Source organism: Plodia interpunctella, chromosome 15 (assembly GCF_027563975.2).
Source record: "Plodia interpunctella isolate USDA-ARS_2022_Savannah chromosome 15, ilPloInte3.2, whole genome shotgun sequence".
Lineage (NCBI taxonomy): Eukaryota > Metazoa > Arthropoda > Insecta > Lepidoptera > Pyralidae > Plodia > Plodia interpunctella.
In genome coordinates this window covers 2,855,162-2,976,522 of record NC_071308.1, presented here as the reverse complement: position 1 = coordinate 2,976,522, position 121,361 = coordinate 2,855,162, and the positions used below count along the sequence as shown (strand labels likewise).

Genomic DNA, 121,361 nt, shown 5'->3' with positions numbered 1-121,361 from the left:
CTTTATCGCCGTTGCTGAAATAATCATGACTATAAAGGTCGTTCGCCGCCTATACCTGGGGTCTATGTACGTACTAAGGTTCAATAGCTTAATTGTATATACATTGTAACTACTGAAAAGTATTTTTACTTCATTTTTATGTACGGTTTAGATATCGCCAAAACCTTTTAAAACAACAATTATATGATTTTCTCATTGAAATATAGAAAAAAAAAATCATTTAATATTAGACAAAGTAAAATCGCTCATGTAATAATGAGTCAGGTCGCGCATCAACACAGATTACATAAATATACAACAGTATTTTTAAGCATATTGTGTATAGATATTTTTGTTACATATTTTATATACATGAAAATAAACACTGGCAATAATAAAACATATTATATTTTACGATGGAAGATAGGTGGATTTAATCGATTTGGTTTTTTGGGTACAGGATCGAGTAAGTTTATAGAAATGAACTGCCCGTATCAAAACTGTTACATTACTGACGACAGTAAATATTTTCCGAGTGTATTAGATTTTGATGCTTTGTTATTTTGCGGAAGACAAACATTAAATTTTCCGCGCAGTGATTTGCCACAAGAGAGATCGCCATCACAAAAGTATATATTTGCAATGAATGAACCAGTCCCCATGTTCATGTCTTGTAATCCTCTGTTGGAAAACTTATTTAACTGGACGTGGACTTATAAACTAAATTCAGACATTCGATTTTCTTACATACTAATATATGACTTGAACGGTCATGAGGTGGGCCCAAAAATAAACATGAACTGGCCTATGGAGATGAAACCGATTCAAGATGAAACAACTAAGTCTATATTGGATGGCAAGTCTAAGGCGGCTGCATGGGTTGTATCACGCTGTATAAGTAGTAGCAAAAGAGAAATATTTGTCAAGCGTATGATACCACACTTATACAAATTCAATTTAACTTTGGATGTGTACGGTAGTTGCAGTAAATTTGGCCGGGTGGGAGTCGATAGATATAAAAATTTGGTGAAGAAAAACTATTATTTCTATTTCTCCTTCGAGAATTCTATCACGCGGGATTATGTGACGGAGAAACTTCTGACCGCACTACTTAATTACGCCGTTCCTGTGGTTTTCGGTGGTGCAGATTATTCTCGGTAGGTAAATAAATTGTACATTATTTTTTGAATGGGTATATACATTATACATTGCATGGCATTAGGCATTTTAAACCTAATAATAAGCTTTTGTTCGGTATAATAGAAATGTAGATATTTGGACGAAGAATATTATGTATTTATCCTAAAAAGTTAATGGCTCAGTGAAATTATTACCCATATCAGGGTAGCACACTGACTTTCAGTCGTGACCTAGTAAGTAAGACTGTTACTTTGAAGTGTAATGAAATGAGTATTGGAGGGCTCAACGCATGACACGAGTTGAATGAAACACATGAAATGATCCACTTTGAAAATGTTCACGAGACATCAAAGGAAACGTTAAAAGAAGTTTGATAATAGTAACCATAACAATAATAATAAATAAGCATGACGATCTGATGGCAGCAGCCGCTACCGACCGCGTCGTGTTGGATTATTATTTTTTTATTTATCTTGTAGAAATGTGCGAAACTTAATTTTAACTAAACAGATGGCTAACATGTTGTTTTAAAACTTTTTCACCTGGAATCGACCCCTAAATGCAGCAGTTCCACGTCTATGTACCAGTAAGGGCAGTCGACATGATCTAACATCGCTTTCATTAACGATCGCTTTGTATTGAACCAGAGTTTACTGTGAAAGTAAGAAGGGAATTTCCAATCCCGATCATCAGGGCTGCAATATGTAGTTGTCTACGCGTCTATATTTATTTCATATTCATGTATAGTGTGACATGGGTACGTGAACGCCATGACCTTTCCAGAAGACGAAGTCCATATATTCAGCGAAATTCAGTCAATACAGTATCAACGACTCACACAGCATCATACGAACACATAAAATCACATAGTGGTAGCCCTGCTAACTAATAACAACCCACTTTGTCATAACATCATAGGTATGTTAGGTAAAGCTTGTGACCACACAAACAAAGTGTCAGTGCTTCAAACTGTGCTGAATAATAACCAGGATAGTTTGGGTGAGGACAGGTGTCAAAAAGCCTTGTCTCGGTGAATAGGTTAGGTTAACATTTTACTTTACTAATAAAATATCTACCTGTGTAAGCGTTTGATCTAGCTATGTATGTGTTTATTGAAAAATATATAAATATACAATTATATACAAAACATATATAATAGATAATATCATCGCAACTTAAGACTGAGCATTCTGACGTCACCAAGTGAAAACTAAAAATACCACTGGAACTTATGCCTAATGATTGATCAAATCAACAAGTATATGTCTTCTTTTACAGATTTTTACCTCCAGGCAGCTATTTAAACGCACTCGAACTTGGTCCAAGACAATTAGCGAGGACCATGAAGGAAATAATAGAAAATAAAACCAGATATTATGATTTTTTTCGGTGGCGAAATCATTTCGTATACAAACAAGGAGATAAATTTACAGAAATTTGTAACGTTTGTACTGCGCTCAATGAAAACATACTCACTAATTTACTTCTTCGTGACGCATTTAGACTTTGGTGGTTTGGCGAGTATAGTTATAAATTAAAATCTTGTAAGAAAAAACAGAACAACAAAACACAAAACACGTAGCACGACATAGGGTTCGCACGTTCTATTTTTGAAGTGAAAACTTCTTTAGCGGCATTGTGCGCTTTTTGTGATGGGTAAAAAATGTTTAACTCGCGTCAGGACACGTGACCCTGATCGAAAATTCGTAAGACGTCAAAAATGTACAACGATTCAAGTTTTCGCTTCTGCCGGCACTCCCGGAGTGCAACACGTTTTTTTTTACACAATATTAGAAAAAGAGAGCATGTGGACCTTGCGCTGGTAACGTTCCACATAGTGTTTATATGTTTCGTGGTAAGCCTTCATTGTACTAGACCCTAACAAAATATAGTTTTACTATTTCGATGAATGGATTTAAGTCGTTTTCAGTTCCTGTGTTGAATTTTATTTTCAGTCTTAGCTAATAATAAAATTTTGATGGTGTAAAGAATTTTTGCAAATAAACTATTACAAAAATTACACGATTGGTTTTTATCTGAATCGAAGATTCTATCATTGTTATTAAAAATATATATTGTAGATAACAGACGACGACTGGAACTATATGTATTTTTTTTTAAATGATTAGGTAAGTGCTCATAATATTAAATATTTTATTTTATACGTGCTGTGTCATTTATTTAGCATTCCAAAGTAATGATAAGCATGTTGTTTTAAACCGCACTCGCACCATGGATTCTCTTCATACTAAAAGGCTGACATCGGTCTGATTAATGAAATTGTCGACTTGAAATATATCTATATGTAAAGTTGATTAGTTCCTCCATTACAATACTATTTTGTTTATAAATAAAACCGTTGCTTTACTGTGTACCTATGAAGGTACCGAACATCACAAACCGCTAATGAACGAAAAAATTCGGTAACATTTAAGTATGGGCGAATATTTTCATTACAAATCTTTAAAAAGTTTTAAACATGTATTCATTCCATTTATAATACAAAATTTACAATACAAATACCGATAAGAATTTGCTAATATACCTATTAGAAATTAGATGGTAGGTATATAAACCTACGCTATTTAACAATTTGCAAATTTTTAATTTTAATAATTCCTCCTGCGCCAACCAATACGAGTGTTCTGTAAAGTTAAGGTAAAAACTATTTCGAATCCTAATAAATTGGACCTGGCAAGCCTTTATAAAATAATCACATTTATTTAAAGCGCCTTATAAAAACTCCAAAGCAAAGCAACGACAGAATAACTCTTTAACTTTGTAAGTAAAATTTATGGTACCTACATATAAATGACATAATACTTACTAATTTAGCAGTAAAGTATCACATTGTTGTCTCCGTCTTTTGATTTCAAAGTATTTTTTTTATGTTCCCTAGTGTGTTCACTTTTAAGTTATTTAAACATGGAATAGTATAGAATCAACCGTAACTTGTACAATGTTAAGTTACCATTTCCAAAGGAAATCTATAACAATAAAACATACTTTCAATATTATCTGCTTTTCGGTGGTTCTGGTTTATTTAGTTTGGAAGAAAGATATATAAAAAGTTGAGTCATTTAAAATTTAAAGACCACACGCGTGTAAAATAAAATGATTTTTTTAAAAATAAACTAACAGACATACCCTAATGATTCTCAGAATTTTTAAAAGTTTTAATAATGTCACTAGGTTCTATATGGGAAAACTTAAAAATTACAGTGACATTCGTTTTGAGTAGAGTTTTAGCATGAATTTATACAAAAACTGAGTTCTAGAGGTATGTTAATAAAATAGTAGGGGAGATGTAGATAATGGGGATCACCTAAGCGAGAATCGAAAAAAAAGCAAATCTAATAATGAACTATTTATTATTCTTTTCTTATTATAAACTTCACTTTCTTATCTATCAAATGAGATCAACTTTTATCACTTTGATGCATTAATTTTGGTACAATAACAAATTACAAAAAAATTGTTTCGATCACCATTGTCAGCATCGGTTGGCAATGGTGCTCAGCATGTGGGCAATGGTGATCAACACATATCGCAAACAAAATTGTGCGCAGACTCCCATCTAGTACAGTCGGCATGAGCCCAGAGCCCACAAGAAGTGCACCGGTACCATGTTTCATTGTCTCTTCTGAATTCACCACATACAACACAAGTTACATTTGCATCATCAGCATGGTCATTATCGTCATCTTGGCATAACTCGTCTGTTTTCACGTCTGACTCCGAATTATCATTTGATTCTTGTAGAATTTTCTTCTTAACCTTTTCACGACTGACCTTTTGTGGCTTCCTCTTCTTTCCTATTCCTTTTCCTTTGTTTTTCACAGATTTTTCCTTCCTTTTATTCTCTTTTTCAACTAGATCATCTTTGATTGGAGTAGATGTTAAAATCGCTGCATGATGTTTGTCTTATCTTGACAAACAGTTGCTTTCTTAGGCATCTGAATGAAATTTTAAATGCTTGGGAGATTCTTAGATTTTGATGGAACATCAAATTCAGACGACGATGCAGTCGATGGAGTAGTAGTGGGACAGAATGTGGATGTACTTACTTGGAATAGGAAAAATTTGTAAAATAAATTCTGAAATAGAGTCCGTAGAATCCTGAACAACGATTGGCTCTAATTAAAGGATTTTAGCTGCTATAAAATCTTCATCAGTAAAAACATTGGGGTTTATAGGAAATATGCCCGTTGCTTTTTTTCCTGCTTCGGCCTTGCTCATGGAGACTACATGAGAGAATGCTTTTTTGACTAACGTAGCAAAATCATAAGGTTAGGGTAAGCGTTATTCTTTGTAAAAGTAGGCTCTAGGCTTTTGAAGAGTCGAGATCATCTTCTTTCGGGGGTAGATAAACATTGGCAGGCCATATCCACCTGCAGCATCATGGCGCAGAGCAGAGTGATATTCTTACCCCTCTCCCAACTTATTATAGACCCTATTCTCTACAGCCTTGTCCAAGTGGTTCCTTTAGACCGTTCATTAATGAGCTTTACAGCCTTTTCTAGGTGGTCAATTAGCTTTATTGGTCTGTCTAAGACGAATTTTTGTCATCTACAAACAAACAAGGTAAGGTAATGTGGGAAATCACTATGTAGGTAATTGGGATCACCCAACTCCGATTACCTACATGGACAAAGAGACGGTACATATTACAAGTACAGAAATAAATATTTGTTATTTAATGACTTACCTTCAAATTTATCAACTCGAAAAATTAGATGAAAATGGCGCGAAACCTTCATACACCTGTTACTCTTAAGCGTGTCGTGCGAACTGAATCAGTCGCTGGTGTCGCACCGGAAAGACGTAATGCTAGCGTATAGGTATATTGGCATCGCTTGGTCGCGTTCAGTTTTTGTTATTTTGAGGTGATCGCCATTGCCAACTGACTCCCATTGCCTACATCGCCCCTATTCAAATAACCAGCAGTTTTATTTTTTAAGTAATAAAACTCACTTCGATAACAGACTTTTATTACTACTTCATAGCTGTTTCTGAAAAATACATGAATTACCTTATAATCTACATTTATTAAATAGGTATATGTATTGCATACAAGAAAAAGTGTCTTCGGTCATGTTAAGAGACGTGCATCAACATAACCCAATTAAGTATACAATATTGTTTTTAAGCGCACTGTGTATATTTTTTACATGCAGTGTATATGTGAAAGCAAATTTCAACACTGGCAATAAAAAAATATATAATATTTTAAAATGGATGACAAATTTTTATGATCCGCTGGGTGCTTTGGGCACAGGTTCAAGTAAGTTTATAGAAATGAACTGCCCATATCAAAACTGTTACGTTACTACAAATAGGAAATATTTATTAAATGTAACCGATTTTGATGCTTTAGTGTTTAGCGACCTAAATTACGATAAACTTCGTCAAATGCATTTGCCTCAACAGAGATCGCCCTACCAAAAGTATATATTTGCAATGAATGAACCAGTTGCCATGTTTATGACTTGTAATCCTCTGTTGGAAAACTTATTTAACTGGACGTGGACTTATAAACTTAGTTCAGACATTCGATGGTCTTACATACTAATATATGACTTGCACGGCAATGAAGTGGGTCCAAAACTAAACATGAACTGGCCTACGGAGATGAAACCTATTCGAGATAAAAAAACTAAGGCCATATTGGATGGCAAGTCTAAGGCGGCTGCATGGTTTGTATCACACTGTGTAACTGTAGGCCGAAGAGAAAAGTATATCATGAAGTTGAAGCCAGAGTTAGACAAATTAAATCTAACGCTGGATATATATGGAAAATGCGGTAATTTGTCATGCCTCAAGGGAGACAAGAAATGTAATGAAATGGTGAAAACAGACTATTATTTCTATTTGTCGTTTGAGAATTCTAATGCGTGGGATTATGTAACGGAGAAACTTCTGACCGCACTGCTTAATTACGCCATTCCTGTGGTTTACGGTGGTGCAGATTATACTCGGTAGGTATAAGCATGTTATATTAAAAATATAATTGTTTGAATAAATTAAATATTTCATAAACCAAACTACACGTCTGTAATGTTTTAAAAATAATACAGATAGCAAAATTTTATATTCAAATAAATTTTACCTGTCCTAAAGAATATTGTGAAAACAATATTCCTAAACAAAATACAAGTATGTAGTCATTTTAATGACTACATACTTGTATTTTGTTTAGAAGGATAACTCACGCGGCCGAGGCTGCGGTAATAGCTAATAGTTTTGTTGTTGTGCACTAAACAATTATTATATTTTACAGATTTCTACCTCGAGGCAGTTATTTAAATGCCCACAAGTTTAGTCCAATGGAACTAGCGAGGACCATGAAGGAAATAATAGAAAATAGAACCAGATATTATGATTTTTTTCGGTGGCGAAACCATTTCGTATACAAACAAGGGGATAAATTTACTGAAATTTGTAACATTTGTACTGCGCTCAATAAAGACATGCCCAATAATTTAAATCTTCGCGACGGCTTTAGGCTTTGGTGGATTGGCGAGTATAATTATAGATTAAAATGTATGAAAAAACTTTTTATGCACTAACATATTGATTTGATACTTCTATACTATAACTAAATATGTGTGCAATTTGTTGTGCGTCTGCGAATTTTTTTTAGTTCTAGGTCATACTTAGTGTGTTTCATTGTTTATGGTTATAAACATTACTTATTAAAATTGAATGTTCAATAAAATTATTTACCACAAATATAGCATAAATATAGCATATATAAACCACAAAAATAAACTATTATTATAATATATTTTAGTCTGAATGATGGATATACAATCGACCGAGTTGGCATTTGTATGTACCTATATACATACTAGTAATAATTGTTGAAGTGTTTTAAATCGATAAAGTATATAATATTTTTATGTGTTTGTTTAGCATAATGTATACATGCATAACATTACTTGTGAATGCTAATTGTAATAATAAATTGACGCGGACAAAGCCGGAGGTAAAAGTTATCACACAAAACATCGAGTCAGAATATTTTTATAAAATAAAATTGTTAAAGTGTTTTAACTATGCAAGCGAAATATAAAGACTTTCGCAAATTTAATATAGTATAGAAATATCGATTTCACCTAAAAGTTATTTAAACTTATCGCAAATGGCGATAAAACTGTTTTATCACGGAAATAAACTTCAATAGAAATGAAAATCATACTTTATGTTATGTTACATCATACCTTTTATTATTAATTTATTTTTAATTAACATTAAATTTCATCTCTTTATATGATAAAGAAAAACAAAACCTTTATGAACTACACATTATACTTATGGTAAAAAAAAGGTTTTTGAACATAAGAAAAAGTGTAATTTCGTTCGTTCAATCATGTCTCAGGTCGCTCGTCAACATAGCTCATATAAATATACAATATTATTTGTAAACATATTGTTTGTAGATATTTTTATTACATGTTTTGTTTATATGAGAGCAGATACTGGCAGTAAAAAAACTTATCATATTTTACGATGGAAGATAGGTGGAAACAATCCATTGCGTGTTTTGGGTACAGGATCAAGTAAGTTTATAGAATTGAAGTGCCCGTACCAAAACTGTCACGTTACCGACGACAGGAAATATTTTCCAAATGTATCAGATTTTGATGCTTTAGTATTTTGCGGAAGACAGGCAATAAAATTTCCGCGCAGTGATTTGCCACAAGAGAGATCACCCTCACAAAAGTATATATTTGCAATGACTGAACCAGCTCCTATGTTTATGTCTTGTAATGATCTGTTGGAGGACTTATTTAACTGGACGTGGACTTATAAACTAAGTTCAGACATTCGATTTTCTTACATAGTAATTTATGACCTGAACGGCCGTGAGGTGGGCCCAAAAGCAAACATGAACTGGCCTATGGAGATGAAACCGATTCAAGATGAAACAACTAAGGCTATATTGGATGGCAAGTCTAAGGCGGCTACATGGATTGTATCACGTTGTGCAACGCTTAGCAAAAGAGAAATATTTGTCGAGAAAATGAGACCAGAGTTATCCAAATTAAATTTAACTTTGGATGTGTACGGAAGGTGTGGTGATTTGGGCCCGGTGGAAGACGGTGTAAGTAAGGAATTGATTAAGAGAGACTATTATTTCTATTTGTCCTTTGAGAATTCTCTCGCTTGGGATTATGTATCGGAGAAACTTCTGACCGCACTGCTTAATTACGCCGTCCCTGTGGTTTACGGTGGTGCAGATTATACTCGGTAGGTAAATACATTAATACAGTTATATAAGGTTTTTAAAAAGAAACCTTAGTACCTACTTATCAACAATCGCATTAAGTTATACGATTACAAAATACTTTATTGATGTTAGAGAGATCTTGTCTTATTTATTGTATGTCAAAAAAAATCGTGTGCATTGCATAAGAAAAACTATCAGGTTTTGTGCAATAATGTGTTACCATTTGAATTAAAGAATACAAAATGTCCTGGCCTGTGCTGTTAACTGTTAAGTTATTCGTAGGTCGAGAGCTGAACTCGTTGGCACATTCAAGCCGTCATGCATGTAATAATACTGCACTTACCTACAAATTAAACGTGTTTACAAAATTTCTGCTCAATCGTTTGCAGATGAAATTTTTTTTCTAAACAATCATATCTACCCTCATTTACCTACATTAAAGAAAAGACTGAACCAACCCGTATTCTAGCCTCACCATCACATTTTTATAATTACTTTTATTTAAAAGTGAAAACTAAAAGTATAGCACAGGATTTTATGCTAACTGATTGATTAAATCGAGAAGTGTAGGTATGTATGTTCTCTTTTACAGATTTTTGCCACCGGGTAGCTATTTAGATGCATTCAAACTTGGACCAATAGAATTAGCGAGGACTATGAAAGAAATAATAGAAAATAAAACAAGATATTATAATTTTTTTCGGTGGCGAAACCACTTCGTATACAAACGAGGAGAGAACTCCACTGAAATTTGTAACGTTTGTACTGCGCTCAATGAAGATTTATTTGGTAATTTACATCTTCGCGATGGGTTTAGACTTTGGTGGGTCGGCGAGTATAGTTATAGATTAAAAAATTGTATGAAAAAACAGAGGGAATACCACAAAAGATCAAATATGTAGAACGTCATTTCGTCTACACGTTCTATCTTACACTATGTTTACACAAAATCAAAAAAGAGATAGCATGTGCACGATAGTAACGTACGACGTATGACGTTTCGTGGTAGGCCTTTAGTTTATGAAAAGACTGAAAAGACTGTTTCGATGATTTGATGTTACGTTTTATTATTATATGATTATATTTTTATGTTTTTCTCTTCCATCTATTCAGCCATCACTTCCACGTTGATTGTCTGATAGACGGTGAATGTTTTTTTAGAAAATTAAATTTTATTATTAATGGGTTGTTTTCTCGAGATGAAAAAACCCCCCAAAGCATTGTTCATGAATGTAGGTATCATGCACACGATACCTCAGCAATACTTGAAATTATTTATTAGAAGTGAGTTCTAGAGGTAGTTTTGTTTTTTGAAGTCATAAAACTGACTTTGATAACAAACTTTTATTACTCTACTTCATCACTGTTTCTGAAATATAGTCCAAAGTACATTTATTAGCTAGATATATATGTGTATCTGTATTTAACTCCAATATTTATATATTTTTTTAATAAGCGATATATCGCATAGAAAAATTGTCTTCAGTCATGTTAAAAGTCGTGCATCGACATAACCGACTTAAGTATATAATATTGTTTTTGAGCGTACTGTGTATACTTATTTTTACACGTAATGTATATAAGAAAACAGATTTCAACACGAGCAATAAAAAAATATATAATATTTTAAAATGGTCGACAAGCAAATATAATCCGCTGGAAACTTTGGGCACAGGATCAAGTAAGTTTATAGAAATGAACTGTAAATATCAAAACTGTTACGTTACTAAAAATAGGAAATATTTATTAAATGTAACCGATTTTGATGCTTTGGTGTTTAGTGGCTTTAACTTAATAAGATTTCGCCATAGTTATTTGCCTCAAAATAGATCGCCCTCACAAAAGTATATATTTGCAATGAATGAACCAGCTCCCATGTTTATGTCTTGTAATCCTCTGTTGGAAAACTTATTTAACTGGACGTGGACTTATAAACTTACTTCAGACATTCGATGGTCCTACGTACTAATATATGACTTGCACGGTAATGAAGTGGGTCCAAAACTAAACATGAACTGGCCTACGGAGATGAAACCTATTCGAGATAAAAAAACTAAGGCCATATTTAATGGCAAGTCTAAGGCGGCTGCATGGTTTGTATCACACTGCGAAACTGGTAGCCGAAGAGAAGATTATATCTGGAAGTTGAAACCAGAGTTAGCCAAATTAAATCTTACGTTGGATGTGTATGGAAGATGCGGTAATTTGTCATGCCTCAAGGGAGACAAAAAATGTAATGAAATGGTGAAGACAGACTATTATTTCTATTTATCCTTTGAGAATTCCATCACGCGGGATTATGTGTCGGAGAAACTTCTGACCGCACTGCTTAATTACGCCGTCCCTGTGGTTTACGGTGGCGCAGATTATTCTCGGTAGGTAAAAGTATAATAATGTTAAAGATGTAAGTAACTGTTTAACTGTATTAAATGTTTAATAGGCTAAAATAAGCTGCAATGTGTAATGTAAAAATAGAGGTATTAGTTAGCGCCGATAGGGGCTTTAGTTGTTGTTAAAATATCTTACTGTGATACGTTTATATATTTTTGTGTGTTTTTAATTTAATTACAATTTACTGATGTCCATAAATCAAGAGGTTATGAGAAGAGTGGTTCAAGATAACGAATAAATTAGTAACTAGTAAAATGAGAGAAATCTATATTAAGTGTTACGAATAGTATGAAAATTAAGAAATTTGATGGGCAAACTTTCGGCAGTGAAAGTTTTAGGTGAAGTATGCCCTAAAAGCGAAATGACTGGAGTTAATACGATGAAACTAGCTGACGGAAGTGATGGTTTCAGTAAATGGTCAAAGGACTTCCTCTAAGGTCTTAAATCAAATATCGATTCAGATAATGAAGTAACTGTAATCATAAAATGATATTGAGTACATTGTCATCATTACTGGCCAGGCTTGGATGTTGTTGTACATGGATGTGGTAATAGAATGATTGAAAAAGATGTGAATGAAGTAGAAGAACGCTAATGTACTTGAGATAAAGCTAAATTTATTCTCAGAAGTAGTGGTTATAAGAAAAGGTCCTACCTAGGATCTAAATTATATATTATATTTCATTGCTTGTAGGTTACATTAAGCAATTTGTACGTAAACTTCTTCACGCGTGTTCAACTCGCACTTGACGATTTTTTACCCTGTGTGCACTCACAATTTTCATATTTTACAGATATTTACCTCCAGGCAGTTACTTAGATGCACACAAGTTTAGTCCAGTGGAACTAGCGAGGACCATGAAGGAAATAATAGAAAATAGAACCAGATATTATGATTTTTTTCGATGGCGAAACCATTTCGTATACAAATATGGAGACAACTCTACTGAAATTTGTAATGTTTGTGCTGCGCTCAATAAAGACATACCCAATAACTTTAATCTTCGCAACGGATTTAGGCTCTGGTGGGCTGGCGAGTATAGTTATAGATTAAAATTTTGTATGAAAAAACAGAGGGACCACCACAAAAAAAATAATATTTAGCACGTCATTTCGTCCACTTCGATGAATAAGATTGTCGACAAATACGATTTTTTGTCAGTTTCGGTGGCGATTATTCTAAGTTGTAGTTAGTTGATAATAAATTATTGTATACATTTTGTATTTGGAATTACTATATATAATGTAACTATGTAACAAATGAACTCAAATTAAACACGATAGTGTAAAATAGTCGCTTAAATATGTATATTATAATTAATTATTTCTAGGCAATGCGTTCGATTCGTTTTGGTCTGAAGATCGCCTGAGTCCGCGCACGACAATATAGTAAAGGAGTGTAAAAAGATCCATTGGAATTGTATGCAATCTTTTTTTTATAGCCTGTATTAAGTGTCCCATTGCTACTTGCAGTAACATTCGTTTTGAGTAGAGTTTTCAGCATTACTTAGACTAGAATCTTTAATAGAAATGAGTTCTAGAGGTATGTTGTATATATCAGCAGTTTCGTTTTTTGAAGTCATAAAAACTCACTTTGATAAAATACTTTTATTACTTCATCGTTGTTTCTGAAATATACATGACCTTATAGTCCGAAATAAATTTTTTAGCTAGGTATAGTGTGTATTTTCATTCCAATATTAAAAAATATATATATACGTGAGAAATTTTCTTCAGTCATGTTAAAAGTCGTGCATCGACATAAGTATACAATATTATTTTTGAGCGCAGTGTATATGTTTATTTTTACATGTAGGGTATATAAAAAAGCAGATTTCGACACGGGTAATAAAAAAATATATACTATATTAAAATGGACGACAGGTAAATATAATTGCCTGGGTGTTTTGGGCACAGGATCAAGTAAGTTTATAGAAATGAACTGCCCATATCAAAATTGTTACGTTACTGAAAATAGGAAATATTTATTAAATATAACCGATTTTGATGCTTTGGTGTTTAGCGGCTTTCGCTTAGTAAGGTTTACCCAAAGTTATTTGCCCCAAAGGAGATCGCCGTCACAAAAGTATATATTTGCAATGAATGAACCAGCTCCCATGTATATGACTTGTAATCCTCTGTTAGAGGACTTATTTAACTGGACGTGGACTTATAAACTTAGTTCAGACATTCGATGGTCTTACATACTAATATATGACTTGCACGGCAACGAATTGGGCCCAAAACTAGACATGAACTGGCCTACGAATATGAAACCTATTCAAGATATGAAAACGAAGGCTATATTGGATGGCAAGTCTAAGGCAGCTGCATGGTTTGCGTCACACTGTGCAACTGGTAGCCGAAGAGAAAAGTATATCTGGAAGTTGAAACCAGAATTATCCAAATTAAATTTAACGTTGGATGTATATGGAAAATGCGGTAATTTGGTATGCCTCAAGGGAGACAAAAAATGTAATGAAATTGTGAAAACAGATTATTATTTCTATTTATCCTTCGAGAATTCTAATGCGTGGGATTATGTAACGGAGAAACTTCTGACCGCACTGCTTAATTACGCCATTCCTGTGGTTTACGGTGGTGCAAATTATACTCGGTAAGTAAAATTAATAAAAATATAACTGTTTAATATTAAATATTTAATTTTGAATTGTATTAAAAATAATAGTGGCATTATTTTTAATACATTGGTAGATAGCGCAAATAGCAACAATATTTTAACAACAACTAACGTCTGTTAGTTGTCGTTGAAATTTCGTCGTTATTGTCGTTATTGTTGCGTTCATTTCTGTGTGTTTTGACTTTAATTATTAGTTAATGGTGTTCATAACTCAAGAGGTTATGTTATCCAGTATACGTTGTCTTGTGCGAAGAGTGGTTTAAGAAAACAAATGAATATAGTTCATTGCTTGTAGATTACAGGAAACAATTTGTTCGCAACCTTCTTAACGCGAGTTCAACTTTCACTTGACCGTTTTTTTAGTCTGTGTGCATTGCACAATTTTCATATTTTACAGATTTCTCCCTCCAGGCAGTTATTTAGATGCTCACAAGTTTAGTCCAATGGAACTAGCGAGGACCATGAAGGAAATAATAGAAAATAGAACCAGATATTATGATTTCTTTCGGTGGCGAAACCATTTCGTATACAAATATGGAGACAAAACTTCTGAAATTTGTAACGTTTGTGCTGCGCTCAATAAAAACACACCCAATAATTTAAATCTTCGCCACGGATTTAGGCATTGGTGGGCTGGCGAGTATAAGTATAGATTCAAAAGATGTTCGAAAAAATATATTTTACCCTAACGTATGGATCTGCTATTTCGATTGATAATATTTCCAAGAAATACAATTTTTTTGTCAGATTCGGTGGCGAATTATTCTAAATTTTAGTTCATAACAAATAATTATATCTGGCATTACTTATTAAAATGGGAAACTCAATTTGAATATGTATATTATAATAAACTATTTCATGGCTATGCAAAGACTCGTTTCGGTCTACAAATCCGCGCACTGTAATATAGTAAACGGAGTTTAAAAAGAGCCATTGGAATTGTACGCGATGTTGAAATGTTAAAGCCCGAAAAAGTACATATTGATTATTTGTATGTGTTTGTTCATGCTCCGTCATTTAATTAGAATGCAAAGTATTGATGGTATATATGCGTTTTATTATTCATCTCCTGTGTCATAGTCAATCATTCATTTAATGTAGGTGACTAAGACAATCGATGATAATAGTTTACGGTATTACCCCTTTCCATCTCTATCGACGTGATATAGGTACCAATTCCATTCAGGTTTCTCAACTTAATGACACTCTGACGTTATTTTGAGGCCAACTTAATCTGTATGATACGCTATACATATAGTATGTTTATTGATGATCATATCGAGTGTGTAATTACTAACACTGATGTCAGATTTTATTCAAGTCGCCTAAAGGCATCTGATATGATATGTTGATTTATAATATTCTAGCCATTGCCGATAGTAGCCTATTATTTACAAATAAATAATCTGAATCAAGGTTAAACCATGAGTTAGACTATTTTTATTATAAATTTCATCAAAAAAGCGCTTTAGCCATGCGAGAATAACAGATTTTCGCATTTTTCATATTGTATCGAATTTATTGACCTAACCGTTATTTAAACTTATATCGCAAATTCTGATAGAAATGACTTTTATTACTACTTTATCGCCGGTGCGGAAATAAACATGAATACCTTATAGTACCTGTGGTTTTTGGACGTACCCAGGATCAATCGCTTAATTTAAACAATATTTTTTTTTTATTTACTTAAAATAAAAACTCTTTTTGACTTATGTTAACTATACAATGTTGAGATTCATCAGTAAAACAAAAACTTTATCTATAACAAATTATATGTTTTCCTCATAATACACCAAATATTATTGAATATAACAAGTGTAATCGCTCGTTCAGTCATGTCTCAGGTCGTGCACAAATATAACTTACATAAATATATTATATTATTTTTAAGCATATTGTGTATAGATAATTTTATTACATATTTCATGTATGTGAAAACAGATACTGGCAGTAAAAAAACATATTATATTTTACGATGGAAGATAGGTGGAAACAATCCATTGCGTGTTCTGGGAACAGGATCAAGTAAGTTTATAGAATTGAAGTGCCCGTACCAAAACTGTCACGTTACCGACGACAGGAAATATTTTCCAAATGTATCAGATTTTGATGCTTTAGTATTTTGCGGAAGACAGGCAATAAAATTTCCGCGCAGTGATTTGCCACAAGAGAGATCACCCTCACAAAAGTATATATTTGCAATGACTGAACCAGCTCCTATGTTTATGTCTTGCAATCCTCTGTTAGAGGACTTATTTAACTGGACGTGGACTTATAAACTAAGTTCAGACATTCGATTTTCTTATATACTCATTTATGACCTGAACGGCCGTGAGGTGGGCCCAAAAATAAACATGAACTGGCCTATGGAGATGAAACCGATTCAAGATGAAACAACTAAGTCTATATTGGATGGCAAGTCTAAGGCTGCTGCATGGGTTGTATCACGCTGTACAACTAATAGCCGAAGAGAAATGTTTGTTAAGAAGTTGAGACCAGAGTTATCCAAATTAAATCTGTCGTTGGATGTGTACGGAAGGTGTGGTGACATGGGCCGGGTGGACGACGGCAGGTGTAAAGAATTACTGAAAAGAGACTATTATTTCTATTTGTCCTTCGAGAATTCTCTCGCTTGGGATTATGTGTCGGAGAAACTTCTGACCGCACTGCTGAATTACGCCGTCCCTGTGGTTTACGGTGGTGCAGATTATACTCGGTAAGTAACATTATATAGGTATATAAAGCATTGCGTGGCGTTAGGCATTTTTGTAAAAAACTTGTTACCGATATTAGCAAAAAAATTGACAATAATACCATTTTTGATTTGAGATCTTGTTTTCATCAGATTTAAAGGGTGTAAAATTTTATGACCGTGCTGTGTTACAAACCTTTGTGTAACTTACAAACCGAGAATGAAAACGCCATGCATTTACCTCCGAATTAAATAAGTGTACAACATTTTATCTCAATCGTTTAAAGATAAAAATTCAGTTGCAAAATCCCTTCCAAGCAAACATTATTATCCTGACTCTTAACTTGTGATGTAGGTTAGATCGCAAATTAAAACTGTGTCAACCCGCATTCTCACGTCACATTTTTATTTTTATCAACATACCTATTTTAATTAAAAGTTAAAGTTAAGTTTACCACCATCATATTTGACGTTGATTTAACCGACGCGCCACTGAAGTTTAAACAAAATAGCGTATTTTGTGTTTTACTACGCACGTTAAAGTTGACAGTGCAACACACCTTAACTGATTGATCAAATCAACAATAGTCATATTTTACAGATTTCTACCTCCGGGCAGCTATTTAGACGCACTCAACCTTGGACCAATGGAACTAGCGAGGACCATGAAAGAAATAATAGAAAATAAAACAAGATATTATGATTTTTTTCGGTGGCGAAACCATTTCGTATACAAACGAGGAGAGAACTCTACTGAAATTTGCAACGTTTGTACTGCGCTCAATAAGGACTTACATACTAATTTAAATATTCGCAGTGGATTTAGACTTTGGTGGATCGCCGAAAATGATTATAAATTAAAAACTTGTAGATTTTGAACAAGTGCGATTAAGCGAGTTCATCTATTTGCAAATGGCGGTAACAAATTTCATTTGTTCATTGTTCATTTTTGATTAAAGCAGATATTACAAAATGGAATTGAAAGAAAAAACTTGAATTTACAGTCAACAGCACATCGAGCTACTCTACATGAACCTTTACGGCGCGGTGATAGCGGCGAGTTTGTAATGAATTAGGTAGGTTGATGTGCTGTTGACTGTACTTACATGTTTTAATGCGTGTGTTATTATTATTCTTATTCAAAGTCGTATTCCTCATGGCTGAGGGTCGTGATCATTACGTGGAATGAAACACACACAACAACTTTCTTGGTACTATTGCATGATGGCAGTGCTTTGCCATTGTCTTCTCCGTTTCACACCTTGTGAGTGGAAATTAATGAATGAAAGAAAGCTCAATAAATGAAATTTCAGTAGACAAGATGACCACGCAAAGGATTTTCTGAGCTCTTGAATTAGTAAATAATATTCGCCCCAAAAAGTCTTTAGGTTGGTAAATCTGAATGAAATCGGGTTAACACGTAGATAGGGGAGGAAAGGTTAATTTACCGTAACCGTTCATTATCGATTGACTTCGCTACCTTTACTGAATGAATGATTGATCGGTCAATGAATGAAGGTGAATTAATTTATGGTCTTGGATATGACACCGGGGATAGATGATTGAACGTTTCCTTTGTATTTGATTAATTTACTTAAAATAATATACGTATAATAATTTAGAATGCAAACATAAATGAAACGTAAATAATGTTGTATACGCTTAATAATAACTTAACAATAATAAAGAAAAATAATGAACGTAAAAGATAACAATATTGAAGCGGTGGTGGCGTAATGGTTAAGACGCCCGTTTGTGGATCGAAAGGTCCTAAGTTCGAATCCTACTCGTGCCACATGAGTTTGTAGACCAATCTGACTCCTGCATGGTAATTTCATCGACAATCACATCTACATCGACCACACTTGTTTCCGGTGAAGGACTCTAATCGTATACTAGTTGTTCGCCGCGAATGGACCTCGTAAACACAATATTTTTTTTACTAAATTGTGAATATTTTAAAAACGACTTACCTAACCGATTCGTTGCCCCACGAGACAGAACACGACAAATTCTACATACCTTTTAAATTTCATCAAAATCAGACCAACGTTTCGAAAGTTATTGCGTTACAAAATTACATATATACAAAAAAATTATTTTTGCCTAGTTGATTTGTAGAGCTCGCTTGCTTCGCTCGCTCGGTCAATGAGATAAAACAGCGGTAATCAGCATCAGTTATCTGTGATTTGAGCATCAAACACTCGCGCACGGAACAAATACAGGGATTTGGGCCGCTGCCTTTTTACGACGTGTCGGAAATAAAGCCGGGAGATACTTCCGTTGCGGGTTATGTGGCCCGAGTTACAAGCAATGACGGAAATTTAACATTTGGCTTTGAATATTCTGTTAGTAAACCGTTATGTTTCATTGAAATAATATTCAAAACAGGTCCTTTAACCCCTCGCCTGAGGTATCCCTAACGTACCTAGGTACTAACGCAGAGACTCGCCTCACTCGCGAGTGCACCAGACAACTTTGCCGTTAACTTTAATCTGCGTAGAAAAACGCAAATTACGCCATTTTGTTTTATCAGTGGCGCGCCAGCAAAAGTTGACATCAAAATTGACTTGTGCAACTCACATTAAAATGCTGCGTATTTTCACTATTCGCTCAAGTATAACTTTTGTGGTTTGAGACAGACCTTTCTCTTAGAAAACGACACAATCACAAGGCGTTTCCGCCCACTATGTTATATAGCGTAAACATTCTTCATATTCTGTGAACTCTCAGATGCTAGCATATTTGTAAACTATTTTATTAAGTCTGTTCACTGATTTTGCAAAAACTAGAAAACTTTAACACAGGACCGAGCTCAAGGTAAAAAATGTAGGGAGGCCTAAATAAACAAATAATTTAGTCTAAAGAAGATTGTTGGAAGAATAGACATGTTTACGAGTTTACGTCAGCTTAAATGTCATAATGATTGAAAATTGTTCTAGAATTAAAATTGAACTGTTTTGTTTATCAAATTCAAAATTCTTTATTCATTATAGATATACATCACTTATTGACGTCAAAAAAATTACTTAAACTAAGTCTACTGCCGACTTCCAAAGCGCAGGTGAAGAAGAAGCGGCGCATCAAACTTTTCTCCAAAGACGTCAATAAACAAATGTAGGTCTTACATCTATATCTATTATCTATCGCATTGGTTTATCTGTAAGATTTAAATTATCGATAAGTAAGTAATAAATAAGTAAACATTTATTTTTGAGCTATCAGTTGTGAAATTCCTGGATAATATTCGAAATTACAAATATCCGTATCTACTAATTAAGTTACTTCACTAACCCAATTATTGAGTCAATTTACAAGCTTCATTTGTCATGCGTTCGTTTGAAATTAACGGCTAAATTGTGCGAAACTGCATGTGTTAATAAATCTATGCTCTAGTTTAGATATTGTTTGAAATTATATTTTGTTAAATAATTGTAGTTTTCATAAAATACATATTTTATGTATACATTGTAAACATACATGTGTTTTAATCTCCGACGACAGAAGGAGTTGTAAGTGAAACGTGTCTGTGTGCTAAATAAATGGTTGAACTGATTTTGATCTAGATTTTTTATTTGAAAGGGAATTCGAATGTTCTTAACTATATTTGTAAAATGTGTGTTAGCCGTATGGAAACTGTCAGCTCTTTTATAGCAGAATAATAAGAGGATGCAAAAAACTTCGGAGTCGGGGGTTCCTTAAGGTTTTTATTTAGTTTTTATTTATTTATTTAAGTACATTATAGTTATTATCATAGCAGTATGTTATGGTTTTTTTATTTTTAGTCCTGTACTTCTTATATCACTATTTTAAATATATTTTCACATTGTAGACAAATTCCAGGAATGCTTTCGCAAAACGTGAATGTACCAGCGTTCACGTCTTGCTGCACAAGATACAAACTACTGGCACTTCGTAACGACCACAGCATGTGTGCACTGCACTGAAATGGTGAAAGAAACTCATTTGAAGAGTGTTGATCCCTATCATTGGTTTAGCTATGCCCTGTCCCCCTGGCAGAAGGAGCAAGCCAAGCGTTGATATCCTCAAGGATGATATGCGTGCCAAATCGCTGACAACCAAGAATGCCGAAGGCTGTACGAAGTGGTGGATAAAAAGTAGGAAAGCGGAGCTGTGCTCTGGCGTTTAAGACAATCGTACATTAGAGCCCAGAATCTGTCTAAATAACGGTGTTTTCAGAACATTTCATCCGTGTGTAGTGTAACAAAAACGATTGCGAGATATCGTAAACCTGGATTGGCCAGTCATCTCGGACGCCTTTGGAACCCTTTCTTTATCACAAAAGAGATTTATTGACGTTCTAGTACCTTTATTGAGATATTTATACTATTGTGCTTTGTTTAAGTTCTCTTTACATCTTCTTCATTCTTCATTCTCTTAACATTCTACAAAAGCCGAGTGTAATGGTGGTGTAATGGTTAAGATACTCACCTGTGAACAAAAAAGCCCTAGGTTCGAATCCTACTTGTGCCATATAAGTTTATATACCTACCAATTTGACTATTCATAGGCGATAGGTTAAAAAAGCTATAAGTAACTATTTATTTTCAAAATATCTATAAATATTTTGTTTGTTTGTAATATCTTTATTAAAATTTAAACAATCACATGATGTTCAATTAATTTGATCTGCATTTCTTCGTCTATAGGTATTTTTGCCACCGTCGATTTTTATCTAGATTATTAATTATATAATAGAATTAGCTCTACTATAGACCTCTGAACGAATCCAGTAACAATTAATTTGTCAGACACTACGCGACATTTACCTACAAATAGTTACTCCGCTGATATCCAGTGACCCCAAATCTGAGCTCGCCAAAAATAAAGAACAAATAAAAGATTTAAGTAAGGAAAGAAATAAAAACTTTTGCCAGTTCGTGATTTGTTTATTAGTTGAGCGAGGAGGTGAATGTGAGCAATCGGAGCACAAGTACAGGCGTGAATTTCTTGGGAAGAATTCAGTTACTGTTTTCATTTTGGGCGAGTTAATAAGACGAGTCAGAACTATAAGATTGGACTTCTTAAAAAACTTCCTACAACTCCTTGAAAGGCACGCTCAGTGACGCCCCTGTAGGCCTACCATCAACTTTTTCAGAACGATTCCAATGCAACTCAGTTCAATTTAGGTACCTAAAATGAATCGCATTCATACTAAAAATTAAGTCGATGGTACGAATTTGCGGTGCAGTTCAGTTTAGGTCGCGTTAAGAGATGATGATAAGCCCCCTGGTATTGGAGTTGTTCCTGGGTAGCGGTGATTATTTACCATCTGGTGACCAGCGCATTTGTAGCTCTAATCCATGAAAAAAGAAAGAATTTACTTAATCTATAGGTATTACCACTAAAATCAGATTTTACAGTTCCGTATCTAAAAGGTAACCTATTAATATGCCTCTCTTATCTGTTAGTTACCTATTATAATAATGTTTGCCAACCTGCAAGTCAGATCCTAACCTATAACGTGTGTACAAACCTAAAGATGGAGACCACATCTTCCCTCTCACTTAAGAGACAAAAAGACACTTAAGCGAATCTAAACAATGAACATCAATTATCTACGATAATGGCCGATGTTCCGCTTGATACAAAACTCACATTTATACTAAGCAATGTACAGTGCGCATCTCAAGTTCCTTGCATGAAACCCTATGCCCCGGTAATAGGAGCGAATTCGAAATACATTTGCGTAGGGTATATTATATATATGTGGTGCTGGCTGTACGTTGAATGACCCCGATTATGGTTAATTTGTAATGTTGCAGTTTGTCAAATCGTTTTAAATTTAATTTTGTTATATTTGCTTTAGCGATAAGTATATCCTCCTTAATATATTGTTACTAATTGTACTTTTTTTGTGTAATAAAGTATAATATTGTATTTAACCCCCGACATATAAAATGGGTGTTATAAGTTTAACGTGTCTCTCTGTGTATCTGTGTATCTGTCTGTGGCATCGTAGCTCCCAAACGAATGAACCGATTTTCGTTTAGTTTAATTTTATCCCGAGTGTTCTTAGCCATGTTTCATGAAAATCGGTTCAGCCGTTCAAAAGTTATAGCGAAATGAATATTTAAAGTCGGGGGTTTTTTAATTTGTCTAACAATTAAACTTGTTTTAAAGACGTATTGCTGTATACGTCACACGTTTTTAGTTAGTTCGCGTGCTAAAACCTATGGTTTAGCTAGCTCGGCACGTATGAATAATATCAGACGATAAATTCTCCTCTCAACAAATTTAGTTTTAATGAAGTCGGCCGCTGGTTGTATTCTGCTAATTAAATCGAGTCGGGGATTGTTACATGTTTGAAGCGTGTTCACGCCCAAGGCCGTGAGAAAGTTGCCGAAAAACACGCGTATACATTGGAAATAAGGAATTATTCCATCGCTAAGCGTGCTATTCTGAGAACTATAGCTGAGTAATACTATATCGACAATTAGTCTCGATATTCTTGAGTTTATCTTTTCCCTTGCACTAGGTAATATAGTTAAAATTAAAGCTATTTTCATTTATTTACCGTATCAAGTTTGATCGCAAAATGTAAGTTATTTCAAACACTTTTGAATATTTATATAACGACCAGTGCTTTTGTTAATTATTAAATGAATGAACTGCCAATCATCAGAATATATGTATTGCAAAAGTGCCGAATTATCAAAACATGTGAATGCAATAATATTTCTGATACTATGATGGAGGTGTAAGACTAAATACGCTCTTGTTACAGTTCAAAATCGTAACATGATGAATAGATAATATCTTGATGATAACGAATCGAATATCAGAAAAAATCATTCTTTGAATTCGACAGAAGCCTATACGAATATTCGGTAATACGAGTATAAATATCGATACTATGTTTAGCTATACTTAGATGATTTTATGCACCAGTGGATAACAGCTTTAATATAAAAGATTGCGTAGTTAGGCAGAACGATGTAGCCTAAAATTAAGTTTGTCAGCGTTCCACCTTTAATTTAGCCCTTGGCTTCTTTGGTGTTAACTCCTTCATCTAAAGTACCTATTTGGATGATGCTTCAAAAAACACTTCAAAAAACAAATCCCAAAATACCTTTTACTCGACCATACATACAGCTTTTGTTTTCTACAATACATTTATACTAGTTATAATTTGCATCTCTACCCGTGACATTAAAATATAAATATATATATTAGGACAAATCACATAGATTGAGTTAGCGCCAAAGTTAGTTCGAGACTTGTGTTATTGGATACTAACTCAACGATACTATATTTTATAACAAATACATATATAGATAAACATCCAAGACCCGGATCAATCAGAAAAATATCATTTTCCATCATGACCCGACAGGGGATCGAACCCAGGACCTTTCGGTTCAGTAGCAAGAACTTTACCACTGCGCCAGCGAGGTCGACATTGGGTTAAATTATATCAAAATCGGCCAAGCGATGTAGCGGTGAAAGCGTGACCAACTTTTCCATTCATACACCGCCAACCAAGAAATGTTAAAAATATGACTTCGTATATTTCAAATTGTAGGAAATCATAAAATTAGGCCACGTTCCAACCGAAGACAAAAGTCGCGAGTGTGCCAAGACCCTTATCTGCTGGCTACATTCCGCTCTTACGAGTATGTCATCATGTGCTGATATCGAGTCAGAAGTGGGATGGGACAGGTCAAACATTTCACGCTATCTCAGCATTTTTCTTCATTTTTGATTCAGTTCCATTTCAATTTTGGATTCCGTATGTCCATTAGGAAAAACCGTAATTTTATTTAGGTATTTATTTAAGTTCATGCTCAGAGATTTTTTTGAAGTTTGATATCTAAGTTCGATATTTTTGCAATTTTTTATGGTCTATAGTATTCCTGGTATCATACGAGACGACTAAGAGATAAACAGCCTTAACAGATCGACCTCAATAGCATTTCTAAAGAGGATTGCGGTCAGACAGGCGGTTATATGCGACCCTTTATTGTACTAACATATAGTCAAGTACAAATAAAATCTCTATTTTGTCAGTTTTAAATGCGGCAAATAATTAAGCATCTGCTATGCTGAAATTTAGTGATTTAAATTCTTATAACACTTAAAGACTTTGTCAACAATACGTATATCTACACGTTTAACGCCAAGAAATACAACCTTTTTAGATTTTCCATCAGATAGATCGATAAATAAATTTTAGAATATTTTCACTTTAATTAAACTAACAAAAGAGTTATTTTAGTATAAAAACCTTTATATATAAACTGAACCTTTATCAGGTATGTTAATGACATGTAAAGTATTGCCATATTGCGTTCGGAAACGCTGAAAAATTTAAAAAATGTTAATTGTAAATCGTTAGATGCTTTTTTGTTATTATGAAATTTCGGGTTATGTTTCGTTTTGATTTAAAATTACAGTTGGTCTACGTATTATTTTTTTTGCCTGTAGGTACTTTTCGACGTACAGCTACCCAAATTCTTAGCAAAGTCGCCGCTATTACCGCGCCATAGATGTTCATGCAGGCTAACTTGATGTGCTGTTGACTGCACCAGAGTTTCTTCAAATCATTTTTGTCTTAAATTTGTGTAATCAAATTATCCTTCAATCGAATAACCTATTTGGCTCTCCTCTTGACCTTTGTAGCGCAAAAAGCAGTAGTGCCAAATACTTCCACTTGTCATTTCAACACTTTGGCAAAGTTCCTAAGGTTGTTATTCTTTTATTTCAAGTAGGTACTTACTTAATAATACCTATCTATAAGCTATTGTTTTTATAATATACTACCTATTGCCCACGACTTCGTCGAGTTAAAATCCGTTTCCCGTGGGAATTTCAGGAAATCCCTTCTTAGTGTTCCCCTACACTATCCTAGGAACCTACACATCAAATTTCAGCTTTCTACGCCCAATTGTTTCGGCTGTGCGTTGTCTGTCATCCAGTGAGTCAGTCACTCAGTAACGCAAGAGTTTTTTATATATACATTTATTTTATCTATGGTTTTATCATTAAATCGTGACACATCACGAAAATACTAGTGTTAAGTGCAATTGTTAAGTACGTAGTCTAGACAGGCAATGATTGGTGCAAGTAAAGCGCGCGGTCGCATCCGGTTGAAGGTCATCATACGATATAAAAAATGCCAATCAAATACATTATTTCTTTACTCTAGCAGAAAAATCCAAAATCTGATTCAGATTATTTCAGATGAAAAAGAAATTGAATATAACGCGTTACGGTCATACGAACATAAAACGAAAGAAGTAACAAAAGTTTATGCTAACCGCAGCCGTCATGTCATTCCGATCCGCGCAAAGTGTTTCAGTAAAGTTTCCTGTTTTCAAGATTAAGTTGGTGGACCTGCGCGGAGCGAGACGCGTTCCAGCCAGTGTCGTGTCACGCTTGCCTGAAACGGAACGTGCCAGGCGTTCCACGTTCAAACTTTCGTGTTTCATTCTACGGTAACAGTGAAGTGTGGTGATGTGATTGTGATAGTTGATTTTATTTTGAATTGATTCGCAATCATCAGTGATGACTCTTCGATTTATCAGGTTAGTGTTTTTTTTTTATTTTTTCAGCCAGATGCCTAATGAAGGAATTTTTAATAATAGATTTCATATTATTTAACGGATAGTTTTTAAATGAATTATATGTGAAATTGGCTTATCGATTTTATATTTCAAAGAACAATCACGAAAAAAATATAAATTGGCAGCATTAATGAATTATTTTCCTTAAATATTTACTACAAAATAGGTACTTTCTAATGATATATCTAATCAGTTTTTTTTTTAAGATTGTTAAACTTGAAAATTCAACTTCTCTAAACGAATAACAAAATGAATTCAAATGTTTCTTTTCAATTCATCGGTGGAATTTTATAAATGTATTTTTTTTTATTAAAATTGCATGCAAGGATCTGAAGGAGGAAATCTGCACACATACGTGCATCTTTAATAGTATTGCAAATGCAAGCGTGGACTGGTTTTTGTACGGTTTTCACCAATAGATATTGTGATTTATTATGGTTTTACCCGAGCGAAGCCGGGCGAGCCGCCAGTTAAATTTGCATCAAATACACTAAGATAAGATTTGGTATATTTACTGTACAAAATGCTAATTTGTCAAAATCACATAAACAAAAAAGGAAATAAAAACTTATTGTAGTGACATCTCATATTTCAATCTCATATTTTATTGTAGTGACTACTAAGATTTTCTTTATGAATACATAAGAAAGATGGGCCATGGCGCCCATGACCCACCACGTATGCCATATTTAATTTTGCACCACTGTTACACTGCTAAAGCTTTTTTGTATATTTGAGAAAGCCCAGTATATTATTATCGAGCAATCCATTCGTGAAAACCGCAAGGATTCGTCCTCATCCCTCACATAGACAGATTAGCCTACGTTTTGCTGGATAGCTGGCTAAACTTGGTATACCTAGTCATGTGTAATTAGTACTAGCTTAAGACTGGTGTAGACTTACAGATCGTAATGGACAGGGTTACTGTAAAAAATTGTGTCTGACTGTACGTAGTGTATGCGTTTTTATATGAGTTATATATGTTTAATGTTACAAACTCGTACCCTATTGCGCATTAGGTCCGAACCCGACTTAAGTGTGAACTTCTTTGCATTGCGCATTACTAGGTCTGTACACGCATTCACGATGGTAAAATATATTTTATTAAAAACTCTTAACAATAAGCCTTTTGTTATATTTGTAGAACGGGACAAAAAATCCTTTTGTAAGAAAATAAGCTCAAGTAAATTCTTATTTGGAATCTCTTTGGAAGGGTTCATTTGCGAACACGATGTCGAAATGTTGATGAAAATTAGCATTTTATATTAAAGTTATTTACACTTCGTTTTAGAATATTGGCTCTAATGTAGTTACAATCCATCATTCTAGAATGAAGTATTTCATATTTTTCGTCTATCAATGTATATAAATGTTTTATATACATTGATAGACGCATATTCGCATATACGCATAGCATTGTCTATTTGACCCAGAAATTGACTGTTGGATAATGTATCCGTTTATTATACTTTTACGGTTTATTTTATTGTACAATAAGGCATTTAAGAGTCGTGACAATTTAAATTACATTGTCAGAATAAATTTAAATAAAAATAACATTGACCGAAAAAAGTATCATTAATTGAATAACCAATCATCGAACCGCATTTATTTATCTATTTATAGGTTATTAAAACAAGTACAAGACAACTCAATCTATTTCAAAAGAAGCTCTCTTCCTTCTCTTCTCTTCTGAGTAGAGAGAAGATGTAGTCTATAGAGGAAGACTTGCATGTGCAAAAAAAAATGTTTAAACAGAAATAGAATTGTTCGAAAAACATCGATATAGTCCCCAGTCGATGTATACGTCTAATATTCAAGAGCAATGTGTTTGAAGGTATTTTTGACTCTGAACGTGGATCCCAACGTGTAGGTAGGTACCATGTGCTATATAAAGGACGTTTCTTTGATATGACAATCCAGGAATGTTTGGTGGTATAAAGGCATTTTCGTTTTATTCGTGTAAGTAGGTATGTTTGTTTTTACATTTGGTTTCGATTTGAACCTTAGCTTTTTTTTTTTCGTGTACGAAGTTATCTCAAAATTATACAGGTAAATCTATATTTCTTTCTTCTGGAATAACATTATCATTTAAATAAAACATTTTTAACTAAAGTAATCGCACAACAAACATTAGATGCCAATAGACATTTTTTGGCCTGCTCAAAATGTCGGACCAAACCGAAAATGGCTAAAAAAGTGTGATGTGATTGCCGTAAATGGAAAAGAAATTTAGTCAGTTGTTAATGTTAAAAAGGATGTAAGTGCAACATAATTATTTCGATAAAAATTAAATAATAATAATAGAAGAATTTCTTTTACGATATTATATTAAATTATTTTTTCGCGATTTTGAACGCAAATCTAATAACGCACAACATTGTATATAAGAAACGAAATACTGTTCGTGGATTACCAATGTAAAAAATAATATAAATCTGGCAATGAGAGCTTTATTAAAATTTGTTCACAATGTGACCGTTTTCCTTCCATTTTCCAATTCATTACCAGAGTAAAGATTAAAACCACGGTTTGACGTAAAGAGATATGGAAAATGGTCGATTAAAAATGAGGTTCATTTATGATTCAATACAATCTACCGACGCAATGTTTATCCATTCGTGTTGACATCGGAGTTTAGCGATAGTGTGTAGCCGACACAATAAACGCACAATTTTAGAATTGCGCATTTGGTGTATCTTCTTCGCATTACACATAGACTTTTTGACCACAAAAAAAATCTTCTATAAATATCTTATGTGAATCTCTTACTTTCAGGATAAATAGTAGGTATATACCCTATGTGTTAATCCCAGGTATAAGCTACCTCAATACCAAATTTTATAAAAATTTGCCACGCCGTTTGGGCGTCAAGAAGTAACAAACATACTGACAAACTTTGGCTTTTATAAAATTAGTGTGATTCTAGGGCATAGAAATGTGAATTTGAACTTCACAGCAATTTAAATAAACTATGTACAAGCGGTTATATTCAACATTAATCATGAATTCGGACGCAGAATTGTCGGCAGTTACATTCAAACAATTTGCTAGTTGCGAACTTTGAGTTGACAAATCTCAATTTATAATAATTCAAAGTCAAATTCCGAAGCATTTGTTCAGAAATTACAGGAATTGTTTCACGGTCAATTTCAAATTACATGCTGCGTTCCTCCCGTGGGAATTTCGGGATAAAAAGTATCCTATATGATAATCCAGGTTATATTCTAACCGTGTACTAAATTTCATAATATCCATCCAGTAGATTTTGTATGAAAGACAACAACGTAACAACTTTCACATTTGTAATAGGTATTGTTTATAATACCCATTTGTCAGAATTCATAAAAGTTGCCTTAAAATTACTTTTACGACTACCGCCATATAGTAGGTAGGAGTCGCAGACTACGGCGGTACGGCGCGTTGTCACCGCACACTGACACCACCATATTTTTAGGGGACAAAGCGCCTCAACAGTCTACCATTGAGCAGTTTTCCTCACAATGTTATCCTTTACCGAAAGTATAGGTAGTAGAGATTGGTACACAAACTCATGTGGCTTAAAATGGATCCGAAAAAGGTTTTATATTTTTTGTTTATAATTGTTCATTACATGAAGTTAAGACGCCCGCCTGTGGATCGAAAGGTCCCAGGTTTGAATCCTACTCGTGCCACATGAGTTTGTATACCAATCTGACTCATATATAGTAGTTTGCATCGACCTCCACTTGCTTCCGGTGAAGGAAAACATCGTGAGAACACCTGCACACTCGTTGATTATTATAACTTGTGTGTGAAATGGAGAAAGGTAATGGCAAACCACTCCATTGATAATGCCAAGAAAATTGTTGTGTGTGTTTCATTCCACGACTATGAAGAGTATAGGTAGGTAATTGTTATTTTTATTGGCAATACAGATATTTCGGATATTGTATAAAAAAACCCATTTATATTTTGTAAGATTAATTGCATCAAACAGCCGAAACTATTTACATAGTTCTGTACATTGTACAACATCGGAATATAAACAATTCGTTTATCAAAGTGTTGTATTAGGACAGCCTTAGACGGTACAGAATACTAATGCGTACGACTATCTCGTGCCTATAGTTTATTGATCCATCGGTAGTTAAGATTAAAGTTAGTAAGTGAGTTTCACCAGTCAGCTTTGACGTCGACCTTAATGTGCTGACGTTTAGACAAAATGACGAACTTTTCGTTTTTCTGCGCATGAGATTAACGTCAAAGTCGACTGGAGTAACCCACCGTAAGATATTTGTACACTAATCAGGCCATGGTGCCCTCTATTCGTGACGTCATGTTTTAGTGGTATTTTAAATGTGTGATTTTATCTTTGATAGCATTTTCAATATCACAGTAATTTATATAAACAATTGTTGGAGATGAGTAGTTGTAAAAGTCATGTTCGATGCCTTTAGAACACTTGAACAAAATCTGACAGTATTAAAAAACTACGTACGTACTAGAGGTAGATAAAAAAGAAAAATGTCAAAAGCCTTTTTTATCCCTAAAAGCTTTCTTGCTTCTTTTCGCAGAATCTACAAAATGGATTTTAATTAAATCTGACAAACAGAATTCGATATTTTAAAATTCGTTCGCAGGAGCCAAGCTCTAAATTTTCTAATCAAAACTTTGATTTGATCTGAGCTAGTCTGTGTTGTAACAGTCTTGATTACAATCCATACAAAACCCGACCTGATCTTTACCTGTACGCAAAATATTCTACACTTGACGAAGGCATTGCGATTCAAATTCAGATGTAGATTTCCCTTGAGCAATGTCGCGTTAACATTGTCATATTTGTAATACACTATATACTCGAATATTGCACGGAAATGATCCTATGTCGCTACGTGGAATAACTAAAGGCTGAAGCTGGAATGAATCTATAATATGTCGTTGGTTATCATTATCATCGGTATATATTTATAGGTATTTAGCGGCCGTCCCGGCTTCGCTTGGATAAAAACACAATAAATTATATACCTGAACCTTCCTCAGGAATCACACTATATATTGGTTAAAACCGCATGAAAATCCGTGCAGTACTTTTTGGGTTTATCGCGAACAGACAGACAGACGAAGCAGAGGACTTTGTTTTATAATATGTACCTAAGGATCGTTGAAACATATTATTAACATTAGTATACGTAATAGAAACAGAGACTAAAGAAATATTTAATTAAATCGGCTAAATAATTTTGTTCATTTTGTAATTGTGAAGGAAATTATACTAACGAAAAAATAACAATTAAGACCAAATATTTTTCAGTTCTCTGTACTTTTCTTCAATCATCATGAGTTGGAAACTCATGAATCAAGTTGACGATCCGCAGCCCTGTTTCTTTTTTCATCAAATATTTATATGTAAAACAGACAAACGGACGATCGTAAACATGAATGGGAGTGCTGACAGAGTCTCCAATAAAACCTACGTTTTTTACCTCGATTTTACTAGCAACCTCGTTGACGGTTAATTTTACTACTTCTTGTAATTTAACTTAAAAAAATAAAAGAATTGAGAACAACCTCTTTTTAAGTCAAAAATGGAATATTGAAATAAGAACTGTGACTCTAAAATATTGTAACATTAGTACATCGAACTGGCCACTAATATAAATACAAAAGAAACAATTACGGTATTCTAAAGTGGAACTCTTCGGGAACATGTCTTTTTAATTTGCATATTTGCGAGAATCACACATTAGTTCACATTAATTGTAGAACAAATTGTCCTTTTTAAACTTAAACTTTATCATAAACATAACTAAAGTAAGAAGTATATGTTTGCGTAGTATCGTAAACAATTGGGCCGATTTCGATGCGGTTTTTTGCATTCAATCGATTTAGTTTCAGAACAGGTTCTAAGATTTTTTAAAACGAAGAAATGTAACCGAGAATATGCTTATGAGAGAGCAGTAATAGTAGACCGCATGTCAAGTTACCATTGATTGATCTTTAGGTCGCAGTAATAGGGGCGAATTAGGAATAAATTTGTCTAGCGTAACGTACTGTTGAAAGTACATTTAGTAAGCAAATATCATTTAGAATCGATTACTAGTTCGTTTGAAGACTATCGCCCGGAGACATCGCCAAATACGAGACAGACGAGGGTACAACCGCTGATTGAAATGTGAAATAACTGGAATTTATCTCAATGTCTTCGTGGTTCTGAAAAATTGTTATCATAATTGTAACCGATCAAGGAATTGAATTTTTCGTAGTACTGCATGCATTAGAGCACGGAAATCGTCACATTCTACTAAAAAAATAATCGTATTTGTTTAATATAAAATTTAAAACGTGTATACTTTTAGAGTTCCGTGCCGTTAAAAGAAAAAAACCTTTTGAAATAACTCGTCCATCTGTCTATCTGTCCGACTTCACAGCTAGTTTTCATGCTGAGTTATATGGAAGTATATTTTATGTAATCTTGCAACTCTATTCTGAAGTAGATCTTCAACCGATTGAGTATTGAAAATTATACCATCCTTCTGACGACAATAAAGCTTAAGTCAAAAATTACAATTTGTAAAAAAGATATTTTATATATTAGAAAAAGTAGCAAGCGATAGACATACTACAACATGGTGAAAAATAAATAAAGACGTTTAATAAATCACAATTGGGAAACTGAAAATATGATCGCGCGCTACAAACAATGCCATTAATTTTACAATATGCAAAATTCACAAAAATAATTTTTACAAGTTTCACTTTTATATAAATAAATTTATGTTTGTTTTAAATAAAATTTGAGGTGCTCAATACTAAATCTACTATCATCGACTTCTAAAGAGCACACGTGAAGAAAAAGCGTCGCAACAAATGTGACCGCATCTTATTCCAAAAACGACTACCTATTCTATAACCGCTACGATTTCAGCAAATATTTTCAGTACCTACAGGTTACAAGCTATGCCTTATACATTTTGAGAGCATTGTCAACATTGCACACACACGATAATGCATTTTTGACGAGCGGGAAATATGTGTTGCCTGCTTAAATTGTACGTTGCCCGCTGAAAATTGCGACATTGCAAGAGCGGACACTATGAAAACGTTTATTGTTGATACATCGCATAATAGAATAGGTGTTCCCGTATATCCTGTGCTTTTAAATAAAATAAATAAATAAATATATTACGACAAATCACACAGATTGAGCGAGCCCCAAAGTAAGTTCGAGACTTGTGTTATAGGATACTAACTCAACGATATTATATTTTATAACATTATATAGATAAATATCTAAAACCCGGGCCAATCGGAAAAAGATCATTTTTCATCATGATCCGATCGGGGATCGAACCCAGGACCTGTGCCACCGAGGTCGCCTAAGACGTTCATTGTTTTTTAGTTATTTAATAGTATTTTACCATTCATTTTATATCTTACGTTCTTTTTTCTCATCTCAGCCTTTTCCTTGTCATTTTGGCCGTTGACGATCGAAGCTAGTTGATATTAAAAATAATATTTATTAATGTAATACTGACACAACCCTCTATTATTCTAAAAATAATAATTAAGGGTGGGTTGCACCGATAAACAGTCAACTATGACGTTAACTTTGACGCACGCAACACAAAAGTCCCTAAAGTTAAATAAAGATGAAGAAATTACATTATTACACCTTTAAACATTGATTTAAGTGTGTGAAATGCGAAGTGTCAAAGTTTATGCTAAGTTAGGTTAAGCAAACTAAGCGATAGCTATGAGAAGTGCTTACATTTGAGCATCTCAAGCATTTGACTATATGTTAGAATTTCAAACTTTGAAGATTACTATTATTAAATACTTTCTAAGTAATGAAAATGTATAATTTTCATATTTATGTGAAAGTGCGTTTGTTTTTTATCCTTCTTTCACTCCAAAATGGAGAATTTAATTGGAGTGCTCAAGACTTTATATTCTATAGGAGATTTCCAACGATACCATCAATTAATACCTACCAATTTTATAACATACTTACATATATTTTGATAAACATCTCGTCATCAATCAATCAATAAATCAGCAAATATGAGGTTGATCTGATAAATCCCGATAGTGGATTGAATCTTTCATATTCCTGCATGATGATTAGGCCATAGAAATATTCACATATTTTTAAACTACCCAAAAAAATAATCTTATTTGTATGTTAAGCACAGTCGACAGCACATCAACCTACCCAAATTCATTGCATTCTCGCCGCTATTACCGCGCCATAGAGGTTCATGCAGGGTAACTTGATGTGCTGTTGACTGTACATACAAATACGATTATTTGCTTGGTAGTACAAGAAGTGGTTGTGGCATAATGTGTCTTATTAGGTTTTTATATAACAGTTACAGCATTACACAATCACATTTCATAGACCACGATTTTTGAAATAACAAAACATAACTAACTAATATATAAAATGAGATGAAAAAAATCTGGCGGAAATTTTATTGTACCCACGCCTCTCCCTTTAAAATTAAATGTCTGCCTTAAAAATAATTTGTGATTGTGGTGTGATATAATTTGTGGTATACCAATAAGTATAATATAATAAAATATAATTATCTATTTAAAAATTATAGTATATTCATCAATTTTGACAATCTGAAGAATGTCAGTGTCAGTGTATTAGCTACCGATAGAATATTACCAAGATATATTTTTCCTTAAACAGCGAATGAAACATCTTAGTTTTGTTACCTAATCAGTTACAAGAGAAGGCTTTTGTTGACCATACATATCCAGGTCCAGGTATAATAATTTCTCAACAAAATCCCTTCTATGGCGCGAAAATAATAGGCAGCGTAGTATTCCCTTAATTCTATTATTGTCGCGTAGAATGGGACGCAACAGGAAAGGCAGCGCGGAAACAGGACAGAAATAATGGAACTACGGATACACGCAGTAAATAGAAGAAAAACGACGAGTTTACCTACTTTTCGTGCTACAGGACTAATGTGAGCTAGATAAATTTATCACGCTTATTTCCCATGAAAAATGAAATATATTTTTGGGTGTGCTTTGCCTGCCATCATTTTCGTAGTAGGCTAAAAGTTAAAAACTTTTTTCTTCAGTTATAACTTAGAAGGGGTGTCTGAGGTATGATGGAGTAGAAAAACAAAAGTACTCCGGGAAATTCCCCGAACTGAAGTTAAAAATCGCTTTAAATTATTAATTCGCATAACTTTTGGTGGAGAGAAAACATCTTTTTTAATATTTTATCTTTATGAGGTTTAGCGGGGACCGAAATTTAAGTGGGATATGTTAAAAGCTGTGCTATTATTTTTTCAAATAACTAGACGGAGTGTAATATGATTTCGACCAATGGCAAAGCTGTAAATACAGAACAATACTCGTCCGGTAAAGAGCGTGGACACGCAATTAAGAAGGCCAATCAGTTTAATAATGGAAGTGTTAATGGTACTAGATGATAATATGATATGGTATCTGAAGAACCCGGGTTTGATTCCCAGCGAGGGCAATTTTTTATACTTGTAATCACAAATATTCGTTTGCGGTTTTGGGTGTGCTGTGTCAGTTTTGGTGTTTGTGTCCATCGATCCCGCGTTTAAGCTTAGTGCCTACTGTAGACCGTCGAGTATTATTCATTTTATATATCGTTTGCGTTTATAATTCATGCTTTTATCCTTGAACTCCCTTATCGAAAGATGTGCACAAAATTACACAACAAATCGTCCAAATGCGAACGTGAGGGGAGATAATGTTATTACATTTTATTCCGGTCGTCATAAAACGGCCGTTGGGTATCAATCGGACCGTTGGCCGATCAGTGAGTGAGGTAATACGGATATGATGAATTTAGATACGTTACAACGAAACGGGAAACTTTTTATTTATTATTTATTTATCAAAATTATACGGTGTACAATCAATAGCAACGCACGACATAAAATAATTACATAAACCTATCATCATCGTTACCATTTCGCTTCATTTGAGCGGCCTTGGCTGTGCTTTTTGTAGGCGCTATATGTTTTTCCTGGCCCTAAGTTTCTATTAGCTGTTATACTCTCGTCTCGTCCACTTCTAACTCCTTCATACACTTCATTCTTCACACAGACCATCCATCTCTTTCTTGGTCTCCCTCTTCTTCTGTAACTAGTAACCTGTTCAACATTATTTTTGTTGAATGTTCGTTTTCTCTGGCATTCTATACCTATAGTGGCTAATCGCGGAGAATTTCACAATAATATTTTTTTGATGAAAATATGCATAATGCTTATTGTCAATATAACTTTTGACTTAAACATAGTTGTTTATGTTCATATAATCAAGAGAAAAAATATAAATATATACATAACTTAAAATGATTACTAAAAGTTATTTGTAAACAGACATTAACAATGAAAAACTTATGTATCGAAAATCAAAAATCAAGAGTAAAAACTTAAATTTGATTTAATTTGCAATGTTGACAATGCTCTCAAAATGTATAAGGCATAGCTTGTAACCTGTAGGTACTGAAAATATTTGCTGAAATCGTAGCGGTTATAGAATAGGTAGTCGTTTCTGGAAAAAGATGTGGTCAAATTTGTTGCGACGCTTTTTCTTCACCTGTGCTCTTTAGAAGTCGATAGTAGATAGTTATTTGTAAACAGGCATTAACAATGAAAAACTTATGTATCGAAAATCAAAAATCAAGAGTAAAAACTTAAATTTGATTTAAGTTTTTACTCTTGATTTTTGATTTTATTTTATCTTTTACTAACTTAACAAAAACCGGTCAAGTGCTAGTTGAACTCGTGTGAAGAGGCTTACGTGCAATGTATCGTGTGAATATCGTTTTTATAGGTTTTCAGTACCAATTTAACGTAGATCTACAGTTAGTAGTACCAAAATTATATACATTACTAAAATCTCACACAAACCAAACTCATATCAACCCATGTGTTCCTGGTAAATAATGAACTGACGACGTCAGTAGTAAACTTAACAGGTTGGTAACCGTAAAAAATTCGTCGAAGTATTTTATTATTAATGTAGGCTGTATTCTCGGATCGATCAAAAGTTTATTGTATGAGCTAAGGTAGAATACTTGAAAGGGAAAAAATGTTAGGTACAATTTTTAAAGGTTGATGACAAATCAATGTAATAAAAGCTAGTGGTTTCGGTCGAGTAAAATCATACGAGATTGAATGATGCCAATAAATAATCTTCAGGAGTGAAAACTGTAAAATGTGTCCGGTAGTTTTTAAGTTTATCGCGTTCATGATAAGCATGACCTGAAGATGCACTTAGGAACGGCTACCGACGAGGGAAATCAACGGTTTTTTGTCACGTATTGTATGCAATAAGATCTTTCTGACATCAATAAAAACTTGAGTCAAAAATTACATTTTTGTAATGAACTTCTTTGCTTTTTTTTGATCAACGATTATGTCATGTTCTTGTCACGTATGTGTAACATTGATCAGTCCACTTGTTTTCACAAGTATTTTTCTGTCCAAACGTAATGTTTTTGTTTGTGTCCAATGAGAGCTTGATATGTCAAGTTTTTGAGTTTCATCAATTATTTGTTTATTACATTTGTACTTTTAGGAAATATTTTTGATATTATATGAGAAAATAAAATATAATGATATATTTTAAGTAAGTAAATGAATTATTAAAAAGTAACATTTATAACACCCACAAATATAATACATATTTAAAAAAAATAGAAATGTACCACAAAGCTTAAAAACCCGCCTCTTCAAACAGTGTGTCCTCCCTACTATACCTACCTATGGTGCCGAGACATGGACTCTTAAAAAAGAATCTTGTACAAGATTGCAGTTGCGCAAAGGGCCATGGAACGAGCCGGCAATGGATGCTCGGCATCAAATTACAAGATCGAGTTCGCAACCTGCAGATACGTCGTCGAACGAAAATTCAAAACGTGGTCTCCAGAGTCGCGACATTAAAATGGAATTTGGCTGGGCAACTGGCTAGAAGGAATGATGGAAGGTGGAGTAATGCTGTAACTGAGCGGTACCCCAGAACTGGAAAAGGGAGCGTAGGACATCCGGCAGCTAGATGGGTCGACGATGTAAAGGAAATTGCTGGCAACAACTGGATAGGGATGGCTCAGGACAGAGATGGTTGGCGCGGAGACGGAAGGAGGCCTATACCCAGCAGTGGGTCACGGAGGGCTGCAGATGATTATGATGATGATAAGACCCACATTTGTTAATTGACGTCTACGCCGTACGGAGAGGCTACTATTAAGTTTATTGCATCGCTTCTTCTTCTGCTGCGCTTTGGAAGTCACTGGTAGATTTTTTTACGTCAATAAGTGATATAAAGTTAAACTTCAAATGAGATATCATTTCTCGAAACTGCAAAGCATTTTGGAACGACAACAACTATGAGAAAACTCCGAAAGAAAGTCATTTAACAGTAATTAGTTTTTATCAAGCTATGTAGTCAGGGATGATATGCGTGCCAATGATCTGACAACTAGGGATGCCGACGACCGTGCGAAGTGGAGACGCAAAAGTAGGAACCCTGGGCTCCGGCGCTCAACGGCTGAGGAAGAAACCGGGAAAACGGTCAGATGAGAGAGAAAGAGAGGTCTTTATCAGACCAGAGGAGCTTACCATTATTGTTTTTCGTATATTTCTATATAACACTCAAGCCTCAGTTTCAATAAACAGAAGCGAATTTCGGCGCCGTTAATTTCCAAAATATGCGTCAAGCCTTTGTTCCAGTTGTTTTATTCACGGTCAACGAATATTGCTATGGGTTAGTTGCACCAGTCAACATTGACGTTAACTGCGAAGAAAAACGCAAAGTATGCAAGTTTTATCTAAATCACGCAGGCGCGCAGATTAAAATTAAGCTCAAAGACTAAGGTTCTTGGATGAGTCAATTTTGATGTTAACCTGCGCAAAAGAACGCAAATTACGCCATTTTGTCTTAATCGGCGGCGGTGCGCTGGTTAAAGTTAACGTAAAAGTTGACTGATGCAACTGAGCCTTGAGAATGTGTTGCGCCAAACAAGTTTGATGATTGTAACGTCGTTTAGATAAATAGGCGTAATGTAATGTTTTTCTGCGGAGGATAAAGTTAACTGCTCCAACCGAACCTTAGAGTGGTTCAGTAAACTTTAACGTTAATTTTAATCAGTGCGCCTCCGTCATTTTATGCCTTCTTCAAAATTGACTGGTGCAACTCACCATAAGCATTGTACCCAATGTTTGACGGGTGTTCCTAACGGACCTGGAAATAGGGTCGTTTAAACTCGTATACTGTGGAGAATACAGACGTGTTTCAGCTTGTTTATGATGCGTACAGTCAACGGCACATTAGTACCCAAAATTACTGTAAATGCGCCCTTATTACCACTGTATAGAGGTCTGTGTAGGGTAATTTTACATGCACTTGAATGTAGGTATGATACCTAGTCAGTGAACCCTGTCGCTGAAATACAAAAGATAATGAAAAGGCGAGAAAATGTTAAGTTAGCACTTCGGGGCATCTAGGTCGCATATTGTGCAGATTTCATACGAAAACTGGTTAATTTCAAAAAAATATCAAGTCAAATTTTATATTATATTAATAGTAATTTCTACAAAAGCTACAAACTACTGGCTTTCGGAACGAGCACTGCTGACAAGAAACTCATTAAACAGTGTTGGTCATCATGCTAGAAAGGCTTATCATTATTGTTTCTTACATATATTTTTTTTTCACTCTAATAGTATAACAAAGTAGTACATAGAGTGCATGGTCAAAAAATATACAAAAAATTAAAAAAGTTACGATTGTACATAATCGAGTGATGATAGAAAAAAAAAATCAAGAAGAATTAGACCCACACCTTGAAGTAGTTTATAACTTGTTCTGTATGTACGTCCTACTAATTTAGTAAAGTGGATCTACCCCAGTAATAAACAAGATTCCAAGCTAAGCGGTCGTTATCAATCTCCGATATACTAGACAGGGATGTTTCAAGAGCCATCAATTTGAGGTCAAAGTGGTTCAAATGCGTAAAAATATACGCCGAGACTTCCTCCTGTCTAAAGCAGAGAAATACGTTCACATTGCTTAGAAAAAGCGAGTTTTCCCGACAGGTTAAATTTTCAATTCTGATATAGACACACAATCAATCATTGGAAATGCGTGAAAGAAAAAAAATATGTTAAAACAGTTTCATAGAACGCCGCTTTTGTGCCACGGTTTAACGTATTGTTATTTTTCAGTGAAACGAAACGGTTTCTATTTTTTAAAAGCAATTTTATGTAACCATTTTGCGAACTGACGCATTCATTTTAAGACCGTGGTTTTCACTAACTGACCCTACTTTTTTAAGTGGCTTCCACACATAAACTTTTCACTCTCATATTTTCGAGGGTTAAACTGATAACCAAATATAATAAAGAGACAAAACTCCTAGAGTAGTACTGGATACCTATAGATTCGTGTTAAGTCTCGTTATATTAAGTTATATTATATTCCATCGCCTTTTACGATTGTACAAGTACTTGGATGTTCTATACCAAGGTATAAAATAGGCAAATATTTAGCTTGGCGAAGCGTCGCTGCTTTTGAACTGATTTCACAAGTAAATCTTAAAAATATATAATCCAAAATAGCTTGTAAATTTCCAATTTTGGTCGCTGCGAAAAATATCCTTGTTATCCGGTACAACCCACAAACGTATCATTTTTATACGAAATAAAAATACGATTGAACATGATCCAGCAAAAGAAGAATTTTATTAGGAAATTACTTCTGTAAATAGGAATCAACAAAGGATGACGATTCTTCATAATAATATGTACATACGAAAAAATATATCAGACGCGTTTATTCAGATACTAATGCTAGGTACTAGTGATATGATATTTTTTCGTAATAGTAATGAATCTCTAATTTGCAAATTTCTAAATTTAAAAATTCAGAAATCATTGGATTCTTCCAATCTTAGAAGAAAGCGATATTTCGATATAGGTTAAAGAAAGTCAAAAATGTTTGGCAAATACATTGATATCCGTGTGGTGGTAGGTATATAGTTTACATCCTGTCATAATCTATATCTACATAATATATATCTACATCCTATATGTATGTTTTGGCACTGATAGCGGTTGAACATTCGGACGCAAACCAACTATTATATGGACCATTAAAGATAATTAACAGTAATGGGATGTGCGATAATATGGGCGATGTTTAGCAACAGCGTAAAACCGGCGTTAACCGCTAACTTTAATTCATCGTGATTCGTTAGATTTCACTTGGTATTTTTTACACGTACTATTGTTATAGGTTTCGCCCTAAGGAGAACCACATCAACGGTTGGCGCTCTACTAAAATCCATTTATGACTTAAGTTCTTCCTGCGTTATATACCGGAACAATAGTTTTACCGGGATGAAAGGTCCTATGTCCTTCTCCATACTCTTCATTATATATATGCGATTGATGAGCAATTTCTAGAAGATTGGTCGAGTGCATAACGCATGAAGAGATAACAAACAAACTATATCAGTTCGGATAATTTCACTTTCTAGCAGAGTTGCAACTGACATGACAAAGACGGCAGTAATGAATCACGTACAAAAAGGCCCTCGGACTGTCGCTAAATTATATTTATTTTCGCATATTTTCACAAATCACCGGGACGTGCTAATGAATATGGAATTGCAAGACCATTCGCTGCGATGCTCAACAGATAATTAAGAAGGCAAAACGCTAAGTTATTACACTATTCTGTTGTATAGGGAATTTGTCATGAGTCTTCACAGTTTCTCAGTTTTGACAACCAGCGGCCTGCCGGACGTCAACCCACCTTAGGTAGGTATGCTATTGTGGCATATTAGCATAGGCCATCTGTTTCTTAGTTGCCACGTACGGTATCCACGAGAGGATATTGTGTAGTCGTCTTAATCTAGGATCATCACACATTACATGCGACCAAAAAAATGACCACAAATCTCACAAATTGACAAAAATTACCACAATCACAATGACCATCATTTTTCAATCAAAGTTGGTTTCATTTCGTCCGTTCACAATAAAACGAAATTTATAATGGCATACCCATTATAAAGTTCGTTTTAAACAAGTTTATTTGTTAGACAATTTAAAAAACCCCCGACTTTCAATATTCATTTCGCCACAACTTTTGAACAACTGAACCGATTTTTATGAAATATGGCTAAGAACACTCGGAATAAAATTATCTATGACATAAAAAAAACTAAACGAAAATCCGTTTATCCGTTTGGGAGCTACGACGCTACATACAACACAGATACACAGACAGACACGTTAACCTTATAACACACCTATTTTTGCGTCGGGGGTTAAAAATAAAAATATATTAGATACATATGTAACACTTTGCTGATCTAGTAATTCAATACGTAAAATATAATTTAAAAGTATTGTTATTAAACAAGCCGCACAAATTCTACCATATCAAAATGCCTAAATATTAAGTCTAATAGACACTTTTCCGAATGATTATGGAATAGAAATATAATTTTCCATTTAATTAACCATTTTACTAGGAAAAAATCAGATAATTTCACTAATTAACTACAATTTTAATAGTCCTATTAAAATCCCTAGTTAAACGCCAGTTTCCTTACGCTTCACTTGCCGAGTCACGGTCAAAATAATTATGATACCTTGTAAACTGGGTGAATACATTAGCAGTATATTACACCTTGCAGTGGCGTGACAAGCATGCCTTCATTACTTTTAATTTACAAGCAAATTTGTGGAAATTATGAAAAGAGTTTGACATTTTGTGAATAAAGGGTTTTTGTGGCAGAAAAGATTGCTTCATTTGCGGCATCAAAAAAAAAAAAATTGCAGCCATTTTTAATTAATTCTGAGCGTGTTTAAATTTCGATTTCAATATCGGCCTCGAATACTGGAGAAATTCGCCTGTGATATAGATTCATTTGCCAATTAATTTTGGGAATGCCGTTTTTATCTATCAGCTCTTAGGGTTTTTTTTATTAAGAAAATCATATATTAACATTAAGTTACAATATAGTGTCAGTACAATGAAGGAAGTCAATGAACTATTCACATGCAAATATTATAATTTTCATCAATACAATATTCTTAATGTTTTAAAAATTAATTGAGCAATAAAAGTTTTCTACTTATATTTGTATTAATGTGTATAAATGTACCTCATATGTCATCCACTGGAAGTTACGGAGTAGTCATATACTAGGGTGGGAACCACACACTGTTACACAAGATCATTTATAAAGGTTATTTTTCGGCAAAGATACTCAAAGTAAGAAAAATGGTCGTCTCTATTAACCATCTCGGGGCTATCTATCAGCCATACGATAGTATCTCTTATCGGCTTGTTAGCAAATGTACGATTCGAGCAATATTATACCAAATGATGGCTATTTGTGATCGAGAAAGTTATGGCCTGATATGGTTTCTCATCAATACGTTTTGATGGAAAACTGATTTCACGGATAAATTTACTAAAACAAATACCTATCTAAAAATGTTGTGGATTTTAATTGGCCTCGTTGTTCTTGTGAGCGCCTGCATTTGCCTCATCTAAGGGAGTTCTTTCATAAGAGCCATGCCTGAGCAATGCTCAGTCATACTCTGTTGCAATAACGCAGTACGTTGTGGCTCCGTCGTGCTCAGTTGTTTTCTATAGGTCTTGATAATGACGCGCGTTGACGTACTTAAAAACTTCATACATTTCCTGTGTTGTTCTACGTTGTTTGTTCAATTCTACGTCAAACTGTCTGAGCATGGACATGGCTTTAATAAGCACAATCCACAACGATGGGATAGTTTAGTGGCAGCAGAGATTTATATTAATACTTCCAGTAGACAGTAACTAAAGATAACTACTAATAACCTCTTAGCCCCAATATCATCGGACCCTTGTCACTGATTTCTCAGACACATCAAAACAAATAAAGGACGAGTTGCACAATTCAATTTTGACGATGCCTTTGACCTTCGCACCCTGACATTTAGACAAAAGGCAGCGCAGGTTGAAGTTCACGTCAAATTTAACTGCTGCAACTCACTCATAAGTTTGAACTCCGCTTTACATCTTCGTCATTATGCAAAGTTTAAATTTGATTTCATTTGGTAGTCGAGTGTTTAAACTGTTGAACAAGAGTTGAGAATATACAAAATGTATCACGTCTCTTTTCCACTTTAGAGATGGAGGTTACAGTTAAACGTTACGGCACATTATAAAATCAATTTGGAATATAGGAACTGCACATACATTTGAAAATCAGAGTTTTAAAAGTACGGTAAAAGTAGAGGAGAAACAGTAGGGAAGCGGACCCTGGGGTCCGGACGCTCTACGGCGGATGGAACCAGGAAAATGCTCAGACAAGAGAGAGAGAGTGAAAAATAAAGTTCATCATTGAAAAGAAGCTGCCCATCCGTGAAATTGGAACCATCCTTTTGATTACAAAGCGAGATCTACTCACACGTTCTCAAAATGGGTTAAAATCGCAACAAAGCTTCGGGCCATGTATTCGCACGAACACCGCACACAGTCGCTGAATAAATAAAGGCTCGGCTACGTGGGTGGGCCTCGAAGGCTAATGTCAGCCGTTGTGCCAGATGTAAGTTAATTTCTCACGTGGATCCGATGAGGATCTCGGCTCGATATCCTTGCTTAGTCTGTGCTAAATTTAGTGGAAATAAAGTAATGATTAATGCGTAATGGGTAGGCGTGGCGTAGCATTGATTTTCCTATACTTAAAAGTATATAAATGAAACTAACATCGTATGATTTACGTGAATAAAAATTTTGGAATATTTAATATTAATTGAATATTGAAATATTTATGTTTTGATTGTGATGGTCGTATCAAGTTTATATTGGAAAATCTATTTAGTCGATTTAGAATGTTCGCATGTAAATTGTATACTGTTTATTTATGTTCTTTGTTTTTGTAGTTCTTTATTAACATTCTTATTTTAGAACCTGATAAGTATGCTATACTAAAAATAATCCAGATGCAAAACCTTTACTTCATGCATGCATCAAAAATTATAAAACCAAGTCATGCAAAAAAAAAACAAAAATTAATTACAAAACCGCCATGTAATTATAATTCTATAGTCTACAGTTATATTTTGAAGGATGTCGTAAATTAGGGCGCTTCGTCCCCGACCGTCATAAAGTGGAGGATTGTCCGTTATATCGTCGATTCGATACACTATTCACTCGTGTGGAATACGGGTCGCCGCGATAAGAACCGAGTGATCCATAGACAACATGGCTTTATTTCTACAAGTTTTTCTTATTTTTCTTATTCGACTGGCGCTTATAGTTTTTTTAATATTATATGCGAAAGTGTGTTTGCCATATTTCAACAAAATTAAAGCGTGATTGACGCGCTTTAATTTTGTTGAAATATGGATTAAATATGGCTAACTAACGGCCCGTCTCGGCTTCGCTCGGGTAAAACTATAATAAATAATGTTGCTCAAGTAGGTATGGTCTCTCTCATCGTAAATTTCATTATAACCGCTCCAGTAGTTTTTGAATTTAATCATCATCAAAAAAACAAAAATACCAATATTTTCTTTTTATAATATTAGTATGGATATATGGATATTAGCTTATAATAGTATAGAGTTTCCATAAACTACATTCCTACATTAAAAAAAATCTTCACCAGTAAAAAAAAATATGTTTTTTTTTTCTTTCTATAAAACACAATTTTGAAGAGAATTAATCCAATAAAGGTATTTCCCGGCTTTCATCAATCAAGTACCTACTTTAAAGGTGATTTCAAAGAGATCATTTTTGCTAGGACTCGCTGATTTTTAATGTTCCCTGTAAATAACAGTGTTATTTTTATATACGGTTGTATTAGTGTAGATTAATCCTTATGCCCCGGTAATAATGGCTAATTTGCATTGAATTTGTATTTATTGTGAACAATGGATAGGAAATACAAAAAAAGAGTAATATTTTATTTTAAACAAAATGTTAGTCGGGGATTTCGTCTATGTTAGTCGGGGAAAAGAAACGTAAGCGCCAGCTGGTTCTCCTATCGCGTTGATTGTAAAAGTCGATTAAGGGAAAGAGCTTTTTGACGAGCGATGTCAAGTCTGACACAATTTATTTGCCAAAAACATGAGTACATATAAATTGATGTTAAGATAAACCAAATAAAAAATATCTCTTTTCAAATTTTCTCTCAATTCCTTCGAATTTCGCAACTCTTGGCTCTGTTTATCCCGTAAGGGATGAAGACGTGATAAGTACTGTGTCTGTTTAATTATAATATCATTATACATTTTGTATGCCCAGTCAATATTTCTATTGTGTGCTCAACCATATCCTACTAGCCTTCGAGTGCCAAATCACCAATACACTAACCGAGCGGAAGCGGAAGGAACTCGCGATAGGAAACGATAGATATAGACAAATGGTACATCCACAAATCATAGACATTGTTCCAACGAAAATCATAGACAAGTTGTAGCAATACAAATCTCGTTCGAAAACGAAAATTTGCATACTGTAGTTCAAATCTATATATATAAAACTTTTGCGTTACTGAGTGATTGACTGACAGACAACGCACAGCCGAAACTACTGGTGTAGAAAGCTGAAATTTGGTGTGTAGTTCCCCAGGACAGTGTAGGGGAGCACTAAGAAGGGATTTCCTGAAATTTCCACGAGAAACGGATTCTTATTCACTTACGAAGTTGTGGGCAAAAGATAGTAAAATATACAGATATCACGACTTTATATTTTACGATGTACAGCCATGAGTCGCCGAAGGCTGCGTTTACTAGTTTGGCGGGCTTTTTTTTGGATTTGATAGGTGACCTAGCTTGTCGCTTATTCTTGTTCTTTCTTTTATAACAAATTAGCTATTTTCCAACTAGTGAAATCAAATACTTTTTCTAACTATCTAGCGTAATAACGAAACAAATCGACCAATCGACAAAGCTAGACTTGGTGATATTTGCATAAAGATTCTAGTATAAACCAATAAAGATAAGCCAGATTGGTTCGTAGACTTAGCCCTGAGAATTAACTATTTCCAACTAGTCAAATCAAATACTTTTTCTAACGTCAAAAACAAAATTTTATATGGATCTTGTATGAAAGTTATACATTGTGACGACACAGATTTTGGAGTCAAAAACCTGTCTTGCATAAACCGACAATATCCACTTGAGTCCGGACCCGTGCTTCACCTAGGTTCTCCACATCGTCAGCATTTAAGACCTTGTCGGTGGAGTATTAATTTACTTCGTCACTGAAGGCAATAGAGACAAGACGAGGAAAGTTTTAATTTCTAATATACTTTATTGAGACCGAAAAAAGAGTAAATGTCGTAAAAATTGTAAATCTAGTAATCTCATAATATAACTAATTAATTATAGTGACATTTAATAATCGTATTTGATTTTTTAAATACCATCACGCTTTGAAATTACCTTTAGTAAAAAAAATATACACATACTCGGAACTGTTTGGTGAACTATATTGTTTTATAGTACTTTTCGTACTTATGAATATTATGTAAAAATAAATGAAAAAAAAAAACATTTCTTTTTTTACTCAATCAAGCCATTTAAAAATCCCTTCAGATTTATATTTGAATACAGAAAATGACAACGTAATAACGAAACAAATCGACCAATCGACAAAGCTAGACTTGGTGATATTTGCATAAAGATTCTAGTATAAACCAATAAAGATAAGCCAGATTGGTTCGTAGACTTAGCCCTGAGAATTACTGGCATGTTGACCCAACGATCTCAGTACAGATAGGAGATCATAACGAGAGAGCTTTGACCTTGACATTTTTCTCAGCTCTCCCTGAAGGGAGTTAAGTTATTTGAAACTAACTTCACAGATTATACAATACTTCCAAATAGTACCTGGTACTTACTTAGTAATATATACAGTCCTGCACTGCTACCATGAAACATAAAACACGTAACACGTCATTGCGTCCACACTTTTTTTTACACGATGCGTACACGATATGTGAAAGAGACAGCATGTGGACGTTGTTGACGTGCTACGTGTATGTTTCGTAGTAGGCCTTCAGTATTCATCTTCGATTTATCACAGATTTTATCGTATATTTTATGATGACGTCTGATAGTTTTATGGCAGAACGCTTTTCAGGGAAAATTTGAATATGTCATTATTGGCATCGACAAGCCAAAAGGAAGAAGTATATATTTCATTTCACTTTTTTCTTTCATACAAAAGAAAGAGAAACGCGTATATACACAATAAAAAACGGGGAACATGTTTTTCTACTGAAAGAATATTGCGAAATTTTAATTGTACTTTAAAGGGACTGTGACAAACGAACGGACAGACAGACACGACGTCTTAGTGTTTCGTTTAATGCTATTTAGCTTCGGGATCATTTAAAATTATAAGTTATTCAATAAATTGTCTTTCAGCAAACGACAGAAAACTTTTCAGTTACTTTCTACGCAATATCTTACAGAATAAGAGCGATCGATATGGCGACGTTCATAATTTATTTACGTTATTTCCAACAGCTGTGAATCGGAAAGTAACAGTGTATTTCTAAATGGATGGAATGGACACATAATACGTTACCGGCGTATGGTTCCCGCCCTAGTTAAGGGCCTACGATATCTCACCAAAATTGTGAAAAGTGACAAAATTGCTTGACAATTGATATAAATCGTATAAATATTATTTTTGTAGGATACAAGGTTTCCTGTAAACTGTACAATCGATTTGGTTTAGCTTGTAATCCATATCCATATAGAGGAGAGGAAATATTAGCATAAGTATTTGTTTTTTTGTTTGTAATGAATAAACTAGTTGACTGATTTTAAACCAGGACCGGCCGCTTTTGATCGATATAAGTTGTAAAATAAAAATTTATTTGATATAATTAATAAAATTATAGTCGAATCCTTTAAATTTATAGGTTTGTTATTAATTAACAACTTGTCCCGGTTTCGCTCGGGTAAAAAAAATAATAAATTATACACATAAACCTTCCTCAGGAGTAACACTATCTATTTAAGAACCCCGCATCGAAATCCGAAATTTTAAAAATCAAAAGCATACATAGTGATAGACATCAGGAAGCGACTTTGTGTTATACAATGGGTACCACACCATAAAAGGTACAAGCTCAGATGAGAGACAGATTATAATTAAAAGAAAATTATTTTCAATTGTAACCATTCCAAACTACATTTTTCATTCCTATCATATATGGTTTCTGTATTGTATTGTAAGCGTATTTTTATTTATTTATTTTAACAAATCGAAGTAAATCATACACGTAACGGTTCGCGTTTAACTTAATTAACGTTTAACTTAATTAGTATTTTCCCATCTGGTCCTATATAAATATGTCATTTTAGCTCACAACAATGTTTAGAATCAAATGATAAAATTCTACACAATGTAATATTTTTTAAATTCTTCATTTACTCCAGTATTACCTGTAAATCGGAATTCTTTTAATCCTGGATCAATTTATGCTGAAATTTCGAGAATTTAACTATGTAGGTACTTGAAGGGGTAAACAGTCTTTGACGTCGCTTCAAAGTAATTCGATTAGGTACCTTCTCTGTAGTAACGCTTAGGTTTAGGTACATTTTGCAGAATACTCGTAGCCATCATTTTCTGTAGCTTCTGCTTGTGGCTTTTTCTAATATTAGTAGGATATATTTTCAAATAAGAAAATATATCCTACTAATATTAAATAATATTAAACACACACACACACACATATACATCCTCACAAACACTCACAAATGTGAGTGTTTGTGAGGATGTATATGTGTGTGTTTGTTACTCTCTCACCCAAAATCTACTGGACGGATTGTTATGAAATTTGGCACATGGAAATAATATAACCTGTAAAAGCACATATAGTACTTTTTATCTCGAAATTCCCATGGGAGCGAAGCCCCGGGGCGCAGCTCGTAATATATATATAACGAATGTAGGCTAAGCTGTATAGTAGACCAAAATTTTTTTTACTGTTCCATAAATAAACCTCTTGTTATCTTAAAAAGAAAATTAAATTTGAAATTTGAATTAATATTACGTGTCTTAACTGGGACTCTGGTGCCAGGTCGTGTGTATTTGTGTCCTAATTAGTAATTTCTCAACGATGTACATGTTTCAAATATCGCTAATATCAATAGCAAACTTACATATAGTAATATATATATATATAATATAATTAAGTAGTACTAGATAGTAGGTCTAGATTCTTGCTAATCTATATATAAAACTCTTGCGTTACTTAGTGACTGACTGACAGACAACGCACAGCCGAAACTACTGGGCATAGAAAGCTGAAATTTGGTGTGTAGGTTCCTAGGTCAGTGTAGGGGAGCACTAAGAAGGGATTTTCTGAAATTCCCACGGGAAAAGGAATTTTACTCACATACCAAGTTGTGGGCAAAAGCTAGTCAACACGTATATTATAAAAACAATAGCTTATAGATAGGTATCAGTGGCAAAGCTACCATTATTTATTACCTTAATGAATATAAAAATAATTATAATTAATTTACAAATGACTGCAATCCTAATAGTTAAATTCTTGGTAAACCGAATTGATTTAATTAACAATTCTATTTGCTTAAGCGTAGCTACGTAAAGGCTTCGCTAGTGATATCAATTTCATTATTTGCAACGCCTCTGGGGATTCTAGATTAAATTTAATGCACGTATTATGTAAGTTAATCTATACATGGTTACTGGTATCTAAAGCATATCATTCTAACGCCGGTTACGGTCCGGTGACGGCGGCGGTGGACAAACGCCGGACGTTTGTCCACCGACTGTCACCGAGAACGAGATTATTTCGGGCCGAGTTTAATATTTCTGAACTCTCAATTCCAACAAGTTATGTTACACGTGGTTAAAGCCTTGAGCCAAGTAACAAGCAACAACAGCATTCCCAAAGAGGCTTGTAGTCTGACAGGCGACCGGTCAAAAAAACACGAGTCGAATTTTCAAAACCTTATACATACAGATGTAACTAATTTGTTTCACAATACACCACAGCCATTGAGTGACTTTCATTAGCTTCAACTGAAACAAAACCTTCATTCAGGCAACATGTTGGGGTGATTAATTTGAGTAAAAAGCGTCCTGAAGCTACATGAATGGCGGAGGGTAGCTAATTCATCACAGTGATCCAAATGCGGACTTTTTGCGTCTAAACTTCGTCCTAGTTGAACTGGTAACGCGGTAAGGCAGTGTGACACAGCGCGACGCCCGCCACCGTTAATATCAAATGCATGCGGATGTTAATCTCAAATGTTTATTTGCATATACTTCCGAACTGTGGCGCGTGGTTCAGCCCTGTAGCATACAATATAGTTTGGTTGTGCCATAGGACCACTCCCATGGATTTCATATGAGGCGAAGAGTGTAGGCAGCAATAGCATTCCCAGGGAGGATCGGAAAGAAGGCTCAGGTAGGTGGCTAGTTATAAAATCACAAAAACACGACCATGTGGGGAACATGTGGAGATGAATATGAGCTTATATAGAATAAAATATTTAATTGTGAGCTACGTTTGTCTCTTATCGCGCACCGTACACCATCGCATTCGCGTCGTACTACTTTACATCGCTCATTTAGGATTTAATTTCGTATGGATTGGATGATATAATTGCGTCTTATAAAGTTCTAGGACGAACAAGGTATAATGTAGTTGCAAAAGCGACTTTATTTTTATACATGGCTATTTTTAGACTCAAACGATTCATTACGTTTCTGATAACCTAGATAGGTAGGGCGACAATATAAATAATTAACACATATTAAGGATAAAGTAATTAGTTTCATTAATAGATTAATTTATACTCGTATAGTATAGCTTTGATCGCAGTTAATTATGTTTCACTCATGATAGTAATATTTCCTCGGGATTCTCGTTAATTACTCTCGTTAATTAGTTAAAAAAACTATTGGATTTTTGCACGAAACATAGCGTATATCTGTAACGTAAGCCATTGTAAAACAATGCTTCGTTCATATATAGGGTAGGTTGCACCGTCAACTACGTGCGCAAAAATACGCCATTTTGTCTCCACATCGGTGGCGTTCGATTAAAGTCAACGTCAGAGTTGACTGGTGCAAATAATAATAATACGAATAAATTGCAATAAAATAAATAAATGTATAATCCTAGTGGACAAAGTATTTTCAATTTAAAGCTAATTAGTTTCATATAATTATTTTCATATAATTAGCTTCTTCTTCACCTGCGCTTTGGAAGTCGGCAATAGACTTAGTTTAAGTAATTTTTTGACGTCAATAAGTGATGTATATCATCCTAAATTGAATAAAGAATTTTGAATTTGAATTTATATATAAAGTTTCATATGACGACTTCGTGGTGTAATGGTCATCATGCCGGACTGCTACACTGCGGAGGTCCCGGGTTCGATCCCTGGTCAGGTCATGATGGAAAATGATCTCTTTCAGATTGACCTGGGTCTTGGATGTTTATATCTATATAAGTATATTTGATAGATTTCGTTCAGTTAGTTAATAACACAAGTCTCGAACTAACTTTGGGGCTAACTCAATCTTTGTGATTTGTAGCTATATATGTATTTTATTTGTTTAAAGCACATTTACACGTCTGTAAGAACTATGTTATCTGTGCCTGTAGGAAGTGGCGCGAAGACAAGGATTACCCAGCAGTGGGTTCGGGTTGATAATTAATATTCTGAAAATGACGATCTTGATAATGAAAGTCACCTTTCCATCCAATCGGACATATATAATACATAAACCAGAAGATGTGTGTATATGTATTGTGTTGTAACACGTTAATACCTAAATGTTGTAATTAACATTAGCACACCATTTTAGATTCGTCCTATTAATCATTCAAGTTTAATTCATACATTTAAATGAGATACTGACTGAATGGAAAGCTATTAAACAGAATTTGTGATCAGACAGACAATAATACCATAATATTATATTCTAGTACCTAGGGTGATTGAGCTCCGTATATTTGTTAAAACTATTCACGAGAAAATTACAGGAGATACGGTTTCGGAATGGTACCCTATGTCCTTCTCCCTACTTCAAACTACATGTATACAACATTTCAAGAAGACGAGATAAGCTACCCGCGCAATTCTTTAAAAAAAGTACCTACTTACGTTTTTAAGCACGGTAGCGCCATCTACTTTGTAAGGCATAATTGAATAATTGATTTACATAAACTTTTTGACCAAATCCTAAGGGAATCGCGTACTTTCGAAATAAATAAGTACCTCATGTGTTAATCCAAGTTATCAGCTGCCTCAATACCAGATTTCTTATAAATTGGCCCAGCCGTGTGAGCGTGAAGTAGTACCAAACAAACAAACTTCCGCCTTTATAATAGGCATTAGTGAAAGTTGAATTAGTGGAATAGTGATGACTGAAGCATTAGTAAAAGTATTTATGGAAACTTCATTACTAAAATAATGATTTTAAAGTACAAATTTGCATTTAAAAACGACATACTTTTGCAGTCAACAACACGGACAAATCTAAACGTCAAACAATAGCTAGTGAATCGCTTCTAATATTAGTCGGATCGATGTAACGGTTACTGAACTCACCATAGACTACAACCTTGCCTTCAGTCGATGGTGTGCATGTAAACGATCTTATAAAAATACCATATCGATATTAAAGGTATATTTAGCAATTCGCTGTGCGTATCTAACCGTGCGTGTTTCTCCATAACTGGGCATACAGTCATGGTTTAGGCCATAAAATAACCAATTTACAAAAAAGGACACCATAGAGATAATTATTATTTATTATTATTAATTTCTGAGCTGTTGAGTGTCAGAGCCCAGGGTCCGCTTTCTCACCCCTTCGTATGGTCGTCGGCATCCCTAGTTTACAGACTAGGTTAATACTCTTCAAACTGTAAATGTTAAGAAAGTAACCTAAATTTAGAAAATTTACAAGCGCATAGACAATAAGGCAAACCTTTAAAAAAATCGGTGTCTCACTATTTCAGCCACATTCTTCACATATGACTTCGGTATCTAAGTCTGTGCAAGTAGCTTCCATAAATTATCAATTAGAATAAGCATGCTATTTGCTTTTTTGTTTTGTAAAAACCTTTAAAAAAGCAATTTGCTCAATTTTCAACGCTATTTTGTATGGTAATTAAAAACAATGTATAATCAAGTGCGTCACCAATTCGTTACTCATTGTTTGGGTCACGGGAAAGCGATGGATATGGGACTGGCACAGGACAGTAGGAAATGGTGCGAAAAAAGGGCGACCTATAACCAAGCAGTGAGTTGTAGTAGGCTTAAAACGATGTTGGTAATGAGTTTGCGTGGTAAAATATTCTCAGAATGTCTCTAAGTTAAAAATATCCATGGTTCAAATATTTGTTGTTTTCTATAATTTGTGTTTGAATCGAGGAGCCGCCGCGCAATTCGAGGCTGGCACGATCTTTATGGCTCACGTAAATCAAAAGGTCATTCCTCGCTTTATGAAAAAAAATATTGAAAGTTTATCGGTCCGTATCGATTAGACTGTATTCTTCAAGAAAACTTTTTAAATTCGTGTGAAAACCATAATGCAAGGGCCTGATCTACATTGACTCATAAAGAATACATTTTTTTAATAAAATATTATATTGGAAAACTGTAGACTTAAGTGAAACTTAAACTTTAGTGATTTTTTTAGTTCAAATTAATATAGTTGTATATGTATTTATTGTTAACGCTATTTTGTAAATAAATAAATAAATTAGTCGTTAAAACTGCTAAATAAATCTGAGATATGATTGGCCAGTTAGAATTATACAACATTTGTGAAAAAAAAACAAATTTTTGAGGCTACCTATCTGATATGTTATGATGAGTATAAGAAACTTTATCAGCAAGCGATATAACAGTGTAGACGACGAGGTGAGCTACCAATGATATCGAATTCGAATATGATTTGAATATGAACGACAAAAAGTTTGTTAAATAAATTTACTTTCAGCTCTTGTGAAGATTGATCCTTAAAATGCAGCAGCATTTTTACTATCCTATTATTCAGATTTCTGTGCAACAAACATTGTCCAAAACACTCATCATCGTTTTTTAAATCTTAGCAGAATGTTCTTTAAAAAGTGCTACAGCAAAACACGTACAAACAACTTCGTGTCTAGTTACACTGATTACAACTCTACTAATGAGGATACAGCGGTGAGTTTCCAACGAAATCACATATCTTGTCGTATCGTTTCCTGTACATTGGGGAAATCTCTGATTAGTACTCCACACGGAGGCATTAGTGCCGCGCCCATTACTGCTGTCTGATGTATTTGAGCGTTTCAGGCGTGTGATTCCGCCCTAGAATAGGACTACTACATATCCTTTACGACGATTAAGGGACAAATAACTTAGGTTTGTTGTCGTTGTTCTTGTTGTTGTGTATTATTGTGTCTAGTATAGTTGTCAACAATAGCATTCCCGAGGAGGGTTGACGTCAGGCAGGCAGTCGCTTGTAAATTTATAGCCGTATCTTCAAAAAATGTAAGATTATTTTTACACTGGCCCCGGGTTTTGCGGCGTCAGAGCCTCTAAGGACACCAAGAGTCGTGCTGACAATACATTGAAGCTTAGTAATCCACACCGGGACATTGGTACTGCGCCCATTACGCGGGTGTAACGACTACTGACTGTACTGTGCTTGAACATTTGCTGGCCTCTGTTCGTGATACATTGAGATTTGGATGCCTTATGAGACTGTTTTCTAAAATTCGTGTACACTAATTTATATTTTGGCAAAGCGTTTATACCGAATTTGAAGTTAATAAAAATGGGCTATATAAATTAATTAAAAATTTGGGACAAAAGTATTTTGTATTCTTTAAATTACTATTATTTTTCTGTTGTCTTTTAGAGCCTCAAAAAAATTTTGTACTTGAAAAAATTCATTTCGTAGCATGGTTAGTTGCAGTTTGCTACGAAAAGAGTAGCTAGCGTGGAGTTCGTAGCAAGTAGTGATATCGAAGCAAATTGATATATCTATATATTGATAATCTTAAAATCGAACCGAAGTAACTTTTAAAAGAATCTTTTTCATTATCTTGAGACTGTTACGTAACAACTTCCTTCTATATATATTTACATATACGTACATATACAGAATCATAAACAAAACTCAATGACTGTGTATGTCACGAAAGTTTTAATTAAAGCTCGTTACTCGAGTGATATAAGAAAATTTAACTAAGAAAAAAGTTTCACACCGTTACAAATTAAATCCGTTACATGACTTAGAAATAAAATTAATTAACAAACTTTTATTTTAGATGACTTGGGGGATATTTGATATGGAGTTAAAATTTCTACTAAAGTTTCCTATGTACGAAGTCCTAAAAGAAAGGTTCATCATTCACAACTTCGTAAATATGCGTGACAACATTTTGTCTGGTTATAATCTGATAAAATGGGGGTTGACTAAATATCCTTTATCAATTCAATTGGAACACATTTATTTGAGACACTTGACAATACAATTAAAATAACTACATCAATGATATTAAAGAGACTTACATACGCACATACAAGCACACATCCTCACAAACTTTCGCATTTATAATATTAGTACGATTATAATAGATTTCTTGATTGATTGATTATTTCAAAGAATCTCTTCCTGATATGATGACACCAATAAATAAACAGAAAGATAGGCGATCTTTTTTCGATTGTCAACAGTTTAGTAAAAAAATCGAGTGTTCAAAAACAAAGGTTACAGATTAACAACCTAAATAATAACTCACAAACATAAAAATTGATAATTTTCTTACTGTTGTACGAACAATAAATCAAATTTGATAAATGGTTTGCCATCTGATCTGCGCCCGTGATTTCTTCATGTCTGCAGCGTTCGTTCGCCAGATTCGTTACGAGGAAAAACAAAAAATTCCGTTCAGAAAATAAATTGTATTGTTATTTTTAATACGTAGCTTTTCAATTTCTTTTGTTTTTTCATTATGTAGGTTTATTTAAAGTAACTAACAAAGGTCAGTCTCACCCGACTTGTTACGAGAAAAAAAAAACAAAAAGTTTGTTTTCAAAATAAATTGTGTTCTTATTTTAAACACGTATCTTTTTAATTTTCTTTTTTTATTTATTAGGCCAATTTAAAGGTAAAGTTGCTAAGAATGTGATTGAAAATTCATACATTCTGACAAATTTTAGTCATCGAATAACATTATAACTGTATTTATGTTATAGTAAATCGTGAGAGACTAGGAACTGATGTAGGCAAGGCCTCAATTACAGTACGTTCTTCAGAGATCAAACACCGTTTAATAGCTATTCCGAGCCGACAATAAGAACTACCAAAGTCAGTCACTATTTAAAGGAAAACATTGTGAAGAGACCTGTCGTGAAGACACACTGCATTATCATTAACTTGTATGTGAAACGGAGAAGGCAATGGCGAACCACTCCAGTAATAGTGCCAAGAAAGTTTTTGTGTGTGTTTCATTCCACGAAATAACCACGACTTTCAGCCATGAGGAAATACGACTGAACTACAGAAATGCAGAAAGAAACGAAGAAACGTATGTTTTTTTTTCAAAAAGCTACAAAGTACTAACATTTCGAAACAAACACTGCAGAGTAGAAATGTCGAAAGAAACTCAAAAACAGTGTTGGTCAATCAAGAATCCTCAGTGTATCCAAACCTAACATCGAAATAGCCCAACTTGGCAGTTTGGGCGGTCGAAATCGGTGATTCCTCTCCCCGTCATATTCCACCAATAATCGAAGTCGCCGAAAAAGAAAATAAACACAATCTCCTAAGCAATTAAGGTGATTTTTCCACGCAGTCTGTCTTGTTTTTTTACTTGTGTATCATAGTTTTACGAATCATAAACAATTATGTTTGGCTTTAGGATTAAACGTTTTCTGTTAAAGTAATATTAACGATACTTTCTTTTTTTATGTTCATTACTTACTTTTAGATCTAAAATATCCTTTGATGGGAGGATTCCTAAATCCAAACTCCGTACTAATATAAAGCCTGTCTGGCCCTCAGACCACACTATGAGGACTGAGGGCCCTTCGTATGACATCGTAACTCGCTTATTTTAGCTTTCACAAATCTAATTCCAACTTTCACAATTCTTTTGGAATGTTCACTAAATCCCGAGCATATTTTCGTAGAATTTCAAGAAGTGGGCCCTCAGACCACACGCACATCATAAAACTTAACCACTTCATATCCTCCCTTAGGCGAGGAGAGTTCATAGTCTCGTCAGCTGATTGGCAACAATAGTATTCCCAAGTAGAGTTTGACGTAACGCTGGCAGCCGGTTACAAAATGTTTAAGCACAATATTAAATATTCAAAATTGTACCCCGTGGCTCCTTGCCCCGCATACAACCAAGAAGCAAAGGTGAGATTTCGTATTTATCGAATTACCAAATCGAACATGGTGGAGTCAATTTACCAACGCATTTTCAACTTGGCAGATCCCTACCCAACTGCACAACGAAATCGGTGTGCAGTTTTGGCACGAAAATACACTGGCAATGGCCCGTATACGGCAATAATGACAACACTCGTATTAGAATTTTGAAGCTGCATAACGGCGTCTTATTTGGGTTAACGACCGCTTTCTACCGACCATGATAAAATATGTTGTGCTTAAAAGACGAATGAATTTTTTTGACAATAAACAAGTCTTATGTATTTCTAAATTGCAACATTTTCGTACAAAAAAGAAGAGAGATAAAAAATGTTGTTAAATCGATTTTTGTTTCTTTCTTATCGAGTGTATTCACTGACCTCCATATATACAAGATCTATGGTGTGAGTTTTATAAGCAGATAAAATGTACCCGACATTTTCCGAGAATACAGCACACAGGTAAATTGTATCCCGAAATTTTTACGGGCCCAAAGCCCTAAGGCACAGTAAAATCATAAAATAGGATTCTTCTAGCAAATTATATATCAATAGCTATAACACTGTATTGTCTGTACACAAAGTGATGACCGTAACAATGGAACCTTTCCTAAGACGTAACAGCTTCCGTTAACCGGGGTGACACCCACCAGATGTCTTATAATATCCGACATTTCTGGCCCCTGTCTTGACACAAAACCTAGTTCTGGGTCCTGGATGTTTTGTTGTTTTGATTGTTTTGTTCCATTTATTTGTATGGCTAGAGACAAAACACATATTTTGTAATAATAGTAATAACTCGATCTTCTCTTCTGAATAACAGAATAGAAACGGTACGCGTTGAAAATACGCAATTCCCATAGGATTAGGTCAAAAAGTCTTTAGTCAATGCGGCTTTATAACGTAGCTATCCATAACAACGTAAGTATTTTTTTAAAATAATTACGCGCTTCCGTGGTCTGTATTATATTTCTATATTTCATATGTCTGTTTTAATTAACTTAAACTCAATATACTAGCATATGCGACACAACGATAAAATCTAACAGTATTTCCGACTCGGCTCACATCTAACAATTTTCCTCTCCAACGAATGTCTTTTGTAACCGAGCGTATCTACTTTTGCTATCATTAATCATGTCTTACCGGATTTTCGTTTAATTACAATGAAACACTCACTCGTCCCTGGTGAATTATCTAGGTACTTGATGATTTGTTTTTGAATATACTTATATTTCTAAATAAGTACTATGAATAATAAACTGTTTTAAGTAACCCAATACATGTTATCGAATAGTGTAGGTACTAAAAGCTAACAAAATTATCTACGCTTAAAATAGGTATGTCTTAGCTTTCCTCTCATCAACGGCCTTTTTCGTAATTAAGAACACACTGATAGTCTGGTCTGCCTTTACTAATGTACGCAGGTAGGTACTAGGTGGGCGTCTCGGCCGTCAACATATTCGTCCCATAGGACGAAACGTTTATTTAAATAAAATTAAAGAACGTTGAAATAATGTGACGTAAAACGTTAATGGAATTAGTGATTCCATTAACATGCAAGAATGTATTTTAATGTTATTATGTATATGAAATTATATTTATAAAATATTATTTATGTATATGAAATTATATTTATAAAATATTTCTTGCAAGTTGCAATGTCATCAGCGAAGAATTTATTCCTTTAACGAACCAAGGGACAAACGCGGTATTAGAATTGAATACGGAGTTACAATACATAAAAATGAGTACCAATACATAAAAATGAGGTTTTTTTTTATATTATATACATATGGACATTATATAATTGCCATAATTAGCTGTACCCGTAGGAATTTAGCGATAAGAATATAATAATTAACCATATTATTCATCGAAACTATTTCAATACATTTTGCAGTAACGAAAATAATCACTGACACTCACATCCTATATATTAACAGAATAGGATTTAAGTCCTTTTAGATGAAAGTGTTGAGGGACGAAATGCCTACCTATTCGAATACACGAACTATATACTTAATTGTTCTTGGGATATCATTTGGAGCAACCTTTTTGCCCTCATTTGTGAGTGGCGGCATTTACTGTTTGACTAGAAAGATAGTTAATGAGGCGGCTTTTAGGGTCCTGCTGAGCATGGATAAAAAGTCGACTTCCATACTAATATACCTGTAATTACATTGTAATGTAAAATACCAAAGTAATCACAACATATAAACAACAGTGATAGTGAATTTAATCGTATTCTTGTCACCATTATACGATTTTTTCCAAAATTTTCACCCATTTCAAAATAAGAAAGACGAAAATCTAATTTATATTAATTTGTAAATATTATACAACACACTTGAATGAACAGCTAGTTAAATTATAAATAAAATATAATTATGAATAGTTCAAGAAAATGTAACGACTGATTACAATGACTGTTGGAGAAAAGAAGGATAAATAAATCACAGAATTTATTTTCATTGGACTTATGGGCTTGTGAATTCTGACATGGGTTGAGTACAATGTTTTGTATCATATACCGAATGTCAAAATGGTTTTCTGTTTCTTTACCAATATTTTTATTAATAAAAATTAATAAAACACGCGCATGCTTTTGTTTTCCTGTCAATACATTCATATCACGGCATGATAAAAAAAAAATCATATCTATACTAAGACACATATTTTTAGAAAGCTTTTATTTTGTTTGGCACGCAATGTAATTATGTCAATAAATAATGTCCCTATGTCTATTCTGGATGGAATTTTGCAACTCAAATTTGAAGCAATCCAATGAAAACTCCTAAAAAAGTAACTTCACGGACATGATTATTTGTTATTGAATACAATATAATCTCTCTGACAACAATGAAAACTTGTGTCAAAAGCTTGTGTGTGTGTTTTTTTTTTAATTATACCAAAAATCCGTACTATTATTATAAAGAGAAAAAAATGTATTTTTGTTTTTTGTGTGTAATAAATAAACTAAAAAACGACTAAACTGATTTTCATTGAATTTGACACAGAGACAGAAGAAATCTTAAGGAATAACACAGGATACTTTTTTATTATGGTTTTGTCCGAGCTACGCCGCGACGGGTCTCTGGTATGTGATAAAATAACTGTAGGTCGTCCCAGGCATAGACTTGAAAGGTGTCCCGGATATCATATCTCTGGACCCAGATACATGTAAAGGAAATTGCTGGCAATGACTGGATGGAGATGGCCCAGGACAGAGATGGTTGGCGGAGACGGAAGGAGGCCTATGACCTGCAATGAGTCACAGAGGGCTGCAGATGGTGATGATGATGATGACGATGAGCGTAAATTTAAAAAAAATTGAGAATTCTAGTATCGGAGACTAAAACCCTCTTTGGGTTGCTGAGCGAATTGGTTGAAAATCTAAAAATGTGGTGTGTGCAACTTGGCATTACAGCAATTTATGAATATTTTTTACTTTTGATCGGCCTTTATCGGAGTCTTTGGAAGAGGTTCATGTTGAGTATACTTTAGATAAGATGATTATTATGTTGCGCAGATTAAAGTTAAGGTTAAAGTTTAGTGCAACGCACCCTAAATTTTCCAAAAATTTAACACAAATAAACCTTAATGGACCATAATCTAAATCTAAATGAAGTTTCGCCTGCGCGTACTTTAGTGTGGGTCAACTGTTATATATCATAAACTGCGACATTTTGGAGTATGTCATAAATAACACTAGTACGTCAACAACAAACAACCACCTTTATCACAACACACATAGAGTTGAAAACTGCGTGAACAGGAAACGGTTCCATTTATATGCAATATTAACACGTAATTTGATTTGTGAAGGGATGTGTTGTTTGTTGTAGTTTTCTTTTGACTGGTATTTTATTCACTTTATCAGGTTGTTCGATGTCACAATTTATATTTCTGTTCTTCCTGTGCTGAGAGATTAGTCCAGATTTGCTATTCACATCTCACCAACGAGTCGATTCTAAGTGAGACGCAACGAACCAATCACATTGCGCCATTGTGACGCAACGACAAACACACTGCAATGAGATTGGTTTGCTGCGTCTATTTCTAATCAATTCGATGGTGAGAAGTGAAATTCAAACCCGCACTAAGCCCTTTGTTCTAAACTATGGAATAAACTTCCCTCAGCGGTGTTCTCAACTAGGTTTACATAGAGGACTTAAAGAAAAGATTCTGTCGCTTTGTCAACAAGTCAACTCATTGGCGACTCGTATCGGGTTGCTGTTGTTCATGGGTGGCGGTTTTTGCTTACCATCTGGCAACCCGCATGCCGTTTGACCAATTATGGTAAAACAAAAATTCATTACATATACCTACAAATAAACTACATAATCATACATATTATATCAATAATATATTATGTATCTGTGATTTATATTATATATAAAATCTGTGATCAGGCGCTCTATTGCTTACATGTCACTCTGTATTAATCAATCTATTAATTTTAGTAAGTGATATAGGTACATTAATTAATAGAATAGTTTATCATACGAAAGTATTGATTTATCTGTGTGGCGTGTGGTTCCGCCCTAGAATAGGATCACTCCGCATCCTCCCTTGGATGTCGTACGAGGCGACTAAGGGACACATAGCCTAGGCAGGTGATAGGCAACAATAGCATTCCCAAGGAGGGTTGACGTCAAGCAGGCGGCCGGTTGTAAATTCAAAGCCGAATCTTTGAAGATTTAAGATATTTTTTTACGGCTTTGCGGCCTTCACAACCCCGAATGCAACCCGGAACATGCAAAGAGAAACGTTTACCTGTAATTGCAAAGGTGATTTACCTAAAACTAAAAATATAAATTTAAAAAAACCAAGGATTTTCCTGGCCGGTTTGATTAGAAGTGAAAAATTAAGAAAAAAACATATAGTTAAATTAGCGCCACTTGCATATCGAATACGCAAGCTGTGAAAGCGTGACAGACAGAGAGAAAAATAGATTTTAGTATAATAGATTTTCACATAAAATATTAAATAAAGCATCCTTAATAATCGTTTGTCGAGAAATTAAAACGACAAAAGTGTTCTGAAAATAAAAACACAATGCATCACGCATTTCTAGCAAGCTCCAGACATGCACTCAATGCCCCACTTTTACTTTGTAATGTGACACTTGTGGTACAAGTCAAATTCATTTAGGGTAGTCTTTTTCTCATTTTTACATACAGAACCAGAATAAGACAACAAGAAATACCTGTATGTCATTCTTATGAATAAGGAGTTCAATAACTTTTTGATTTTTTGCTGTTTGTTTTGAATAACTTTATTGCACATAAACACTGACCTCTATTAGTACATATGGAGCTTAGTGCACACAAACAAAACACAAAAAGGTACAGAAATCACAAAGAAAATATATTGGCAACAAAAACCATTAGATGACCAACACTCAAGAAATCAACAACAAAAAAAAACATAAAACAGAAAGAGTTTTTTCATTTGAATACCGTTATTAAAGTCAAATATTAATTGATTAATGAAAGTTCGCAAGGCATTGATTATACATATAAACTTGATACGCCCAAGGCGTCTCAACAGTTACTTGCAACTCCATACAAAGTGAACAATAGAGGAATTAGTGACTGATGAAATTGTATAGTGCGGGAGCTTTTAGCTGGCGATAGTTTTAGGCTTAGTATGTATTATTTATAAGATGTATATAGAATAGGAGCCCAGGATTTAACTCCTTAAGTAAGGTATGTTCCTTTATTTTTCAAAGACAAAGTTATTTTAAGTCGATCTGCGTATCGATATTTCTTATAAGACACTTAAAAATAAAGACCTTTAACCATCTCGAATATTCTTAAAAGTTTTATAGAGTTAGTGTGAGATGTTTATTTAAGTGTCCCGAAATCCAAATGTAACTGAGATGACTGTTATATCTATCTCATTTGAGCGTTCTTCTGGCTTCTTTCTAAGCCTCGGACTGCGGAGCCCAGAGTCCAGTTTTTACTCTTTTTCCTCCATTTCGCTTGGGAGATCATTGGCACGAGACTTATCCTTGATGACATCAAGCCAACACTTCTTGGGTTCTTCTGCTAGGACCAGATGGAACGAAAGTCCCTACATGATTTTCTGGTAAATTGAGATGTGTGATCCCGCCCTAGAAAAGGACCACTCCATGTTCTTGATTAGTAGTAGTCGTAGGAGACGACTAAGGGACAATTAGCCTTAACAGCTGACAGGAAACAGTAGTATTCCGAAGGAGGGTTGACGTCAGGCTGGCTGCCGGTTGTAAAATCATAGTTGGCCTGTTTGCCTGATTGGTAGTATATTACATAATAAAAGTTAAAAAAGTAAATTACTTCTATATAAATAGCCGTTCACTAAACCGTCTCCGCCCATATATTGCACCACAGAAAATAACATTTGCTATCAGTCGCGAGTTGGCAAGGCTTGCTGAATGGAGTCTCCGATGCATCATTACCTGGATGTGGACTGCAAAAATGGGTTATATTTGGATAACTATTTGTTGGAAGCTATCGTTTGATATCGCGTGTCGTTTAGAATTTTCTGTAACATATCCCAACTATTATTCTAAATGCGAAAGTAAGTTTGTTTGTTACCTCTTCACGCATATTTTATATACTGGACCGATTGTCATGAAACGGGTAGAAACCTGGAATAACACGTAAGGTACTTTTTATCCCGAAATTTCCCCTTGTGCGAAGCCCCGGGGCGCAGTTAGTATATTATATCTCAAACTCCTTTGATGTCGATTTTATTCCCCGTTTTAACATATGAAACCTGAGATCTGCGTAAAAAATACATTTTAATTTTGCTCTTACAGCGTCCGCCAACCTGACATCCACTCTCATTGGGAATGTTGTCGTTGCCTATCAGCTGTCAAGGCTATATCTCTTAAAACGCGACTTTGACATCCACGGGAGATTGGATTTCTTAAAAATTCGAACCATATGTTCTTACGGGGACAAAAAATCGATCTAACTAGATCCCATGTCAGGGAAAATCACGAGGAGCCGCGGGCAACAGCTAGTGTAATATACCAGAAAGTCGCCCTCCGTGTTTGTCTGTATCCAAGCTTTATTCCATGAAACCACGCAAAGGATTGTGTATTATGTAGTTTTCACTGTTAATTATTAATTTCTTCCCTGAATGCCTGAACGTAAGAGGTTCTTGCTGAAGCTGAAGTAATTGGCGGTATTGTGACGCGACTCTGACCGGATGACACAGTTATTTAATCTACAACAAAGAATTACGTTTAATTAAACCAATGTTTATTTAAATTCATCAGACCCTGAATAATTAATAATGCTAGATAAACGACGCTGTTCCCACAGTTGTCTTAGCAAACATTGAATAGAAAACAGTTCATTTGCATGTACCTGTATGTGGAATTAATTAAAATAATTGATGGTTTCACCAGTAATTCATGTGTGTCACATTTGCTTTAAGGCGCTATTAGCCGTACACTGGAGCTACCACATTTTATCAATTTATTATGTTTCTTAGTGAAAAATAACAAATAATAAATATTCGCTAACAAATAAAAGAAATTGATAAAAATATGACGGCGGTTCTAGTGCCTTTGCGCTTTATCTACTTAACCAATCTTCTTGAAATTTTACGTACATGTAATTTCAAGTACGGTGAAGGACAAAGGGTAATCACATGAAATTCACGCAGCAAATGCTAGTACTTAAGTAAATAAATCCAATATGTCATTCGGGTTCTGATTATTTTATACATTAAGTTATATGTATGTAGGTATATGTATGTAGGTATATGTATGTAGGTATATGTATGTAGGTATGTGTATATTCATAATTATATTACATGCAATTCACTACATATATTGCCATCTGAGTCTGTTTCTAAGCATTCTGATGCAGTTTTTCTTATATATACCAATATAGTGTCAAAACAGTTCAAATTTTTATTAATCAAAGTTGTGCCTCCATTTGGCTTCATATATTGTTAAAGGAATAATTTATGCGTGACTGGAATCGGCTATCAGTATCTAGCGGCTGATATAAGACTATTTATCCCAAGACTGGGTTACCCATTGATCCTAAATAAACTACCAAACCATTGTTGTCTATGAGTAAGACGACTGCCATTTTGACATTGAATATACTTAGTTATATTTTAAGGCAACTTTTTGATGAAATTCTTTCTACAAAAGCTAAAATTATTTTGAGTTGCGCCGTCAAATTTGACGTCGACTTTTATCGGCGCGGCGCTGACGTTCAGACAAAATGGCTCACTTTGCGTTTTTCTGCGCATATATCTGATAGTTGTAATTTTATGAATTTTATTAGCTTTGTATTAAATCAAACTTCAACTGAAATAATAACAAATATATTAACGCACACATATTTATTCCACCGTTATAATTATAGTTACACTAAATTATTTCTAATCACAAAACTCACTCTTAATTAATATTAGTAGCACAATCTATCCTTACTTATCTTTTTATTTGACCAATATATATTTTAATATAATTATTTCTCCACGTCTTGAATCACTTAACACACTTATAAAGTTAAGAGTTTACTTACGTTATTATTATTTATAGATACCAATATTTTTCTTATTCGACCGTTCCGTCCGACTGCTCAAGTGAGAATGCCCCCAGTCTCGATGTAGCCACTTTTATATTTTGTTCCCCTTCCACTCGTTTCAAATGTTGACGTCATTGAGGGCGACAACATTTGTTGTACTTTTTCATTAAAATTTTACATTTTTACCTTTTCATCCTACGTTTTTTTTATACATATAAGTTTTTTAATTAATTACAAAACAAATTCATTTCTGTATTAACAAAAAAAAAGTGTCGGGTTGCATTCCAGGAGGTGCCGGCAAAAGTTTAAACTTGAATATTATGCATTTTTGACTTCTTTTAGTCACGTGTCCTGACGCGAGTTTAACATTTTTAACTATCACAAAAAGTGCATAACCCTTAAGAAGTTTTCACTTCAATTAAATTAGCACCGAATTATAAATAAACAGCAAACATTTGCGGAGTAATCAAACAGAAACCCCGATCCATTTTAATCCACCCGCCATTTTCCAGAATTATTTCAAGCGACGTCGAGCAAAAACACGTAATTCAAACCGTGAATTTACTTGTTTTCTTTTAGATTAAACAGATTTAAAAATTTCAAAACCTTATTATATTGTTTTCATTTGTGTAATGTATCACCTGTTGAAAGAGACAACAATGTTTTATTATGTATGTGTTTTTTTTTTTTTGTTTCATTCTCATTTTTCTGTTTCTGCGAAAAAATGCCTGTCATGGTATAATTTCTGAATAAATGTCTCCGATTGTGAGGAAATTTGTTGCTGATATTTTTTAGAAATACGTTTTTTAAGATTATAATACTGAAATAAAAGCTTCATAGCTTCAGAACTAGCTGTTGCCTGCAGCTTCACCCATTTGTACCTTATTTTTAACTTGCTACTACTTGTATTCTACTACTTACTTCTATTCTAAATTTCATCAAAATTGGCCCACTGAGTTAGGAATGAAAGATTATAGTGTATATATATTAGAGTATAGCTTGAACTAAAGTATCGGAAATACAATTATATTTCGTACCTACCTCCGATCAATATCGGATAAGACAAAATAGATTATGATAAATATTTGTTGTTATATTTTAAGAATAAACTTTGAAAATAAATTAACTTTCAGTATAAAGCCTGTTACACGAAGAGCCATTTATTAATCCGTGAGACATTTTGACAGTTGTTCAATATGTATGAGTTTTTGTTTGAGATAACATTTCTAAGATACAAGTTGCTGAAATGTTATCCTATAGTGTAAAATCTGATTATCGTGTATGGTCCCGTCCTAGAATAACACAACTTCATATCCTCCCGTAGATATCGACTAAAGGATAAATAGCATTCCCAAAGACAAAAGTAAAATAATAGCCAAATCTTCAAAATTTTACGGCAATTTTTAACGCGAACCCTGGGTTTTCGGGCATTCGGCATCGGGCATGGTTACATTCGTAACCGGGAGCACGCGAAGAAAGAGAGAAAGAGTGAGAAATCAGATTCTGAATTCTGAGGATAGCGCTCTGGGGCCTATTTCTCACACATTCGACGTTCATTTCATATATTCTCTCCAACTTTTCTCGAAAGTTTTAAACAAATTCACAATCGAAAAAATCGACCGATTTTTGCATCGCATTGAAGAACTCTTTCAATTAGGTATGACTTTTCGTAAATTCAGAAACCGGGTTAATTAAAAAATTAAATAAAAAAGGAGGTGAAATTAATTTCGATTGCGTGAGAATCGATCCCCTGTTCCACTGAACGAATCCATTAACGGATTAGTTTTCTCTTTTTAATCCACTCAAATCCATTGATAGTGTTAGTTTTGAATGAGAACTGGTGTGCTGGACTGCGATTGTACCTATATCATCTCGTATCTCGGGATATATTTGTGCGAAGTCGTGAACTACAATTCCATATTTGCTCACCCTGGGGACTCTCGCCAACCAACCACTTCCTCATCTGCGCGTGTATCCAGTTATGTTCGGGGTCGTGACACCGTGAAGCCCTGAAACAAGGTAAAGGAAAATTTTACTTTAAAATTGTGAAGGTTATGATTTTACAACCAGCCACCTGCAGTCAATCCTGCTTGTAAATGCTATTGTAGCCTATCAGCTATCAAAGCTATGGAGTGGTACTTTGCTAGAGCGGAATATATGGATAATTTATTAGCGGCCCGTCCCGGCTTCGCTCGAATCAAAACATAATAAAATAAACACCGAAACCTTCTTCAGGAATCACGTTATCTATTAGTGAATGAAAAACGGTGCAATCGTTTTTGAGTTTATCACGAACAGAAAGACAGACACAACAGGGAACTTTGTTTTATAATATGTGTATATACACGGTCCTTACCCTGCTATCAAAATATAAGGTTTTGATCTCATAAAGTGTTATATCAATCTTATGATGTCACTAAAAGGGTATTAAACTGACACTTAATGAAGACATAAAGGCAATAAGGTTTTAATGGGAAATATTAACTTCTAGACACAAACCAACATATGAAACATAAAACTGCTTTATCGACAATTGTTCCAGTAAGATATCACACTTTCTTTTGGTCAATATTACGTCCCACATTTCAAATTAAGTCGTGTTCTATTCATTCTATTATATCTAGTGGAATCATGTACTTAATAAAACTTTTATATACTTAAATCTTTTTCTTTTCCCAAGGCTTGATAATAATATTGAGTATGAAAATATTGGAGGTTTTTTTTACTATCGATTACAAGTTCTAAAAAGTTATGGAAGTGTCTAAAACCAGTGTCACTAACGATATATTTTTATATAATCACATCTAATAATATTAAACATTTTCTGGTGAAAATCATGTTCCACTACCAGACTATTATGTCATCTGACATGACTTATACAACTTCTTACCTTCAGCTATTGATGAGTAGTCACATACATATGTAAAATAAACAGTGAATCATGCGAGCTTCCTTGTGATTGTGTTTTCCTTTACCGGAAGCATGTGGTAGTATTTCCTCATGGCTGAGAGTCGTGGTAATTACGACTTCAGTGGCGCAGTGGTAAAACATGATAGAGTAATTCTTGCCTCTGAACCGAGAGGTCCCGGGTTCGATCCCCAGTCGGGTCATGACGGAAAATTACCTTTTTCTGATTGGCCCGGGTCTTTGATGTTTATCTATATATGTATTTGTTATAAAATATAGTATCGTTGAGTTAGTATCCCATAACATAAGTCTTGAACTTACTTTGAGGCTAGTTCAATCTGTGTGATTTATCCTAATATATTTATTTATTTATAATTAACTGTAATAACAACACACAACAAGTTTCTTGGCCCTATTAATGGAGTGGCGGTGGTGGAAAGGCAATGGCCACATATATAGATGTGGCCATTGCCTTCTCCATTTCATACGCATGCAATAATTAACCAATGTCCAGACTCATGAGGCCCGAGTAGGATTCGAACCTGGGACCTTTTGATCCACTGGCGGTCTTAACAATACACAACCACCGCTTCACATTTTACAACAAATGAAAATAATTTTAACGAAGACAACTTAGCATTTCATCTGAAATCGATGTAGACTATAGAATAAGCTCATCAATTGAAACTGCTTACGACCACAGTATTAAGATTTGTAAGGGTGATTTTGCTGTAATTATATTCAAAATCTTCTAAAATGTCTTCCAGTATTTGAAATCAATGATTATCTCATTTATCAATGGCTGAGAGGAGTTTGAGCAATTTCGCTGTTTCGTCAAGTTTATGGCTAAAATATCTGACTTTCAAATATGCGTATTATTAGAGTGGTAGGTATTTTATACTTATCAGTATACCACTGACATTTTTGCGATTTTCTATGTAGTCGTTAGGCACTTAAAATCGCGATCCCAAGTAGTGTAGATAGGTACTAGATACTTAAACTCCCATTTAAAAAAATCCGTTATATGAAATCGGATCTAATTTGAAGTTAATACAAGGCATAGCTGGAAAAATAAATAAAAATACACAATGGGATACGACCAATAAATGTTGATTTACAGATCAATATCCTTAGAAAGCAACAAAGGCCGGTGATAATAAATTTCCCAGTTGGTTTCAGATGTATTAATCATTCGAGACCTGGGAAATCAACTGAATTATAAGGTACAGATTTGGCTGTAAGAAGCTTGGGAGCTGAAGGACCATGTTCTATTTATTTTGGCCTCTATGTTACGACCTCCATGGCGTAACTGTTCTATGCCCATCGCGGGCAAATATTTGTATTTGTAGGTATTTGTCTGCGGTGTGTTGTGTTAGTCTCTGTGTTTGTTTCCATTGGGCCCTTTGTTACATGCACTTTACCACTGCGCCCCACCGAGTAACCGAGAATTTTAACGGTATTTGTTGAACATAGACTCTCAGATACATTACCCGCAAACGGTGAGGCAAGCCTTTAATTAATGCTTTTTATTTATTTTAAAAATACTCACTTTAAAGAAAAAAAATAAGTGAAAAAGTAGTAAACAATATCTTAGTACTTAATTTCCTATTTTCAAGTTTAATATTTACACTGTTATATTGCCCATTCAGTCCGTTTTATTCTTTAATTAGGGCGGGAACGGCAATAAAGACCTAAATGCCAGCCGCCATAAGGTCCCTTTTGATTTGGACGGCCACATATGTGTTCTAAATTATAAACCATCGAAGTACAAATACTTTTAAGACAATTATTTGAAACATTCACACATATTTTGACATGGGTAACTACTGTACTCTAGACATTTACAGAATAAAGAAAGACCATATCTCCATTCTGACGATTCGCCAGCAAACGACCGGCCATTGAACTGTTGGAAAACATTATTGTCAAACTTTTCAACCAAATAACTTATCTTGCAGGCTTCACTACGTACTTTACTTTTCATTCAGTTTTTACATTAACCCGTCACTTACTAATCAATAGTTGGCTATCTGATAATAATTGGTTATGCTTTGTCCCGATTCGATATGCACTTAATTAGAATTATTTACTCCAAATGTTATGTAGGGATAAATAATTCATATGAAAGTATCGCATCACTATCTATACTATTATTAAAATTTATTATTATTATCTATTATTATTTGTATCTCCTTTTGAGATTCACGGCACATAGTCCGGTCCTTTGAGAGGCTTGCGTGGGGATATGGATCCAACACGTAGAGGCCCTTTGGAGAATTTTGATGTTGTGTAGGTCTCCCGCCAAGACCCGCTCCCGGATATACCAATGAAATGATATGCCCATGAGCAGGTCTCGGCGAGAGTGTGAACTATTGCAGAATTATGAATAGAAGTATTGGTCTATATAATAAAGTTTGGATGGACTGAAGACGGTTCGGACACCTGCCATAATCATGCTTACTGATTATTAAGCGGCAGGTGGTGACTCGCCGCTCACTGGATGGGCCCCTCAAATCAGTCGCCGTGATTGGCGACAAAGGGGCAACATTGACGTGGGCGGCTAAGGGTGTAGAGAGGTGAGTCTGCGGGGCGTGGAATCATGGTGATCCAGTCAGACACCCCCGGCGTTATGACATTTTACACTTCCACCCTTCGAGCATATAGCTCTCGCGACTCCACTCTGGCCGGCCGATGAAGGCAAGCCAGAGGTAGGGGTCCTGTTACCTCTCGGTTTCCATTCCGACCTTGGGGAAGGAAGGCGGAGGTGAGGAACAGGAGCCTCCCCTGGGAGCACTCAGGTCCGTGGGGTCGCTACTCCCCAACAGCTCGCCACAAGCTGCCCTGCGGGCTTATTATCTATTATTAATATTATCTACTATTATTAGGTAAGCGTTTGTGAGTACGTGCGAAACTATCAAGCCGATTTCAAAACTTCTTTCACCATTAGAAATGTACATTATCCATGATTGCTATAGGCTATATTTTGTCTCAAATTTCGTACGGGAGCGAAGCCCCAGGCAGCATCTAGTATAGTATTTTAAAAAATCGATTCCAGCTGCAGTCTGTTCCTATATGTATGCTTAGATCTTTAAAGCTACGCGACATATTTTGATGTGGTCTTTTTTAATAGATAGAGTAATGCAAAAGGAAGGTTTAAGTGTATATTAATTGGTTTTACCTGAGTGAAAGTAGGACGGGTCGTTAATGATAAATAAAATAGACAAAAATGCAAGTTTAAAAAATGAGTATGCTCGAAACGGACATATGAATATCGAATAAAATGAAACGAACGCCTTAAGGGAACTCCCGGCAATATATGAAAGGTTTAATTTCAAAACTACGTACTAAAAAGATACAAAATTCAATAGAGAGGCTACAAATTTCTTGAAATTACGCCCATGCGCATCGTGCGACCCTCTAGAAGCGGGCAAAGAGTCTAAAATAAATAAAATGTGTTCAATGGAGTCCGTAAAGTTGCGGTTCAAACGATTTCCTTTTTAAGGTTTGGGCATTCTCGGGTTTGTTTACCCTTTATCCTTATTGTTTCTTAATTTATAGTGTCAGAATATATTATTCTACTGCTACTGTCAACTTAACTGCACGGTTAACATATTTCAGACTTTGCCAGAAAGTAAGTAAAAACACATATAGTACCAAAACAATACAAGATACAATTTTGAACAAGACAACTTAAAAATGTACAATAGGCGACATTATCGCTAGTGCAATCTCTATACCGTGAGGAAAGGAGATTATATAAATATAAATGGTAGTAAATGTCTAAAGTAATTATTTAAATACATACATTTCTTTATGGAATATTTAAGGTGGGTTGCACCGGTTATTTTAACGTGCGCATAAAAACGCAAAGTACGCCATTTTGTCTAGTTTGTCATAGACCACCACCTGCTTCCGGTGATGGAAAACACTGAGGAAACCTGTACACTGCTCCATTAATATTGCGAAACAATGCGAACAAAAAAGTCATTATGTAAGCTTTATTAAACTTAACCACCAGGACCCTCAGCCATGAGGAATACGACTGAAGGAATGAAATGTCAGTGACATGACCAATACACACAGAATCAGGTTTGGTAACATATCAAATGCAATTTGATATACAATTTAATTTTCATATTTACTCATAGTTTAATCAAATCCAGTCCGTAGCAAAAGTTAAATTACATAAAAAGATTAGGACCTCCTGATTCGTGAAGAATAAATTTGCACGTTGATATTTAATTCAGATTTTCGCGGGCAAAAATAAAAAATCGACGGTTACAAGCAAACGGGCTTCACTCTTCCTTTAAGCCGGGTTATTATCGCCGAGGGATGTAAAACTCGAGATAGGAGATAAGCCACGGATTTTATGCTTTATTTGACCGTTACATGACCCCTGGGCTAGGCCAACTAGAACGCTTAAAGTCTGTGCTTGACTAATGCAACAATAAGTAATTAACACACACACGCTTTCACTTACACTTGTTTTAATTTCGTTAATGTATTTTCTATTGTATTGCTTGTCTATCTGAAGGTATATCTGTAATGATAGATTTCAGTTAATGATTAAATAAAATTAAAAAAATAATATTATTGAAAGTTCAGATTAGTAAATAGTAATTACAAGTTTCATTTCGAATGAATGCGACAATTTTCTTAAGCCGAACGTTGCATACTCTCTACGTATGCACTTAGCAAATAATAATATAAACAAAATACATCTTTTTATTTTAAGGCATATATTAACAAACAGAAAAACATTAATTAATTGATTAAGAAATAAAACATACTCACTCACATAGATCAAAACTTTCGCATTTATAAGTTCTAATGTTTATTTAGAGTATTTAGTACAGAACTCGATAATCCCATGCAATATGTGTCTGCAGCGTGAAAATTCGTAACGTATTTTCGGTTGGCAAAAATCACAGCGAGAACTCGGTTAAAGAATTTTTTGTTTTTATGTTCTAACGAAATATCATTTTTTTACAGGAGTGTTTCCAATGGGGGTAGGCGGAGACTAGGTATTACACTTGCCACGATCCTTACAAATTGCACTCGCCTCTTCTATACTAATCACTCTCTTCATCTATGCTCTCCGGTTATGGACCTTCTAATATCTCGTATACGAGGGATATCTGCTTGGTTTTTTTAAATATGATAAACGATGTTTTATAAATATGAAATATTAAACCGTTTTCCTATGAAATTATGCATATTATTACACTTTTCTCTTATATCCATGTTCCTCGTTGCGTTCGAGGCTGTGATGCCGCGGAAACCGGGGTCATCGTAAAAATAACCTTAAAATTTTGGTACTTAAAGTTTTGGCTGTGACTTTACAACCGGCCGCCTACCTGACGTCAAACCTCCGTGAGAACACTATTGTTGGCTGCCGATTCCATCCATCAGCGACATCTACGGGAGGAATTGAACGTTTTTTTTAGTAAGTACAAAATATTAAACCGTTTTCGTATGAAACTATGTTACATAATATTTTCATATAAAGGAAAATGATCACTTTCTTTTTATAGACACACATATGTATAACAACAACAGCGTTAGCCATAAAATATAATATGCAAATAACATATAATGAGTTCTATAACTGTCTCATATATTGTGTAAATGTTTAAAAAACATACAACATTTCTTTGTTCTTTCCTCCGTGAGTTTTAATAACGTTGCTTGTTATAACTTTTGGAACATGACGTGAGTATGTATGCTCATTGAAAATTATTGCAATCTCAAATTCAAAAACTCGTCAATACCTAGGTTATATAATAAGTTGTTTGTTCGTAATTATCGTCGTATATTCGAAAACATTTTGACGAAGAAACAAAATGTAAATTTTCTATGACTTCTCACTTTTATTGTAATTGTGAATTTGAGATCGTGAATTACTATTTTATTGTACTTAACTATCAATTGTCAATGAATGCAGTTATTTTATTAGAAAGAAAGAAAGAAATAAATAGTCCGTACATATTGTAAAACGAAGTCCGCTGCCGCGTCTGTCTGTTCGCGATAAACTCAAAAACTACTGCACGGATTCTCATGCAGTTATCACCAATAGATACTGTGGTTCCTGAGGAAGGTTAAGGGGTGAAAATTATTATGTTTTCACCCGAGTGAAGCCGGGACGGATTGCTAGTCTTATATAAATATATATATATATATATATACATTTAGCAATATGGCATATTATGCTCTTAGTTAAATAAAAATAAGTCCCGCAGACGCATCTGTCTGTATGAACGCGGTAAACTCTAAAACTACTAGACGAGTAAGTGTAAGGTTTTTACCGATGATAGTGTGATTCCTATGGAAGGTTTTAGTGTATAATTTATTACGGTTTAACCCGAGTAAAGCAAGAACTATCTATCCTCTCCTCTTTTTTTGATCTAAAACTTTTGTTCTAAGCAAAATTTAATGTAATGAGAATGACTTTACGTCTATTTATTACAGTCTCATTGTTACTGTCTGGTTGCCAACGAAATAAAAAATAAAAGTTTAATATAGCAAAATTTAGTAGGTACGTAACATGACGAAAGGCAGACAGAGATTTGATACATCCTGAATAGGAGGGTTGAAATGTCCAAGTTGGCAATGTGTCCGCACGATGGTGCCAAATATCGAAACGATAGCGTATTTGGCTGGATGAGAAATATTCGTATTTCGTTTTAGGTCAATTGGTGGCTGTTAGGAAACATGTTTTGTTTCTTTTTTATCGAGATAGCACTAGTATAAAAATATTAGTTTTCATTACATTTTGCGATGTCGCGCGAAGTCCGGGTTCCATTTAAAAAAAAACTTAAAAATTTATGATGCGGCACTAGATTAATGATCTGACGTTTAAGAATGCTGAACCAGCTACAAGGCTTTGTATCATCCACAGCTACGGGGATATATGAGATATAATATAATAATAATAATGACATAATTTAGGACAAGAATTGCACGCCAACGGATATTATACTGGATACGCAGATCGAAAGAGGTTCAGTCGCTTAAGTATATATTTCGTAATACCTATATGGATACTGAACTACAAAAATATATAAATACCCAACATATCTTTCATATTACCATCATAGTCGTATCCCCATGGTTGAGGGTCGTGATCACCAGTAGCTATGATTCTCTTGACCAAGGCCTTCCAGGCAATGCGATGTTGTGCCAGCTTTACGCCAGGTGGACTTTGCTGCATGTAAAAGTCCTTATCATATCCGTCCATCTAACCATCTAATTGGGTTTCTTCCCTGACTTCAACGTGCAGGAACATGACCCAAGGAGAATGAGTTTCTCAAGGCTATCCTGTTGACGCCGCGCTGCCGTGGTCATATAAAGGTCATATATTTTATTTATTCCGACGACATTCGAGGCCAAATGGTCATCATGCCGGACTGCTACACTGGAGGTCCTAAGTTCTATCCCCGGTCAGGGCAATATGTTTTCAGATTGATCTGTGTCTTGGATGTTTATCTATATATGTATGTATATGTTATAGAATATAGTATCATTGATTTAGTATCCCATAACACAAGTTTCGAATTTTGGAGCTAACTAATCTGTGTGATTTGTCCCTATTTAATTATATATATTAAAATTAATAATTCATCAAATTTGTAGCAATATAGAAGCAGATGTTTCCATGAGAACTACCCTGAAACAAATGAGTACACATTAGAGTAGGGCCTCGAGACATCCATAATAAGTGTGCGCCTTGTCCGTATTATTTCTACCATTTGTGAAGCAGACCAGTGCCCCAGAGTCGTATGAATTTAACATGGATGCGACAAATTTGTGGAATTCCTGACATGCGCAGTTGTTTATAAAATAGATAATAGTTGCTTTAGTTGTGCATTCTGTACTGTCAAGTTATTTCATTTAGTCTTCGTAAAATCAATGCTTTTAAGGGAGAATGACAGCCGTGATATATTATTCATTAATTTCATTATTATACCTAATGTATAGTAAAATTACTATACCGTGCTATTTTCAACTTTGACGTTGGCAAAATTATTGTTTTAGCGAACGATGGAGTAATAACACAAGAATAGAAGTAGAAGAACTAAATCACACCAGAACATAACATTGCGAATTTATTTCTATGCTGCATATAAAAAAGTGATGTAAAAAATCGTTTCCAATTCAAGGTAATATAATGATAATTTTTCAGTCCGAATTATGTCATCAAATATGCCTTCTCTAATCGTTCAGGGTTCCAAGGCACCCCTTGTCATGTCCTCACGGTATCCCCATTTATATCCAAGAAGATAACGACAGTTTGTACGCACGTACGAGGACGTAACTTGGGTATTTTTCCAGATCCATTAATAAAGACCCCTTCGTGTTTTCTGGTTGCCTGGTATCTTTTATTGGAATTATATAGGCAGTTTAGGATTGACCTCCAAGTTTTCAAGACTGTTATGACATTTATCAAGATGCGTGTTCAATCGTTTAAAACAGATTCCAGGGGGCTTACCGCGTTCCACTTTACGACCTAAACTGAACTGAATCGCAAATTTTTACCATCGACTTAATTTTTAGTATGAATGCGATTTATTTTAGGTGCCTGAATTGAACTGAGTTGCATTGGAATCGTTCTGTAAAAGTTGATGGTAGGCCTGCTGGGTGTTTAGTTACTATGTATCAAACGACAATCCAAAACTTTTGCGTTAGTAACCTGTAGCAACAGCAACAATATAGCAACAGAATATGTATATTTTTTGGGCTGTGGTATGTACTCTATATCCTATTTATTAGCTCTAAAATGTTTCCAAGAATATTTGATTGCTTCCGAACAGAATAGTTTTGTATTGGCATTCACTTTACAAGCATACTACGAATGAATTCCTCATGTCTACTACACTGACTTTAATTTTTTTCTTTCTTCTCCATCAAATACGGATTCCAATATATTTTATTTTTAAAACTAAGTACATGGCCTTATGGGTAACCACTTTACAGTAACTATGTTAAATCAGTTTCTACGTGACAACATATTTTACAAGATAATTTATATATCTGTCAGTATATAAAGATTTTGATGCTAGAGCTACGTGTCAATGAATATTGGTACGGGGCATTTATATTTAATCTTGTTCACGCATCAGGAGGCTGGGTGTGTAAAGACAGCAGAATTTTCAAATTTTTTAGGTTTATTATTATGCAAACCACGGGTCTCACGGTGTAGAAAGACTGTACATGATGTGACAACTAGGGATGCCTACGACCGTGCGAAGTGGAGACGCAAATGTAGGAAAGCGGCCCCTGGGCTCCGACGCTCAACGGCTGAGGAAGGAACCGGGAAAACGCTCAGACAAGAGAAAGATACCACATTACAGCAGGCTTCATTTATGGACATAAATGAAGCCTGATGTAACGTGGTCGTCACGTTGATAACATTAAACCCATTAACATTAAATTCATTTGTCACACAATACATTATACTGTCGTTATTCTTTTACCTTTTTTTCAATTTCTATTTTTTGACGCATTCCTACTCAAGAGTCACATCAAACAACATATATTTGAATTACGATATAAATATTTTAAACATAATATACCTAAATTTATTTACAATGTTCCCTTGATGACTCGCAAAATGTAATGTTATACTCAAGCCCATGACGTTTGCGATTAAAATTTTAAGTGTCATTCCCAAACTAAATTCCCAACTACACCAAAAATTAATTCAGTGCCGTGTAACTCGCGATTTCCCGTTACACCCCGTGGTCCTATTTGCCTCATAAATAATTCAAATTTGAACATTTGACGGCATCATTCTGAGATAAGCGGGATTAACGCGTTCACCTTACTGTGAATAACAAACATGTCGGCGAGTTGAATTTTAAAACTGTTTACATGTCACGGGGATGCCGCTAAATTATGTAATTTTTACTCATCTAATCAAAAAAGGTATGTTATATTTTCAGCTAATGTGTCACCGTGTTCATTAACATAGGATTTTGTTCCACTACTACACGGCAAAACCATGGTAGGTATGAGACATTCTTACACACTACTTACACTATTCTGAATAACTTGTGGGGAGCTGCAGTTGTGTGTATAATTTTCATAAAATGATTTAACCTGCTTGGTACATTCCGGCATGGTCAATTGACAGCAAATTAAATTACAATGCTTAATAAAGTATCCACGAAGCAGTTAATAAAACAAGTTCAAGAAAAGTTGATTTTTGATTCGTCTGTTTTTTACTTTGTTTGTTATTGTAATATTTTAAGCTGTTGTACCATACTGCGATGGCAAAATCTTGAGGCACGGAGGACGCAAACTGGAGGTTATACAGGGCACGTTCGGATAACGATTGACAAATACAACAACACGAAAACCACCAGACCAATTATTATTTACAAAGGTCCTTTGTAAATAAACTAAAGTCAAAGTAGTGAAACTGTATACAGTATAATAAAACTAAAAAATATTCTTATTTTTCTGTCTTAATTTAAACCGTTGGGAACGTAAAGGATTGAGTCAACTGTATTTTTTAAAGGTAAGCATTTTTATGTACTTACCGTCCTTTTTTTGTTTCAGGTAATACGGAGTTTGAAGAACAGCCGAAAAAGGTTTATTTAAAGAATACATAAGTATCAAAATTTCTTCTTAATGAGGAGTTTTGGTAGAAGATATGTAGATGAAACGGAAGACAATGACGAGTGCAGAAAATTAGGTGATGTTCTTGTACATACATGGAAATGTTAATATTTTGCTATTATGCTGTATAAAATATATATATATATACTTGCATACTTTGAATAAAATTTAATGTACCATAATACAAGTTCCATAGACTGAAAACTAAATAACTCAACCTTTAATCTTTCGTGAAATAACTTTTCTTTTTCGCCTCACGTAACAAGATAATGATGTTTCAAGTAACATAATGGGGCAAATACTGAGAAAAGCTAAGTACATTATTTTCTAAAAATTGCAACATAATATCTAAATGCGTATGTTTTAATTTACTAGATTATAATATAATGATGTGGTGAATGTAAGTAAAATTAGCTTCCTACTAACTCCGAACCAGACTAACTGACATGCCAAGCTTGTGGTCACGACATTCATACTTCCAATACTAATATTATCAATGCGAAATTGTATCTGTCTGTGTTACACTTTTACAGCTAAAGCGCTTGGCTAATTTTGATTTCAATAGTACAGTTTAAATTATATCGCGAGCCGTATCAGCTAGCATACAAATACATTCTACACTTTCTGGCTTACTTTTGGTACCAAAATCAAAACTGTACACTGTGCACAGATTTATAAATATATTACATACTAGATGTTGCCCAGGGCTTTGCTCTCGTGGAAATTTTGAGATAAAATATAGCCTATAGTAATCTTGGATAATGTACCTTTCTAATTGGTGAAATTATTTTTTTAATAGGTTCGGTAGTTTCGAAGATTAACCGACATACATACAAACTCACGAACGCTTACCTCTTTATAATAATAGTACCTATAGATGATATTTTCGAATCAACAATAGCATTAGTCAACTAGCAACCACCAAAACTCGCGAAAAACAAAGTTTATTCATATTCCGTGAAAATTATCTTGAAGCCGATAGTAACGTTTCATAATCTGATTATGGCTCAGCACCTGCTGAGAATTACGCACACCTGTGCGTAATTGATCATTGGGGTCTCGAAGTCCCCATCTAGCGGGTGGGGCGTATCGTAAAAATCCTCAAACAAAATGCTTCGGGATATATAGGTAGTTTTCATAAGTATCCAAATTACATCTTCAGATAGTGGACGGGTGAACGTTGTGTTTAGATTGAATTCGATATTTCAGACTAAACTATTGAAGAATAAGAATAGGTCTATCGTTTTTATCGAAATCTACCTAAAGAAAGATCAAAAGGCCTACCACGAAAAATACAAACTCGTACCACGTTACTAAAACATGCTGTATTTTTTCGTGTTTCCATATCTATACCATACTCACAAATTTCCCTTTTATAATGTTAGTGGGATGGGATGTTATTATCACACAACTCTTTGGTACAGCTAGGCTGGTTCTGATCACATTAATCATCCTATATATATTCATATATATCATTATCTCCCTCACCTTATATCATTCTCGCTCTGGCGTCGGCGCGTTGTGTCTTATCCTTCCATCTTAAACTGAAAATGAGATGTTATTACCTAGTCTGTATATTGTTTGCTTAACTTGTAAAAGTACCTTACTTTTTACTATTTATTGCTTACGTCAATTTCCCACGGGAACAGTTCTTTTTTCCGGGATATAAAGTGTGTATAGTATATATAATTATGATATTATAAATAATGTACATTTGTCAATTCTTCATAGTCGTATTCCTCATGGCTGAGGGTCGTGGTTATTACGTGGAATGAAACGCACACAACAACTTTCTTGGCGTGGTTTGCCATTGCCTTCTCCATTTCACACACAAGTTAATAAGAATCAACCAGTGTGCAGGTTTCCTCACGATGTTTTCCTTCACCGAACATTTGTCAATAAGTGATATATATCATCTTAAATTGAATAAAGAAATTAGAATTTGAAGCAAGAAATAGCTTACAATAATATTAGCATTTCGGGCAGTTCAGTACAACATACAACAACAATAGAGTAGGTATTAACCCCTCTTCTTGTCGGTTTTATATCAATCCTGAGGTCGCAATGAACACTGCCAATGAACACACAAACACAACAATGAACACAAAGCCATGCAATTGCATGCAAGGCTCGTAACGTAGTAATTTCATATGACTCACTCACTCACACATATACTCAGTCGTTCAAAACGGAAATGGCGCGAGGTGCGTTTTTGACATTTGAAAACAGCATTAAAAAGGTGTTTTTAAAAATGGAAATAGAAAATCTATACTTCATTTTTATCGACATTTCCCGTTTACTTTTTATAAAATCTATCATAAACATGCATTTTTATATTTTTTTCTTACAATGTGGAAAATAGCATATTTTTTGAAATTAACAACCCACACCTAATGAAGCATAAACATATGGAAAATTACGTCCTATTTCTTGCTGACAGGATAAACTTTCTTCACATTAACAAGGCCAAGCTTAAGGTTACCCGCCTTAATCCAATTAGGAAAACAAAACATGACTTAACATCACTGCTTTCGGTGCCGTACCACCTTGACATAAGGTTGTCAATTGGCTAGCAAAGGAAGGACCACGTGTAAACATAATTCATAAATGTCATATGGTAAGTGGCCGTTTTTTTTTGGGAGGCTATATGTGTTCACGTCATGAGGATTTTGTCAGGATACATGCGTGTAACTTGTATCTTTCTCTCATCTTCGCGTATTCTCGGTTACATTCGGATTCGGAGCTGTGACGCTCAGAACCCCAGGTTTCTCGTAATAATTAACCATTATATTTTGAACGAGATTTATACATAAATGCCCCCCGTGCGAAGCCGGGTCAATTCGCTAGTTTATCACGTTTGTATCACATAAGTTCATAGAGAAAAAAATTAAAAATTGAAATGAGATGAACTATACTTTAGCTCCTATTTGTACTTACAACCGAAATGGTAACTTCTGATAGAGTTTGAGTTAGATCCGTGTTTCATTCCTGACACACGAACAATAAGACAGCCTAATCCCCGCCCCCCATTTCAGAGTAATAGAGTAGTGGCTACGTGAGCAGGGAACTGAAACACTCTTTATTGACCACTCTCCTTTCTATCTGACAAAGACCCGAACATGTATGTCGAATCCGAGCCTTCTCATAAACTTTCAAAAGATTTTAGTTCTTTCTATTTCAAAACATTATAGCTTGACTTTTGAGCACAGAGATTGGTCAAGTTCGAATCGCCAATGAGCTAAATATAGACTTCGGATATATATCTTGGATAGCAAATATTTTTTTCCGTCAGTAATAAAATACTTTGTTTTTTATAGTATTTCTTTCAGTTAAATTTTCTCTGAAACTCACTGTCGCGTGAAGTGTTCATTAATAAGTTTTAAAAATACGTATATTTTACTATCTTTTAAATTAAAAGGTTTTAATTACAATAATGGTTTCACTTGTGATTTTAAGAGTAATCTTGATCAGTTTTCGAAGGCATTTTGTTTTATAAGTTTAATTAGAATTATTCAAACTTCACTTTATCCAACTTTAATTTTGTTTTATAAGTTTAATTAGAATTATTCAAACTTCACTTTATCCAACTTTAATAAAAAACATTTTTATGTATCAATAAACATGGCATACAGTTTTGATGTAGGTACCAAGACACAAAGTTTATAGTAAAAAATTAATACAATATACATGATAATTCATAATACCCATTTTCTTCAATTAAGTAATGAAAAATAATTAGTTTTATAATAATATCAATGTAAGTCGTAGACAAAGAAAGCAATTTTAGCTAACCTTAACAAAATTAAGTGTAAATTTCTCAAATGCTATTAAAAAATATAGTTATTTGATTTACTTTGTTTCCAATGAGGTAATTTAAAACTGAGAGAAACGAGTTACTCGCGTGCGCTAAGATTGTGAAATGGCAACATTTAGTGCTCTCTCAAATTTGTTCAGTGTTGCCATTTTAATTACACGCCTGATTTATGGGCGAAATAAAATGTTGACTCCAACATTTAATTACTGAAATTAATTTCTTATCCAGCTACGTTCTTGTAACGTATTTATATTTTCATAACTTGTGTTAGTTATTTATGTAAATTATATGAGATAACATTACTTATTATTAACGTGTACCTTACGAACCCATGTGAATACGCCGATCAAACAGTTAGTTATCTATTGTGTCGATTCTCAGCGATCGACGGATTAATAGTATTATCGTAACTACGCACAATCCCATTAAATTACATCAATATTTTTCAAATTCATCTTAGTAGTATTGTACACCCCGTTTATGATTAAAATATTTTTCATTCATCGAGCTTTAACCAGGCTACGTCTTATGAATGTCAAAGGCTGACCCTAATAATAAGAAAATCCCCTTAAATTAATATGTATCTGTATACAGAGTGACTTTTTAATCACTGGCATCTTTTTGTCTACATACTCAGTCCCATACTAAACAATTTTTCGTATGGGAGCAACTCCGAAATCGCGAGAAAGAAATCAGCTGTTCCATAAAAAAATATATTAATATTATTATTGGAAATTCACGTGGATGAAACCATAAGCAAAAGCTGCTTATTAAATTATTATGCATAACTTTCGCATTGTTGTGAGCAAATTGCTTAGATTTTATTCGCTCGTTTAACGCACACGACCTTTCTGGATATTTGCGTTAATATTATATCAAACCCTCATTAATAGAGGTCTTATTTCCAGAAATACCTCCCATCGCTATCCTTTATTATCAGGGTACAAATATATAGTCATATTTAGGGGTATGTCTTGGTTTGTACCAAAGACGACCTTTGTAGGTCGTCTTCACACCTCTCCTCTTTATGCTTCTAAATAGCAGTTATTGTTTTATTATTGTTCAAAATTTACTTTCTTGTGTTGTGTCTTTACATTATTGTATATTTTTTATATATTTTATTTTTTATATAAATACTTGACCATTATAAAATTAAATACATTAAACACAAAACCAACCCATATAAAATCATTGTCGAACTCTCCTGACATCTTATACAATACAAAATTGACTTTTCTTAAATCGAATATCTACTCTTCCTTTTAAAAACTCAAAGAAAATTATATTATTCAACAGTTGTATCGCTACGTAGTCCAAATAGTCGCTCCCCACTATCTGTCTGTCTGCTAAATGTATGCATGCAACGGATTTCGACGCGAGTTTTACCCCAGCGATACTATAGCATTGGGTTACGGAGGACTGCAGATGATGGTTCTAAAAACAAACGCATGCCTAGAAACTAGGAAAAAAACTCGCAATATTTTTTTGTCATTGTCGTGCGAGTTAGATATTTTCAGCCAAAAAAATCACATGGCATTTTTAAAAGTTACAAAAATATATTGAAACATTTTTGGAAGGCGACAATGTTTTGTTTCATTTTCGAAAATATAACCGTGTTTGATGTATTTTGGGCTGCAATTTTAGATACCTATGGTCAAATGAATTTTTAAAAGTGATATAAGTTTTCATTTCAACTTTTTTTCGTTCAATTCAATGTAATATATACTTTAGACATAAGTAAGAATAATCACACATCCTATTTAATCATAGTACTTATTAAAAAAAAAATAGTTAGATTTCACTGCCTTCTACTTTAAATTCAGGTAGGTTAGGTATTTTTACACTATAGAGACACAAAAAAATATTTAAAGATCCATCAAATACCTACCTACTGATTTATTTTTATGCTCACATTAATATAACTCCTTAGGTATATTTGATGGATCTTTAAACATGTTTATGACTCTATTCTTCGAAATTATTTAGGAAACAAAAAAATGTAACAAAGCATGATTGATATCTTATGATAATGTTAGAAAATTGAAATTACTAACCAATAAAAATCTTTTCATTATAATTTTTTTTTACGTTTTTATAACTAAATAACCTTAGTGAATCTTAAGTGGATGTAGCAGGGTACAGTTTTGTCAATACACATGATAGGTCAAAGAACTTAGGCATTTGGCCAATGTTATAACTAGATTAATGACTACAAGACTACCCATAAAAATATTTCTTCAGTCAATACTATGAAAAACATGCGACAACATGCGACTTACGATAATTGTGCGGTATACATTGCTCGTTTGATATAAAGCTTAAGTTGCTCATCACTCGCCTTGCCGCCTTTGAGCTTCAAAAAATATGAAATTTCTGTAACCATATTCGTAACATGATACGAGGTCAAGGAAACAACACGAAAATAATTTTGGTCCGACTTTTCGTAGACCTATTTTATCTCTGCGAGCAAATAATAAAACATCGTCGAAATATTCCGACTAAAAGAATGCATGTAAACATCTAAATTCTGTAGGTAATAGCGCGGATTATTAATTTCAAGGAATTTGTGTCATCTTTTGATATTAATGAAACGATAAACCTTTGCTTTTTTAAAATAAAATAAAATAAAAAATATACATCTGAATTAGATCAAATTAACAGGAGTTTACTTGATCTAATTCAATAGTAATACCATCGGAAAGTACAAAGATAAAATCAAATACAAAGATCACTTGTTGATATACTAAATGGAATAAAACAGTAAGACAATACATATATCAGTATAATTTTCAGTCAAGGAAAATCAGGCTCCTCTTGTAAGTCATCTGACGAAACTGATTCCCATTGTGGAATTGTGCTCAAAAATTCAACAAAGAAGTCAACTTTATTCTTTACAGAATTAACAAAATGGTTTATATATAAAAGGTTTGTAGCCTGTAAATTACTAAACAGAGATTTTTGATAAAGAAAAACGATTTCCCAAATAATAATAGTAGCTTTGATAATACGATAATAAAAAATCTATATCTATATAAAATTATCATTATATTTTTAAATTTTGATTCATCTTATTGAAACGTACAATTTATTAAAAGGTTATTTTTTTTATTCCACTCAAATTTATTCCATTCACAGTTCGACTGTTTCAATGTTGGCAACATTTATGAAATAAATTCCTACGGAAATTATTAATCAGATTTACTCAAAAAGTTTGAATAAAAACTTTTTTAATTTTCATGAATTTAAACCTTAAATGTTTATTATGCCAAGTTGATAAAAGTCAATATATTTTATAAGTTAAAATTAAAACTAAAATAATAAATACTAATAAAATTTAAATATTAAATAACAATAATATAAATAATCGTATTTTAATATTAATTTAAATATTAATCTTAAATTATTGTTTTTATTTTCATGAATTTTAAACCTTGCTCTATAAGCCCTTGCAAAAAAATTTTTACCTATCTAATTTTAATGATAGATTATATATTATTAAATATAATTATAATAATATATTCGAAAGTTATAGCTGTTTTGTTCTCAAAAGCACGTGAATTCAGGATTTCACGACACAAATATATGCTTTGTTCTTATTCTTTCTTGATTCAAAAGCATACAGGAAATTATTATATTCCGCGACATTATTATCAAAGGCATATCCGCATCATACATCAGACAGCCCCTCTAGTGAAAGAGGATTCTGTAAATTCCAAATGTAAAAATCACAATATGTACGGAATAACAGGGATAGAAAACCGATAGAGAAGTTCATCATATTCTTCGCAAGGTTTCTGTTCCTTGTTCTATAAAAAAAGTTAGTATATTATCTTTTGCTTATTTAGGAATTTCTTAAACAACATAAAACAAACAAACTATCGAGTTATCACCATAAAAATCGGGTGCATAACAAAAACAGACAGCATATTGAACATTAAGTATATAATTTGACTTTCAAACAGCGAATAACAAAAACGGTAACTTTGCGCAGTCGTCGAAACTTTTCAATTGTATCATTTTGATCTCCCTTGAATAAACAGTGGGCTCCGCGTTCAACCGAACAAAGTTACACTCAGTCGTTTATTGTGTCACATTATTTGTATCGTTAACAAACTTGGGAGTAACTTTGATTAATGTATTAAGTAATATTATTTTAATGTAAAAGTTTATAATTTATTGAAACTCGAAGCGTGGAAATTTAGGCATACCTGTACATAGTCTATACCTGGATTTTTCTCGGTTGTTACGACTGATAGCTCTAAGTTCGCTCTCAAAAATAAACATTATAATTTTTAAATATTTAAGTGTACTACTACCGGCCGCATATATAATGTTAACTCCCCTTGGGAGTACTGTTGTTGCCATCACTAATTATTTTGCTCTTGCTTTTTGTACCTAATTCTTCGTGAAATGTTATATGATATATTTATCTTAGTATTCTTGAATCATTTTTTTTTATTTATCGTACTTTATTATAAAAACTGATAAAGAGTGGACACAAAGTTTCAGATTTATTGTGTTAAATTTAATTTTATACCACTAAAGTTAATTGAACTGTAGAAGCGTGAGGCTTTATCCTTAAATTCTATCCATTATGGCTTGGTAAGTTACATTAATTCTATTGGAATGGATCCAGTTAATAGATTGGGGGAAGCGAACTGAATGAAACTGATATGTTTGGAACGTAAAATGGCGTCGGATCCATAGACTTTTTGTTCGCAAGAAATGTATTTCGTTCCGTGAAAGTAATCAATTAGGACGTCTCGGGATGTTGTGGGTTGATAGAAAGTGGTTTGTCGACAGTTTCTCTTACCATCGTTTGTATCTGGAGGGAGATTAAGGCGATCATCCAGTAGTGTGTATGTGTTAATGTGTTTTGTTGTTTGAGTGACAACTTATTTATGTATCAACAAAATGTTAGCTGGTGACTTTTAAATTACCTAGTTGTTTTAGATTATGTATTTAATTTTTGTCGTAACTCGAAAATAAGTAAGTTTGTAATCTCTTCGCACTGTACTTATTTTTTATTTTAATAAATTTTATGTAATGTATTTACTGATATACCTAGGTACTTAAGTTTCTCTAAAATAAAGTCTGCCACGCAGGGCCTTGTAAAACAAACAGCAGGTATTAAACAAAATATTCCGAGTTTTGAACAAAATCCATCCTTCTCTCATGTACGGAATTTAAAAGATTTAAGTGTCCAAATTCTAATCCATTTTATAATTTGTGCTTTGGTTAGTTAGTTTGACATCAACAATAACCAAAGGCCAAGTACGCAATTTTGTCTAAACGTCAGCGGCGCGCAGATAAATGTCAACGTCAAAGTTGACAGTTTGACACCCTAAGAGTGAGTTGACTGACTTTTAGACAAAATGACGTACTTTGCGGTTTTCTGCGCACATTATCGTTCTAAAGTGTTTGGTCTAATCAAATGAAAGCTTACATGTCCTAGTTTTAATTGATTAAGATAGACTTTGGCCCAAGTTTCAGTCTGTCACTTTAGCATGCCCGTCGAGCACAATATTCAACTTCATCGGTTAGCGGCGGATAATGAGATTCTGTTCATATCCAAACTTCCAAATTCGATTATATTAGCGAGAATTGAGTTAGGATGGATTAAATCTTATAGCAATATGTCGGCAAGTGTTTTAATTAAAATATGGCTTGCGAGCACCAGCATTTATGGGATATCTGTGCGAGTATAAATAATTTTTGATTTAAAATAAAATTCTGCTTACGTCTCTCTGTCTGGTCTTCTCCAACATTTATTTGTTTAACTTTATTACAAAGACATATAAAAAGCGGACTTAAAGACTGAGGCATTTTCTTCCATCCCCATCTTCCATTTCTTATATAGAAATCTATATAAATAAATAAAGATATATGTATATAATAAATAAAGAGAGAATAAACAAATATAATAAATAAAGAGATGGAGGCTTTTGCCCTGAAGTGGGACATGTTGTATCTTTTTAAAAAGTCATAACTATATCTCATCCTAACAAAATTATATACTTAGGTACTTTATGAAATTTGATGATACACTTGAAGTTTATCTGTTTGGTAGTTAGGTATATTATAAATGCGTTTGCGAAGACGTATTTTTATGTCATGATAGACCTAAATAAAGTACGCTTTAAGTCTTGACTGTCTTCAGTCAAAACTTAAAGCGTACTTTATCTTAAGTATCCATTTAGCTTCAAAATGAAGATGATTCTCTAAAAAAAACTCTTTTGAAACTCTTACTCTAAAAAAAAATTTTAAACATTAATTTTAATGATCTTTTACTCGGGCTTCAGTTATTAGTAGAATGTAATTCGGGAAAGCACGTAAGTCAATTTTAATCAGCAGATCTTATTAAATAAACTGAAGTAATATTTGTCTGTTTACAAATCCTGCAAATTCCTTTGGCCTTATGCCTGTTTGTCAAATTAAAACCCTCAAAAAGTCTATAAATAAAAACAAAATGGGATACTTTTATAATTCAATTAAAAGGCATTTCTTTGTTAACGTTGTCTGAGTGGCATTAATGTGCAAAATGAATGAAAATTTATGCGGCAACTTTTGTTCTCGCCGTCCTTAGATCCTTTACAAGGTATTAAGTTACTGGCCAATGGAGTTATAGCTAGTTGCTTCTGTTTATAATATTTTAACAGGAACCATCCTTAAAAAAATAACAAATAAATATAAAAAATTTGAAATATAAAAAATATTCTCAAAGGTTTATAGACCGCATACGAAGCCGTGCTGGGTCGCTAGTACCTAGTATCATAAAATGCACAACAATTTTTCAATAGTAAGCCGTGCAAGATGAACGTGCGAGCTAGACGGCAATAACTGAAGTTCGCTGGACAGCCGCTAATGGATGCTCCTCTCGAAACGTCAGGGCAGAAAGCACTTCTTCTGAGAATTCTTAAAATCTATAATTCCGACATCATTTCAAGTGCTTTTAATTTTTTTTCATGCAGCTATGTACCTATGTCATAAACTATACAGGATGGAAAGTAGATCTACCATACCTATTCTTCTTCTTGACCTTTTCCCATTAATGTGGAGTCGGCACAGCATTGATTGGACCTCTATAAACTCAAACTCAAACATCTATATTGCAGTGGCTGTGTAGTACAAGGTATAGGTGGCACGTACAATACAATAGTATCAACAGGCATGCAATATTAGCGTTATGTTACACTTATAACACATACTATGTTCTATATATGGGTACGTGCAGTACTTACAAATTAAACTGTTTGAACAACTTATAAGTAATTTGTCTTTGCACACGATATAATTATTTATGGAATACATACCTATTTACTCTCATAAGGTACGGGTATTACACTCATAGTATTCATCTAAATTGTAAAACACATGGTCTAATAAAGCTTAAGTTTGAATAAGTGACTATTTTGGATATATTTGATATTTACAGGTAAATGGTTAAATACATTTATTCCAGAAATATACGCACTTTTTTATACACTACATTATTTACAATGGGAAGATACAAATCATCTTTATATAAATTTTTTTGGTTATCTCTGAGGTCCATTTCTTTTCTAAAGTATAACTTATTATTTTGAACAAATACACATAATTCAAGTATATAGATATTAGTTAATGTTAAATAGCCGTTTTCTTTAAATATATTTCGTAATGTGTCATCTGCATACAAGTTCCGATTTTGATCATTTTTTAGGGTTCTGTGCCTCAAAAGGTAAAAACGGAACCCTTATAGGATCACGCATATTTTGCGATTTCACAAGGGAATCAAAACCTGTAGAGTACTTCCAGTAGAACAAGAATCATGAAATTTGGCAAAAAGTTGGGGCATACCGTACTATTAGGAAAAAATTGGTAATTTATACTGTGATGTAATAGAAAAAAGTTATATTTGTAATTAGTTTCGTACAAAATGAGTGCATACAAAATTTTCGGTGCGCGAGTCTAACTCGCACTTGACCGGTTTTTTTTTTTTATTTGAAGAATTAAATCGAAAGTGTCCTCAGCTATTGTTGGGAAATGTGCGTTCAGTCGTTTGAAACCGTCAGCTCTTTTAGAACAGAGATTAAGATGCCAGCAAATTCCGAGTCGGAAGTTACTATTTTTTTTTTATTTACACAAATGTAATAACATAATTATTTAGACAGGACATAATATGCCTTGAATTTCGTGGTGAAGTAAGCCTTTCAATCAAATTGCGGTATAATTTCTATAATGTTGTAATGGCAGCAGACTTTCTGAAAGCTTCCAAATTGTCCAATCCATTAGATACACAAGTTTCGTGACTGTTGTTGCCTTTGAAGTAACGATTGTAACTTATTCTACTAACGTATTTAATTCACGAGAATTTTTCTTTACAAGCGCGCCCCGCGGTTTTTCATTCGTAATTGTAATTATTTGAACGTTGTGATTATTTCAAAAAATACTCACGTTTTTAATTTTGTACACAGAAGCGACATCTAGTTTATAAAGTGCTGGGTGAAATAGTTCCAGAATGGAAAGACCCCTCTTGTGCTTAGGATAGCGTCCCCAACCAGAAAATATTATAACATATTATAAAACTCCATTAATGATACTAATGTCACATTTCCATAAGGAAAAAAGTGATTAATCTAGATAAAAAATCTTTCAAAATTCTACTTGCAATATTATAATACACAAAATAATATGCAAATGTAATTACCTAGGAGATATCTGCTTCCGTTTATATTAGCAGTGTTTAAAACTAATAGTATTAATACTATTGTCAATTGATGCAATTCATATTTACTATTAATCCACTATATGTTTTACTAGCGGCGTTCCGTTCAAGTAAAACCATAGATTATTCTTTTATCTATGTGTAACATAACATAAAACTATAATAAAAATAGCTTGTAACAAAAATATAAATCGTTTCTCTTTATAACATTATTATGGATTTATGAAAAAAATTGTTCTACGAAATATGTGTCGATTTTCGTTGGTGTAAAATGTTATTGCAATAGGATTGGTGAGGCGTGACGGAGTAACAAGAAAATAGAATTTAATAAATTGGTTTAGCCGCTCCGCAAAATTGTTATTTTGTCCCCTTGCCAAAATGTTTGGTCGAAACGCGCCTTCGCAGGCCACGGCGAAATTATTGTCAGATCTTTTTTTGTATAATGTATAACAGAGCCTTTTAATTTCCTGTACATTTTCTAGCTAACAAAAATTTTGGTGGAAAGCCTTCTCTACCAGCTAACCATTTTATTATCACCATTCCCACTGCCGGCCAATGGCCTTTCCTTATATATGGATAAAGAGTATGGGCCATGACCCAGCACACGGACCCATTGCAGATTGTTGTACAGCCGGCGTGCCTTTCGAAACACGGAGGAATTCGAGATAAAACATTATTGTTCGAGATAAAATATTATTGGGCAAGTAACTGCTATCGCAGGCCGTACGCTATCGAGCTCCTAAATACGAGTATTTACAGTTAATTGTCAGAATTAAATAATATCAATATTCTTTACCTATTCAACATACGATGATATACATCTCTTATTGACAAAACCGACTATCAAAGTGCAGGTGAAAAAGAATCTATTTACAAGATCACTCATTGTTTTGCTACAATATGAGAATTCTTGCACATAAGTATTAGGTACTAAACGCACCCTCCCCTTAACAACTATTGGGCGAAGCCAAAAATGCCAATCTCCTACTTATTCATTGATACCTGGTAGGTACACGATGATATGTCTCACGATTACCATAATCGCCAGTTTATGGAAATCCAAGCGATCCATCTACATACATTACCATCTGTCCCCATCAGAGGTCTCTGTATTTGTGCGTAAAATGTATAATTTGACCATTACTGAAGATCGTATGGGTATTTTTAAGGAATGTGAACCTTTTTTTTACACGGGAAAGATCATAAACCGCATATTATCACCTATTTGAGCTGGTTGTCTGATTGACCTTTTAAATATTATTTTTTATTTTATTCTTATTTAACGAACCATTTACATGAAATACGTACAACAGGAATTACCTTACATTATTCGTTGATGTTTCTTTACGAAATGAAGGTATGCAAAATGGTCGTTGAATGGAATTTGAGGATGTAAAAACCCTAAATATAAACGTTTATTCCATTCCATACGAGAATTGAAATCTTCCGTTTATTGATTTTCTATAGGTACTTATTTATAAAACATAAATGTCCAACATTACATAAATAATTGATGTTAAGCGTTACTTTTTGGATTAGTCCCGTCTGTCAGGACCGGGCGGGAATTAACGGCACAGACAGACAATTTGCTCCTTACGTAATTTGTTCAATTTTCATTTAACCAAGAATTTCGTGTCGTGTCGTATAAGGTGACCAGAAAACTTTCCTCGTCTTGTCTCTATTGCCTTCAGTGACGAAGTAAATTAATACTCCACCGACAAGTTCTTAAATGCTGACGATGTGGAGAACCTAGGTGAAGCACGGGTCCGGACTCGAGTGGATATTCTCGGTTTATGCAAGACAAGTGCCTACATAAATAATTCCTCACAAGTATTATTAGGTGAACCAAGCTATTAATAGTAGATTTTGTCAAGGCTAGGATTATGGTTACTAATATTTGGGCTGCGTTTCCCAAAACCGGTAGTTTGGTGTCACAGCACGCCTGTAACATTCCCGGAGCTAGGCTTTCTGAGAATTCAACTCTGATTTAATTAAGGTGTCGGCTTGAGACATAAGATAATAGCGATTAATCCCTCTTTTTCACGTGTTCTCTAATGTATTCGGAACTGAGTCGCCACGAAAAACTGAGTCAACGATTTAGATAAACCTTAAAATGTTGAATATTCTGTTGTGATTTTACAACCGGCCTGTCAACCCCCCATGAGAATACTATTGTTGGTATGTGTTATAAAATTTAGTCGTCATTTTATGTGATCCTATCCTAAGGCGGGAACTGTGCTTCTTCTCTCTCTCATCCCGCCATGTTCCCGGTTGTATTCTTGTATGTGATGCCCATAACCGGAGATACCATATAAAAAAAAATTTGAAGACTTCTGATTTCAACCTTAATTGCCAAGCAAAAAATATTCCTACGGTCTGAAAAAAAAGCACTTATTTTACTACAATTTATCTTAAGTAGTTAAACTTAAACGTTTTACAAAATAACGTCCTAGAAAAAATATCGCTTAATAAAGTAAAGTGCAATTGAAAATAGATTTAATTACTTAGAACTTAAGTAAACACGTTTAGCCAAGTTTATGTGTCGCTATGAACACATTACACAAGATAATGCGGAGTTCTCCACAGGCGTTTAGTTTGTAAACCAGAATTCGAAACAACTTATTGTGCTTAACCGAGATTTCATTGGAAACATAGTATTGAAATTTAAATAAAATAATAAATCTGTGTGATTTGTCCTAATATATTTATATTTATAAGGGAATTCCGCGAAACCCGGAATCTTGAGCGCAATCAATTTATTTAGCTGTGATTTTACAACCGGCCGCCTGCCTGACGTAATCACTCATCAAGTGCTAAGGTTGTATGACATCTAAAGGATGTGGTGAGAGTGATCCAGTTTTATAATTTACGCCTGTCTTTTCTACAAATATGTACCAACATATTTTTAGTCAAAATTCTATTTTGCAGCAGCCGAAATTTTATGGATTCACAAAAAAAAAATAACAAAGTAATGTTGTGTTGTACATAAATAAATAAATGAAGTAGACAAAAAATTACACACGTCTCGTCTGGGGCTAACTCAATCTTTGTGATTTGTCCCAATCTATATAATAATTATATTAAATGTGGACGAGAAAACCCTTTTCAAAAGTCTAAATACATTTCAATCGTTCCTTTAGCCCTTTTGAAGGAAGCTTTAATCTTCATGTTTGTTACTTATTTCACGTAGTACCCAAAAATTAAAGAACGACTACGAATCATATATTAATCTGGAATCCACAGACTGACGTGATAGGCTTATATTTTGTCCACTATGCTACAAAAAAATTTCGTGTGAATTTTAGGTACTTCAAAAAAATTTTATACACTGGTTCATTTTTCAAGTAAAACTAGCTACATTTATCGTAATTTTAACAAGAATCCGGATACAGCTGGTAAAAATATACGATTTGGTAAAAATCGCCTGTTTTTCTAATTCGTGCCAAAAGTTTAGGACGGGAGGGGAGGAGTTCTAAGCTCAGTTGAAATGAGCAACAATTAGAAACGTAAGTCTCGTCTTGCGGGCCGAGATAAACTGTGAAGGGCAGGCTTGATGGCGGAACTTTTGAGTAAATTTGCATAACGCACCTTGTCGGTAAGGAACACTGGTGAAGTCTGAGATTGTATTACATTTTTTTATTGTTTAATTATAAAATCTTTTGTATACCTATATTTTTACGCAGGTAAATAAAATAAAATTAATATCTCATAAAATTGTTTTTTTTTTTTTATTTCTGTATATTATATTTAATTATTAAAACTATCAAAAAAGATGACACGGACTATCCAACAATTTTTGAAATGAAATATTGTGAAAAACAATTTTCGCGCGTCATAGACAAAAAATTAACACAGTTCACGTCTCCTATATCAAATTACCGGATTTTTTTCTCATTCTGTTTACGATTTGAAAACAGCAGCTTCGGCAACCAAAATACAGTAACTCGATAAGCGTAACTCAATCTTTAGACGAAATTTTCTGATAACATTTAAGATCAAACGATTCGAGAGATATATTTTATACATAATACGTTACGGTAATTGATATGTCTCGTTCATTGAGCGAACATTGCCTTTGAAATTAAACATCTAAGTATAAAATATATACCAAATGTTAAGTGTATTTTCTGTGTTGTTTTATTTATTTAGATTGGTATACAACACAAATTATCGATCGAATTTAAAGGTGTGTGGCTCCCACCCTAGAACAAGACTACTCTGTATCCCCTCATCGATATCGTTCAAGGCGACTAAGGGGTAAAAATGCTTGATAGCAAATAGGCAACAAAATCTCACTGATAACAATAAAAGCTGGTATCAAAAACATTTATTTGAATTATAATTCAAATTTCTTTTATTACAAAGATTGTTAGCTCTCCATTCTTAATATATAAGTATCTACGGACGCGAAAAACAACTTCATTCAGTTATGACATCGGTTCCTTCACTGTTTTAATGAACTTTCCAAGCTATTAGCCGTACGGAGTTTCACTTCGGAACCGACGGTAGCTCGTTTTGAATGTAATCTAATTATTTCGCTTTTCAAGTTTCATTGGAGTTTTATTTTTATTTAGGTTTAAACTTTATTTAATGCAATTATATTATATTAGAAACTACATTTTGCCTGCGGATTCGCGCGCGTGAATATATTCAAAGCCAAACAGACACGATACATTTTTTATAAACTTTCACCCCCCTTATAGTCCATTTGAGGGTCGATTTTTGAGAAAAAAGTAGCCTGTTTAGTACTAGTATGTTTGAGCGAAAGTCTTTAAACTTTATTCATACCAAATTTCATCCAATTCGTTCCAGCGGTTTAGCCGTGGTATGGTTTTTGCTCGAGCCACGAATTTTTTGTCTATTTACTTAAATTTTGTACAGATATAAATTTTGTAAACCACAAAATTACACATACCATTTCTAGTCTCGTGGCTTAAACGAAGCTATTTATCCGTTGTAGTTTACTAAAGCCTAAGTAACATAGTATATGTTGCATAGAACGGCGGCAAAGTATTCTATATTGTGTCATAAAACTGTTTGAATTTTAAAGCAACGAGTATTATACTAAATATCCCAAAGACAAACTTAACAGCATAGCTAAGCCCCACTGTGCATACCAACCTAAATCCTAGAATATAATGCGGCTGTTAAGAAACAGAGCAAACATGTTCGCAGAGACTGCCCTCTGTTATTTGATAGTTTGTGTGCGTGTGTATTTTCAGAAATAATTTCATCTGAGAGCTGTTCCGATATGAATTTTGAAAATGAAATGAAATCTATTATCAAAATGAACAATTATATTAATTTTGATAATAGAATTTAATAAATACTATTAAGAGTAAACTAATCTTGATTACTATGATTATACCTAATATTAGTAATCAAGAAAAGAAAGTATTACTCAATAGTAAGTGAACCTATTAATGTTCGCTTACTATTGAGTAATATTTTCAGAGTAAAAGCATTTTGGTCTGATGTGAAATTTATTATAGGTAAATTTATTGTTTATAAATTTCGCTTGTAATAAACTTTATTCTAATTCATATTTCCAGATATACTTTTGTTAAAATATATTTAATTTGGTAAATAAATTCTGCGTAATTAAAAAGCTTAAAAACGCTTGACCAACAACAGAACATTCTAATTCAATAGAAGAAAAATAAATAGAACAAAATATCAAAATGTCTATTCGATGTCGATCATATGAAGCCGAGGCTCCTAAAAAACTTACTCTGCGGCTAACCAAGATTTTGGCACAAGTTGAAATTCGGTATTTGTTTTGGCGCACACAAAGCTGACTTGTGAGATGAACAAAGAAAACCACACACAAGTATAACAGAAGTTGCTGTGGCTTCCTCTAGCTCCTAGTTGGTCCTTTATTGGAATATTTTCATACGAATTCTGAGCTCATTTGGGTCATGTCAGTTGTAGTTTTATTTTATATCCTGCCTTGCGTGATCACGTCGCTTATCCTCCGAAGAACTGTGTTGCAAAAGGACTGGAACAAAATATATCTCTTAACAGCATAAGTATAAACAACACTAAAAGATTTACGTACAGAATTGAGCAAATTTTTGCTGGTCCGTGTAAAAACAAATATTCGGATGTGATATTCTGAACGGGCAGTATTTTTTTGACTATCATCTAGGCTTTTGCCTCGTCTTATTCCACACGTGGGATCTACTGACCGACCCATACATGGGTTTAAGCCCAGTATTTTCCCAGATTCTTTCCAAAAAGTCGCAAACTATCTACTATCTCTAATGCCAGCTCCACATTTTCGCCGAACTCAGAAGCACATGCCGATGCGGATGCGTGAAAATTGCGTAGTTAGTATGAGTGATTTTATTTACCACAATGAAAAACCAGCAATGTATACCGAGTCCGTCAAAGTTTGGCAAACTGTTCGACGATATTGTGGAGCATTGGATAAGCAAAACGTCCACAACAACAATCTTCCCGAATCCATGTAAAAACAAGCCCCTTATCTTTTTGTTCCAGATTATGAAGCGCCGCGAGCAAAGCCAGGTGCAGGCGCTATGTGGAGTGCGACCGTGTTCTTACTCACACAGATAGTCCTGTGTCAATTTTCAACAGGTACTTAATGCTGTACAGATATCACGCAAGGGATAGATACTAGGGAACAGGGCCTAGAATTGCGAAACTCAATTTAGCCGTTTAGCCGTATTGTAGGCATATTGGTGAAGTTAAGATTACATAGTGATAGGTTGCTAGACTATTGCTGAGAAATATCTCCAGATTATAGCTCTTCACGTGATTGACTTTTACCATCTGCGTGGGAAAAGAAGACGTTGGCACATGAGATATTTTCGTTTTCTCTCTAACCTGCACGGAAGGATTTATACTTAGTTGTGCTAATTCTGTTAATGATAATATCTTATAAAGGTACCTTTCCAACTAGTGTAGGTCCAGATACAGGCTATACAATACTTCCAGTAGGTATTTATGAATATATTTAGTATGTAATTGATGTTGTTAATTCTTAGCTAAATTTATTTAATCGTAAGGCACTTATTCGCATATAAATTCACTCGTTGGTACATATAAAGTGAAGCGATAGTGGTGTAATGGTTAAGACTGTGGACCGAAAGGTCCCATATAAATCTACATCAAGGGGATCTTCCAGAGTGCCTGAGTACAAATGCCGCCCTGAGTCCTGGGTTCAATTCCCAGCACGGTTAAATATTTGTACTTGTGGGAAAATATGTGATATATTTTCCTGCAGTTTTGTGTTTGTATAGGGTCCGCAAAACAAGCCCGTTTAATATTATGTCCATTTTGTATGACTAAACTATATTCCTTATTCCTCAGAAAACCCAACACAAGCAACGTTGGAAGACCAAACCGTGACGTCATTCTACGCGCTCAGCACTGGCATCGCGCCGGCTCCTGTCATGTTGAAACTCGGCAATTCCACCATTGATAGCACAAAATCCTTCAAAGTTCCACAACCTCCCGAACCAACTGGAACACCCATAACTTCACCACCAGGCTACCCTAAAGTAGACGTGGTGCCCCATGTAGTGGCAGTAAAGAATACATACTTCGACCACGATAGGAAGTACGGACCTACGTTCGAAGATTCTCCTGAAGGGAATATTACGAAGACCACGGTGCAGTTAGGAGATGATGCTTATTTAAATTGCCGGATAAGTCTGCTACTGGATAAAACGGTGAGATTTTAAATAAGTAATAAATACAAATTTTACGTAATAATATAAAAAGCTGCGTCGCGCTCGCGCAGTCTTAATACCACGAATATTATTGTAATAGGGAGCTTCGTAGCACTCAAACAAATACGTTAGACTTTTAATTATATACGTACTTAAGTATAAAAGATATAATTACTATAACTTTTTAAGAAAAAAATGTAGATTGTTCCAATTCAATAAACTCTTTGACGATTGAAATCAAACCGCTTTCTGATCATACAAAAACGATGGCTGGAACTTGTTACGAATATCAGTTGGTTTTGTTTTTTTCTTCTAAGAAATTCAACAATCAAATTCTACTTGAAATTTTCCGTAGATTCGAAACTAGAGTGGAAAGTTTGCGAAGTAACTTTTCAAGGACGACGAAGCATAATTACACAATACTTTCATTTGTTTGTTCGTCTTCCGATTTTTTGCCTTGCTTTAAATACGAGAAGATACGACGAGACCAGACGAGAGAGACAATAGAAAACCGCTTTGTAAAATAGTCGGCAACGAATCAAAAACTCGTATCGGATTACTGTTATAGACTGCGCACTTATTAATTAGCTGTTCCTGATATGTCCCACTGCTGGACAAATCCCCCCCCCCCCCACTATTTATCTCTGAATCCTGTCTTTGGTCTTTCCCATCCACGTTTGGTCGAATGCCATACCTATCTACCTAGACCTAGTTTACCTATTTTGAAAGACGCCTTCCGTGGTGTAATGGTAACCACGCCCGTCCGCTATGTGTTTGGTACGATTCGGGAATCGAACCAAAGATTTGTACATGTGTTCACACAATTTGTCTGCACAAGTGTGAGCCGTTAAGTGATGTCCATTTATTGTTATTATTATTCCATTCATTCCATAAAAAATATGTTGTTTTATTTACTCATTTTATGTGTATACTCATTTTATGAGTAATTATGAAATAGAAGGAGTATTGAATGCTTCCTCTGAAATTGTATACTTTATGTGCCACTCATGTGCTCTTAAAGGATTTTACTGAAATTAGATGCATGAGAAGGATAATAAAGGATTAACATAAAATACACGAGACCCTAAAAATTTCACGGAACCTTATCTCGGTTCGGCTACCTATATTATGTCGATACTTTTACATGCTACAGTTTTAAACACGTTCTTTAAGAAGACAATAATAAATTTAATACCTGGTTCAAAATCCATATGTATATATACTTATAATATAACTGTAGGAGATAAGATATATAAGAAGACAAAACATTTTTTTTGCCGATTGATGTTCACAGTTGTAAAGCTGATGGTCTAACTTATAATCTGGTGTAGGTTTTATTGCGATATTAACAATTATACCTCATAACTATGAGGGACACACGAAATAGACGCAGGCGAAGCCGCGGACAAAAGCTATCATGATACATTTGACGATAAAAGTATATCATGATACATTTGACGATACATTAAAACATTTAAATGGGAAAACCAACTCGCACTGGTATAATAACTTATCCGTAATTCGTACCCTTTTCATAATCATCGCTCCAACTTTATCTTAATTAACAATTTCTTCCTTTCTCTAACTTCATTCCACTTCAAACGTAGCATATACTTAAGTAAGTACATAACATTCTCTTGTACCCTTGAAACTCAAAGTAACGAAAAGTCAACTCATCCAATTTTCCAACACAAACTTTCTTCCACGCCCCAAATTAATAGAGCAATCAGTATAAGAGTGGTTCAAAATTTGCTAATGGTAGCTATTGTTATATTACTGTAATAGCCGCCATAATGACTGGAACGATAATTACCGTTATTAGGAATCCGCTAACGGGTTATTCCAATCGTGTTTCTTGTAGGTACGATTGTGTTGTTAAAGGCATAAAAGAAATTTTATCTGATAGGAAATGTCAAGTTGCCCTTTGTTTGTTGTCGGGGGTTAAAAATAGCAAAATAATAAATAGACCTGAAAAAATATTATACAATATGTACAAAGCTCTTTATTCAGTCTAAATATTGCTACGCACAAGTTATTGGCTTCCAACTAGTTAGCCAATTCACAGTTATGATAACTTAGTCATAGTGATAACCTATACTAGTAATATATCGACATATAAATTATCATATTGGTTCAACTAGTTGCCAAGTTGTCTCGGTGTTAGAGTGTAGTTGGCGTGTATTGCGACTAATAGCAAATTGTCAAACTGATTCTGAGATATAACCGCTTTAGCCTCCATAAATAACTTAGACATAAGCTACAACTGACAGACAAATGCATTACTATTTCAATACTGTTCTAAGTGCATAATGTGTCTTCGAATAATTTGTCATTTAATCGTAGTTAAATATATAAATACTGATCGTGGGTAAAAATTCAGGAGCAGCAGTTATATATTTAACTAGCAGGCCGTCCCGGCTTCGCTCGGGTAGAGCCATAGTAAATTATACACATACCTTCCTCAGGAATTTATTGGTGAAATCTGAAAACCGGTACGAACCGGTTTTTTAAATATATATCTTTATAGGTGTCATGGGTCCGACGTAGAGGTCGAGACGAGATGCCAGAACTCCTCACCGTTGGCGCTGTGACCTACGCTGCCGACAGCAGAGTCACTGTCGCCAAGCGGTATCCCGGCAACTGGAGACTGCTCATCAGGGAAGTCAAGCCTGCTGACGAGGGCGTCTACGAGTGCCAGATATCCACACACCCGCCTAGAGTTAGCCGGACTTTTCTTCATGTCAATAGTAAGTCTTTCACTTTCGCATCCTCTCCTGTCGCTGGGCATCGGGGTCAGCTTAAAAAATAAACCTTACAATGTACCCAACTCTTTGGGAAAGCTAATGTTGTCTATTTGCTGCCAAGGTTATCTAAATGTATCTCTTAATAGCCTCATCGAAAATATGGAGTGGTCATATCCTAGGACGGGATAACACGCCAATTTCAATACTATGTCTATGACCAAAAATGCTGGATTATATATAGTGACAGAGTGACAGTTCCCAAGCGAAACCCGTGGAATTGAAAGCTCCTCATCAAAGAAACCGAACCTTCTGATGAGTGACGGATACCGTGGGTTCTATAGGTTGCTCTTCAGGATGGGAATGGTCTGTACATGTTATCAAAAGTTATATTCCGTGGAGGAGATTTAACTAAATTTTACACCAAACCTTTGGTAATCCATAATCCTTAATTTTAGAAATAAGCGTATATACGCGTAAACAAGTACACAATACATACTTGTTGCCTTGTAAATCATTACAGGTGTTAAATGTAAACGTGTTATATCTTAATCTGAAAATTAAAAGGCTTGAACATTTTACGAGTAATGAAGATGAGACTTACTTCAAGTGAATTAATCAAAAGCTTTTATCGAATGGGTCGAGTTAGTAAGGTCAAAGATATAATAAAATTAATATTCAAACTGAAAATATTTGATCTACAATATAGATAGGAAAATTACATTTTTAAATTTCTTATACAATTACAATCGATTGATTTAGGGTGGACTGCACAACTTTAACGTTAATTTTGACTTGCGCAGAAAAACACAAATTACACCCACGACCAATTCAACCTTTTTGTCCACAGCACCTCAAGTATACGTAGTGGACGAGGCAGGAGGACCGCTTGCAGAGAAGTTCTATGAGGCTGAATCCACCCTGGCCCTGGTCTGCAGGGCCAGGCATGTGGAAACCCCTGCCGTGCTCACATGGTTACACGAGGGAAGAGCATTAAATGCTGACACTACCAGAGGGGGTATTAGGTAATCTTATTTATTCTATTCATAATTTATTACTTTGCTTCATTTGTATTCTTTTTTTGTTTCTTTGTATTTTTTTTTAATGCAATAATGTAATTTTTCGTTTTCTTATAACGTACGTTGAAGTCCCGTATTTATGTGCCGATCGTGTTTTGCAACTATTGTTGGCCGAATTCATTATATAATATATAAGGCCGCCCCATATAGAACCCTACTGGCGGCCTTCCCACGCTGTTTCTCAAATTCTCTGATCCTAATACGAAAAGGAACGTTTACTTCTTTTTATTTATTTTTTTATAAGACTTTATTGTTCCAAGTAAAAACATACTTATAAACAAATGGCGAACTTAATGCTATAAGCATTCATTCATCAGTACCTGGTTAAAAAGAAGAATAAAATTGAATTAGATTTTTAAAGATAGGAAACATATATTGTGAAGTGACATTATGCGACGGACGACGCCATTTAAAATGGGTTTTGGTACGGCACAAGAAGAAGACAAGGTACCTATTATCTATATAACTCAACCCGTGGTAACCTATGTTTGACGTTCATTAAACGTACCTATTCCAAAATTCATCAAAATCAGGTCAGCACAATTTAGCCGTGAAAGAGTGACAGACAGACTATCGTTTTTCATGTGTAAATTGAAGCGGTTCAGTGGTTAAGAAGCCTGTGATCGAAAAGTCCCGCTTGCAATCCTACCCATGCCACATGAGTTTGTATACCAGTCTGACGCATGTTTAGTAGTTTTCATTGACCACCATTTGCTTCCGGTGAAGGATAACATGATGAGGAAACCAACACTCTGGTTGACAGTTAAAATTCACTTATGACGCTCGGTTCAGATGCAGTAGATAATCGCAAAAGTTCAATCATGTCAGTCTGACAGTGTTATCAATCATCACACCATCACACTCGAAAGAAATGAAGGTATGGAAATATAAATTTATAAAAAAAATATAAACGTTGACCCTTAAAGTAACACTATAGCGTAATGGAGGGGTCCATTACGCGTGAAAATGAAACGGGCTACTTATAAATAAGTAATGCTTATATCTCACTACACCTGTATGTAGATGCCAAAGATTTATTATAAAGCTGGATACCGCAAATTCACAAAATAGGTACTAACTTATCATTTTTTTATGCCGATCTTGAATATAATAAATAACCTCTCTTGTAGAATATAACCAGAAAAAAAAATAATCTAACGCGTCTTCGCTCATGTAGGTATTTTAGGATCCGCATAGTCAAAAATAGACAGTTGACAAGGTTTGAATTGTACAAGAATTGTAAAAATATGTATTGATCTTAAGAAAACAGATATGTTTACGATAATTTCTAGACTGTAACAATGCAGCTGGATCATTTACGAAGATTTAAATTTGGTTGGAAAATCCATTTTCAAAAAGTGTTTAATTATGAAAACAAAATCAACCATCATAAAAAACTAAGAAGTTCTCATAAAAATCTGATAAATTTCGTCTAAACCCAAATTGGTTAGAACTTAATAAAGTAAACTTTTCCATGTATGATAGAAGTCTTTTATTTACAACTTTTTATAGAACCTTAGAGAGTATAGACAACAAAGAAATAGGCCTGTAGTTACTAGCGATATTTTTCTGTCCGTCTTTATATACCGGTGTAACTATAACTCTTTTGAATAGTTCAGGAAACACTCCAGTTTTTAAGCTAATGTTTATTAAGAAAGTTATTTGTTCAATAATATACGGGCATACATATTTAATAATATTTGCAGTGATGTTATCATAACCGGGAGCACTGTTAGATTTAAGGTTCATTATTATTTTATATACTTCATTGCAGTCTGTAAGAAAAAGTGAGAGAGAGTTAGGTGGAGAATTTGGACAAAGTGCTTCGGTTGCTAATTGTTCCTTAGTAACATCTAGTTTATTTAATGTTTTGTTAGCTAGCTCCTGCCCTATTGACGTAAAGTACTTATTGACCTCATCAAGCGATTCAGTTACCGATCCTTTACAGTTTAACAGTTCTTCAGATGTAGTATTAGTTTTATTTAAGTTACAAACGTCTTTTATAAGCTTCCATGTATTCTTAACATTACCATTATTAGTTTATTAGTGTCTCGATTGAATTTATCTCGAAAGTATGGTGCCTTAGTATATTTTATTTTTTTACCATAAACGTAATATTTAAAAAAAACTATCTTTGCGGACATTTTAGCAAGTTGAGACGTCACCAGCTCATGTCATTTAGTATGGAGCGTTTGTATGAGTTCAAAAATGTGTGATTTAATTTTTGTCATATATTTGAAAGTATTATCGTTATCGCAGTTTTTTCACAGGTGATTCTAATTATATAAGGGCCTTCGAAAAGTCATCAAAGCATTCGAATAGTCAAAGCACTTGGTATAAATGCCGTATCTTGTTTTACTTCTATCTGTGGTAGCTGCCCACACACCACTTCAAAAGTTTGAAAATCATGTACTTTACGAATTTTTAGGCAAAGTGTGTAGATTACTTTAGCTGTCACATACGGAATAAGTTATTAGGCGATATTTTTACTTTTAAAGATAAAAACAAAAAATGTTTGAAAATAAAATTTGAAAAATGTAGGAATACTTAAATCTACTTTTTGATAAAGATTTTAATGTTGTTTTCACCAATAGATAATGTGATTCCCGAGAAAGGTTTCGGTGTATATTTTATTTTGTTTATACCCAAGCGATGCCTGGACAGCTTGCTAATGGCTTAATATATTCTGTTATCATTCACAGCAAGAATTAATCAAATGTAACGTTCAATAATTACAGCATTAAAATATTTTCTTCGTATGGATAAGAAATTAAAAATAAATGATTTCTGTAAAACAATCACAATATTTGAAATATAATAACACAAGAAAAGTAAAATTAATCTGATAAAACTACCATTAAAATATCTGCACGAGAATTAAACCAGAATTTACTGTAAATAAAAACTTGAAAAATGTTAATTTCCATGTCATTCCCCCATTTACATCACATGCTATCATCGCAGAGCATTCACCCTGAAACTAACCAATGAATGGCATGAATCAAAAACTAATAAACGTGACATGTACATCTATATTATAGATACTAATATTGTACATGCGAAACTAACTAAATATTTCTGCCAGTATTTAAAAATAGCAACTTTTATATTGTGACTATTATTGATAATCTGGATTACGACGAATCTGGGACTAACGATTTTAAACATTTTAGATGGGCCCCTGTTTATTTTTTTTGTACAGGGCCTATGCATACCAAGTTACGCTACTGAATACATAAATACACATAACCACATTTTAGCAATAATGATGGAGTGGTTTTCCCTTGTATTCACCATCACACATTAAATGATAAATTATCTACTATAGGTTTCCTAGTGATGTTTTCTTTCACAAAACCTTAAGATAGTTTAAACGCAAACGAAGTCACAAGCAAAAACAAGTTAAATATATTCCTTCTCCTCAATAAGTCTCCGCTGTTGATACCCGATAAGTTGCGCGACACGTGCTAAGTTGGTAACTTAGTGGCATGATTCTTGTCATACTATTCCATAATACGCCGCAACGTAGCCGCGGAAAATTTTAACGGGATATGTTGGGTTTACAATCAAGAATCGTCGTTTAGACTTTGTTTTTCACTGGCTTTTGCTTGCAAATTTATTGTGTTAACGTATCTGAGAAAAGCAGTTCATTACAAACAAAAATATTTATGACGCTGGTGACAATGCCATCATAATGAAATAAACAGTAAACTGATGTGCAGATTTCCTCAAATTTTCGTTAAATGGAAGCAAATGGTGGCCCATACAAATTACTAGGTTACATTTCTGAAAAGGTACTCGGTTTGCACCTTCTTACTCCAACTTCTCATAACCACTGAACTAGGTACCAATTTTTCAATTATTTGTTATTTACTAAATGCGCGTATTAAACTATATATATTTTTGCAGCGTGAAGACAGAGCAAGTCGCTGGCGGTGCAGACAGCCTGCTTCGGCTAGCCCGTGTAAATAGCAGTGATGCTGGGAATTATACATGTGCAGTGCGAGGGGCGAGGTCCCACACTGTGTCAGTTCATGTGCTCAATGGTAAGACTGTATATCTATTGGTTGCGAATACAGAACAGTAGCTAGAACACACAACCAGCTACAGATGGCTCTTGTTAATAGCAGTGATGCGGGGAATTACACATGTGCAGTGCGAGGGGCGATGTCCCACACTGTGTCAGTTCATGTGCTCAGTGGTAAGACTATTACTATTACTGGTGTATATTGAACAAGTTACTGGTATAAATGGCAGTGATGTAGGGAATTACATCGCCTAGAACCTTGCTCCTCCCACACAATCTCATTTAATGTGCTCAATGGTAAGATGAAAAATCATCAATCCCAAGTGACATTGTGAACTAACTTTATGTTGCTCTGCTAGTTAACTAGCTTTAGTAATTAAAAAAAAATGTTTTGGCTTCTATTAGTCCCACAAAAATACCCCATAATTAATTTTTCTTTAATAAAAAATTGCCTACTTACAGTTTTATTGTATACTAGCTGCGCCCCGGGGCTTCGCTCGGAATTTCGGGATACCCTATGTATTATTCCAGGTTATATTGTACTCATGTACAAAATTTCATAACAATCGGTCCAGTAGAATCTGCGTAAAAAAGTAACAAATATACACACACATACATCCTCACAAACTTTCGCATTTATAATATTTGTAGGATAGGATATTATAAGTATAGATTTGAAATATCTGTTATAATAAAAATATATGATTACAATCACAAAGTTTAAATTGTATAATAATGATTACAATCACAAAGTTTAAATTCTAAATCAAAATAGAATTTCGAAACAAAACGGCAGCTCTATTAATATCCGCAATTCCAATCGGATCACAATACATTTTGGAACAATTCAATCAACGATCAAAAGTCAGTTAATCTTACGGATGCAAACTTAGTTTTCGTCATGAACCTTAAAATATTGTTTTGGTACAGTCAGCAATATAATCAAGTACGCACAAAAATTATTTTTAAAATTTGCATAACAATACTTACTAATATTTTTACTGGCATTTTTTCCTATCAATCGTAAAATTTTTATATTGTAGATAGCAGTATTATAGAAACTTAAGTTTTATTTTAACTGTAACTGAACTGAAAGAAACCGAAATACAATATATATGTTTATTAACCTGTTCTGTTCCACTGCTGGGTAAAGATTTCCCCCAAGTCTTTATAATATAGATAAAGCATTTATTTGAAGAAAAATTAACTCTATTATTCAACTATCATATCTAATTATCTTATTCAACTTTTTAATATGGGGAGTACAAGGAAAAATAGGCGATGTTGAACCATTGCTTATTTTCGATTCCCTTTTTTTGTTTTCTTTAAGTTCACTAATATTTTGAACATTCAAAACACTTGTAATCTTTTGAATGTTTCCTGCAGCTTTATTTCCTTGTGTATTTTGATCTGAATTTTCTTTTGAAATGTTATTTTAAGCACATTAACATAAAAAACAAATAAACAGCGTAAAAATCATATAAATGTGTGTGTAAATAAAATGTTCATAGCTCAGTGGATTTACACTTCGTGCCATCTTTAGTTTTAAGAAAGGTGTTTGGTATGTAAATAGCAAAGTCCTTATTTTCTTCGTAGTTTATCAGTATTTACCGTCTGTATGTAAACGATTTATCGCGATGTAAACAAAAATAAAACAATTTTGTGGTAGAAGAAGCTCCTAAATTGGATTGGAGTTCGCAAATTGAGCAAGGGTGAGACTTGACATGTGCCTATCAGTGTTTACTCTATCAAGCTCGAACTAAGCATAAGATGTATGATGAAATTTTGGGATATATCTAGAATTTTTTTATTTTTTATATGCACAGAGGTATATTTATTTATTAAAAATACAAATAATAAAACAAAATAAAACATAAATAATTGTAAAGTCAATCAAAAATGCCACCCCGAATTGTACCCGGTTCAAAAGTACCCATAACGCTAGCTGCGTTTCCTCGTTGGTTAGCAATTGATTTAAATTTAAGGAACAAAAAATACCTTTTAAACATATATGTATTACTAGCGTTTGCCCGCGGTTTCGCCCGCATGAGTTATTCTGCGAAAGCGAAACGCAAACTTTCACTCCCCATTATAATCAATTGGGGGTTGATTATTGAAAAAATCTACCCTATGTTTAAACGGGATCCTTAAACTATATGTATACCAAATTTCATCAAAATCGGTCCAGCTGTTTAGCCGTGAAAGTGGAACAGACAGATGGACAGACAGACAGCCTTTTGCATTTATAATATTAGTATGGATATGACACAAAATATTCTTACATATTTATACCAAGAACATGCATTAGCGTGTGTGAGTGCGCTACAGCAAGTAAAACATGTTATGACACAGCGAGTTTTTTTTTGTAATGGTAAAACTTTATCTCTCACGTCTGAGCGTTTTTCCGCTTCCTTCCGCAGCCATTGAGTGTCGGAGCTCAGGGGCCGCTTTCCTACTTTCTCGTCTCCACTTCGCCCGGTTATCGGCATCCCTAGTTGTCAGACTATTGGCTCGTATTACTTGACGCCATCAAGCCAGCATTTTTTGGGTTCGCCCCTTCTGCCATCTGCCACTGGTAAAACTCGCTAATACTAAATATTTATGTCCTATATCCACGTGTGTAAGCAATCAAATAACCAATATATCTCAAAAACATTCTCATTAATATTATTAATAAGATAAATATGGACATACACTCGTAAACAAAACTCGGGATGTAGGTCAGATCTAGTGTAACTTGAACATCATTTGAACGTAATCTCATTACCCAAACAAACGGGATAATAAACTGAAAGTGATCCTATAAATTGACTTAGCGCAGAAATTAATATTTTATTCCATTAACTGTGTTCATATTTCGTCTAAAACTCTTTCGGGTAATTTAATTTTGAAGTTGGTATTAGGCGAAGCTGCGTAATTTCGATCACTGAATATTCAAAGTTTTTACAGTTTTGCTTACAAAGAACGCAAATTAAATATTGGAAAAGGGTATTTTTGTGAGTTTAAAACGGCTTTCTCTTATTCAAACAAGCAAAAATAAACATAACAAATATTAATTATATCTTTCCCAATTTTTACAACAATTTTTTTTTCGTTATTAGCTGATTTACTTGTAGTAAGTTATCGTTTGTCCTCATCTCAATTTACAATATTGGCCATTGACAGAATGAATTAAAACTTATTTTGCTTATTACGAGATAACACTTTTTTTATGAAGGTCTAACTTTTTTTGCAGAAAGAGCATTTTGAACTTAATGTTATTTATAGTGTAATTTATTTTACACTGTATTATTGTATTATGGTGTACTTTAACTAAAATGTGGATTGTACCGTCAACTTTGACGTTAACCTTAACGTGCGCAGAATAATGCAAAGTGTCGCTTCAGACAACATGACGTCATGTTGTCTAAAGCGACACGCCGATTAAATTAATCAACGTCAAATTTAACGTTGCAACTCATCCTAACTTTTTTAAAATATTAGCTCTATGTATAATTAAAACAGAGTTCACATTTATTTCGGAAGTAATAAAATAAACAAAACATAAAAAGTTTATAATCATCAGAACAGCTTTCAAAAAATAAATAAGGTGACTTAAAGGACCGCCTGACAGACAATCTGCAATAAAAAAGATTGGACAAGTTTTTGTAACAAATGGCGGAGGAAAGGAAAAGTACTGCGACGTATCCTCCGACAGAAGGCGCCGGTAAAAGTTTTTGTTAATGTACCTAAAATTATCATGGAGCTTTTTCTATTCGTTCTGAGAATTATTCACATTTTATTAGACTGTATTGTTGTGATACAACTAATGATATAAGTGCGAAAGTAAGTTTGTTTGTTTGTTACCACTTCACGCATTATCTACTGGACCGATTGTTATGAAATTTGGTCCCGGGGTAGTTATCTATACATATAATAAAACTGTAAGTGGGCTATGTCTGTACATATATAGAGAGTCTTTATTGGACTAATAGAAGCCAAAACTATTTTTTTAGAATTTTGGTCTTTCTTTTTGTCTGTATGTATGTTTGTTCGCTCATCACAAAACCACAGGGCAGAATTTGATGCGAATAAAATGTGATACGGCCGTTCTATTATGTTACTTTACTTAGTGCCTGAGATATAGAGAAAATAAATTATGAGCGGACGCACGTAATAAACGGGGGCGAAGTCGCGGGCAAAATATAGTTCCTCAATATAGGTACATTTTTTAAGTGTGAATTTAAATGCTCAATATAGTTTTTTGCCAATTAATTTACACACGCATTTAGAAATGTCCATTACATTAAAGATATATTTTTAATGGAAACCCTTTATCGCGTCGTGGATTGAAGGTTTTGTATGGAATTGTTTGTTCCCCGAGTTCCCCTTAATTTCCTCTATTATATATGTATCAGTCTATCTCTATTCATCTACATAAGCAAGGGCATCTCAACCATTACACGATGAAAATAGCTAAAACATAATGACTACAAAAATACAAATTTAATGCTGATTATTCGAAGTACAACTAAAATATGCCGTATTTTATTTATATTTTAAGAAGCGACGAACACAAATTCAAGTTATAAAATATTCATTCATGTTATGATTATTGTTTCAACATCGTGTCAAGCACTACCTTAATATGAAACTCCATTTATATTTCTCACAAAGGAATGTAATATGAATATAATTGGTCTAAAGCAGCATTTAAGACGTCTTTACTAAATCACTTCAGTTTACTAATTGGCTTATATTGTTTCAGAAAGCTTGGCGGAGCTACACGCTGGGTCCTCAATACCGCCACCGTCAAAAATAACTGTTATAGCGTTATTAATAACGTTAATAATTATAACGGAGTTACCGTTCTTTATGAATACGAACGCTGTGATTTTATTCGCAGCACTGTCTTGTATAGTTCTGGCCCAAGGCCTGTGGTATGATCGTGTACTGGTATTATTGCCAACGTGATATTATAGGTTATGTATATACGAGTTTGTTTTTAAAAGATAATTATAAATAGTTACTGGAAAAATAAAATTTCATTGTATATTTTATTGTTTTTGTTCCGTTGTTTTTTTATTCCCGGTTCGTGACAAAATGCGAGGCACCTCAACTCGACACAATAAGGTAAGTTGCACATGTCAACCTTGACGTTGACTTTAACCTGTGCAAAAAGACGCAGAGTTTACCATTTATTTCATACGTCAACAGCGCACAGGTCCAGGTGACTGGTGCAACCACGGAAAACTAGTTCAATGTAATGTTCTTATACGTGTGGTACATTGAAGTAATGTTCATTTATGATTGCAACTCATTACAATTGTGTCATAGACAATTTTACATGAACGTACAAATGAAAAACAACATCAGAACACATAATGATATGGAGGTAATCATTTTAATCAACTTAAAAACAACATCTTTTATGGTGTAATGCTTTTATATCAGTGTTTTATGGCCGTATTTGGTCGCACACTAGCGCCACCAACACATTTATCAATCACTTTTATCTCTCAGCGAAAAATAGTAACAATGTTCCAAAAATCTTTCAGTAGCCGTAAAAATCATGTTTGACACAGAAAAGTTTATGATAATAAACTAAAAAATACAGCAACAATGACAAAAAAAAACAATTTTCGCCAACTTAGCTTCTTTGTATGGCTGACTTGATAAGACGGTATGAATCACAATGTTGAAGCTTTCAAGTAAATATGGGTCAACTTAGAATGGCCAGTGTGCGTGTTTCACTATGACTAGTATATTTTGACCTAATAGATTTTGCATATTAACATATAAAAGATTATTTATGATGCGCTACAGATGTTTTGAGATATTTCGGTTATTTGTCACTTTATAGTGTTAAATTATGAAAATGATGTATAGGTAAATGGGTCGAAAACAAATGAGCATAGTCAACTAGAAGTGGTTGTAAAATCAAAACCTAATAAATCTCATAAACCGTAGTTTATTTTTAATGCTGGTTTATTTTTAAATCTCAGGATTCGCGGCGTCACAGCCTCGACAGCCAAAGCAAAGATGAAGAGAAATAATTGTGATTCGAAAGCAAAATTTTCATTCAGTACATCAAAAAGTGAAGCCTCTTGGTGTGTAGTGTCCATCGTAAAGTATTAGTATTAAAATAAAAACTCTTAATCTATAATCGACCGTCTCACGCAATGAAAGTTCACATCAACAGTTTTCACAATTTTTGTCTGAAGGTCCAGCACTGTTTCTGCATTTACAAAAAAATCGCCGTTTAAAAGTTCCAACGGACGTATCGATCAATCGAAGATTTTCTTTCGTATATTTGCTTAAAACCATCGAAAAAAATTGAAGTGTATTGACGAATTGAACTTCGAAAGCATGAGAATCGAGACCCCGAACTGGCAACAAATAAATGTAAGACGTATTTTAATAAATAATTAGCTAAAACCCATAGTAAATTAGAATAACGTATATTGTTCCACCAATTGCAAGTGTCCACTCGTATGTTTTAGAGGATTTAATTTACATTCTAATAAATTATACATAAAGACACATATGAGTTGTCCCAAAAGGAACATCAAATATTTATATTAATGGACCCACTAGACCTTTATGCTGCAGATTGAATGGATCCTAAAATAAAATTGAAACATGTGGCTTTGACCCCACATGGACTTATTATTAATTTTAAGTAGGTACACATTTTGCCTGAGGCGAGGCGTACGTTGTTCAAATGGATGTTTCAAACAACGCGTGTAATTAAATATCAATGTCGTTTTTTATTATTAACTAGCCCCCGCCTGGCTTCGCTCGGGTAAAGCCATAATAATTTTTACACCTAAATATTCCTCTTGAATCACTCTATAAAAAAACTCGCATCAATATCCGTCTTCCGATTTTGATAAAATTTGGTGTGCATGTAATTAAAGAACCCCGTTTAAACATAGGCTACTACTTTTTTTTTCGAAAATCAACCCACAACTGACTATGATAGGGGTGAAATTTGTATGAAAATCATGTCTACTCCTAGAGAAATTCACGCGAGCGAAGCCGCGGGCAAATGTTAGTTTAGAATATTCACAAAAACAAATTAGGCTACGGAATCAGAATAAATTTCGGGATTTACCAACATTCGGGCGAATCGAAGTGAATTTAGTGACATACTCGTAAGTAGTGCTTTGTGGAGGAACCCTTTTTTCGAGATGTACAGTGGGTCACTGTCCCTTTTGGGAGTGTTTGGCGGCAATTCTGCGATGAAAAGACCGTATTTTATCTATGCCTTCGTTTAAGAACCAAACACTATTTTTACTGAATAATGTATGGGCTTGAAAATGTGGAGAATTCAAGTCGTTTTATTTTAATACATTTTTATGCTACTGAGCAAGCAAACGTAGTCCTGTGGTATACACAATGTTAAGTGGTTACTATAGCCTATGGACACCTGCAAAATCAGGGATGTTACATGTGCGTTACCGGTATGATTTTATATAAAAATAAATTATATATTTTTTTAATACTTTATACTTACATCACAGAAAAAATGTTATTGTAATTAGTTTCGTACAAAATACTCATTTTGTACGTAAAATTGTGTACAGAACCCTCGGTGTACGAGTCTAACTCACACTTGACCGGTTTTTTTTTTTTTAAATTACCACAGTTATTAACATTATACATCGACTAAATACTTAATTACAATTCAAAAAAATACGACAAAATAATTGAACCTAAAATGTCGCTTGAACACGCGTCTTTTCCCCAAATTAATTATTTAAACAGACAGACAGTCGTTACGTTTCGGGTACGTATTATTAATTCTAAAATATGCGCCGAATTAACGGTTACACGATGTCACGAGGGGTGATTTAAATGATGTACATTTTTTTTATTAATTTAAAAATTTACGGGAAAAAGCGCCTGTGATGTTTTAATTTCTACTTTATATTTCTATTTCTCTCATCTGATCATTTTTTTCCTGTTACTTCCGCAGCCATTAAGCGTCGGAGCCCAGGGTCCGCTATCCTACTTTTTCGTCTCCACTTCGCACGGACATCATCGACATAGTTCACCGACCGACCCTATATGCGTGCCAATGGTCTGACAACGAATAATATATTGAAAAAAAGGATAATAATCCTTCTTACCAGCAACACCATATCCAGCAAAGCCTTTCGGATTATAATGAACCAATCGTTTCATGATTTATGAATTATGAAATATTAAATGTATGTTTTTTTATCCAGTACTTTTATATTAGCAGAGATTAATATTAAAAACTAGCTTTTGACCGCGGCTTCACACGCGAGGATTTCAGTCCTTAAAAGGACTCGAAGTGAAATTTCAGTTATTCTTTTATCGCGTATTCTAAGACTGGTAAAATTTATTTATTACTATGATTCAAATTCGTATTTTTTGTCATCTTTAGTTCAATACCCCGTTTCCCGATTTTCGCTACGTGTCTTGTTCCGAAACTTGTATTGACAATATCAAAGTAGTATATGGTAAGTACCCTTATCCTTAGTATTATAAAACAATCCTCTGTCGCGTCTGTCTGTCAGTTCATGACAAACACAAAAACGACTGCACAGATTTTTATGCAGCATTAGATAGTGTGATTTCGGAGTAAGGTTTAGGTATATAACATAGTTTGTTTTTAACCGAGTTAAGCCAGAATGGGCCACCAGTAAATAGATTATGCGCAATTTGTTGTACGTGTTTTTAATTAAAAAAAAAACAATTATTCCAAATATATAAGCTAGTTGACCATTCAATCTGATAATCACGTAAATACGTTTTACCTGTGTTGCTGCGTGTTATCGTCATAATCTTATAAACACGTCGACGCATCGCGTCATGTATTGTTTCGGAGCGCAGCTAGGACGCCAGCCGGTCTCATAATCTATTCATGCGTTAATACTGTTGCCGTTAAATAACTTTTACCAATAAATATTTATTGAGTACCGTGAGAAATGGGAATATGTTTTATTAATATTTTATTTCCGAGATAATTTGACCAGTCCACGCTTCCATAGTAATATTATAAGTACGATAGTATATCTGTCTCGCTTTTACGGCTAAACTGCTGCAATAGTATACGTTACCATCAAAGAAGTCCCGCAGACGATGTGACGCTAATACGACTAAAAAAACAATTTTACAAGGAACTGGAACGCGTCTCGGGTTAATAGAGAAAAAAAGATTATTTTGCTTTTGCCTGTAATTTTTACAAAGTGATTTATATAATGTTCCCAATGAAAAGGAACTGCTGTTTCTCATTACAAAACAGCGATCGGAAGCCGGAAACTATATGGAAATATGCTGAAGCCAATGAAAAGCCTAGATCTACCCTCTTTGGGATACTTTATAAGGGTCATTTGCCTCTGTGAACCCTTATTTGAATATTATTGGGGTGCCCCAATCTTATTTTTATTGGACTGGTAATCCGTCTCGTAGGACTTGCGTAACATTCGAATTCGGTCTGGTGCTCGGTCTTTTTTATGGGCATTGAACCTAGTTTCAATCGAGGTTCTAGGTGAGCATCTGAATATGGAACGACGCGGTGTGTTTGACTGTGCACAGGAGTGAATATAACTGTCATATAGGCTATAAATAAATACATTTGTTATATACATATCGCGTTTCGCTGCCTTGACGCGTTTGCCATGAATCTAATACATCAGATCAGAGTTGAGTTCGGTCCATATCTGGCGAGAGATGTATCCTAATTCTAATCTGGATGTACCTCGTATCTTATCTAAAATCATAAATTTGTTGAGTTATCTGGAAAAACCGGTCTTAGACGAAAACTTAATACAATTATACCAAAGAACTGGAAGCTTTTTATCTAGGAGTTAAATGAGCACTTTTGTAAACGCACATGATATTAGTAAAAAACGAAGCTACTATTTAGTAAATAATAAACCGAGTTAAATAATAACTTATGCGAAATTTTTGATGCGTGTATGTTTATTACACAACATCTTCTGGTCGAATTCCTATGAAATTTGGTACTCGAATAAAAACTTGAAACAGCTCACAGAGTTATTATTCCGAAATTAATTCCGAGAGCCCTGAGGTAAAACTAGTTTACTGTACTAGAAATTATTTAAAACTATCCCACGGGAAAAGTTATTTTTCCGGGATTAAATGTACCCTGTGTCCTCACTATAACTTCAAAATGCATTTATGAAACATTTCAAGAAAGCATTTTAAGTTATAGTATAGAGCGTGAAGAAGTAACAAACATACAAACATACTTTCGCATTTATAATATTAGTTAGGATATTTTCTTAATGTTATTTGTTTAGTATTTTCTAGTTTCAAAAGACAACCCTAAATACGATTGCCACCAACTGAAATATTCAGTTTTGCGTTACGGTGCATTGGACACTCTGTTCTATCTAATATTCATACCTTTAAATTTCGAGAATCCGAATAAAAATCGGAATTTCTGAAAAGCTGATTCTAGCTTATCTATAAATAATTCTGGTGGTATTTTATTCCATGTAGGTTCTTATTATGATTATTTCTTAAGGACCACTTCCATATCAATAATTGGATATAGAAGACCTACATTTGTTAATTGACGTCTTTGGAGAAAAGGCTGCGGTGAATTTTGAGCCTGTGCTTTGGATGTCGGTGGCAGATTTAGTTTAAGTAATTTTTATGACGTCAATAAGTGATGTTCATGCTAAATTGAATGGGAAATGTTCAATTTGAATATCATAGGAGGTGACACATATAGCTTTGACAGCTGATAGTAAACAATAGCATCCCTGAGGAGATTTGACGTCAGGCAGGCGGATATAAATCACAGTCGAATCTTCGAAATTTAATGTTCATTGTTTTATGCTGATTGCTGACGAGAAACACGAGAATATGAGAGAGAAACGGAAATTATTAAATGAATAAAAATACCTAAACCCTAAAAAATAACTTAACAGAATATTTTCGTTTGAATTTTCTCATAAAACCAATAACAACTTACAATATTCCAGCCCTTCTATTATGGTTCGCCCTTGATTTAACTAAGAAATTCTAACAGTGATTCCTAAACCGAAGTTAAAAACTTTAGCTTTTTCATTGCTAAAGTTTTGAGGTAGAGTTTTAAGTCGAGTTCTTAACTGAGTTTAGAGATAAAAATAGTGATTTTCTAATAATATTTTTGGCATAAAGAATCCTACAGTGAAACTTCGAAAATAGGAGATTTTAACTGCACAAAATGTATATGTTTTAAATCGGGGTATCTTTAACTTTATTTTACTGCACAAAATTTATATGTTTATCTTTAGCTAAAAGCTAGATATAAAATACTAATTTATTTCACGTTAAAACGGGACATTGTTTTTTTCTTGAACAAAATATGTTAACACCGCTATATATTTTGTTCAAGTCGCCTAAAGGCATCTGACATGACTTTTATGACCTACTGACGAGTAGTCGCATACACACTAGTGAACTCAAACTGTCAACCAGTGTGCAGGTTTCCTTACAATGTTTTCCGTGGTAGTCAATGAAAACTCATGACATGAGTCAGATTGGTATAAAGTCACGAGGCACAAGTTGAATTTGAACCTGGGATCTTTCGATCACAGGTGTACGGACTTAACCACTGGACCACCACCGCTTCAACCATGGAAAACAGCAGTTGATATATATTTTTGTTTATAAACGAAATAAAAGGAACATACGTGTTGTCTGTGACGATGTGAGGCAGCATTTCCGAATTTTGCCAATTCAATTTACACCCGGCCATTTTCTGCTCCAGTGGTGGGTAAAACATGGTGGAACATATAACTATGCTTTATTTATGTAAAATGTCATTACCAACCTTTTTAAGCCGCCTTTTTCATTGACCTACTGAAAGTAAATTGGAATTCTGAAGGTTATTTGACTTGGGATGATGTCACAAGCAATACTTTGTGTTTTAATAATGGTTTTAACATCTTATAGTACAACATATTTTGTTTAATGTTGGTTTGAAATAATTTCATTGCACACAACAAAATGCAATAAAAATTATATTAATATGCAGCGGCGAATTTTGGCATTAATCTTTTCCAAAATTCCAGTCAATATTTTAAGTATAAACGGATAATACTCAACGGCCCATACTAAGCAGTAAACTGGCAGATATGTATCGTAAATTCTTTGCTTGT

At 34.0% G+C, this 121,361-nt stretch overlaps 3 protein-coding genes and 1 long non-coding RNA gene across 9 annotated transcripts; 3 read left to right on the top strand and 1 right to left on the bottom strand.

Moving 5' to 3' along the window:
- Positions 1–4,473: 4,473 nt before the first annotated feature.
- On the bottom strand, positions 4,474–8,190 carry LOC128675965 (uncharacterized). Of its 2 annotated transcripts, none has more exons than XR_008405352.1 (3): positions 8,061–8,190; positions 5,828–6,131; positions 4,474–5,688 (listed from the first exon to the last, which is right to left on the bottom strand). It is a non-coding gene; the product is annotated as an uncharacterized LOC128675965 (long non-coding RNA). The 2 variants fall into 2 exon arrangements; XR_008405353.1 differs by lacking the exon at positions 8,061–8,190 and adding an exon at positions 6,194–6,298.
- A 9-nt stretch (positions 8,191–8,199) lies between these two features.
- Positions 8,200–15,255, top strand: LOC128675962 (alpha-(1,3)-fucosyltransferase C-like). Of its 5 annotated transcripts, XR_008405349.1 has the most exons (4): positions 8,200–9,372; positions 9,945–11,033; positions 11,298–11,727; positions 12,538–13,166. XR_008405349.1 is itself a non-coding variant. In XM_053755819.2 (2 exons), exons 1-2 carry the CDS (start codon positions 8,492–8,494, stop codon positions 15,071–15,073), a joined length of 1,173 nt encoding a protein of 390 aa, XP_053611794.1. In that variant the 5' UTR covers positions 8,200–8,491; the 3' UTR covers positions 15,074–15,255. The 5 variants fall into 5 exon arrangements, 1 of the variants encoding a protein (XP_053611794.1); XR_008405351.2 differs by lacking the exons at positions 9,945–11,033; positions 11,298–11,727; positions 12,538–13,166 and adding exons at positions 14,782–15,126; positions 15,161–15,255; XR_008405350.1 differs by lacking the exon at positions 11,298–11,727.
- A 701-nt stretch (positions 15,256–15,956) lies between these two features.
- Positions 15,957–20,690, top strand: LOC128675964 (alpha-(1,3)-fucosyltransferase C-like). Its single transcript, XM_053755822.2, has 2 exons — positions 15,957–17,103; positions 17,681–20,690. The coding sequence occupies exons 1-2, from the start codon at positions 16,223–16,225 to the stop codon at positions 17,955–17,957; spliced, it is 1,158 nt and encodes a 385-aa protein (XP_053611797.1). The 5' UTR covers positions 15,957–16,222; the 3' UTR covers positions 17,958–20,690.
- A 5,736-nt stretch (positions 20,691–26,426) lies between these two features.
- Positions 26,427–114,261, top strand: LOC128676071 (hemicentin-1-like). Its single transcript, XM_053756010.1, has 7 exons — positions 26,427–26,627; positions 100,194–100,289; positions 101,025–101,386; positions 103,914–104,133; positions 104,978–105,152; positions 109,116–109,252; positions 113,981–114,261. The coding sequence occupies exons 2-7, from the start codon at positions 100,232–100,234 to the stop codon at positions 114,184–114,186; spliced, it is 1,158 nt and encodes a 385-aa protein (XP_053611985.1). The 5' UTR covers positions 26,427–26,627; positions 100,194–100,231; the 3' UTR covers positions 114,187–114,261.
- The last annotated feature ends 7,100 nt before the right edge of the window (positions 114,262–121,361 follow it).

Bases quoted from the DNA above. Each gene is read 5' to 3' on its own strand.
- LOC128675962 (XM_053755819.2), top strand. From the start codon at position 8,492: ATGTCTCAGGTCGCTCGTCAACATAGCTCATATAAATATACAATATTA. The intron at 9,373-14,781 runs GTAGGTAAATAC...CATATTTTACAG, and splicing joins GGTGGTGCAGATTATACTCG to ATTTCTCCCTCCAGGCAGTT.
- LOC128675964 (XM_053755822.2), top strand. From the start codon at position 16,223: ATGTCTCAGGTCGTGCACAAATATAACTTACATAAATATATTATATTA. The intron at 17,104-17,680 runs GTAAGTAACATT...CATATTTTACAG, and splicing joins GGTGGTGCAGATTATACTCG to ATTTCTACCTCCGGGCAGCT.
- LOC128676071 (XM_053756010.1), top strand. From the start codon at position 100,232: ATGTGGAGTGCGACCGTGTTCTTACTCACACAGATAGTCCTGTGTCAA. The intron at 100,290-101,024 runs GTACTTAATGCT...CTTATTCCTCAG, and splicing joins CCTGTGTCAATTTTCAACAG to AAAACCCAACACAAGCAACG. The intron at 105,153-109,115 runs GTAATCTTATTT...ATATTTTTGCAG, and splicing joins ACTACCAGAGGGGGTATTAG to CGTGAAGACAGAGCAAGTCG.